Here is a 128,132-nt window from a genome sequence, read left to right as displayed (position 1 = left end):
AAAAATGGTATTTGTATTAATTTTGGTTTCCACATTTCTTTTTTTTTTTTTTTTTTGTATTTTGCGATAATTGAAATTCGAGCCGAACTTAAATCTAATAAATGAATTTGTAACGTCTGGCGAAACTGGAGAAGTGTATGTAATTGCCTAAATTAATTATCTTAAATGCTTTGCTCTGCAATATAAATAACTAGAGAGACTGTAAATAAAACAACAACAACAGCAGCAGCAGCAGTAGCAAAAAAACAAAACAAGTTGTTGATGAAACAGCGCATATCAAAATACAAAGCATGAAAAGCTAAAGAACAGGGGGAATCACCCAACTGTGGAATACTCTGTTTTCGCTGAATAAATAATTGCAATAAAGATTTTTTTGAAATATTTTTTTTTTAAATATATTTTTTTTTTATAATAAAAATAACATTATAGCTGACTTTTTTTTTTATATAAAAACAAATTTGTATTTTTTAAATCTTTATATATTTTATATTATTTTATGAACATATTAAAACTTTATAGATTTAATTTTTCTAAAATATAAATAAATGTATATTTTTCAATATAATTTTCTTAAATATATTACTACTATCTTGTTGAGAATATTCCTGCAAATTCCTTTTATATTTATTAACATTTATAAATAATTCTATATTAATATATGTATGTATATATCTCAAAATACTTTGATTTCCTATAAGCTCTCATTTAATCACATTAAACCTGTCGGTTGGCAAAGATGTTGAGTTTTCATTGGTCGTTGCTAGCTATGATTAATTTTCATTTTAAGCATATCAATATGAATTCTTCAAAAATATATCAAATGAAAATATAAATAGATATTATTCAAGTGTAAAATAAAATTGAGATTTACACAGACACAGACTACTCATTTGACTGCAAGCAGCAGAGTATAAAGAAAAAAAAAAAATGCCAAAAATTTAAGAAAGATATAAGATGTCGCCGCTTTGCGTTCTTCAAAAATTCATGACAAGACGCACAAAGTGCTCAATTTTATGAAATGAAAACAGCAAGTGGCGGCTGTTGGCCCCGCTCGATATGGCCTGCATCCCGCCAGCTCGACCTCAAGCTCCCCAAGATAAACATGCGCACCGCTGCTCGGTTTTCTTTATTTTTTTCTTGTTTTTTTATTTTTTATGGTTTCGCATGAAATATGCAAAGGTGAACGTTTGACAGAATGATTTCCTAAGCTGGCGCTAAATTGTCAAATATTAACGTGCTGTGGCCTCTCGCGGCAGTTGCAGATGACATCAGTATTGATGCGCGGCAATAGATACACACATACATATACATATGTATGTGCAGATGCAAATATAGATTTAGCTACAGCTGCAGTGGCAGATACATTTAACAGATACACAATGAGAGAAGTTTGCCTTCTCGATTGAGATGCACAATTATTGCATCACACACACACACACACACACACTGGGCATGCGAAAAACGCTGACGCATGCAGTCGGTCCGTCCGTCCGTCCGTTCGTCGGTCGGTAGCAATGACATCACTTTACACGCACGATTTGTGGCAAATGCTGCCATAATTTCTGCCTCGATGCTGCGGCGAGTGGGCGCAGGATGACCAATGCAAGATGGCGACGACTTCCGCGCGCGCACAAACGGAAACCAGCTACGTCGCTGTCTATGTGAGTATGCATGTGTGTGTGTCGCCATTGTCAACGTTCGTCTTTGGCATTTTGTGCCACACACACACACACACACGCATACGCTCTTGCCATGCTGGCATTTGGCTGGCGTCCAACAAGCGCACAACATTTTTGAGTACAGTCAGCAAAAATGCTAAGCTCACTAAGCCAAGATGTAAAATTGTGTTGCATACCTTGCGGCGCATTCGTCTGTAGGTGACAGCAATTAGCGTGTTGCACAGCTAACTCCATTACAGCTCACACACACATACGCTTCACGCCTACGCTCGCACATGCATGGCCGAGCACTGGACGAAAAAACTTTTCAAAATCCAACATTCTCACTGTCAGCCTTGTGAAATTGTGACCAACAAGAGAAAAAAGTGCCACAGTCCTGTTAAACGTATAAATGCAACGAGTCAGTCAACAATAAGGGGATGTTCAACCTGGCAGTCGGACGGCTGCTAAAAATAAATATTGCAAAAAAAAAATAGCTTAAAATAGTAGCTAAATTTAAGGAAAGTACTTTTAAAATTTTGTATTTTAGTGGAAGCGTTTTAAAAACATATTATTGTAAAAAAAATAATTATAATCATATGTAAAGCGTTTATGATTTAATATTTCTATGATTTATTTGTTTATTGAGTTGGTAAAAATTAATTTATAATATTTTAGATTAATTAATAATTATTTTTTAAATGTTATATTCCTATGATTTATATGTTCGTTGTTGAGGTTAAAATTAATTTAAAATATTGTATGCATAAGAAATATAGTTAAAGGTGTATATTTGGCTATACATTCCAAGCAATCTAATTTATATTTAGATACAATTAAATAAAAAAGAAAAAACGAAGTTTGCAGAGTTTTTCATTAATCCAATGGCTTTTTAAATATTTAATTTATTTTTATTTCTGCTGCTAGATATATATTTTATTACAACTCTATTACAAATTTACTTTTATGACCCACTTAGAATGAGAAAATACTATAATTATTGAATTATGCTCAGCCAATAATGGACTTGCCGTAAAAAAAAACTACATTTATAGAAGACTAAGTTTAGCGGCCATGACATCAGCCAAACATAAAAATGAAGAGCAACTATTAAATACTACTATTAAGTAGTTGTCATCATTTAGACAATGTAAAAGTCGGACTCATTGTTGACCTGCTCTCCAATTCCAGTTAAATGCCGCTAATCGAATCGGACAGCAGCGCAGCTATAAACTGACATCATGCGCGCTGAAGATGACGTGCCAAAGAGCTTTAGTTATAGCCGGAGTGGTAGTAATAGCAGCAGCAGCAGCAGCAGCAGCAGCAGCATCTACTCTCATTGCCTTCAATTGCCCTCAAACCCCAATGCAAATTTTTGCGCTAGCAATAAAATTGCAAACTTGCCGCAATCGGCTCTCAATGGAACAATGAGCCAACGTTCAGAATGGCAACTGAGCTCAGTTTTTGGCGGCAATCGCCTACGCGAGACACAATCGCACACACACACACATTGGTTGTGGCAGACAATTGTCTGTGTGTGTGCCGTTTGGTCTGAGTGTTGGTCATGGCACTCTTTTTCGTTCTTGTGGCTGCTTCAAAAATCATTCATTGAGAACGCTAGGCACACTCACACACACACACAGTCAGACAAATGGTCTCGCGTCTGTGTGTTTGTGCTTGTGTACATTTGCCTATGTGTGTAGTGTGTATAGTATATGTCGCTGTTTGTTGGTTTAGCTAGTTGGCAGAGCTAGCTGATTGCACGCGTGGGCGTTTTGCGTTCTGCGTTTTGTGTTGTTTTCCTATCCCAAATACATATTTGTACTATCCAGCAATTTGTTGTAAACTACTATATACATATACATCTATATATATATGGTATGTCTATCTATATATCTGTGTGCTTGTGTGTGTGTGTGTGTGCCATTAAGTTTCATTTTATGACAGCGTCGCTAGTAACAGTAGCAGAAACAGTTGACGCAGCGTCTCCACTTTCAAAAACTGGAAATTCCATAAGCGCGTGGGAATCCTGTCAAGGCAACTTGCTTTGCACTCCGTGGCCCTTCCCGCACTTTTACCCTCACTCGCCCTCTGCACCTCCCCCTTCGTCCCACTATCCACAGATACACCCACTCGCTTTGCTATCCATTTTCCCGCCGGAGTTGGAAGCTATTCAGTATGCCCGTCGCACGTCGCTGATTTTTCTTAATGGAATTTATGCGAGTGTGAAATTTATGTTGGCAAAAATATTAGCGGCAACTATTTTTAGTCATCATCTTGGCTGCAAGAAAAACAGCAAAGTTTATTAAAAGGCAATGCCGACGCTTCGAGGCACGTGTTCGGTCTAAGTTTCGACTATTTCCTCGGAGTGGCTGGCATTAATTGCGGCGCGTGGGAAAGTCGTTGAGTCGTTTAGTTATTTAGTCAGACGGCGCATCATTTCACCCAGAACGTTGTCATAATTTGTATTGGCATATTTTTTTCATATATACATATTTTTTTTATTTTGCTGTTTACTAGTTTTATCGATGCAGCCAGTGTGTTGAGGCTAGAGATTCCATCATCAAATCCGGCTCACATTGAAATAAATACACACGCGCTTGGCCAACTACGCATAAAGTTTATTTCTGTTCACGTGATTTGAATTTACGTCATTGCTTGTCGCTGATTGTTGTTTTTGTTTTCTGCTTGGCGACTTCTTAATAACTCTCCCAATTCAACTGAAGGTCACTGACTAAATTCTGCGAATATGTTAGGCATAATATCATCAAATATATCATCATCAATAATTTCACTGAATATGAGTTTTCTATGCGCAAATACTCTGTGAATTAAATGTAAGCATGTGAAAGGAGAATTTTATGGCATATGTATGATATTTTAATAAATGGTAGTATATATAAAATTTATATTCACATTCATTTATATATATATCTGTTCTATTCAATTGCGAATAATAACAAACGTATAAATAGTTGTTAAATTAATTAGGTATATTAAATTTTAATAAGATTTTTTAATTATTATTTAATATAATTTTTATAATTTTTATTCCACTATAGACACATTGAAAAAAAAAATAATAAAAATAGATTCATTACTTGATTTCGTTTATTTGTAAATAAATAATTTACAAATTTTAATTAAATTTTTTATATTTAAATATTAAATAAAATATATCAAATAATAAATAACTTTAACAAATTTAATTAATGGAATAAATCTTGAGTAATTAAACAAATTTGAATTAGTTTTGAATGTTATTCTCTTTAGTTTAAAATTGTACAATAATTATTTTTTTTACTATTATAAAAAGGATAGTTTAATTAAAGGCTGTAAGAAGCTCTTAGCTGCCCGTTAGTAAAATAATATAATATTTTATTTAACCTTGTTGCTCTTAGAATAAATCTGGAATGATAGGCATACATGGGTAATAGGAGTAAGGACTCTCAAATTAATTGAGTTTTAAAATCTGTTGGCTTCAAGCAGAATATTTGAAAGCATATTTAAACAGCTGATAAAATGTATCATATATATTTGTCCAATAAAATCAACGAGTTGCACCTTTGCCTCTTTCATGCACTCGCATAACTCAATCGTTAACCCGTTTTACAGGGCATCAAAAGGGCTGGGAATAGCCGGGGGGCTCGCTCGTAATGTGCCGCAACCTTTTTGGCCATTCAGTTTGGCAGCTGTCAATAAAATGCCATTGAGAGTATCTTTAAAGTGTTGTAGCCCTCGGCGAGAGTTACTATATAACGCATACTAATATATATGTAAATATGTGTGTGTGTGTGTGTGTGCGTGTCTGCTGGAGCCACCTAGAGGCACCTAGAGCTGCATGAGGCTGTCAATAAAAGCCATAAAATGTGAGACCCTTTGCCACAAAATGTTGCATAAAATGTCAGCGGGACAGCTAGGGGTGGAGAGGCGGTAACAGCTAAGGCGTGGTCACAGCGGGGGCTGCAAGCCCATTATAAAAGCCCATTTTGCAATTGCAATTGTGTGTTTATGTGTATGTGTGTGTGTGTGTGTGTGTGAGCGGGGCAATTCACAATAGTTAGATATGCGCTTTTATTGTCATCATAATTTATGGTTTAGTGCGCTCGGCGCATTGTAGCGTGTGGGCGTGGCTGCCGCCATCGCCCACTTGGCCGCATATGTCTTGTGCGGGTCGCGAGTGAGCGGACAAATTGCTTTTCAATCAATTGAATTTGCAGTTATTGCACTCAAAACTCCCCTCCACACAAAAGGTTATGCCTTGTGGGCCAAACAAATATTACACATACGCCATGTCCGCCAAGAAGTGGTGGGTGTGCGTGTGTGTGGGCGAAAGACATGACGTTATGTGTGCTCACAGAATGACTTTTCATTCATAGCTGATATCGACTTTTTGGGCTTCCCCCATTGACTGGCAAATGGCTGCGAACGCCCCCATGTCGAGTCTGCCAAAAAAATATTATATAATATATATAGAACTCTTTTTAATAAATATATTTTTTTCTATTTCCATTTTGTCATACATTTATGTGTGTGTGCAGACGCCGACGCCGACGCCGACGCCAAATGGCGCGGGTGTTGGCTTATTTATGATCCAGTTGATAAATAAAATAAATTTCGTTTAAAGCACATTTTCTAACTATGTATTACACTTATTTATGCGCGCTTTCTGTGTCCACAATTTTTTCGGCAGTAAATAATACTGAAATGGCCAAGCCCTGAGACACACCCACCGCTGCCTACTGTCGTAATACAGGAGACTTGCAACCTGCATTTGACAGCGGATGCGATAAGATAACTCGGGATGCAACTACTCAACTCCAAATTTGATCGACTGTCAGCAATTGTTGCGCACTGCAGCTGATTATAGCACTTGTGCAGTGCAGTGTATAATCCCGCACGGTTACAGCATCACGAGGAAATAAATGTATTACGGAACATGGCGTGGAACACCTGCCTTCTGTTGAGTAACCACGGACAAGCCTTCGTCTAACTTTGAATAGGCATTCCCGCAACACGTTACAACAATTTTGCAACCGCATTAGGACGTGGAAAAATCAACCCTGATGACACATTCAATGGGCCCTGATTGCGGAAGCGCAGGTAAGTCGATTGGGCTTAAAAGAACTACATATTTAGTGAAATTAGTTAGTTTGGCATTAGCTAATGAAACTGTAGTGCAAATAAATACATATTTTTATATAAATAGAATAAGTAGAAATAAAAAAAGTTAAATAAAATAGGAAAAAAAAAAAATAAAAAATAATATGAATATGAAAACGAAATATACGTAATGTAGACATATAAAAAATATAAAAAGGCTAAATGTATCAATTGAAAAATATATAAATATATATACAATACGCAAGAATGTAAAACATGATATAATGTAAAATTAAAAAAAAAAAAGATAATCATATAATAATTATAATTTTTTACATGTATAATTTATAATATTTATATTTTTCACACATAATATATAATTTGACATATGTATAAACTTAGCAAAAATTGCAGAAAATCATTTGTAATTTTTTTATATTTATATTTTATGTGATTTTTTTTTTTTTGTTTTTTACATAGTAATTATTGAAAAAAAAACATATCACTTTTTTAACATTTTTACGTATTCATATATATACAATTTCTATATCAATCTATAAATATATTTTTAATATTAAGTTTTTTTTTTGTATATTTTTTTTTACAGTTTGTAGTACTTCAGCAAACCACAATAAATTATTTCAATTTAAATATTCATGCCATTCAAAATTCATTGTAAATTATCAGCTCATTAAATTTGATTAGTTGAACTTACAAAGATTATCATTTGAGACATTGTTAAATACTAATCTTTTAATTTACACTTTAACAGCGATAATATCAAATTATTACTATGAGAACCCCCTTCGCCCTCTGGGGTCTATGGTCTATGCTTGTAGCCAGTTTGGCAATTTTATGGCCGAAACGTGTTCGCAAAATGATGACAAACAGCCATAAAAGTTTAAAGCATTTTAGCACTCATTTAGCGGTCGACCAGAAGCACTCTGAACCACCTGCAAACCACCAAAAACCACTCAGCCAAAAAACCCAAAATAATTCAAGCCTTTTTAATGGCTGCCTGTAGGTTGTAGGCTGTTGGGTATGGGCTGTTGGCTGTTGGTGTTTCATTTTTCATATGGGCGACATGTTTCTCTAATTAATATTAACTGCGAACAGAGTTTGCTTTTTGTTGTTGAATTTCATGAGTGTTAAATCTATTTCTAGTGAAATAATGATATTTAGACTTTTATGAAATGTATTAAAAAAAATATTTTTGTATTGCTTGCATGTATTTTATAGTAATTATTGAGAAAAAATTGGTTCGAAACTTTAATTAAGATTTGTAAGAGCAGAAATATAGCTCACCCTGTGCTTGTTCCCTTTCTACTTTCGCTGCTTTCGCTGTGTTCCCTCTGCCTGTACTCGTTCTCCTTGAGGTAGCTCTCTCTGCCCAGTACTCGATCAAACTATAAATTATCAAAGCCAGATTGGAGTCAAACTGTGCTCGCCTTGCCAAAAACCCTCTGCCTGTGTTTGTTCTTTTGAGTTCGTTCTTCCTGTGCTCGCTGTAACTTTACTCGAGCTATGTAAACTCTTCAGTGTTTGGTCTCCCTGTGCTCAAGCTAATGGCGCTCTCCCAATGCTCAATCAAACTGTCCTCACACTGTCCTCAAATATGTGCTCATTTTTATAATGCTCGGTCTACCTCTCGTTTACTATGTAGCTTCTTCAGCTAAGCTTCATGAAGAATAAATACATTATTAAAATGATGTTTTTTGCTGCTGATTGTAAATACTTTGCACCTTCTGATCGAATGCTTGATATTAAATAAATAATATGCTTTATCAAAATAATGCAGCTTATGCTAAACTGATTGACTAAGGCGCCATTTATTAGCATTATTCAATTTACTTTAGCTAGCAGTATTTATTCTACTTTTCATTTCAAGTTATGATTTCTGCATAGGTTTTGTTTTTTGGAACTTTTTTATAATCATACAAAATTATTTATTTAATATTTATAATTTATTTAATTTTAATTATTAATTTAATAGAGTTATAATATAGGTATATATATAAACAAAAATAAATAATAATAAAAACCATTCATTTAAATTCTTTCTCTTAAAATATACAATCGCGCAGCATATATAAAAAATATTTGTGCTCATTATTTTAATTTAATCATTTTGCTGAGCTTTCAAAAATATTTGTCTATGATAAACAGCAAAAAACAGCTGCCTAAAACTTGAATTTATTCCTTAAATTTAAATTTAATCATTTTGATGAGCTTCTAATAATATTTGTCTATTATAAACCGCCAAGAACAGCTGCTATGTGTGCTTTCTTGTAAATATGTTGTTTACTGGGTCTCACGCTCATAATTAATAACAGCAGCCAGACATAGACAAAGCCACAGCTGGAACAGACCGCAAGTTGGTAAACGATGGAATGAGAGAGAGAGAGAGAGAGAGAGAGAGAGAGAGAGAGATAGACAGAGAGAGAGAAAGATATACAGACTGAAATCAGTCGAGCGCACTTTGCCTATGCGGCTTTTGAGTTGAATTCGTTAATTTGCTGATAATTTAAGCGTTAAGCAAGCTCTTCGTTAGAGCTCAGCTATAACAAAGGGCACACACACATACACACGCATGCATGCACAATAGGAGACATAGCCATTGTCAATTAGCTGGCGTTAAGCGTCTCGTATTTAACAGCTTTTGTAGCCAGTCTCCTGCTGTGCTGGACTAGGCAAATTTCTGGCCAACTCGGCTCTATTGCAATTGGTTAGTTTATACACAATGTGTGCAAGTGTGTTTGTGTGTCAGTGTGTGTGTGTGTATGTTTTCTGTGTCCAACATGCCCAATTAAAACTAACGGGATTAGTCTAATGCCAAACGCACTCGAGCGCAGTTTGCTTTAATTAAATCGCCTGTCGCTGAGGTCTCAAGTTGTCAATTAGCCGCACAATGAAAATAGGGGCGCTGCGTTACAAACGCAATGTAAACAAATTGATAAATGTAAAATGCCTATAAATAAGATATTTTCGGATATTTTTAGATGCCGTTGCCCATTATTATTGCACGTGTTGCGTTTCGAAGAAGTGCAAATATTTGTCCACGTAATTGAGCAACGGATTGGATTGCAAAAGGCCCAAAGTCTAGTGGGGCCAACAAACAGCTGGAGCTGTGTGGAACTGGAGGTGCTGAGCCGAGAGTGGGTGGAGAGCGGAAGCCGGATGAGGAGCCGGCACGATAGCAGCTGCGTCTAGATGTCAACGTCGACGGAAGAGTCAACTGTGTAAATGCGATAAATATACCAACAGAGTCAAGTCAACAACTCTGGGGGCTGAGGCGCCAGACCCACTGTACGGAACGAAGCAGAGCGCGTGTAATAAGTGTATGTGCGTGTGTGTGTGTGTGTATCCAAAAATGTTCATTGGCAGGGGCAAACGTATGCTTTGAAAACTTATGCTTTGCTGAAACATTTCTGGAATTTCCTTGACGCCCTTGCCACAGCACGATGTAGTCAGCTTATCTAATCAGCAGCAGTAGATAATTGAATGATCTAAAGGTAAATGACGTCTCTCTGGTGCAAATAAATGTGCTTTTACTTATTCTGTTTGGCTGCTGGCACTGAGTTCCTCTGTTGCTCTTTAAGAGCTCAAACAACGCCCACAAAGAACTCAAACATTTACTTATAATGATCTATGTGACTAGTTGCAAAAAGCATTGCCTACTTTTCAGGCGAGCCAGAGAAGGACAGTGGGGCAAGAGGAGCGAAATATATGAGAAAACATATATATAAGATGTGCTCTTTTCAGTATTAACATCTAGACTTTTAAGTAAATTTGTAATAATATTTAAAGTTAATAATAATTTTCATTTAAAAATCATAGTTTATATACATGCATAATATAAAAAACATAGTTTTTATTATTATTCATTTTTAACATATATATTTTTTCAATTTTTATTATTTTTTTTACATTTTATTTTATATTTTATTATTTTGTAAATGCCATTATATGTAGAACAATAAACAATATGCATATTTTATATTTTAATTTTAACAAATTTGATTTTATTATTTATTAATTTTCTTATAAATGTATATATATTATTATTATGAATTAAAAAATATGACTTAAATGGAATTATCTGTAGAAAACCAGTTGACAAAGAAGATAAAAAATTTGTTTATATTCCCTAAAATATAAAAACTTAATAATTTTATAATAATCAGATAACTTAAATATACTAGCTATTATTTGTATAGTGTTATCCTATTTAAATGATTTATTTATTTTATTTTATTTTATTTTTTATTTTTAACAAGTAAAAATATTAACGTAAATAATGTTTGTACTATTATAATTAATATGAAAATGATAATTATTTTTGTAAATGAACTTAATACCAAATTAACTTTAAGGTATTTATAACGTCCTCTAAATTTTACTTATTTTGCATACAATTTGCAACCACTGTATTTAGTCTTTGTTGCTGGTGGGCGGCGTCGTTTAGCTCAAAGTGAATTATGTTGTTAGTTGTTTGCCTCTAGGCCGTTGTTTATCATCTGCGAATAGGTAGTTGTTGCTGTAATTGGTTTAGTTTTTGGCCATTGATTTGAACGGCTTAAGAAACTTAATGCGCGGTGGGCGAAGTTGCCATTGTGGGCGTGTGGCAGCTAAAGGCCAAATGTTGCGCATTATGCTAATTTGGCTGGCTAGTGTTCGCATAGTTGGGCCTGACGTCAGGCGCTTGATGAGCAAATGACAAGTACAATATATTGTGAAAGTTGTTAAACGCGCGCAAATCAAATGCGAATAGACAAAAAGTTTTTGCAACGCCCACGGATTTGTGTCTAGTACCATGTCCTTGACCAGCTGTGCCTGTGGCCGGGTGGCTCTCAAAAAAAAAAGAAGAAGCATTGCCTAACAGAAGAGAAAAAATTACAAAAAATTATGACAGAACAAAACAGTAAAGCTGACAAACAACAAAGCTGTCGACGGCATGACAACCAACAAATAAAAAAGTTTTACTGAGCCGCCGCCCTGAAGTTTGGCCATGGATGATGATGATGATGATGATGATGATCATGGCGATGATGATGATGATGATGAACGTCGTCAACCGGCAAATCAAGCGAACAAACAAATAACAAGCAGCTCAGCTAGAAATGAATACTCACACATACTCACAAAACAATACGCACATAAAACTCATCAACGTCATCAAAATGGCTGCCACTTGCGCCGTTACCAAAAAGCAAACAATGAACAAGCAGCAACAGCAGCAACAGTAGAGGCAGCAGCAGCAACAGCAGCAGCAAAATAATAACTATAATGAAACGTTAGAGTTACATTTGCCATTGCTCATCGCGTCCTCAAGTGACAGACAAAAGCTGATGCCAGAGTTGTCAACGGAATGCAAACAACTGCCGACTGCAAATTCATCTCTAGCTGGTGCTGTTGTTGTTGTTGTTGCTCTCATTTGTATGCCCAACTGTCGAGTCTGTGTGCCAGCCGCACTTAGCATTAGTTAAAACAAATACTGCACCACAATGACCACGGCATTTGCATAAAGCGCAGCCTCGTCCTCGCCCTCAGCCTCGCTCTCAGCCTCGCCCTCAGCCTCGCCCTCAGCCTCAGCCAGGGCTTTTGTTCTCGCAGCAGCTGTGATTCGATTTAGCGCCAGCTGCACAAACCGCCTGCCTGTGGGCTAAGCGCCACAGCAAGGATAAAGTACAGCCTGCTGCATGGTGTCCTGCATGCCTTGAACTTGAACATTTTGTCTATTCGGAATTCACTTAGAGCTCTTCACTTCCCCTCTTCAGTTTCCCTCCACCAAGTGCTGGCATAACAGTTTGTGTTTATCTTGCCTCATTTCGCTCTTGTTTAACCAAAAGTGCTTACCATCATCACTCCAGCCAAGTTAATTTGTTAAAACTTTGCCAACTATGCGTTTATCTTTTGCAACGCTTTTCATCGATTTCATTAATTTGGAAACTGAATTTTAGGTTATCTTCGTTAAGCATTTTTTGTTTGTGTTGACAGCAAACAAAATAGGGTTTTTAACTTATTACTATTTTTAAGTTATTATAATTTTTTTTTAGCTATCCCACTATTATATTATATTTATGATATATATATCCTGTTGCTTACTTCGTGAATTAATTAACTTCAATAATCAATAATCAACGGAAAAATCTTGAGAACAACATTTTTGAACAATTTCTTTTAGGTATTGTGCTGACAAAAAACAATTTTTTGTAATTATATATTTACCTAAGTATATACTTCATATTTTTCATTTGTATGATATTTTTTGTTAATAATAAAATCATGATTTATTTTCATAAATATGTAATATTATTCGTTTTATATTTTGTTATAATATAATATATAATAATAATTTGTGTCTTTAAATTTTTGAAATTACTTATAATTTACTCTAGATAATTATTATTATGCATGAAGTTTTACGGCAAAGAAGTTTTACTGAAACTTTTTTATTATACATAAATTTATTAAATGTCAATCTAAAAATTACAACGCTTCATAAAATAAATACAAACCCAAAATTTTAATTGTAGGTCAACTCAAAAACATTTCCTTTCCATATTATTCAACCTTTTCCCATGCTCTACATATCCAACCAACTTCAATATATATATATTTATATATTTAATTAAATTCGCTAGGCGGTAATAAATTATTAATGCTTTCATTCTATTTTCAGGGCGAGCGAGAGTTACTATATAAAATGTTCTATGTTCGATGTCATTACGCATTAGCCCCGATTTACGTTCTTTTCTGGGCTGCAGTTTGAGCTCGCGCGCAGCTCTGTAACCAAATACTATTTCTAAAAATAACGGCTTACCATATTTAAATTCAACTTTCAATGTCAAATGCTACACGCTTAATGCGCGTTCTCTCATCCTGTCCCAGAAAAAAAAAAAAAACAGAAATAAAAAACCATGTAACTGGCAGGCAAAGTTTTCGAGTGCCAAGTGCTAGAATGGTCTAGGGCCTAGGGAGCAGGGTGCAGGGAACAGGGAGTAGGGTGTGCGGTGAAGGGTCTAGGGTCTATAAATCAGTCGCTGGATTGCAGTTCGTGGCAGAAATGCTTATATGTGGCATATGCCACATGACCATGAACTGCCGCTTCAGCCAGCAGCAGAAATATTCTCATTTCGCTTTCGGTGCTATGAAGCCGTCTTTAATTACATTTAGTCCATACCAAAAATCGCCTTGCTAGCAACAATGACGACACTTTCTGACGCAGGCCTAGTCAGTTTTGATTGGATCAGTGCAAGTATGTATTGTAATTGTACCACAGTCTACGTACAATTAATGACGATGTCTCTGACACAAAAATGCGTTATACTCATATTTAATACAAAGAGGTCGCCACCACCAATAATCAATATCAAATGCAGAGATACTTTGATGTTCTGTATAATGGTTGGAAAAGTACACGCAATTGGTTAAATATATATGTATATATTTATTTTAAAACTCAAGTTTGTAAGAGAACACCGAAATATGATTTGTTTGCAATTTTGAATATGATTATATGACATATTTATGTATATTTATTGATAAATTTATAATAACTTGGCTTCTATTGTGAAGCGTCTAAAGAGAATTATATAGGTATAGTAATTGAATAAATAATATACGTATAGTAATAAAACTTGGATAATGCTAATCATGAAAATTAGATGAGTATAAAGTAATATTAGATGAGTAATTATTATTATTATTTTCCTTAAATACAAATATATTTATTTATTAGATTTTTCATTAGATTATCTTTGAATTATCTGTTTTGAGTCCTATGTACGTCTCGGACTTTGATTAATTGTGTTTTAAGGTTTGGCTTTAAATAAATTACCCAGCCAATTATTGTTAAGGTACTTATGTATGATGTACTGTTCCTATATTTAATACAAAAAATAATACTAATAAAAATGTGACTTATGTAAATTCATAAAAAATGAATTTTGAATTTATGAATCGATCCTATTATATTTTAATCTTTTTGCTCTTTTGATAAAAACAAAACTTTTTCTTCAGTTATCACAGCAATATATGTGATGCAATTAGCCTTAGGTCTTTAAATGAATTTCAAGGAAACGAAACATGCTCTTGAAATAATTTAAAAGTGAAATTGAATACTTCTAACAAATAACAGATCAACAAATGTTCCACAGATCTTCTCCTTTATTTTTATTAAAATGTAAGTCCATTTTGCCCCACTGTGCTGTGTTCAATTGCATTTACACCAACAAACGAAATTAGCTTTCAGCTGGCAGCCAGGCAGCCTGGCCTGGCCTGGCCTGGCATGTGAACAATGTCTGCTGTTTACCCGTTACTATCACACGGTATGGGCCGAGGGGGTCGGTGATGGGGGGCGTGTGGCAGGCATACTTATTACAAGTATTTCACCATTATATGTATCAACAAATAGGCATATTAGAGAAAGACAAACAAGCGCTGTCGCAGCGAGAAATCAATAAATGAATTGAGCTCACGACGCGTGCGAGTAATCAAAAGGACATTTGTTGTGGCCGCAACGACAGCGCATTAAAGTATGCTATATCGCTATAAGTATGCTGTATCGCGCAAATCAGCTAGCTAATCACTAATGAGAATGTTAATTGGATCAAGATGTAAGTGTCGCCGGTAAATGTCAAGTTATATGGACGCTTATTGCCGCATTGGCGGCGTCGTCATCAATCAAATGTACCAAGGGCTCACACAAAAAATTTCCATGTGCATCTCAATAAAGTTTAATTAATTTTAAGGCAGTCGCTGCGCGATGTGCGCACACCTGCAATAAATTCCAATTAAGTCAAGTGAGCGAACAAGTCAAAGACGTCGCCGAAAAAGGCGCAACACCCAAGGATCACTCCTTGTTGTGTGTGTGTGTATGTATCTGCGTGCATGTGCTTATATATGTATGTATATGACTGGCCTTATTCATTTATGTGCAATTATAGTGATTTACCTGCGCCCGTTGGGCGCGCCTGCTGTTCGCTATGGCCCACATTTGCGCAAATGAACAGACAATGTGTTTTGCTCAACTGCAAATGGCCAAATAGAGGAATTAACAGATTAATTTCTTGTTACAGCAATAAATTTGTGGCTTATATAGGGGCTTAATATAACACAGTGTAGCCACAGTGGGTGCAAGAGTTGTAGCGAAACTGATAAGAAATTTGTTTCAAATAAAAATATATTATAGATATAAAAATGTATTATTAAATATTATATTTATTTATTATTTATTTTATTTTATTTATTAACTTTATTTTTTAAATTTTTTTTTATATCATTATTTTATTTTATTTTATTTATGTATTTTATTTTATTACTTTTATTTTTTTATTTTATTAATTTATTTAATTTTATTTATTACATTATATAATATGTAGTAGTACTCCAAAACACATAAATTGAATTCATAATAAAATAAATGGATTTATAATTTACTATATAAATGATATATTAAATAAATAATTAAAATAAAATAGATAAATATGTTATATTTTATATATCATTTATAAATCATTTATATATTATAAATACATAGATGGACCTTGTATGAGATGTACCTATAATATTATACGAAAAATATGTATGCTACTTTCAAAATAGTATATATTCTATAGTTTGCATACATATATGTATATTTTTATATATTTGCTCTCTTAACTAAGAGCCAGAGTAAGGAAAATGGAAGCAATGCGCCTTTTAGCGGCTGGCCGATCAGTCCGATTATTGCCGCACTGGCGCACATTCATCCTTCGGCGCCTTTTCAAGAACTCTGAGCCGCTTTCAATGGCCACTCGGGCAGGTCGCCCTGATTTAGACGCTAAGCATCGTTGCCAGCATCGCAGTTGTATATATACTCTTTTCGGGGAAAAAGCGAGAACACTTCAGTGGGAAAAGAGGGGGCGTGGCGTGCGATGAGTAGATTGCCTGAAGGACTCTGGGCAAAATCAGAAATGTCAATATTTCCAGTTGAGCGCTGCAAAACAAGCGGCTTGAAAAAGCGCAGAGCAACGACAACATTTTTGCCGGAAACTAATTTAAGAAAATTATACGAATGCGTGCGCCGGCTCAGCAGTTGTGGAGGCAACTGCTTCATTTCTGGATGGACTTTTGTGGACAGCTGGAACGAGCTGGATGGGGGGCTGGGGCGCAGCAGATAGAAACCCGATTTGCTATTTGAAGCGGAAGTGACCCTTGAAGTTTGATTTTATTTGTGCGGCGTTGCCATTGGCAAACCGATTTAAGCTGCTGCGTCTTATGGCTGATTCCGGCCCGCCTCATCTACGTGGCCGTTGTTGGTTCATGTGCAGAAATATGTATGTACGTTTTTTATTTATTTATTTATTTATATTTCTTGCTGTTCAATTTTTAATCAACGGCTTTGGCTTCTTGGCAGCGACTCGTACACTTTATGCAATTTCCTGTTTGGCTGTTGCTAAACTCAAATACCAAAAGGCAACATAAAATATATATATGTATGTGTATAAAAAGAAATGTTGCAAAGAAATATGAAAATAAAAGGAAGAGGAATAAATCTAACTCGGCTCTTTGCCTATTTTTAGGTGCCATCCTACAGAATTCAATGTCAACGACAGCTGCAGTGAGCCGGTGTGAGTGGGCTGAGGGATGCGGTGGGTGTCGAGGCGAGTAGAGTGGAGTCGAGTCTAAGGGCTGCGGACGGAATGGCAATTGGAAAAAGCGCTCGTGTCGGAAGTCCGTAGAGCTTCCATCAAGTGCCAACTTGAACATAAATAGTTAAGACACGTCTTTTAATGGACAGAAGTAAAAAAAAAAAACGGACAACAATCTGCTGCTGGTTGGCGTAAAAAGTGCAAAGCGCATAAAAAGTGTAGCATACTTATAAGCGCTAAATATAATTGAATCTGTTCAGATATTGATGCCTTATTATATTTTTGCAGCTGTTTAAACTGAATAAAATGTAAAGATTTAGCCTTTTATTTGCTTTTAATGATACAATATTTGTATACTATTATTTTTTTTTTATTTACTTAGACAATTTTTCATATAATTATATGAAAATAGAAAATTAAATCTAGAGCAAAGTCTTGTCATGTGAAATATTCGGGCTAATTATATAATTTTTATATTATATTTAATAATATATATATATTTTTTTTTGATTTTGTGATATGAATTATGATATTATTATCATTATTTTTTTTTAACCATATATTTGGAATCTCTCTAACTTTTTACTTTTGTGTATTTATAATTATATAAAATGTTTAACAACATATTTGTTATTTATTAATATTTATTTATTATCTAATTGAAAATTAATTAACTTCTTGTACTACTTTAGTTAACATTGATGTTTTCCTAATAAGAAATAAAGATATTAGATTTTCTTAATTAACTGATAATGCTGCACATTAAAAAAATGATAATCTGGAATTTCTGCAGAAATATTTTAACCTAATTGCATAATCTAAAAGTGGCCGTGGCGCCTGAGATTCCCGCGGCACACAGGTGAGCAGGGCTTACGCCCAATTCTTGGGAAATTCGTGCGCTGTGCCTGCGACGAGCCCAAAAGTTGAAATGAGTGTCCAGCCAAGGTGTCAAAGCCAAAGACAATAGAAACATGCACTGACACCAATACAAATACACACACACACACACACACACAGACATAGACAGAGCGAACTTCGTGGTCGGTCATCGTGCTGGTGCTTACGTCACAAATGTGCGTAGGCGTCATCATCGTGCGACAGCGACGCACCCACTGCCCCGTCGTAGTTCAGTCCAGTCGGGACTCGTCGTCGTCGTCGTCGCTCATTGAAAGAGCAAAAGGGCCACTGCCGTCGTCAGTGCGGCGCGATAATGTCTCCATGTCGTACACTAGATGCTTTCCCCAACCGTGGAGCGGTGTTTGCTCAATGAAATTCGTAACTTCGATTTTTTGTTGTTGACGTAGTCGCCGCTGTTGTTGCGGCCGTCGGCTGTGCACTGCGCCGGCGCCTCGCTGAATCATCTGTTGTTGTCGCCCTGTTGCCACACCGTCCGCCTGCCCTGGCCCAGCCAATGCATTTCGCTTGTGGTAGGACAGTTTACGAGCAGCTACTGGGAGCTGGGCTGGCCAGAAGGCTGCCCTCTGCTGCGGTATGGGAGACAACAGCGTTGCTCAGCTCGCTCAGCTGTTCGCTGCGTGTGTAGACTTTTCAGCGCCACTGTAGAGTTTTGTGCAACAAATTGTGTATTGAAGCCGGCTTTTTGCTCGGCTCTCTCAATACGGATTTTGGTTAAAGAGTTGGAGTAGTTTTGGAAATAGTTTGTAAAGGAGAGATTTTTTAATTTATATATTGTATACATTCTATATTGTTAAATTTATAATTATTAAAATTTTTCGTTATTAAATAAAAAATTAAATTTTTATTTTTATTATATGTAAGTATGTTTATTATTGAATTTTTAATTTTTAATTTTTTTTACATATATTTATTTTTATTATAAATAAATATATTTATTATTGCAGAGATTTTTTAATTTCATTTTTATAAATATAATTAATTAATTTTTATTTTTCACATATTCATATTTTTTATTTATTTTGTTTTTAATTTTTTATATAGTTTGCATTTTCACAGTTTTTTATTTTTATTGTCTTTTCATATATCTTTACTTTCGTTTAATTCCATATTATTTCAATTTGAATTCAATTCACAAACAAAAAACTCTACACAAAATTCACAAACGTCATACGAAATTGTCCAAAAAACTAAAAGGGAACCACAACAGCGCAAATTCTCATTCAGATGGCGCGATGCTGGCTTAAACTTCGTCCCGCAATTAAACTATATTATAATTTTTTGTGCTGGCTCGTAAAACGTAAAAGCCACAGACATTGTGACGACAACAGCAAACCGAGCAAAACTATCCATGGCCGGCACCTGCCCCAATGCCCATCCCATATGATGAATTTCAGATGAGCCACACACACACACACATATATATACACGAAGGGAAAGCAGCATCAGTATCGAATCGAAATCAGCCGCAGCAGCAGAGGCCGTCGATGACGATGATCCTTGCATAGTATAAGTACATAAGTATAGCTATGAATTCTCTGCTCGTAGTTCTCCTTCATTCATGTCGGCTCCATTCGGTTCTCTATCTAGGTGCCTTGCAATTCATGTGCTCTGTTTTCTATTGTTGTTGCACTTGTTGTTATGGCCGTATTGTTTTGTTTTCCTTTTTACAACTATCTCAAATGTGTGGGCGTCATCAATTTTCGAAACCGCCAATTCGAAATAGGGGCTAAAAGCTAGGGGTAGGAATATGCGCTTGCTTGTATAACTAGAGCTAGAGTAAAGCAGCTTGGATGCGACAGTATTAGATGTGCTTTGAGATAAACTAAGATGGGCTGATGTTTACAAATAATTTAGTTCTTAATTTAGATTTTTAAGAGCATGTTAAACTGAGTAGATATAAGATGTAAGTATTAAATATTTTTGATATGCATATAGTTTTTATATTACATGTATTGTTGTTTATATTTTCAATATTTAATATTTTTAGCTGAATGTTGACATGTAAGATAAAAGTATTAAATGAAACAAATTAAAAGAAATCAAAAAAATGTAACTAAATATATTATTAATATGAACAAAATATATGTTATATATTTTTTTAAAAATGAGCTTTTATTCAGCTTTTATATTTTTATGTTTAGCTATTTATTTATTATTACTCAATTAATTATTTAAAAATATAATTAATTTGTAACTAATAAATCCATTCTATTTAATATTAAATGCATCATTTTTAAAATTTTGTATATATTAATTGTAATTTATATAAGTCGATAATAAGTCTCGAAAATTCATAATATAAATAAAATGATATGAAATCATAGTTTTAATTCATGTGTTTTTTCCCTTGAACTAACTTCTTAGTCAATGCTCTGAAATTCTTTGAAGTAATTGTAGATAAACTAAATCAAAAATTAGTTTCTGCGCTTTATTATGTGGCCGCTCATCAAAGTTTCTATATAAGAGCTACGGCATTGGGTTTAACCACACGAAATCAATTATCAAACTAAACCGCGATTTCTTCAAGGGACTATGGGTAGATAGAAGAAGAAGCACAAAAATCCCTGCTGCTAATAGGAAAATCCTATTAACATTATGAACTAGCTAAATGCGAAAATTCGAACATATCGCTGCCCCTACGAGGGACATCATATGGGAGATGCCGGCTCAATGGGCGCAGCTAGAGCGTAACGTACAAGTGCTTTCTCTCTCGCTCGCACACTGGCTCACTTGTGTGCTCGCTCTCCTTCTTTCTCCCTCTCTCGCTTAGGCTCTCTCCTCGGTGTATGTTCGTTTTCGCTCAGTTTGGCGAAAAACTCTACACATGACGCAGCGCACGGGCTGCTGGTCTGACGCGACTTCGGCTCTGGCATCGGCCTCGGCTCTGCTTTCGGCTACAGCTTCAGCTTTGGCTTTGGCTTGAAAACAAGTGGTTGAGCGTGCGGCCTGCTCAGTATTGAGCGAACAAACGTAAACGTCGTTTCGTGCTCGTTGTCCGTCGACTGAGTAAACGCACAGGAAGCAGCAGCAGCAGCAGCAGCAGCAACAGCAGCAACAACAGCAGCAGCGGCAACAGCCAGAAGCAGTAGCAGACGCAGCAGCCAGCGGCCAGGACAAGTGAAATTCGAGGCACGGGCGACACAAGCAACAGCAACAGCAACAACGAGCAGCATTCGCCCGAAACGAATGCACAACGAACCTCGCACGACGACTACGACTAGAATCGACTCACCCATACACAAACACACACACACACACACACACACACACACACACACACACGCATACACATCGACACTCACTCATATAGGGGCAAGTGGCGGCGTGTATGAACATCTATAAAGTGGAAATACGAAACGCCTTGAGGAGAGCAGCGCCGACGTCGCACTCCGTGACGGCAACAGCAGCAGCAGCAGCGGCAGCGACAGCGACAGCGAACGCGTCAACCAAAAGGCAGACAAACAGGCAAAACCTGCTGAGACGATACGACGAGTCCTTGCTCGTCGGTTCATATGTGCGGAACATTGAAGAGATACACTAGAACAAGTTTTCACACCAAATAAGAAACTCCACACACTCACAACAACAACAACAACAAAATACCAAAGGAAAATAAATTAAAAACAAACAACAATAACAAAACAGCATCAAGCATAACAACAACAATAACAACAAGAAGCAATCAAGTGAAATTCGTGAAAAATACAAGTTTTTAAAGTGCAAACTTATTTCCTCCCCTCTTACAAAAGATATACTAACAAATATTTCTAAAAAGTTTTCGAAAATTTATCAAAAACAAACAAAAGTACAGCAAAGCAAAAAACGTGCAAGATCTGTGAAACAAATACAATAATAATACAAATAATTAAAAGTATATAATATATATATATATAAAACTAAAACAAAAGTGCCGCAGCTGAGCGCTAAGCAAAAAAGTGCTAAAAAGTTCCTTCAACAAAAAAAAAAAAAATAAAAAAAAAATATATATATATATATATAATATAAAATATATATACACAAGAATAATAACAAATATTGTTATAACTGTAACAGATATATACAACAAAACAAAAATTATACACAATACAAGTTTTCTTTGCATTTTTATTAAACAAATACACAAGATCTGAGAAACGAACGAAGATAAACCCAAGTGCCGTGCGTTCAGTTACTGTCTCCTTATATAGAGTAGGGCTAACGATTTGGCAAGCGAAAGATTAAGCCGGAAGCAGCCAACGGGAAGCTATAAACGCAGCGAGCGGTCAGAGCTGAGATTTTTAGGCAGCCGCAAGTTGACTTCCGTGCCAGCAGAGGCGTCGTGAGACAGGAGTAACGGTAGAGTACGCTGTATTTTGCCGACGGCAGAGATTGAACACATACATATATTTATGTATATGTGTGCATTGCGTGTGTGCATACAATAATAGGCAGCAACTAGTGTTAGAGCCGTGTGTGTGTCGTCGTCGTCATCTTCGTCGTCGTCGTCGTCTGTCAGCAACTCCGACAACTCGACAAAGGCCAACAAAGTTCAACAAACAACACGCCAGACACTTCAGTTGGACAAGTAGACAATTGATTATTGATTTTGTCTAAAGGCAACTTCAGAAACAATAGGAGGCGCGGAGACCGCTGCAGCCAGTGTTGTGCAGTGTTAAGCGCTAAAGCGCGCAGTGTTGAGCAGCGAGCATGAAGACTTACAAGCGCTAAGCGGCCAACACACACAAGCACACGCCCACACCCACAACAATCAAAGTAAATACTGCAAGTGAAAAAGGAAAGCAAAAGCAACAACAGCAGTCACTCTCCTTACTCTCCTCACTCTCCTCGCTCTAGCAGCACACCCTCTCTATCTTTCACACACTCTCACTCACACACACACAGCGCCAACATAAGCCGTCTAATTGAGAAAGTGCGCCAAAGCAACAAATCGAAAATGTTCTTCTCGCTCGTACAGACCTTGGTCTGCGTGCTGCTCATCAATGGCGGTCTCTATGCGCTGCATCTGAGCGGCAACAGCGAGAAGCAGACGCCAGGCGCTGGTTCCAGTTCGGGCTCGGGATCGGGCTCGAGCTCGGGCTCCAGCTTGCCGCTGAGCGGCGCTGGACATGTGAGCGCCGGCGGCGCTTGGCAGCCGCAGCCGCAGCAGCAACTGCACCAGCATGCGGGCGGCGGAGCGCCACCTGGCGGCGGGCTAGGCCATGGGCATGGCCATCGTTCGGCCGCGGCGGCGGCATTCGATGCGACCACGGGCCGTTTGAACAAGGAAATAGCGGACATGGCGCAGCTGGAGCGCGAGCGCCTCATGCTGCTCGGCCTGGCCAAGCAGACGGCCGAGAGTCCGGACACGCCCGCCGGCCACCATGGCCGGCCCATCATAGCCGGACGCGTCAAGATGCAGCCCAGCGAGGAGCTGGACGTGAGCGACTACTCCGCGCTGATGCAGCAGGCGGCGCGCGATCTCATGTTTGGCAGCGTCCAAAAGCAGCCGCCGCCGCCAATGGCCACCGACATGGATTACGAGCAGCTGCGCGAGCTGGGCCGGCGGCCAGTCAAGTATGACTATGGACGCGTTATGCAGCCATCGGAGCATGAGCTCGAGGGCGACACGCTCTATGAGCCGCTGCACGGCTTTGGAGACTTTGATGACTTCTCGGAGCTGGAGCCGAACGGCGAGGAGCCGCATGTGGGCGAGGATGAGCTGCTGCGCGAGCTGGATACCTATCAGTATCATGGCCTCGAGGAGGAGCCCTCCGCGCTGCTGGACAACCCGTATCGGCTGCAGGAGCAGCTCGAGTTCGGAGCGCCCGACACACTGCAATCGCTGCTCGAGCAGCAGGAGCTGCAGCGCGATGCGCCGGCCAAGTCCACCAACCAGAAGACGCACTCCAACAGCAATTACAACATACGCATGCAGCAGAAGTGGGCCAGGAAGCGGGCCCAGCTGCCCAGGCAGCAGCAGCAGCAGCAACAGCAACAGCAGCCAGCGCTCCACCGCAACATCTTCGGTCAGCACTTCAAGCAGCAGCGCGGCAAACTGGCCCTGGCCAACTCGGAGGCCACAGCCAGCAAGCACCTGAAGGCAGCCACGCGTTCCGGCGGCTCCAGCAGCAGCAGCGTCGGCAACGTGGAAAAGTCAGCGCAGAATGAGAACGGCGACGCAGCGAAGAAGCAACTGCACGAATCGTCGGCAGCAGCTGTTGGTGATGCACAGCAGCAACAGAAGCAGCAGCAACAGTCGCCATCGTCGTCGTCGTCATCATCATCCTCATCATCATCGTCGGCATCGTCATCGCAGCAGGAGCAGAACAAGAAAGAATCGGATCCATCGCTGTTGCTTCCCAATCATAAGCGATCTGGCAACGCTGCCAGCGCTGGACTATCTGGCTATACGTCGCCCCCAGTTTCCCACAGCATTGCGAGCCAATTGATGCTGCGCACGGCGCGCGGCCAACGGCAATACGATGTGCCACAAATCGGTGAGTACAACTGATTATCAAATCATATCACATCATATTTCATGTTTAACTTTTAAAGTTCCAAATAAGTATATAAGTGGGCTTACGTCCGCTTTAATTAATGATTTTTGTTTGATATTTTAATATTGGTTTGCGGAAAGAACTGATAGACTTCTAGATCCTGTAACAAAAGAGAGCTTACACATTGCATAGTAAAGTAACTCATGTCTATCAGGAATTCGAATATGGAACATAAATATACAGAATTAGTATTATAGAAAAAGACTTATACCAATCATAATATTAAATTTCTAGCTTAATAAAACTGCATTCATATATTCCGTTTTAAAGTACCAGATATCATCAAAGGCTAATGTTTTTAATCTTGTTTAAAAGAGAGAAAGAGAGAGAGAGAGAGAAAGAGAGAGAGAGAGAGAGAGAGAGGAAAAAATATAAATTAAAAAGTAGAATACGACAACAGAATCAAAAACATACAGCAGCAATTAATTTCTAATCCAACTTTACAATTTAAAAGAAAAGTAATCGGATTCATAGAGTCTATCTATGAGAAAATTGTAATAATTTGAAATATATTCAAGCAGAGATTAGGTAATATAGGAGAGAGCTATCGTATATTCTCTATATAGACTCTGCATATGCATGCAATTGATGCGATATAGACACAAGCTGTTAATGATATCTAATAAAGTCATATCATATGGGTATAGCTTATATATAATGGTAATTTGATCATCTAGATGCGACCAATTTCGAGAATGAATTGAAGCAATAATATTGTTATTTTGAAAGGCTTCATTTACATTCTCATTGTCTTGCAACTATTTTTATAGAAAATCAATTTCAACAGCTATAAATAGTATGAATTATGATGTTTGTTTAATAATCTATACCACAAATATATGCATATATGGCTAAATAGATTATAAAAATCAAACATGTATATACATAGATCTATCTCATTAGGCGTTAATAACATTTGTATTTGTTCTGGAAGCCCATTCCCTAATTAAACATTATCTCTGCCTCGCCGCCCCCTGCTCCAAAAATTTGTCATGCTCTTGAGAGCGAAGTATACATGGTATAGCTAATTTTATACCTCGCCTGCCAGGTTGGCTCTCCATTTATTGTGAGGGCAGTCGCGCTTAGCCCTTGGCGTGTTTACGTATTTCGGTTACTTCACTTGATTCAGTTATTAGTTTTTATGACTTATTTTTATTTTGGGTCGCGACCAGCCCAAGGGCGGTCGCTAATTGTTCCATTGGTCCGCATTTTTCTATTTTTACATCAACATTTATGTGGTTCCCTTTCTTATTCGTTTTATTCATATTGGCATAGAGCAAAGTTGGAGTATATGTATATATGTATCTATGTATGTCTAGCTGGGACAGGCCCACGGAATTAGTGTGGGTCGCTTGCATAATTCATAGTTCAAAGACTTCCAGCGACAACAATAACAACTGCAGTGCGTTAGCGGCTTTTCGAATTTAATCCTTTTAGCCGGGCCAAGTTGGCTGGTTGGCCAAGCTCGCCAGGCTGTTCGGGCCGTCATCAATCAAGAATCAGCTATCATTTAATAGATTGTCACTAAATCATTTGTCAACAAACTGGTCGGCGTGCACGGACAAAGTTTTTCGGATCGAAACGCGAATAGCTACACCCAAACATGTATAGATAAATATAGATATGTATGTATATGTGTTTTACGAACGTTCGCATTTAATTGGCAGCTATATTTGGAAGTTTTCAACTTTCTGGCCATTGCATTTTAGCAAATTAGTCGCATTGTCTGTGAGCAGTTTTCCACGAATTTTCATTGCCGCACACAGCTCAGTTCAGTGGCATTTTTCAACGGTCTGGCAACTTCGCTGGCAACTGGCAACTTGGCTGGCGGCTTTTGGGCTAAATTACTTTACACCAACTTTTGATGGTCGCCATGAATACTGAATGGACTTGGAATTAGAACTGCAAGTGTAGCTGGAACTGGAACTGAAACTGGTACTGAGTATAACTGGTTAACGTTGGCGTTAGCGCATTGTAATCAATTTTAATTTTTAATTAACACTTTCAAGTTTAATGACATAATTTTTACGGCCATGAGCTAAATGCCACGCCATCGCGACAGACACTTGAACGCTCACAGAGGAGGCGGCTCGGGCGTGCATGGGGGCGTATTATGGGGCTTATTAAAATGTCGAGAATTTGGAAAATCTTTGTTGTTATGGCTGGCGGGCCAAGCGATGTATTCCTAATGAACAGTTGAGCCATTTCGCTAAGCTAATTGAAGTCGAACTTGTTCCAGGAACTATTGAAACTGGAATCTTGGCAGACACAATTTGATTTTTGCCAGAGATTGAAAATGATTTATGGAAATGAAAATCAATTTAATTAGAGATAGAAGAGTGAGTGAGGTAACTTTTAGTGGAGGTTGAATGTCTATAAAAAGGCAGTTGAAAAGTTAATTGCTTTGGATTTTTTGTTTATCTAAATATTACAAGTATTTATCATTTTTTAATTTTCTCAATGTTTATTTTAATTAAAATATATATCTGCTATTTTTTTTAAATAATAGTATATGAATATAAATAATATAAAATATCTTTTTCAATATAATCAATTTATATAAATTTTATCAATTTGCTTATACAATTTTTCATTTCTAATAATAATTATAGCTGTGATTTTTTTTATATAAATATATCAAGATAAATAAATAACTAGTAATCCATTTTCAATTTATATTTTTTTTATTTATAATAAAATAAATTAAAGCAATTCAAATGCAAAATACTCAAAGTCTATAAGCCAATCAATTTAGCTTGAAACTGTTATAAGCCCACTTTCCCACACTCTCTTTCTCGCTCTCTGTTTTACTTACTGTCTCCTTCTCCATCTTATTCTGTGTAATATCCGCTCACATCAATATAAGGAAAATTGCTGTAAACTTTATTTAAATGGATTTTCCGCTCGTCAAAAGAAAATTTTGGTTCGTTATGGTGAAACACAAAATTCAATAAGACAATCAATGAATTTTCATTTGATGCGCATGTTTGCGCAATATCTGCTGCTGCTGTTGCTGTTGTTGTTGTTGTTGCCAATTGTCACTGGCGCTTTTCATTGGAAATATTCTAGTGTGTTTACGCACAACGCAGAGAAAAACCTTGACAGCGCACAGCCCCAGTCCGGCCCACATTTCCAACGGACTTTTGCTTATTTCAATAAATATATACACATATATGTATATGTGTATATTTTAATATATATGTATATGCGTGTGTGTGTGTGTCGAGCAACATGTGTGCGCTGCCCTATAGACGATGCAATAACGTCATCAACTGTCATCGAGCATTGAATTGTCGCTGTTGTTGTTGTTCGTTCACACTTTGCAGTAGTTGGGAAAATTACAATTGTTATTTCAAGTGTTTACATTGAAATTGATCACACACACACACACACACACACACACACACACACACACACACACACACACACACACACAGAGAGAGCCACCCACACACGCACAGCGCGGCATTTGCCTGGCGACAGAGCCTCACGCCTGTCGCTGCGGTGTGAACTCTGCTGCAGGAGTCCTGCTGCTTGCGTGTGTCCTGTGCTGACCATGCCCTACGGGCATCTCCCTCTCTCCCTCTCTCTTGCTATCTATCTGTCGCTCTCTGTGGGAAAATGCTCGCTGGCAGCTTCCTCATTGCCGCATTAACCTTTTCCATGGAAAAATGTGCGGCATTTATGTGATGGTCGCGTTTTTATATCATTACACCACTTATATACTTTCACATGATCCTTGATGTGTATGCGTAAGTGTGTGCGTGTGTGTGTGCATTGTGTGTTTTTCCCACTAATTTAGTAACAACACCCCAGGGGGTGCCTGCTGACGACCATCAGCCGTAGCCGTTACCGCCTTCGCCTTCGCCTTTGGCTCTGCCTCCGTCAACGTCGCCGTCTCCGTTGCTGTGGCTGTCTCCGGCGGACATGCCACAGACACAACACTCATTTATATGGTCGCTGTTTGACATGTCCTTGCTGTGCGGGCAGCGTGCGCACGCCTTTGGTTTTCACTTTTGTTGATTTAATTTGTAATTCGAGTAACAACTCCGAGTGGCCACTGCCCGCACACTCACACACACACATACTCGCACTCACACATTCACATTTTCACATCTGGGGCACAGCGGACGCGCCTTCTTCAACTGTTCAAAGCGCTGTTAAATATTACGCAAATTAGTTGGAAACGTTATTAGAGTCCCCTCTCTCCCTCTCCCTCTCCCTCTCCCACTCTCTCACACTCACACACTCACACTGTGTGCTCTAGGGTGGGCTACGTCAGCGGTGTCCTGTCATGTGCGTGGGCTGCTGCAGCCGCGCTGTCTGCGTCTATGGAAAATTTCTCAAGTCGAGCCCAGCTAAGGCGACGACAGGCTGTCTGTTGGCTGCAGGCCTTCTGATTGGGATAGGTTGTGTGCCCCTCCCTCTCTCGCTCTGTCTCTGTCTCTCTCTGGGTGCGTGTGTGTGCATTGGTGTGTACCTGAACTTCTCAATAATCGGACATTGAAATGCAAAGGCGGCAATTTGATGCGCCTGACTCGCTTTAGAAGATCAGACAAGTCTTTGATTTTCAATCACATGCAGTGAGACAGCAGAAGATGTAAGCTGCTTTATTTAAGCATCTTAGACAAACGACTAAAATTATACATGATTTATATTTATGGCCAAATCAAAGCGCATATAAATAAATGTTCAATTTATATTCAGAAATAAGCTTAACTTGAACCGCAAGTAATTTTTATTGGGTTTAAATTTTATGAATTTTATTCAGTTTAAGTTTGGTTTTGGTAGCTGAAAGTAAAGAAATATATTTAATGTTGAGACTAGTGAAAATATATATTATTTTATATTTTTTTCTTTATTATTATTATTTGTTTTTTTATAAAGATAAATTGGAAAATCTGTACATTTATGGTTTTCATTTTTATACCCTAAGCCAAACATATTTAATATATATAAGATTATCTCTGTACAAAATTAAAACCAGGTTTACAGTCGATTAACAATTATATTAAGAAATACATAAACAAAATAAGCATTTTAACTATTATCTTCACACTTTTTATATGCATTTGATACTTGTTGAATATCAATGATAAATGGTATTAATGATATTATTATAATTCATATCATATTATATTATATTATATTATATTATATTATATTATATTATATTATATTATATTATATTATATTATATTATATTATATGATATTGTATTATATTATATTATATTATATTATATTATATTATATTATATTATATTATATTATAGATGTATATTATTGAGTATTAGCCTTAGACTGCATTTTATAAATTGAATACAAAGTTAGCTAGTTCCTATTACTTTCGCTCAAGCCATAAATAAAAATTATAAAAAAAAAAACTTGAAAAAGCTGCACTAAATATATAAAATAAAATAAATAAATAAGTAAAATTTCCATCACATAAATGAAATGTAGATGCTATAATGCAACTGAGTTCAGCAATATAATTCAACGAAAAGAACTCCATATATTTATTTATATTTTATTTATATTATTATTTATATTCCATAGTTAGGCTATTGCTTGACATTTTATTTTCGGGTCAGTCCTTAGCTGTTTCGTGACCTACAAAAATGTATATATTCTATTCTATTTTATTTTATTTCTTTTATTGTTGTCTAATTTCAATACATGTTTGTCATTTGTGCAGGGCACAAGGCTCGTTGTGTGTGCGCTCACCACAATAAGGGACACATTTGACATTTGCTCAGTAGTTTTTGTTGTCGTTGTTGTTGTTGTTGTCGGTGTTGCTTTTGCCTTGCAAGGCCGCATTGCTCGCAGTTGACAAAATGTTAGTTTCTTGGCCATTGTTTGCGTCCTCTCTGTGCGTGTGTGTAGTGTCCTGTGTCCTGTCCCACTGACAGGCATGTCCTAACAACTTTTTGCCTTGTGGCAGTCGCAGCTAATTAGCCGCAACTCAATTTGCATAAGCAAATGCGGGGCGTTTGCATTTGGGCGAAACTAAATGAACTGTAAGCGACGGCATCGCCCACGTCACACGCCCCAAAGTACATGTCTATGCGTGTATGTGTGTGTGTGTGAGGGTGCGTGTATGCGACGGGATGCTAAGCGCCAGGCGAGCAAATTCGTTAATGAACAAGTGAAAAGTGTAAGTGATAGGTATATGTGGACTGAGAGATACCCTGTAGAGCAGTTTAGTGTTGGACAGCACTGCTTCATATATAATAACTGCATCATATCCTAACACAGAGAAAATAAATAATATATATAATAATTTTGAATGATTTTATATTAAAGAAACTCTATACTCAAAATATTTAATTATTATTGTAAATTATCTAATAATGTATTATTATTAAAAATGTCTGCTTCAATGCACTCATTGCTGCAGCTTACCTTTATTTGTATACCTCTATAGGGTATTCCCTCCACTTTTTCATTATTTTTGGTAGGTCTTTCCTTTTCTTTTTTTCCTTTTTCCTCTTTTTGGTTTTTTTATGTTTTCTTTGACAGAAAATTAGCCTTTCGAGTCAACGCAGCGCCAAAAATAAACAGACGACATTCAGAAATTAGGCTGAGGGTACTTTTAGTCATGCACACACATAGACTCACACTCACACACGCGCGCATACACTTGCACACAAATCAATAAACAATGACATCATCAGAATGGCAGCATCCGCCTGACAGATTTTAAAACATCCACACAGGCGCCCGGCCACTTGCATATATAATTATGGCGACGACGACGACGACGGCGACGGCGACAGCGAAGCTGAGAGAAAATATTTACATTAGCGTAAGCACAAGACGAAGAGGCAGCCGAGGCGGGACGGCGGAATAAACTATTGAGCAGGCCAATTGTAGGAGAGAATGAGTCTCTGGCTGTGTGTGTGTGCTTGTGTATGTGTGTGAGTGTGAGTGTGAGTATTGGTGTGCCATTCAGCCAGTTTGACGACAGCAGCAGCAGCAGCAGCCCAAAACGGGCTACCAATTTTTTTCCCCAACTGCTGCTCTCTGCTTTTTTTTTTTTTTTGTGTTGGCAAACGCTTGCGTCACAGAGCGAGAGCCAAAAGCGTCTAGGAAAACGAGTGATATATACTAAAGTGGCAGATGAGCTCGTTATGCATGTATGTGTGCGTGTGTGTGTGCGTGGAATTGCTTGCTTTTAGTGTGCGAGACTGGGATTTGCTGTTGTTGTTAAAGGATTGCAAAAGTTGATAAAACAAATGAATGAGGCAGAAACACACACACATATATACATATATATACAGATGAAGCAGACACAAATTGTGCTTATGATCAAGTCAATTAAGTAGGCTATAAATGGCCAGCAAATGAGTGTGTGTGTGTACGTGTATAATAAGACCCAAAAGACCGACAAGCATATATTTATATACATATATTAGTAGAAAGTGGATATATGGAACGAGTCGGCACTTAGTCATCCAAAAACTCAGCGCAAATAAATGCTGCTGAGTAATTGTGTGTGTGTGTGTGTATGAGTAAGCGTCTCTCTCTCTCTCTCTCTCTTTCTCTCTTTTACTTTAGTTGTGTGTGTGCGCTGGAATTTTTTAGTCAATGAAGCGTCAAGGACTTTTGCTTATGATATATTTGCTAGAGATCCACACAAGCAACGAGGCGACCACCTCAAAAGATGATGCAATGCGAGGTGGGCAACAACAGCAGCAGCACGAGTAAGAATGAGAAGAAGAAGAACACGTAGCATACTTTTAGGCCACAGACGTGTGAGACTGTGTGTGTGTGTTTGTATGTGTGTGTGTGTGTGTGTGTGTGTGTGTAGTTGGCAGAGCGTCGTGCCTAATGAGTTGCGAGCTGACGCGGAATTTATGAATGAACTGCCTGAAGACAGAGAGAGCATGCATACGCGTATTGTTGCAAACGAACAGAGACAGCAAATAGAGAGAGATAGTGAGAGACCGAGAGCGAGTTCAAGCCACTTCATCATTGCCCACACCCACATTTTGCTAGTCAGCGTCTCTTAGTGGCATTGTTTTAGCTCAAAGTGCGCGTAAAATTAGCTAAGTAGCATGAATTTTGCATATATTTTGCTAAGCAAATATTATACAACACCAACTACAGCAACAACTACAGCAACAACAATGAGTTACATAAATAATGGGTTATTTATTGGACGAGTGTTCGCTCGCCTCTGGTAATTGGCATGCAAAGTAAGCTGTAAACCGTCTGACTTATGCCCTGATAAATGACCTGTCCCCGAGCATTCTCTAGTCCTTACTAATTTGGTTGGGCCCAGACTTAAATCGACTTCCGTTAGGCAAAAAGGTTTCGATGCCCGGCTGACAGAATGGAGAAGCAATTTAAAATTAAATTCCTGATTCGTATCGGGAATTTCACTTTAATATATCAGCAAAGTTTTATCAGTAGTTGATTTCTCTGCTTCTGCCCTGCTTCCTCACTTTAATTGTCTGATAAATTTTTGATTGACATCGTTTGATTGCACATTTGCTATGCTCAATTTGATAAATAATTTATGCATATATGTTTATGCACACTAAATTAGATTCGACGACTAATTTTGTGCTCACATATTTTCCAGCTTTATTTAAAAATTATTTTTGCTTGAATTGATTGCCTTTTTCTCGGGAAATTTCAGTCGAGAAAATTGTTTGACTTTCACATATTTCAGCTAATAAATTCCATTAGATTAGACAATTCTTGGCATTCATATTCGATGCAGGCTTCGAAACAGTTTTGTCGCTCGAGCCAAAGTTCAGGCTCTTCGATAAATTACGCTCGCTCTGCAGTTAATCACAATTAGGATTTTCTGATTTACGTTTTTTTAACAAGAGTGAAAGCCATTTGGAAATTAGTTTCATGATCTTTGGCGGCCATTAATTATATAATTGGGTCATCGCGTGATGGGGAGCTTACAATTCCATTTAATTAAATGCATTCATTTGCAGTGTGCAGCCCTGATTTAATTGAGCCGCACAATACACGTATTTAATATGTTTCCTTTTATCACGTCTATATTGGAACACGTGTCGCGCCACAAAGACAAACGCAAACACAGAATACAGAGCACAAAACACAAATAGAACAAATGACAAATAATGAGAGCAAACAACAAATATATAAACAACATAAAGAACAACTTTGCGTAGGCGTCCACGCGTCAAAACTCCAATTTACGTCGCGGCTTCGGGTCTTTCGTACGAATACAAAGAAATGTATTACAAATACATTTATGATTTTTATTTACGCTTTTAATAAACAGCGCAATGTGTCTGTGTCGGTGTCTCTGTCTGCGTCGTAAGGGAATACATAAAATTCACATTTCAAATGATATACAAATTTTCCGCTGGAATTGGCGCCTTCCCCGAAATGGATTACAGATGCATATATAAATTTTGTGTGAATTATATAAATATCTGGCTTTTATAATATAAGAATTAAAATATACAAAAATGTAAGAATATAAATAGATACATTTTGTAAAACCTTTACTTACATTAAACGTAACACAATGTTCAGAAACAATTCTTAACCTAAGTGGCTTATAAACCATAATAAAATTGTTGTGTACTTCATTATTATTTTCTTCTATAATTTAATTTTTTAATTATTAATACTAATTGTTTTTTTTTTCTATATTTTTTTTTATATTTTTATTTTGTATAATTTATTTATAAATATTTTACTTGGTAACATTATTTAATTTTGCATACAAAAGGATATAAAAACATGTAAAATAATAAATCTTAACAATATTTACAAATATTTCATCAAAACATCAAATAATTTTAGGACCGTCTTCTCTTATTGAACCCGAAGTTGTGAGAGCAAGCCATCATCTGAAATAAATTAAAAATGATTTTGGCTTTCAACAGGCGGAATAGCCTAGCCTACTTTGCCTTGATGGCAATTCTGAATAAGCATATCCGTTATAGAGTATAAATCCACAGCGCAGTTGTGCTTGTCCTTGAACCTGCCAGCTAGCTATATATAACGAAAATCATGCAAAGGAAAGTACAAGTATCCAAAAAGGAAAAAAAAAACAACGAATATATATGTATATATATTTATTGGTTGGCCCCAAAAACTGTTTCATGGATAAAAATCTAGGCGCTGACAGCGCTCAAGTGTGCACACAAAAATGGCATATTGTTTTTTTTTTCGCCTTTTTTTTGGGTTTGGCGGGGAGTGCCGAGAGGGCAAGCTTTGTGCGTCATGTGCTATGAAAATCAAACGCAATAAAAATCATAGACATAGTTATATGGTGTATATATGTACATATGTACATACCTCTGTGCACTTGTATTACTGTAGCGGCTCAATGCCAACGGATGCGATGAGCGGAAGTCAAAACTGGAGCAGGCAAACGAGGCATGTTAGATGTGTATATTTTTAGCAAGCACTGTGGCTGAGTGCAGAGCCATGCTAATGCAAATTATAGCCTATTTAAGCTGACAACATATAAGAAGAGAAAGAAAGAGAGAGAGAGAGAGAGAGAGAGAGGGCACGAGTGAAACTAAAGCCTACTTTACGGCACACTTGAGCTTGTCGCACACAGAAACTAACATGCAAAGTGCATTGAAGTGCCCGTCTCACAGAGTTTGCACAAGTGGACGACTGGGCAATAAGAAGGGGTTGAGTTGGAGCTGGGAGTGGGAGGGCGAGCGCCAGTCGCTCCCAGTAGCTGTCTACTTAAAGGCTTCCGCCTGAAACTTGCACTCGCTTTCGCAGCAGCCGTGCATAATGAGGCTAACACGCGCCTAGCTGCATGCATAATTTAGCAGAAACAGACAAAAACAAAAACAAAAACACAAAGTAAAAAAATCTAGAAGGCATACAACAACAAAATTGAGAAAAAATAACTGTAGCATAGCGCTTGTACTTCGGTTGTGCTTTTCTTACGTCCGCTTACGCTTTGCTGACCTTTTGCGCCCAGCAAGAGCGAATGGGCGAGTGGCCTCGCCCACTTTTCTGTAGAGTCATGCTCGCTGCTGCGGCAATATGCAAATGGTTTGGGTCCGCTTACAAAAGTGTGCAATATTTATACTCACTCACTTAAATTTTAATTTAAAAGCAATTTACATACTTGAATTATATGCTCAACAAAATAAGCAACAAAACAAAAAGCCCTCTCAGCCCTTCGACCCATTTGCAAAGCCAAATTATTTGCAACTTTTTAACAACTCTAGGCCATTTCTCTATCTCTCTCTCTCTCTCTCTCTCTCTCTTTCTCTCTCCCTCTGTCTCTCTACTATGTAAAATGCGTATGCGTTGGTCTCTTGGCCATTGACCAGCATTCAATCAATCATCGTTTTTTTCTGGTATCATTTTACCTGGCGTCTATCCCCTTGTGGTTGTTGTGGAGCGTGGGTGTCCACTTTTTGCTGTTGGCCTTTGGGCGGTTTGGTATAGATATAGTAATACCACTGCGTGGGCGTTTCATTAAAAAGTTCCCCCTGCAAAAAATAGGATTATTTTCGGCTGTTAAATTTGAAACGCAACACTTGTGGTGGAAAAATGAAAAAATTGTTGAGCAATTAAAAAAAAAAAAAAAGCTTGGAGATGAAAGCGAATTAAATATGTAACAAAATATGTAAAATTATTGTTTGTTGAATATTAATTCGGATTTCCCAGAATATAAACAAGCCGAATAATTATAATAATCACTTGAATAGAAGAAAGTCAACAGTATTAACTGTATTTTTAATTTGATAAAAATATTTATTTTTTAATGTAATAAAATATATAAATTGGAAGCTTACTTCAGTGTATGGCTAGCCCGCTGAAGTGGAATAAGTCAGTGGTTATCGTTATAAAAATACCAAATGAAAATACTAGAGAATATATGCTCGTTGGCAGTCGCAGCTTTGCCAACACTTGTTGCCTGAAGCTGGCCGAAGAAGCCGCAAGCCTTCGGCAAACAGACAGCCACACCTAACCAGTCAAGCAAACGAACGAGCTAAGCTTCGAGGTGCCTAAACAAACAGTGCATGCACAGACACGCACACACATACCCGAACATACACACACACACACACATGGGTACACATAACATGACACGTTCTGTGACCACAAGACAATATTGAGACTCTTTGCAGCGTAGGTAGTGTCAGCTGCTTCGGCGCAGTTATCTGGCTAATGCAGTAACAAAGCCAGCTAAAGAAGAAGAAAAAACACAAAATTACGCATACGCCACAGTGGTTCCAATCAAGCCAAGCCGCCAACGAAGCGAACAAATTAAATTGACCTTTTGCGCAATTGGCGCTCTCACTCACTCTCGCAGCACCAAACCAAAATCCAGCCTCGTAGCAACAGCATGAAATTGTAAGCTGTCTTTTTTAAAAATACCCAGTGAACAAACAATCGGCCACAAGGGGGAGTATATGCGACTGTTTAAGTTGGAGATTTGCAATAATTATGGGAATAGACTTTGAGAAAAAAGCCAATCGCTGTTAGAGATGGCGCATAAGTAAGCGATAGCGACTGCAGAAGACAAATAGTTGATAGTAGCGATAGTTGCATTACAATAATCGATCTTTGTGATGCTCATAAACATCGATGAATATAAAATACTCATTTGATACTCACCATCGTGACGATAGTTACTAAAGAAATATCGGTCGTCGAGGTAGTGCTGAGTAGTTGAGAAAAACTACAAAAGAGAAGCAAGAACAAATTGTGAATAATAATTAAATATTCTTTTTGTAAACACTTCGTGCAGGGTATGCCATTAGCTTCAGATAATTTTGCTTCATTTGTTGCTGTTGTACACTAACGAGCTGAACATGTACTGACTGGCCATGCCACTGAAATGCTGCAAAACCAATTTGACGCGATAGATGAACCAACAGCCAAAAGGCAGGTGAAACCACAGCCACAGACGAGACATGCTACATACATACATTCATGCGTTCCATGCTGCTTCGACTTAATGCTGGGCAAATAAATGTCTGACAGACGTTGATTTTGTCGCTGTCCTTCTTAGACTTATCCTTGTCGCTGGCGGTGCGTTGGTGTTTTAGTTGAAATTGACAGCTGGTTTTGCAATTAAATAAGATTTATGTCGCTGGAGCTGCCGAGCCGATCCGATCCCGATACGTCTTAGTGCCCCTATACATAATATTATATATATGTATGTTTGTGTGTGTGTGTGTGTGTGTGTATGGGGTTTACCTTGGCTGCCCTTCGTTCCGGCATTAATACGCCAGCAGGTGCCAGCAAATGACCTTAGCTGTCAATTGTGCGTATGCGTAATGTCTACCTGTTTCTTTAAGTCTCATCTTTTTCTTTACTTTTTCTGGATGTCAAATTGCTATTGTATAAGATATATATATTATGGCTAAGCATCCATCAATACCGTTGCTAATGCCTGCCTCTTTTTTCCTTCTTTTTTCTTTGCAGGTGAGTTTTCTTTTCGTACATGCGCTTGTGTTATTTTTAGCTAAGTAGACCGATGCAATCAGGTGCGTAATTTTAATTAAAAAATGTTTTGCCTGCCTGCTGGCAACAGAAAAGTGAAAGCTATTAAAGAGACTTACTTAAAGTCGTGTTTCTTAAATTGAAATTAAAAATATAAAACTTACACATAGCATATAGATCAGCTTGATAAATGAGCAACGCTCACTTAAAGTAGTACGGGTTCTTTCAATTTTAGCTCGTCTTCTCATTAAATTTTAATTATTTCCGTCTTTAAATTCTCATTAGAAGAGCAGCCCGTAGAATGGTTTTAAAGTTATATATAACATTCATGCCTCGGCTAATGGGCACAGCCAATGGCTGCAACAGCTTATCTAGTGGGCTGGTCAGACAAGTGGCTGCATGTGTGTCTCTTTCGGTGTATGTGTGTGCGTGTGTGAGTCTGATCACCTAGTGGAGACTGAGGCTACTGGGCACCTGGGTTGCCAGGTGATGTACATGATAGCAACAGTCGTACATACATAGCTGCGAAGTTCTCTGGGTACATAGCAACTTATCGCTTGGCTTGGGTCTGCTGCTGTTGTTGTTGTTGTGGCTGTTGTTGTTGTTGTTGTTGTTGTTGTGTGTGTATATATTTAGCGCCAGAACGCCGAGAGCTATACACCATTATCTATACGACTTACGCAAACAGACAGACAGCGGGCAACACAGTCTGGCCAGTCAGGCAGAGTGCGGGAGAGATAGAGAGAGGGAGGGCGGTAAAATGCGAAATGAATACGCGACAAGCGTTAAGGCTGGCTGGTTTCGGTCTTTAACCTGCTGCTTGCTGGCTAAGTGAAAGTATCCACTAAAGCAACTGGCATAGAATTATGCGTACACACATACACACACACACAGCAACCGTCCGGCACGTAATGAGGTCATGGAAATGGGTGTGCGGTCTGGCTTTGCCCACGCCCCGTTTCAATTTGTGCTACTGGAAGCTTTTTACATAATTCAATTTACGCGACATTTTGTCAAATTGTAATTGATGGCCTGCACGAGTTGTCGTGCTTTATTCCATTGGCCTCACTTTGCCAATTCGGCAACTGCATTGCATAACAATTGAGCTGGATATACTCCTTCTATCTCTTCCTCTTCTATCTCCATCACTCTCGTTGGCAATTGTTTTCTAATCAAAAAACTAAACAAAGCTAACACAAGTGCCAAACACTTGAGCCACTGTGTAAGCCATAAACAAACAGCTACACGGCCAGGCTACCAGAGCCACGCAGCCACGCAGCCGTTGCTGCAGCAAAGGGCACGCAAATAGATCTGGCCAGAGGGCAGGGCATTGGGTATGAAAATGACAACAATGCAAACTTACCGCCAGTTTCAGCATAACAAAAGGCCGAAACACATTTCCACCAACCATGAATGAATGGAACACGGCCCGGGTACACACACACTGTCTATAGAGAGAGAGAGAGAGGGAGAGAGCGAGAGAGAGGGACACCAGCGACCACAGTGCCACTCATTCCATATGGTATTTGAAAGAAACAAAGCGTGGTCGTAAATCGCTGGCCTGGGCAGCCAGTGCTGAGCAGTCACGAGTCACGAGTCACGAGTGATCACTGTGATTTCACTTTTAAGTAATTTATGTTATTTACATATACTTTTTTACATAATTTTTTTAAAATTAATTTCTTTCAATTTTTTATTTTTTAATTATTTTTACAATTTTAATTATCTATTTTATAATATTTATTTTTTATCAATTATTATTATATTAAATTTTTATTAATTTATTTAAATTTAAATATTCTTTAAATTTATATTTTTTAATTTAATATAATTTTTTAATCGGTAAGCTTAAAATTTATATTATTTTTAAATATGTATTAAATTAATTTCCAACTCAAACTTAATTTTGCACATCCTTTAGTAAATTTTTTTTGTATTAAACTTTTATACATTTATACAGATCACTTTATACATTATACAGATCCATCAGATTATCATTTATTTCCTAAATTTATTTGATTTTAACAGTTATTTTATTTTAATTATTATTCTTATTAATATTTATTTCTATCTTAGTTATATTTCTTGATAATACATTTAGTATTATTAATATTTCCTATACATTTTTAACTTATTAAATAAACAAAATAATTATTATTTTTTTTATTTATTTGTATAATATTGTATTTGCATTTCTCATCTCAGTTTTATTCTCTGTTTTGTTAACTTCATATTTATTTTGATAGCACCTTGACGTTCAGCTCTGATTCGTGTTATCTCTTATCAGGCCGTCATCTGTCAGCTTGTTTTTCCCATTTGCAATGCTTTAGCATTTTTCACTTTTTTCTCGTAATATTTTCTTGTGCAGAATATGTCAAGGCATCGGTCCGTGCCACGGTCTGACTGTTAAGGTCAGAGTTCAAATTGAGTTTTGCTGCAAATTAAATGGACCGTGCGACGTGCGGATCTAATGAAAATGTTTGCAATAACACACACACACAGACACACGCACACACATAAAAAGAATGTTTAATTCGGCGTCGCCATTTTGTCATTGTGCCTTGCCTTTGACTTTGAGAGCGTTAAACGCTCCGCCGAGGCAGCCCCTAACATGGCCTGGCCTCTGCCGTTTAAGGCACAGACTGCATCAGCCCTCAAGGCGAACGGAGGGCGTGGGCGGGGGCGCAGTCGACTTGCGTTCACCCTAACCAACTGCAGCGGCCTGCAGTGAACGCACTCGCTGCTGTCTGTGTGGCTTTAAGAAAAAAAAAAAAACAAATCTGAAAGGGGAAAATGTGGAGCTGGCGGCGTTGTCGGTGCTGTCGGTGGGGCTAGCTGCACATTTTGCCTGTTTGCTGCTTGTTTTGCTTTGCTATTAATATTGCCAAAGGTGCGCACTCTCCGGTACTTAAGTGGGTGCCGTCTGCGAACTGTCAACGGGGGTCGCCTGCTCCAGTCAGCCACCAAGCCACCAAGTCAGCCAGTCAGCCAGACCCTGACTGAAGCCAAAAGGCGACTGCATTGTGTCATTTGACAGTCGCAATCTCAGCCCCTTCGACTGAGCTGCAGTTGCAGTTGCAATTGAGCCCTTCCCTTCCAGTCGTTTCCTGCTTTGGCTTTGGCTTTGACTTTGGCTTTGTCTGCTCTGGCAACATCTTTGGGGGAGCAGCAGCCACTTGGCTTTGAATATCACGCGGAAATTAAGTAACTAAGTAGCCAAACGCAAATGCCGTAGTCCAATCAAAAGTTTTCATTATGCACGGCGCAAAAGCCGGTTCATATTTCACAATAAAAAAGTGCCGTAACATAAATAGCATATAATCAGGGAGGCAGGACAAGGATATGGCCAGGTCTGACCAGGCATGGCCTCGTATAGCCTTTGCTATAGTCAGGGCATAAAAAGCAAAAAGTTTTATTGTCATAGCGCGAAAAAGCAAACGCATAAACTTGTCTTAAAAGTTGAAACCGACCAAATAACGTTCGCTCCTGCCGACGCGCTGGCTATTTTTAGCCAAGCGAACAACCTGACTGTGCTGTGTTGGCCTGGGCAAAAGTTTTGCCCGACAAAATTACAGTGCAACATTTTTAATGAAACTTTTCTGCTTTCGGACAGCGCGCCGAACGTCTAAATATGTATATGTTTGCTATATACACACACATATATATATACACATACATACTTCGTATATAAGTATGCGCGGGCAGAAGGCGTTGCGCGTTTTCTTAATGAAAAGTCAGAGCTACGTGCCAGCCAAAAATAATATTAATAATGTGCCAAGCGGCAGCAGGTACAGACAGCTGGCAAAGGGTAGAAAGAGAGAGACAGAGTGAGAGAGAGATAGAGAGAGGGGCAGAGAGATGGAAAGCGTATAAAGCTGCTACGTGCTGGCCAAGATTGGCTAGCCTGAGTTATCATCCCAAGTCCAAAGTGGACCATTGTTAGTGCTACTCCCGCTTTGAAAGCTCTCACAATTCTTCTCAGTTTTATCTTGTTCGCGCTGCTCCCTTTCAGGTGTTTAGATTTGATTTGCTTTTGTGCCTCAGCCGCTGCCTTTTTCCTTTTCCTTTCCTCTTCATATCCTGTCTCATTTCCGTCTGCTTGCTTTAAAATTGCAATCATCTATTATTCTACATTTTATTTTGTCATTTGCGTGACTTATTGCGATTGCGAGCGCCTTGACTTGCTTTCATTCGTGCTCTTATATAAAGTCAGTGTAAAGGATGTTATTAAATAATGTATGTATGTCTTAGCAATGAAAAGGGGATAAATATATGGTACGTTAGAGCTGATTGTATTTCAATTTCTACAGTACTTCAATATCAACAGTATTGTTGTTTATTATATGAGATATACAAGATTTTATTTTAATCTTTACCTAAAAAAAGTAAGAGAATAGATTATAGTTATAGCTAAGCTAAGAGTTTATTATTTTATGAGAGTAAAGTTAATTTAAAAATATATTTTTAGTACTTTATATAATGTTTGATATTTATCTATATAATTTTTTTATATGCTTGGTACATTTTATGTATTTATGATATCCTAATCCTCTTGAAAATGAGAAATAATTTTATATATGTTTGATTTATTTTTTTATATATAAATAATTTTATATATATTATATTAAATTATTTTTATTAGGTAAATACATATATCTTTTTTTTTTAATATGCTCCTGATTTTTATATAATTGCAGTATTATATTCAGAATCGCATTTAACATCTATATTTTTTCTATACAACTTCTCAGAATATTTTAATTTTAAAATTTTAATTCTAAATCTTGGACATATTCTTTTATAACATAAAATTTCAGGTATCACTAACATATAATTCAATTGTTTTCCATGCTCGTTCTCTCTCCACTCGCTCAAAGTTTCATGTTTTGTTTTGTTTTTCCATTTCAATTTTTTTTTTTTTTTTTTTTTTGCTACTGCGTACGCGTTGAAAAACAACTCAAAACGTCAAAAGTTATAAATAATTTTCATATGTAAAAGTGATATGTTCAAAACATGTTGACAGCGCAGCGGAGCGCAGTCCGAGTCGAGGCGAGTCGCGTCGCGTCGCATCGCGTCGAGTCCTGTGGCCGCATGGCTGCCCTGTTGTCCCAGTTTCTCGTAATGCGCAAAAACTTCAAAGTAAACAAACAAACACATCAGCAGGACCCGCATCCGTATTCGCATTCCGCATTCGCAACGGCATCCGCAGTGCCCGGGCCACGCCCAGCTGCCGGACAGGAGAGCCCAGAAATTTATGTTGATTTGCACATGTTTATGTCCAGTTAGCGGCACCTGTAGTGATTGTACGGGATTGTGGGGTGGCTCTGCTGATGGCCTAGGGGGAGGGACGTACCTACGTTTGACTTGTTTTGCTGTATGTTTTTTTGGCAAGCCAAGCACAAAGCACAGCGGAGCACAAAAGCAAAAGAAAAACAATGGAAAATATGGGTAAGAGTCGAGAGCATTTTGTATGAAATTTGTATGGCAACGTTGCCAGGAAAACAATTGCGAAAAGTAGTTTTCCAAGTGCTGCTCCGACACGTAGCTGGCGAATGTTTACCACGGGAAATTCAACTAATGTGCGCTTAGCACACACACACACACATGCACACATACATACACGCACATGGAAATATGTCTGGGTTGGGCATTAAAAATGCAAAAGCCAATGTCCGAAAATAAATCTAAAACGCATCGCATTTTATATAAATAGTATAGAAACCCTCTCTCCCCTTGCTTCTGCGTCCAACTACTCGACTAATTTAAATTATTGACCGGCATTGATTGCAGTCGAGCAGTGGTGGTGGTGTTGGTGGTATTTGTGGTGTTCGTGGCTCTCGCTTTCCATTGATTGCGGCTGCCTCGCATACTGACGCAAATGACCACAAAGTGCGGGCAGCGGCTCAAGACGCCGCGGCGCTTGGAGACGATGGCGCGCCACGATAATCATCATTAAATCAACGACAGGACCTAAAATTATAGCCATTAAAGTTATAAATAAAACGCACAAGTTGGCCCGCTTCGGCCGGGCCTCCATTTGGGGGCGTGGCTGAACTTGTTGGCTCCCTCTGCGCCTTCTGTAATTATTTTGATTTTGAAAATAGAACGCGCCGAGCAGCCTGAACGAGAAGAGAAAAAGAAAAAAAGAGAAGAAAAAAAAAAATCGCATGTGCAAATTAAATTAGCAGCTGCTTCAACTTAAAATCACATCGTTACAATTACTAGAATCGAATAGTAATGCACATAGGTTGACTGCCAGATACCCTACATAGTAATGAGAAAAAAAAGTGATTTGTTCATCGATTTGTATTGTTGAAGCTTTATTTTATTAATTACAATTTTATATATATTTTTTTTTTAGATAACTCTTGAATTTGCAATGAATATTTGCATATTAAATTATTATTACAAATTTTTATATTTATTGTATTTCTTTTAGTGTTTCAATAGTTTTTTAACATATATAATTTTTATGGTCATAATATTATTTTTATATTTTTGAATTTTATGAATTAATTTTTAATATTTTTATAAATTAGAATTATTGTTAATTGTTGAATTTCAATAATATTTTTTATTGATTTCTTTGGCATCTACTTAATAAAGACATACAAATATTTGTATGTATTTATTTTTATATATGCATTTCAATTGAACTCCAGATACTTTGATTATTAATTCATTTCTAAATAATTATTTTTCAATATTTTAATATTGTTTTATTAATAACTTAATGAATGAATTGCAAATTCATTAAATATTTAAAGAAATTATTATTTTATTTTTTCCATGCCTCAAGTTCAGCTAGAATTAATAGATGCACATCTCTATCTGTCTTCTTTATTACTCCTCACTCTCTCTTAATCACCTTTGGCTTAATTCCCTGTCTTCCTTTCGCTGCCTCTCTTCTGTTTCGCTTGCTTTCTATAAATCATTGTTAATTTTGTTAATTTTCATGAGACTGTGACGCAGTGGCCATTGGCCAATATTTGCCTAGGCTTCGCGTAGTTTTGCGCTTGATTGCGTTTTTTTGCGCTTGATGGAGCGCACGACACCCCTCGTGACAGTCGTGACAGTCGTGACAGTGAGCGCCTAAGGGCAATTGCCCGCCTTGTGCCACCTACCTGCCCACCTAGTGGTGCACAGTGGCTCGAGTGGCCGTCCATTGGATTGGCTGACGTCAGAGCAGCAGGCACAGCAGCAACGACCTTGGGCTGGGCGGCGGGACGAAAACGATTTAAGATATTCGAATCGCAATTGGAATTCCTATTCGTTCCTTCGTGTAGGCAGGCCCAATTAGCAGGCGCTTGAGTGTGAAATTAATAACAATTAGCGGGCAACAGTCAAGCGCAGCTAAAGGCTGGAGCTGGAGCTGTATCTACGAACGGATAGTCATTTTAACACTCGACTGCACTCTGGTCGTCGAGCAATTAGTAAATTGCCTGCGCCATCCAAGATGCAAACAACTTGAAAATCTATCAAACTAATTGTCGCAGTGGTTGCCAAGGCGGCTATTAATGGACCCCTTACAGACGCTTTTTATGCCGGCCTGGCACCAGCTATATTATTAGCGGCGATAATATTAAAGTTGCACGCATTGATTGTTCAAATGTAAAGTTTTGAATGTTGTTTTTACAAGTGAACATTAAATATATTGTGTGCTGTCTGATGATTAAGATATAGGAGCTATGCTTGAAACTAGATATTGACTATAGCAGCACAAAAATTCAATCACTTTTTGCAGTTCGCTTAAAAAGTTTAATGAAAAAGTACTTAAGGAGAATTCAGATGAAATTTGCTGGACCTCATTAAGATTGTTGCGTCGCTTCTCAAGTATCAATCTATACAAAAGTATTTTTTCAGTATTATTATTGATAAATTTATACTTTGTGTTTTCCCAATATTGTTCGAATCCAATTATTAAAAAATTATCAAAACGTTGCAGTGGATATAGACTGAATATAAATAAAAGTATTTAATAGTCTTTTATATATCTATAGCCTTTTATAATTATTACAAAATTATCAAAAACTTTTAATTGAGATAGACTTTGGTCTATGTGTATTTATTTATAGCTTTTTTTTAATGGAGTCAGTTAAATGTTATATTTATTTATACTTCTTATATATACCCATAGAAACTATGACATTTAGGCTATGTGAAAGTTTGCGTACAAGCAGCTCGATAGTCTGATATTGTTCATTCCACTTCAGTGTATAATTTATGCCCATCTGAGCTGTAATTAAGATATTAGAAAGCAAGCAAGACAGTTTTGCCTCCTTCCCACACAGCTTATATATATGTATCAATTAAAATCTCAATTTTGATGCTCTGGCTGGTTACTGAAACGCTTAACTGATTAGCATTGAAACGTTACTTGTGTAAACTTGTGCGGGCGGAGAGGGATTTAGGTGTGCTGTAAATTGTGAAAGGCATTGCAAGATAATAAAATCTGTGATATTAAGAAGCATTTGTGTTTTAAATTTTTTTGAATACATTTACGGTACAGTATAGTATAAATGTAGTCATGCTCACCAACCAGAAACTTAGGATTAGCTAAAAAAAAAAAAAAAAAAAAAAAAAAAAAAAAAAAAAAAAAAAAAAAATTACAAAAAACCGAAATTTGGTGTGCAAAACGTTTGGTAAATTGTGTATTTGATTATTATGTTGGTGATGAAATACAATTTGCGGATAATGCTTTAGTATTTTAATGGCTAATGAATAAGGAAAAGGATTTCATTCTATGCTATTTTTAACGAAATTAATTAATAGGGTTATTTCATGTAATTAAAGATAGCATAATGAGATTATTTTACTATAAGGAAGAGTAAAATAATCTCATTATGCTATCTTTAATTACATGAAATACTGTTGTGTATTAAAATATACAAACGCAATTTGTATTCCATCTGCGACCAAATTAATCACATGGCACCACTTTCATTAATATCGAATGCCCCAAAAAGTAGGCAACATTTTTTTGCTTGGCTCATTGTCAGCATTTTTATTGGTCGTTTTCGGCAACGCATTAAACGTCAATTAGTAGAGTTGAGTTTAATTAGAAGCGAGCTACATATAATTGAAAAGAGCTCAACATGCTGTCATTTCGAGGCTGCCGGACTCTGAATCAGCTCGTCGGCTTTTGGCGGTGGGGCATCAACAGGTGGTGCCAGAAATTGAAAAACACCTCACAATTCCATCGCAGCGACAGCGACAGCAGCAACAACAACAAGAATAAATGAAAATGAGGCGCGTGGCAAATTGGCAAGTGTTGCCACCAGTAACGTACACACACCCACACAATACACCTGTCGAAAGGTGTACAGATACGCACACACACACACGTACACAAATAAAGCAGCAACACACCTCCACAGGGGCATAACATCGACCCAGCGCTAAGTACACACACCACACACCGCATACCCAACACCACTAACACTCACACACGCGCACACACACGCATACACATGTCAAGCGGAAATGACGACTACGTTGCCTTCATTTTCATTGTTTAACGGAGGTTAAAGCTGGCTGCCAGCAACCGCAGACTTTGTTGTTGTTGCTGTCTTTGCCGTTGTTGTTGTTGTTGTTGTTGTTGTCATGCAAAGCGAAACGCAAATGAATGCCACATGACGCAGACAGAAAAATTTGAGCCTGGCTAAGCCTGAAAAAAGAAAAACATTAAAAAAAAAGGCGAAATATAAACAGCAAAAAAAAAGAAAGGAAAATAAAAGCGAAAACGTCGCACACCAAAAATTGTGCTTGCGCTTTGTTTTTTCACATTTCCGTCGCTCATTTTGCCGTGACTTAATTGCTGCTGCTGCCCTGGTCTGAGCGTGTGTTAATGTGTGTAGTCGTCTGTCCGTGTGTGCGAGTATGTGTGTGTGTGTATATTATACAAATCCGCGCCTTTGACGCTTTTCGACTTTTGTGCTCTGTGCCTTTTTAGCACCCAGCAGGCAAATCTCTTCCAGTAAGGGGTATGCCATGGCTGAGGGTCTGAGCTCCGAGTCTTAGTGTTACCTACTTTAAAGGGGGGCGTGGCGCAGATAATATGAAAGCTGGAAAAAATTCTTGTTTGTTTTCGATAACATGCTCAACGCAGTGCCCGATTCAAGCTGCGTGTGCAGAAATCATTTGATTTTAATGAATGAGGTTCATAAATTTTAAAATAAATGTATATTGCGATTTTTAATGGTTTAATTAATTTTTTATTGAATTGTGGTTATTTATGATCTGCTTTTGTGATATTATATGCAGCTGAGTCATTTAAAATCGCGTTTGTTATTACTTATTGAATCTACCAACAAATTTGATTGAATGGAGTGCCAAATCGATAAGTAATTTCAAGCAAATTAATATAACAGAAATGCATTATAAATATACAATTTAAAAAAAAAATACCAAACAAAAAAGACTTGATTTACATAAGAATAAAATATAAAATTTATATTTTTGTATTTAAAATAAAAATATAAAAACTATAAATAAATAAATTTTTGGCATATTTTATTATTTTACTAACAAAAGGGTAAAAATGCAGTTCAATAGTAAAATAATTGATTAGTAATAACTAATATAAAAAATTAATGTAATGTTAATGAAAATGAATACAAAAAAAAAAAGTTTTTATTTATTTTTATTTTTATTTTTTTAAATGAGATAATAAATTAACAAATGAATTAATAATATAAATGCACATGAGAGTAATATAAATAAATATTAAATTAACAATTGTGGCTCTTATTTGTATTATTTCTTTAAGTTTTTTTATTAACATTTATTTAAATGTTTATCCTTTTTTTATTTATATTGAATTTTTGCAGGATATCCAAAAGTTATTCCCAATCTTACCCAATTCGCTGCTGCGGCTTTTCTTCTTTTTAAATTGTCGTGTGGCTTTGTCGCATTTGAATCTGCCCATAGCACGCGATTACCGCAACACACACACACACACACACACATGCACACACAGCTACCTCTTTTTTCTGCCCCCTCTCGCTTCCACTCCCTATGCGACCGCAACACAATCCGTCGGTAGCGCTAATGTATGTAAGAATTCCGGCAACAGTCGAGCAACAGCCTTTCCCGAATTAGTGTGAGTGTATGTGTGTGTATATATGTATACATATGTATGTGTGTGTTTGCATTGTCGCTGCTTAAACGCGATTTACATGCAAATGCGACGCTGCCTTTTGCTGCCTTTTTTCGGTTTTTGTCGCACACAAAAATAAGTTTCTCGGCTTTATTTTTACACACCGCCAATTATAAACAATATGTGTGTGTGTGTGAGTGTGTGTCTGTGTTTAGGCTGTGCGCATGTTTGTTTGTTACTATTTTTAGCTGTTGTTGAAATTAAAATAAATGCAACAATGGCAAGTTAATTTGATTGTGCGCCGGTGCCCGACATTCCTCCTCTTCATGCAGTTTTTTCCCAACTATTTTTAATGGAACTTTTGCCGTTGTCGCCTGCCAGTTTACTCTTTTTTTTTTTATTTTTTAGTTTCAGTGTACATAAAATGCAATTTAAATGCAAACTAGACGTTGACGCGTTTTGCTTTTTTATTTTAATTTCAGCTACAATGTATATATTTTTTTTTTAGTTGATATACATTGTATGGGTGGTAGCAAAAGCTGACAGTTTTTTCCTTCTTGTTTTTTACACTCGAAATGCAATTTATTTAAGCTATTGGAACGCTAATTGAGTATGAATGAAGTGGGCAAAAATTGGTTAAATAAATGTACAAATAAATTTTATAGTTGAGTCAAAAGTGGGAGAAATAAAAAAGTTAAGTGAGGAGCATAAAACATTTGTTTGAAAATATTAAAAAAAGAAATAAAAATACATAAAATTGAAATTTATTCAAATTAAATTTGTTTTTTATATTTCATCCCTGACTAATTTGAAATCAATCCAATTATAATTCAAATTGTATGCATTGGTAATTTATATCGAAGATTAGCTTCAAATGCTTTCTTTAAATATACAATTTATATATAGGTTAATACATTTCGAAGACATTTGATATACATATGTATATAATTTGTAGTTCCATGAAACTCCCAAGTTTCTTCAATGCAAAACCCGCGTGGTCCTTGGCCAAAGTCAATTTATGTTACATCCATCATCGTGGCCATTGGCCTAACTACCTTCAAATTAAATACAAAAGCACCGCATTAGTTGAGTCTCAGCCTGACAAGTTAAGTGGGCACCCGATGCTTGGCACCGGGCTCATATTTCAATTATGACCGCGGGGCGGGCTGCAGAGCCGCGGCACATACAAAACAGTAAACAAAGAGAAATAATAATTAAGCGCATAAAATGAACGAGCAAGTTTTATTGCGGTTCGAATTTCAGGCGATAAAAATGAAAATGAAAACGAAAATAAAGAGGAAAATCGCTAGCAAATGCCAAGGCATCAAGTGCGGGCAGCCGGACAAAAGAGCGTGACATTTGTGTTGATGGCGAACCGAATACTTGTAAAGATTTCTCTCCGCAAACTTGCCCAGAATCTGTGTGGCCTATAACAGTTGCCAGTTGCCAGTTGCCCGGCTGTCCGGCAGTCCGGCAGTCCGGATTAAGACAATGCCCGGTAGATTTCCACTGCTGCCGTGTCCGCTTGCCAAGCACTTTGCGCATGTTTCAGGTTCAGGTTGAGGTCAGAGCACAAATATGCTCGCAAAAATGCGCGACGAGTGGAATTCAAGCCCGAATCGTATCTGTTGCTTGGGGCTAGGTCAAGCGATTGATAAAAATATTTATCCAGCTGCTGCCCCACTCGTGCGCTCCCCTTTGGCAAGCTTTTGCTCCCGAGTCTCGTTCCCGTCGACGTGAGACTTGTTTGTGCCTGCACAACAAGGCGCAAATGAGCTCTGTCCGTGCCTCTGCCTCTGCCTCTGCCGCTGTCACCGTCGCTGTTGCTGCGTGCGCTGCCTGCGCAAATAGGCAAACATATAAAAATTTGCTGCTGCGGCCCCATACAAAGGCAAAGCTGAGGACGGACCGCAGGCACTGTGGTTGCCCCAACTTTAACTATTATATAAATAATTGTCATAATCAAGAACAATTCAAGTTTATATGAGGTGTAAGAATCTGAGAGGAATACATAAATATAATAGATATCATTTAAGAATATAGCTACATTTTTGTTTAGTTTTTTTTTTTAATTTTGTATATTTTTATTAGTAATAATTTTCATGTATTATTTATATATTTAGTTCAAGCACTTTTTTTTTTTTTATCTGTTTTTGAACCACTGTGCTGGCGGGACTCTAGGGGTCAGGTGGTTGAGGTCACAACAAACAGACACTAAAAGTCCTAACAAATACAAGTGAAAGAGTCAGCGGCAGTTAGAGCGAGATGGCACACAGAGAGGCAGAGTGTTGAATAGAAAGAAGACAGACCGCTGCGTACGTTCTTTGCCTTCTCTCTCTATCTCTGTCTCTCTCCCACTCACTTGTTGTCATTTGCAGTATGCGGCCTGAAAGTATGCTACATTAAAATTTTAGTGTGTCAATTGTGTGTGCTTTGGTACGTGTGTGTGTGTGTGTGTGAGACTGTCACGTAGCAGGTAAGAATGGCGTGCTATGTATGTCTGTGTGTGTGTATAAGACTGTATGTGTGCCCTTTGTAATTGGCGTTTAAGGCTTTGACGTCAAACCCAAATAATAATCGTTCGCACTTTTGTTTGCCATGCAGGCTTGTCCCTCTTCTTCTTCCACTTGGCCAGCCACCAGCCGCAGACGCAGCAGCAGCTTTTGTTCTCTATCTCATTTTTTTCCTGCTTGTTGCTGTTTACCAATACACATGTCAGAGCACTAAGTATATGATAATGTGTACTAACAGCTTAGCACACATCTCCGCTGCGTTCCATTTGACCTTTAGGCGAACAATTAAAGTAATTAGACGAATAATTTTAAATTGACACACACACAACAACAGAAACAGAAACAGAAACAAAGTAATAAAAATAAAACAGACAACTTCAAAACAACAGCTGAAAGAGAAAGAGACAAAGAGAGACAGCGATAGAAATTCTTTTAGCTAGATTATAAACGTTTTCCCTCGGCACATCATTAATTTATATAGACAAAATATGGCAAAACAGTCGAGCAGTCGTTGTTTGAGACTGCTGTCTAGCTGCATACCATCGCGCCTCGGGCTGCGTTGCCAAGCTCGTTAGAAATGTATCTAGAGTGTGGCAGCATTTTATATTAATTACAATAGAATGAGCTCAGCTGAGCTGAGCGGAGCGGAGCCAGCAAACTGAATTCGAGAAGCTTACAGAAACCAAAAAGAAAACTCCCGATTTATGTATTTTAATCAAAAGTAAACAGAGCTGACTGACTGCTGTCAACTCTCTCTCCCTCTCCCCCCCTCTCTCTCTATCTCTTTCTCGCTCACACACTCTTGCTTTGCTCAAGTAGAAAACTTTTAATAGATATCCCCATGCTAGTTGCTTGCCCCATACTTTCGTTACCCATTCAATTATATGGCATGTCCTTCGGTCAGGGGCACTTTCATGTGTCCTGAAAACTTTTAATGGCCATTACTTTTTGGCTCGAACGCGCTTTTAATGCCTTTTAATTGCCAATTAAGAAGTTTCCATTCGCTTTTAAGATTTATGCATGCGAAATGCGCTGATGCCGCATCGATTGATTGTGGCTGGCCAAGAAAGCCAAAGAATAAAAAAAAAAGACGCCGCAGCCATTTTCTGCAGCAAAAAGTAAAAGCTAAAGCTAAAAAACCAGCGCGCGTTAACAAAATCATTTAATTTGGCAAAAAAAAAGAGACCAAGCGAAGCAAAAAAAAAAAACGAAACGAAAATATGAGTTTTTATTACACTCGAAGCGAAGAAGAAGAAGCTGAAGTTGAAGGAAAAACAGCGAAAAGCGTAAGGAACATTTTCGCATGCTTTATATGCGGGCTAAAAATAGAATATGCCTGCCAAGGGGCACACCCAAAAAGCAGCCGAGGCGCTGGTAAATGGTGTTGCCGGCCCAGATGGGAGGCAGGAAGCACATTGGGTAGCTCTGGCTCTCTCTCCCTCTCTCTCTCTCTCTCTCTCTCACTCTGTGTGTGTGTGAGTGGCAGAAGACAAGACAAGATTACAAATGTGTAAGCAGCAATTCCCAAAAGTTTCACTCAGGCGCGTGTCTGTGTGTGTGAGCGTGTCTCTGTCTGAGTGTGTGTATGTGTGTGTGTGTGTGTGTGTGTGTGAGCACAGACGAGGCATATCAAACTGTTGATGGTTTGTTGCTTCTTTATTTGCCTCGTTTTGTTTGTTGCTATATTTGGCCATTTTGTCCTTGCCAGTCGTTGCCGTTGCCATTGTTATGCTTTGTCTTATGACTGTCAGACATGTATATACACACACACATACATATACATTATATACATACATTATTATATATATGTATATGTGTGTATCTATATAAATAGTATGTGTCTGTTCTGTTGAGTCCTGGCCGCGCCTTAAAAGCTGCACATTGATTGTATTTAGCGTGTGTTTGTGTGTCTGTGTTTGTGCGTATGTGTGTGAGAGGCCCAAGTTAATTAAAATATATAAGCATTGCCATTTCCTTGACTAAATTGTGAACTGTTGAAAGGCATTGGCACGCTTTTGCCCAGATTGGTCGCAAATTGCCCCTTTGAGTTTTTCAGCATGCTCATGTATTTGTGTGTGTGTGTGTGTGTGTGTGTCTATGCGTCTATGTGTATGTGTGTGCTGTCTGTGGGCAATCTTAATTTTATCTGACAGTTGTTATTTTTGATTTTCACCAACCTCAAATGTCAAGGTCAATCGCAGCGCTTTCATTAATTTCTATTAATAACAGCAAAATTTATGCGGAATTTAAATTTTCAATGCAAATGAATTGATTTCCGCAGAAACAAATCGTGAGAGATAGCGCAAGAGAGAGAGAGCGGGTGATGCGTGACGTATGCGTCATATTTGAAAAGCTAAATTAACATGGCGTATTGCACTCCACAAGTCACATTTCATATCACAAATTGCATTTTTAATGCGCGCTCATCAGCATCAAACGTCAAACATCAAACATAAATAAAAAGAAACATAATAACTTGTCAGCTCATAAAAAGAATATGGCTGTAAAACTATGCACGACTGTGGTGGTGGTGCCATGGTGGTGCTGTGGTAGCTGAGGATGGCGCATAATTTGCCAGGCCAGTTAACAGATTTTTCTGGTCAAGCCAAGGCAACAGTTTTTCCTTGTGAAACATGCAGAAAATGAAAAGTTTAGCATGCGTGCGGTGCAGCAGGCGGACATTAGCAATTTGCATATTAAGTGCTATGGGGTGGCACATCATTTAGCCTTCTGGCCTGGCAACAAGCCATAAACAAGGGACGCGCTCGCTGCTGTCCAAGTGTGCGTGTGCATGTGCGTGTGTGTGTGTTGCTGGTCGATGAAATGGTCTATTAATGCTGGGAATATTAATGTAAGCTCTGGGCGAAATAGTTCCTAAGCTACAGTTGGAATGTATATTTCAGCAGGGCTAATAAGAGATAATCTTTCAGGGATACACAATCAAGGCTCGAGTAGAGTATTTCAGTTGCCCATAGAAGTTAACAAAGAAAACTAAGTGAAAAATGTTGAATGGAATAAAATAATAAATTATTTTAGTATATTTTTAATTTTTGGATTTTATATAAAATATAAATTAAATTTTACTTGTTCTTTTTGAAATGCAATATATTTGTAAAATTAAATCAATTTAATTTTGATTTATTTTATTTATTAGACATTTATTTCTGCATTTCAGTAAAATAAATTAATCTACTTTCAATATTATTGTAAACATCTTTCACTTTTAATTGCATTTTTTAAATATTTTATTTCTACGTCTCTTGTTTTATTAATATAATATATATATTCTCTAGAATTTTTGTTTATATATTGCATATATAAATTTCTTTCAATTTCATATGAAGTTGAGCATTTATTGTAGGGTATCTTCGGTACATCCTACACATTGTTGGCTCTAAACATAGATAGAAATTCAAATTGGCAGCCTGCTTGTTTTTCCTGTTTTTGTTTGAGCTGTAGAAACAGAAACTAAAAGGTTTCTCGTGTAGGACGCAGGCTCTTCAAAATATATAGTCGATATATTGCCTGATGTTGGCTGGGTTCATCTATGGTGGCAGGAGGCGTGTGTTTGGGCCTGTTATTGTTTGCTCTTCCACATGCGAAATATGCACATATGTAATTTCAAATGATTGCCCACACACACACACACAAGCACACACACCTATATAGAGAGACAGATGCCGGATGCGAGTCGAGTGTCGCATGTCTGCAATTAGCTTACAGGCATTGTTGCTCACAAGGTAGGAGCATCAAACGAGGCATCAACTTATTAAATTACGCTAAACGTGAAGTGGGCGCGGCACACACACATACACACACTCAATAAGCGATGCTGCCTGTGGGCGACAGACGTACTTCATCCGCCTATTTCAGCTATTTCGTATACATTTCCTAATTCTGCCTACTTCACGCATTGTTCGTCAAAGTGAAAATAAGACAAAAAGAAAAAAAACATGGCAAAAAGCAGAAAGAGGAACCAACAAAAAATAAAATAAGAGAGACAGAAATTTTCCATTAAACAATACCGAAAAGTAGCTATTAGCTAATGTGTGCGAAGATGCGTAGGCTCGGTTGTTGGTAGAACAAAAAAAAAAAAAAAAAAATTGGAAATATGCTAACAGAAAATTGAAGCAAAAATCGTGCCCACAGCTGCGCACACAAAAGCCGAACGATCAAAATGCTAAAATGGCAGCCAGAGTGCTTAAATAAAATACCGACAAATTTTCATAGAATATATTCAAGCGGAAAATTTAATCAAAACCTCATTAGAGTAGAGCCAACCTGTACGGTGGCAACACCTGGCGAAATTATGACAGCCCAGCATAGCTGTAAGGGACGCGCGTTGACAAAACAGGACCCGGACCCGGATCCGGATCCGGACCCTCAATTTGTCGACAAAAAAAAAAAAAAAAGCAAAGCAAAGCAAGTAGAAATAGCAGAAGATGAATAAAATAAAACAAGTCAAGAAAGGCAAATAAATTCAATTCAATTTTTGACACAGGACTAGAGCAGCAGCCCATGGCACATGGCACATGGCACATGGTATATGTCACGTCAAATGGGCTTTGTGCGGGCCAGACAAAAGTGAAAGGGCTGCAGGGGGAGTGGCAGGGGCAGGTGGGCCGCTGATTGTAGGTGAATGAATGCCCATCAATTTGGCATTTGTCATTTATAAATTTGCTTCTGCTGCTATTGTTTTATGCATTTCATTCATCAGGAGCAGGAGCAGGAGCAGGAGCAGGCATTGCCAGTGCCATTGTCTGTTTGTGTGGGTGCGTTAAGACGCGAGTTTAATGTCCCGGCCAGGCCAGGGCTGGGCAGGCCAGCATCTCGGTTGTTTTTCTTTTCTCGCTTTTCCCTGGTGCCTGTTTATGTGCGCCACATAAAACTATCAATTTATAGCTGCAAAATCGTTGCGCGCTGTTTCCTTTTGCTGGCGCTTCCTGCAGACGACGCCCTCACACACACACACACAGAGACACGCATGTGGACTGCATTAGTGTGCATTGCGCGCTCTCGTTTCGTGGGTTTTGTTATTATTGTTGGCAGCATTTGAGGCGCCATGGCGTCGAGACAACAGGCGTTTCAGCTTTGGCTTTGGCTCTTTTGGCTTCTTTAGACTCGTTTGGCTCTTTTCGCTGTTTGGCTTGCTGGGAGTGGGCGCAAAAGGTTTTCTCGCTCGAACTTTGTTACAGCACAGCTTTCGACTTATTTTTGTGGCGAACTCCACTCATTCACAAGGAACGGCGCTTGCATCACGTATACGCCATGTCACACTCGCACTCGCAGTCGACATCTATCTCTCTCTCTCTCTCTCTCTCTCTCTCTCCATCTCTCTCCATCTATTTATTTCTCTCTCTCTCGCTGTCTCTTGCCCAGTCGACAAAAATAGCAAATAGCAATTGCATACACACACACACACATACACCTAGCTCATTCTCCTCCTGCCTGCACACTCAACAGCTCTGCCGCGCCCTCCCGGCCGCCCCTTGACTTACCACGACTTTGGATACGCTACTCAGCTGCGACTTGGCAACAGCCAAATCCTTTTTATGCTTTTGATTTTTTGACACTCGACGTGTTGTTGTTCTTGCGCTTGTTGTTTGTTTGTCATAGTTGTAGCTGTTGTTGTTGAGTGTCTTAGTGTCAACATGCGTTGATTCTCTCAAGCTTATGTCCTGGCTTATGTGCCAGTTAGTCACAGGATGTAGCAACTTGGTACAGTTGTGTCTTATGCATGTAAGCTGCTCGCCGTCGATCTGTACGTGATTTGCATGCGGGCATCATCTCTCTGTTGGCTAAAGATTTATTGAACCTGTCCCGCTTATGGAACTCTGTCAAACTTCTTTGTCCAATTTGCATAAGCTGCAGTCATACTTATCGATGCAGCTCGGATTGCCTTTCAAGCCAGTTTCCAATTCCCAAGTTTGCACAAATCTATTTGAATAAATAGAGGGAAACGAGAGAAAATTCAAGTTTTAAGTGCTGCAGCATTCTTGTGCATAAGAGTCTAAAGTTGATTTAGCTGTCGGAAGAACTTTCTGCTTTTTATGCGCCTCTTAAGGGACAACAAATAAACGCGCCAGCTGCAAATCAGACACTTAAAAAGTTCTTATTATTATAGTAATTATTTTAAGGACTACCTTTGACAGCAATAGCTGAGAAAATGCTGAGGAAATCTATAAATTGAATAGGCTTGTTGGAGAATAAATTCTTTCTTCTATTTGCTTTGATAGAGATATTTTATTACGTATGCTGAAGCAGCTTTTTTACTATTCATTAAAATTGAATTTTTTAATTAGAACTGTTTTACAAATATATTTTATAATATGCGTTTTATATGTCAAAACTTTAAATACTGTACAATTTTCTTAGTCTAATTTTGACGCCTCCAGTTTTTCAATTTTCTCTGATAAAAAATATTCATTTCGCTGCAGTAACTAATTCACTTCAATAAAAATAAAATGAATTCCTTCTAGATAAAGAATATATTGATTTAAAATATTTTAAGGCTTTTTTATGATACTTTATGATACTTTATATAAATTTATGTTGGATCTTAGCCTGTAAATTTAAATTAATTTTAAAATATTTATTACATAACACAGATGATGTGGCATTAAAACTTACCTAAATTTATAATTAATTATAATTTTAAAATTAATTGTTAAGCATTCAATTATTTCTTAAATTGTAGAACTTTATTTATTATCTATTTTTTGGTAAATTAATTTTTGCGAAATATTCTTGAGTTTTGAATAAGTTTTATTTAAAGAAAATAATTGAAATCTTTCAAATTGAATTAGTAATACAAAGTGTCCGCATTAGAGTTTCATCAGGAAATAATAGTTAATGGCAAACTGGCAGCAGAATGAGATATAAATGATATTATTGTTGGCTTAAATCCAGCTTACAGTTTTATAAACAAGGGAAAACTGTCAAATATAGTAAGCATTATTTTTACCTTTTCCTTACAATTGAAAACAACAATTGCCTTGACAACATTTGTTGGCCAACAGTAGGCGCATGTTGGGAAATTGTAACTGAAACAAAAATGTAAATGAAAAGCGTCGAATTGCAGCAATTGCAGCTGCAGCCCAACTAAAACTGCATAGGAACTTGTGTGCGCCTATTTCGATTTATTGCACAAACGTTGGCAGCTCGAGGTGTGGGCGTGCACGGGGTGGGCAAGCACAAAAATCAATTTAAAGTTCAATAGCCTCGCTTGGCCCATAAGCAGGCGACATACAGGAAAGAAGAAGCGAAGAGGAAGGAGAAAGAGAAGCAACAAAAAACAAAAAACAAAAACATGGCAAATGGACTGGGAAAGAACAGGCAAGAAGCACGTCCAAAAATTTGTAGCCATGTTGCAAGTTGCAAGTTGCAAGTTGTGCACCCACTCAAGCGCAGCACCGCCTGCTCTCTCTCTCTCTCTCTTTCACTGTCTCTTGCTGCCGCATAGTTATTTGTGTGTGAAATTAAGTTCAAAGTACAAAATGTGGGTTGTCGACAACTGCAATGGCTTGGCTCGACGGGCGCAACTGCAATATAAATGGCACAATGGCTGCAGCGACAGCAGTTAGCATTAGAATGGTCAGCCACAAACTGAGTGAGTGCGACAGAGAGAGGGCGACAAAACAAGAAACCCATAAAACTAATGGGCGACGCACATAAAAACTGTTTTGGGTCAACGCTGCGTATACGCAATGCGCCTTAATTCATGCATATGCAAATGGCGTGCCGCAGCTGCAATCGAGACATGTGAAATCAGCATAAATATGAGCAGTTAGCTGGCGTGCGAGAGTGGGCGTGGCTGTTGCAGCCAAACGTGCCCAAGTATCCATTGGCGCAATTAAATGCGATGGCGGCGACCGCGAAGCGCATTGATAAATGGCAATCGGCGACGCCGCTGGTGGCGACATTGTCATCGCCATCGCCATCATCATCATCATCATTATCATCATCGTCGTTGTCGTTTCGGGCTCTTCAAAATGCAAATGGCTCTTTGGCACGCCAGGGACTTTGGTTCTGCGTTCCTCTCATCCCATTCCAGCCCATCCAAAGTTCCGTCCGATGTGCCTAACGAGGCGTTGGGCGTCACAACTTTTTGCACCTGCCTCTCATCAATTGATTTCTTGCTGACAGCAGACAACTGAGAACATGATGCCGACTTCGTTTGGCAGACAGTCTTACACACACACACACACACACGCACACACAGAGAGAGAACTAGACAGCGAGACAGGCAACTGCTGAGGGCCCCGGCTAGAAGGGGCTTGGGCCACCAGCTGAGCTTGGGGTTGCGCCTGCTAAACAATTGAGTGTCAAGTTGCGCGCATTGCTTATGCACTTTTTGCTGCGCTTGTTGTTGCCTTTGTAATGTGCATTAATGCGCTGCAAGGTGATTCAGCAGATATGCAACTGCAAATGGGGAGTCGCAATTTTATTTTGTATGCCTCAGCGTTGACAACTTGAGTAGAGCTCGGGACTTGTGGCTGACAAGTGCTGAAGGGCAGGCACTTAGTTAGCATTCTTGTGCTTCTGTATGTATAGGTGTGTGTGTGTGTGTGTGTGTGCGTGTGTGTGTGTGTGAGTGTGTGTGCCAGGCACTTGAATCGTGCCACATTAATGAATGGGCCGGGTTGTAAACTACAGCTGTCATGACGGGTGTGTAAAAGTGTTGCCTACTTTTGAGCGCCTGTGAATGAAATCTGCAAATGCTGCACATATTTCAACTGTCATCCAGCATATCGTATTACATACTTATTTCTATGCAGTTACTACTAAAGGAGTAAGAAGAGGAGTAAAAGCAGGCAGGCTCTATTTGCGAGGGAATTTGCAAGAGTTAAGTTGTCGTATCATTTATTATTTTGTTAAATTCTTGCCTAAAGCCTATTCGCCAAAATAAATATATATATTCGCAACTTCGCTGACCAAAAACAATCGAGTTAACAAAAATGCCTGCCAAAAAATCAACAAAAACAATTGATACAAAATGTTTATCAAATAAATATCCTGTTAACAGCATCATTTAGATCAAAACACACACACACACTCACATACACACAGCTGTGTTGTCGAATGAATTTCATTTGGTAAAATTGTCTATGTGCAAGACAACAATGTGCCAACAATCCATGTGCAGACAGAGCGGGCAAAAAGCGCAGTAACATTTTTTCCAATCGCTGGTATAAAAATAGCGCAGCTAAATTGCAAAAACTAGCGTGTAAAGGCAGTGGAAGGGTGGAGGAGGGGCGGACTATAGGTGGGGGCAAACCTATATGGGCAACTTCAACAAATCTCAATACGCAAACATGTAGCCAGGAGCAACAATAACAATGCCAACAAAAACAACAAGTGCACACATGTGTGCGAGTGTCTGCATGTGTGTATGTGTGCATGTATGTGCATGGCAGAATGGCTGAAACTAAACCGGAGGCGCCAACATGTCCTACAAGTGATTTATTTTTATGTATTTGTTTGTAGAGCGCAAAAAAAAAGAAACTGTCGAGAAATGCCACAAAAAATAAAGTTTTTCTCTTTGTTGTTGTTGTTTTTGTTGTTGCTGCTGCTGCTGAGTCGGTGCAAGCGCCGGCTGATTCGCCTATCCTGTAAACGGCGCAATGGATACCCAGCCAGCAAGGATTGTAGTAAAGTACCAAACGTGCAACTATTTATAACAGCGTGCCCCGCTAAGCGGCAACATCAACAGAAAGACAGTCGAAGAGAGAGAGAGAGAGAGAGAGGGAGAGCGACAGAAAGAGAATGGGGACAGCGGAAAGGCAAGCCAAATGGCATAGCATACTTTTATGCGGGCGTCGTTGCAACTTGCAACATTTAGACGCAAATCATGGCGGACATTAGCGTGCGCAAAGTTTTGCCACGCAGGGCAGGTTGAACGATTTATGTGAAAAGTTGTTACCTGATTTGGCTTGCCAGCCATTATGCATAAAAAGTCTTTGGTCCAAGTTAGCAACCTGTTTCATTTTCCGCATATTTCCACTTCTTCTTCCACTTTGCAGAATGCCCCACCGCAATGGATGGCATGGAGCGGTTCGCTTGCCCCACACCGGATCTGCAGGGACGCTATCGTTGCATAGATGACCATGTGTTATGCGATGGCTTCATCGATTGTCCGGAGGGCGAGGATGAGGACAGAAGATCCTGCATGTTCTACAAGACGGTAAGCATAGCAACCTATCATATCGTATGCCAACTTCAATTGGGGTTTTTCCTCTCTCATTATGATTCATGTTATTTAATCGTATTTTTCCCCAATTCTGTCTTTTGTTCCGTTGCAGACGAAAGCTCATTTGGATGTGTTAGCGGATGCGTTACTACGCTGGGCGCGGGGGCGTTAAGTCCACATAATACACACTCACACAAGCACACACAAACACATGATAGAAGAAACGACACCTAGATAACCCACGTTAAACATAAATTACAATTAGGTTTATGCTACATATTTAACATTAAGTTTAAACATGAACAGACATAACACACACACACACACACACACATACACACATATTAACCACCCCGCCTGCCCACACATCCAAAAGTTATAAAAATAGAAGAAAATGCTAAGTTGTGGCATGTAAAAATTCCAAGTAAAAAGAAAAACCTACTAATAATGGCAACAAATATATATATGAAAAAAGGTATGATTTGTATTATTATTACACTATTAAAAATTAAAGACAAACATAAAAAATTAAAAATCTACAAATCAAGCAGCTATTCAGAAACAAAAAATAATAAGAAAACAAAATAAATTTACCAAAATGGCGTTAAAATTTCGAAAAGTAAAAAAACAATAATGGAAAAATGTCGTCTTTTTATTATTGTTTTGCGCATTAAATCGGGCCTAAGCTATTTTTAGTATTTATTAAAAAGTATTCACATATATATTTAAAAATTGAATATATATGAATATATATATATATATATATATATATATATATATATATACATCAAATGCATTTGTATATCTATATATATATATATATATATATATATATAAATATATATGTATATATACATATATATATGGTAAATTTATATATATATATATATATATATATATATATATATATATATATATATATATATATATACGTATATATATATATATATATATGTATATATATATATATATATTTCGTGTACATTATTTAACTATACGTGTATTAAAGTTTAAATGTTAATGCAACAAAAGAAAACAAACACAAATATATATATAAACAAAATCCAAATGAATCAAAAATGCGTAAATGAAGCTGAAGAGAGCTGGCAGTAGGAGAAGAGCAAATTGGTTATATATACATATACACAAGTGAAGAATGAAGAAAGATACCAAAATAAAAAAAAAAAGTAAATAAATAAATAAATATGAAAAAAATGCAGACATTAATTATATATAGTAAATATATACATATAACAAATAAATATACAATTAAAAATTGGCATAGGTTTTATTGCAATGATAATGCGGATAATATGAATACGAATGCGAATATCTGATGACCGATTATCATTCGACTCGATATGAAAGCTAACTAAAGACGCCGAAGGTCTACGAATGTATAAATGATATTTAATTATATATAAACAATATATATATATAAACTCATATATGTATACAAAACATTAAAATGCAAGAAAGAGCAGGAAAACATTTACAAACTAATACAATGAAGGTATAACATTTACATAACAAAAAGACTTGACTTGATTATACTTATTATGATTGATAGTTGAGGTTTATATAATTTATTACAAAACAATTATGCATTTGATTTACAATTATTACTATACAGAGCTTTTCTACATTCGAGAGATTTTGTATATATATCCTTTATGCATTTTCCATATATTAGTTTGGATATTTCTTTCTCTTTTCAGTTGTGAGCTATAGCTTAAGATTTTTCTTATGTGTATGTAGAAATCATTTCAGAATCATTTTGTATATTTATTACTGTATTCTATATTCAGTATTCAATTTTTAGCTCACCTTTTTGTTTTTCTCGCATATGTGAAACAGTTCTCATGGAAATGGCAGCTATTTGTAGTTAAGAAAATTTATTTAAATCAAGTATATTTAACTAACAATGGACTTATAAATATATAACGAAACAAAACACTTTACCCTTATGCAAAAAAAGAAAAGAAAAAAAAAAAAAACAAAAAAAAAAAAAAAGATATTAAATACTTTAGTTAAAGGCCTGTAAAAACGCTATAAACTATATTAAAATCAAAAGAAAATATATTTATTTCATACTGACGTTGCTTTGATTTGATTTCGCTGATTTCTGTTCCTCGGCTAAGATGAACGCAAATACAACCGTTGACTGTGCTGAAGCTAAATGGCAAGAAACTATAAGAATATAATATTATTAACCATTATCGTTAAAATGCATACAGAGTTCCAACAAGCAATCAATTAAGAAAACAATCAGCAAATTTTTAAACAGGCGGAAAGCAGTAAAAAAAAGTAAATTAAACAAAAAAAAGTTAAAATAAAAAGACAAAACAAAATGTTGAAACGGTTGTGTATGCGACATGGCAAAACAAGTTAAAAACCAACAAAAAAAATTAAACAATTAAAAATAAATGAATTAATTTGTAAAAATTTCAAGGCAAAAACTTAAAAGCTTGTTAACGTCTTTTTGAAAGCTATTAAATGGTTTTTATTTTTTGTCCTTTTATTTTCGAAATACTTCAATGCCAACTTTTATGTAAGCATTAAGCATAAAACTAACAAGAAAAAAAAAGGAAACAAAATCAGTTTTATTTACGAAAATAACATATGAAATTGCGAGCAATAAAATTTCATATCTTATACACAGTACGTATAAAATGCAAAGTAATTATAAACAATTAATGAAATCTTTATGGATAAATTTTGGATTTATTATTTCCTATTATGTGCTGATACACAGCTCAAATGCGCAAAGAAATGCAATTTACAATTAAACAAAAAACCAAAAATAATTAAAAATAAATGGCAAATTAAGTTCCCCAGTCTGTAGACCCCAGTCTGAGCTCTGTGTCCCTGAGATGGCGACGATCTTCGTTAAAAATATATGATATACTAAAAGCCGATGTTTTCAATATAGATCATAAATATCGAGTATTCTTGTGTGCTTATCGTTTCACTCTTGTTTGATCAATTGACATTTTCGTTTCTATTAATAACTGCAAAATAACCCACCTTTAAATATAAAAGATAATATTAATAACAAATGATATAATCGATTTCTATACCGGTTAATAACTCTACATAAATGTTGCTTACTACCAGAAAACAAAAAGAAAACCAAATTCGAATTAAATGTTTAACATAGTAAATTAAAATAAAAATGAATTAAAGTATATTCATATATATATTAATTATATATATATATATGGATATTATCCTGGCAAACATTATGCACAAAGAAAAATCCTTTACCATAAATTAAAGAAGAAGCACACTGAGTAAACTCCGAATAAAGCAAAAACCAAACACAAATCAAAGTAAACCAAATGTAAGGCGACAGATGGAAATTTTAAAGACATTTTTGAATGAGAATTGCAATGAAAAGAAAGAAAAGAAAACCAAAAACAAAATGGAAAATATACATATATACATCTATTTTTGGCCTATTTTTCTATAACCGAAACAAAAACGAAAACGAAAACAACTTTTTAAACTGCAACAAAAGCGAAAGCAAAAACAAAAAAATCAAATGAAAACTTTTATAATACGAAATAGAGCAACATAAATATCTATCGTTAGTTTGGTGTGCGTTAATGTAAATACACATAAGTTAATTAATTCATTTTGATATCTATCTATATACATTTTTGTTATTTTCATCAACCTTTTTTTTTTTAGCTGTTTTCGAACCTAACGAAGATCGTTTCAATATATATGTATATGTATATTAATTTTTTGATTTCCTTCACTTGAATCGAAGCGGCAACCAAATTGTGTGTACAAATTTGTATATAAATGTTATTAACTAAATATCAATGAAAAACAATTATTATTTTTTAATAATTTGAATGAATTTCGCGACAAGTATTTGACATTTAATTTATTTTAGTACAACATATTAAATATATTTAATTTAAGAATAGCGAAAATAAAATAAAAAATTAAACAAAAAAAAAACTTAGCAAAAACCCAAAGAAAAAAAGTAAATAGTTTCTTAAAACATAAAACAAGCAAATATAACAAATAATTGTTAAATGTTTAAAGTAAAACACATATACAAGTGCATAAGCAAAATACATACAAACACACTCACACACACACACATATACACATATACAGTAAAAATTATATACACATACCGTTTAAGTATATAGAAGACACTCATGCCACACAGTCAGTCAATAATGAGAAGCATAAATGAAATAAAATAACACTAATTGTATTTATTTGTATTTGTATATTGAAAAAAAAAAGAAAAATGAAAAAAAAAACGAAAATTAAATTTAACTATTAATGTAGCAAATGGTCTCAATGCAATGCCATTCGCACAATTTTTTAACAACTATTGAGGAATGCAAATGAAAATGAAAACGAAACAACAAAAATAACAAAGATCATTTCAAACTCTTATTTCGAACTATTTATACTTTGTATGTATTTGTATTTGCTGTACATAAGTTTAGCCTGCCTCTGTCTCTCTTCTTCTTTAACCCTCTCTCTTTCTATCTGTTGAAGTTTTTCATTTGTAAAAGAAACACGTTGACGATTATTATGATAACCATGATGATGATGATGATGACGATGATGATGTGTAATGTGCGCATTTTTTGCGGCCATTTTTTTTAATATAATTATAATTCCATTATAATTTACTGTTTACATATTAAAAAGTATATATATACATATATATATTAATTAATTATATATACGAATATTATAATATACAGAAAACAAACAACAACAAAAACAACAAAAAACTATACATGAAGAAGAAGAAAACAAATACACAACTTAATATACACTGAAAACAAAACAAAACCAATGCATTTCTAATTTCATATAGATTACCTATCTCTCTCCCTCTCTGGCTCTCTCACTCTCCCCTTCTCTCTGTGGACACTTTTCTCTTCTCCCCACAACAGATGAGTTTCTGTTTTTCAAACGTTGCCAACAATTCGATTCGTCTCTTCTCTTTTGTTAATTACACTTTGTTTGCCAGAGAATATGCACAGAATTCCAGTTAAAATCAAGTTTTTAATTACTTTTTCAACAGTTTTTAATAGTTTCCATTTGCATTCATTCGAGTTATTTGAGAATTCTTTTCCATTTTCTCTCTCAATCTCCCTCTCTCGTTATTTCTCTGAAAGACCTAACCAAAACCTTTCCACTACAACAACAACAACAGAAGCAACAACAACAACACAAGCAGCACAAAGCAGAGCATATGGCGAGAGCTGTAGCAGACTCCACACACACACACCCAACCACACTCACATGCAAACAGTAAGTTTTCACTAATATGAACCTTAACAATAATACTCTATAATATTCACTCACACATACTTAATTTGTACGCTTTCATCAGTTCTGTTTAATTTTCGGCTGCCTGACATAATTCCAGAACCCAAACGTGAAAAGCAGAACTTTACAATGGAGTTCGGCTTTGAAGTAGCACTTAAGCATTTTAGCCAGCTCGTAGCTAGTTATTCAAACAGCTGAAGTGCAATTCAAAACTCAAAGCTTAGCTAATTTTAGCGGCAACTTTCAAAGTATTCAAGAAATCCTCCAAGGGCCGCGCCTTGCTGACGCATACTCCGAGTCGGTCCGAAGTCGGTACGAAGGTCCTCTAGGCCAGGCTAACCAAGCTACAACAAGTTCCGAGTGTCTGTCTCAGCTGACGCTTTTCAGCAAGAAATGACTAGCTGAACCAAACGGGCAAACTTTTCAACAATGGCAACACGGGCTAGATTTTTTCATTCAATTTGTAGAAGGTAAACGAAAATAAATTAATAAGTAGCCATTGGGCGTAAAATTAGATTAGTTTATGTACTTCATGAACAAACCAAAAATATAAATATATATACATACATAGTATATACATATATGTGTAGTGGAATCTTTGACCAGATATCAAACACAGGCGAGTGTTAGAAGAGCGAGCAGCTGGTTTTTTGGAGCGAATATTTTGAATTAGAAGGGATTTTGGCATTTAGCAAATCGCAAATGCAATGGACGGTAATGAAAAGCAGTTTAGCCACTATATTTGAAAATATATGCTTGATATATATTCTATAGATATTAATTAAAAAATGAGTAAATATAATAAACAATTTTGCTGAGCACTAAGGCACTAGGCGAAGGGAAAGAAGTCAGACAACAGAAATAAAAATATAAAATATAAAAAAAAAATTAACAAAAATATAAAAGTATATTCACACAATTTTAATATTTATATTTAGTATATTTATGCATACTTAATCGAAAATTATAGTCTATGTGTTAGGTGTCATCCAGCAGCTTTTATCTAGACTTTAAGCGAGCCTGGGGTAGTCTGTTGAAAAGTTTGACCGTGTACAGGGTATCTATTAGCGGGATGAGCCCGAAACTGCGAGCACGATTTGTTGACGCTTTGGAGGCTGCATGCAGAACACATAGACAGCAATCAGTCCGTCGAATGGCTGGCAGTTAACCCTTCAACTATAACTGTAAAACTGTAGGCCATAATTACGCCCGCAATGCGTATATCGTGTTCCGCGCATCGTACATCGTATCGCCGGCGGCTCTTTGGCAAAGTGGCCTTCAATGAGCATCAGGTGTTGTGTGCCATTGATTCGGGCCTGCTTTTTGCTCACAGCCAAACACACACACTGATATGCATACGCATACATGTATGCATCTCGACTTGCCACAACATACAAAAAGAAAAATGAAAAAAAGCTGCACTCAATGCGCACAACCAGAGCCACTGATGCAATTCAATGCCACTTTCAATACCCTACACTCTGCAACGATTGCCGCCCGCGATATGAGCCACTCACACACACGCACTCACACTGAACTCAGCCTGAATTATGCCCAGATCCGATCAGATCTGATCTAAATAACGTCAATAGACCGATGCATACCCCAGACTAATAACTGCAATCTGTTTTGCATGCAAATTGCTGAAACAAATCGTTGTCCAAGCAGTTGGTTGGCATATTAAAATAACAAAACAAACAACAACAACAACAGCAGACAAATGTCATACAAATTATAGTGGATTTGGCCATGCCAAAGCAAAATACAATTTAAATAAGAGCTAGAAGTTTCGCCCACAGCATAAACTTGCCTTTCGCAGCGAAGCAGCCAAGGGGATTTCCTTTGTAAACCAATTGATTTACTTTTTGTATCGATTCTAATGCCCATTGAGACTATGAGCTGGGGCCAAAAGAAAGAAAAAAGAAAGAGAAATTATTGCACTTCAGCTTTATGTAGAATTTAGCTTCATTCTATAAATATAGAAATGAATTGGTTTTCCTAACTCTTTTTTGCAGGCGCTGTAAAAGAATTTATATTTCTTTTATTTTTAGTTTTTCTTGAGCTTGAGCTTGAAGAAAGTTTTGCTAGATATCAGCTGGGGAGTATTAAAAGAAAACTTTAACTCGACTTGTAAATTCTTTAATTGTTTTTAAATGGTCCATTTAGTCTTTATTACTCAGCAAAAGAAATTTCATGTTTGTTTAGTTTTATTGCTGGCATTTAATTTTAAGCCTTAACTTTAACAGCAGAGAACAAAATTTAATATGTATATATTTTGGTTTTTTGTTAAAAATAACTTTTACTATATTCTAAGTAATCAATTCTATAAATCAATTATATCAACTATAACAGAAGAGAAATGGAATTTAATACTTATATATTTTTATTGCTTAAATTAACTTTTAATATTTTCTAAGCAAACATTTTCATTTTTAAAAGAAACAAGGAAATTTAATATTTAAATATTTTTATATTTATATTTATTCTATTTTATTAACTTTAACAGAAGAGACATTTCGAAATCAGACTTTTGCTTTCAGTTTAATTTATCAATTTCTCAAAAATAAATAAAATTTATTCAATGCTTTTAGCCAACATGAACTATAGTTTCGGAATATCCACTAATTTAAATTCAAGGCTTAACCTCCATCTCAATGCTCACGCCATGCACTCTATGAGCCGTCTCCTTGACACGCAGAGTCTTTAGCTAACCGTTGGCTGTTTGAGTGACCCAGTTGGAGAGCTCGGCTTACAGAGTGCGAGCTAAGGCTCTGCAAATGAGCGACACGAGTGCGTGTGCGAGTGTGAGTGTGCGTGTGAGTGTGAGTGTGAGTGCAGATGAACATGCTGAGGCACTGTGACAGTCATGAGAGTTGACTTGAGTTGTGTTTCATTTTATTTGCATGGCAGCGACACTGATTTGATGAGAGTTTTAGTTGGCAACATTTTAATTTGTGTAATTCGCTTGACTCGAAGTTGGACGAGTTCATTAGAAAATAGTTATGCTGTGCAGATGTAGTACGGTAAAAGTTATTCAAACATCTGAAGCACACACAAACAAACACACACACATACACAAACATTGAATTACATCAACTGCATGCACTTGTTAAATGTTAATCAAATCTACGAAACTTTACTTTATATAAATACAATTTTGAAGCGAAACTCTGTTGCAGGCGGAAGCCCCCCAATTGGAACTCGATAAACTTTAAACATGCATTGTTAATGGCACATATACTATATATATAATATTGATGCAATCCATTGAAATTGCAATTGCACACATTATTCATAAATTTATTTTCAATTATTGTAATTAGCACTAGAGCAAACTTGCAAAACAATTAGCGTTAACAAACTGCACCAATGCACATTTATGTGATAATCAAATACAAACGAACATACAACTTTTTTAGAATTTATATAATGCACCATAATTGCACTTACCTAAATATTATAATTAGCGAAACAAAACATTTTATTAGAAGTATACAAAAAACAAAATAAAAAAAACATATTTTCTATTCGTATTAGCGCCTAATTAGTAAAACATTTTACGTTTCAATTAGTATTTTCATTTTTTGTATATGTTTGTTTCTATTTATGTGTAGAATGTAGCACTTTTTGCACAAATATGCACAAAACAAAAATGAAAACAATATATATATATATATATATATATACACCTAAAGCTAATACGAATGCTAATGAATTCAATTAAACGAGTTTATTTCGCCTCACTGCTTGTCCAGAGTTTGTATCAGCAGAGAATAGTCTTCCACAGCACCGAGAGCAACTACGACGAAACGAGTTGATCAGATCAGTTAAATAGGACACACACACTCACACACACACACAGAGAACACAAACTTTGGATGAGAGGCGCTACCCATTCTTCAAGGAATCAAAATATTTTCGAGCTATAACATAAGTAGTCACAAGTACCTTAAAGCTAAAAACCAAAATCGTTGTATTGTATGTTACGTGTAGACGCTCAGACGAACTACAACCTACCCAAGTCAAAAACGGAAGAAGCAATAGCATTACAACAGAACAACAAGAACAACTGAACAACAACAACAACAACAACAGCAACAAGAATCTATTAGCTACACACTATCCTGTCTCATACACAAGCAGCTTAAAAGCAATCCGTCCTAACTGAAACTTTTGAGCCAAGAAACTTGAAATGCTACGCGGATTGAGACACTCGGCAGAGCACTTTCAATTAGAGCTATTTAGTATACGTCTATTAGGAACCCATGCACACTTTCACACCCACACACACTCAAACACACAAGCAAAATTGCACTTAAAATGTAAATGTTGTGATTTAAATGCACCGCCTCAAAGTATGCACCAAAAATTGAATTAAAAACAAATTTTCGACAAATGTATTTTTGCACAATTTATAAAAAACGCACCAAACAAATTTAATCGAATATATATATTGTATTTTAATTAACTAATTGTACATGTATAGCCACTAAATTGATGCCCCTAAAATGCATAAACACTTATATATATACATACCTATACACTGAATGTATATTAAATATATATATTAATATATGAAAGCGTTATGAAATTTTTTGAGCTTGTATTACACAAAAAATATATATAATGTTCAAACGAAACGGAGAGATATTTGTGTTTTTCGTTTTCAATTTTGATTTTGTCTCTTTTCACTTTTGCATAACTCGAGAAAAGTCTGCGAAAATACCAAAACAAAAATTTAAATTCGAGGAGAATCCTTCAAAACATGCAGCTAATTGGCCAAGGGTCAGTGCTCTGTAAATATACCAAAGAAACGAAATTAAATGGAATGAAATGAAATATACTTGAAAGGAACGCTATGTAAATAAGCCAGGCAAACGAAAAAAAAAGAAAGAAAGACAAACAAATAATGAAATCATTTATTAACTAAAATATGAGATAACTTATATTACATACAACTCAACCAAGCAAAAACCAACCAAACCGAAAATGAATGAGAAATGTTTTTAAATTTAATTATGTATAATGTTTTATGTAATGTATGGTTATCCACAAAGGAAGTCCTACTATTAATTTCTAAGTCACTTAACTTGTAAATTATTATGGTTATAAATGTATCATACTATAAATGTAAACAGGCAGGCAAGGATATTACCCAAAAAATACTACAACAACAACAAACATAACTACAACCACATGATTTACATGTATTCTCTATAGATGGCATGTGGTTAGAAGTTACGCAAGAAGAACAAAATTATGTCTGCCTATCTATATATACATATATGTATATATATACCTACTGAACAACAACAAAAAGAATGAAAAGTAACTGCATTCGAGTTGAGCAATCGCAATTATTGAAATTGAAATTTTACATATATATATTTAAATATATATGTATGTATGATTATGATTATGTGGCAGAAAGTTCTAATACAAACCAAAACAAACAAACAAATATATATATATACATATACATATATACACATTAAAGACCCGTATAAAAAAACCTACCTAATTTATGAGATTATATATACATATATATATATATATATATATAGCAACAAGAAATTTATGTAAAATTAAATAAAATGAAGCCTCAGTCAGTATAAAATCGATTGTTTTATTTGATTTTGTCACAGGCGCCCAATCAAGCATATACGCAAATGATTTTATGGTTCGAGTAGATGCCATATGGATGGGTAAGTAAGTAAGTATGCATTTTGAGTGCGCTTTTATTTATAGCTGCAATTATCGCATATAGCAGATGACGCCAGGGCGAACGACTCAGCAAAATAAATACATTTTGTAAATTCTGGACTATTTTTGCCGCCTAATTGACAGCGCACAAAATGCGAAGACCAAGATAAATTAATTTCAGGTATGAGTGGCGTTCTACATGAGGGGACTCAACTCTGCCAGAATGTCAGCGAGTGCAAATGGTGCATGAAAGCGAAGAGTAAACTCGGTACCAGCAGAGATATTTACCAATTGAAATCTATTGAAATGTTCAGCAGTTAGCTAAGATTATTTATATGAATATTGACAAAAATATAGTACATATTCTATGTGCGTCTTATAGCAAGGTTGAATGAATAAAAATTTACAAAAATTATAAATTATTTGAAAATTAAAAACAAAATATGATAGATATTGAATTTGATTTATATTGCAAAATATTTTTTAATTTAAAGTTTTTTGAATATTTGTTTTTTCTTGCTCAGTTTTGGGATACGCATGATTTTATTTTAAGTGAGCTCGATCGATATTTTATTTATGAGTCTTTACATGGCAATTACTAAATATAAAATCTTTCAGGCCTTTCTTTAATGTCTTTAGACAAGTTGTGCCCTATAAGGACAATATATTTATGGCACCCATTAGGAGTTTTTGTTTTCATCAGAGATTGGGATTCAAAATATAATTAAATAATCAATTACAAATTAATAATGTAAGCTAAAATTAGTAGAAAATATTAGATTTTTGTAGATTATCTATTTATGGCACTTATTACGAGTTCTCTTTTTTACCAGAGATCATGATAATAAATAAAAAATAGATAAATAAATAATTAATTCCAATTTAGTAATGTAAGCTAAAATTATGAAGATTTTTCTAGATTATTCAACTACGGACTTTACACAAATAATGATAGCTGCCACAACATTCTTAAAATAATTAAAAATATGCATTCAAATTTATCAACTTAATTTATTTTTGGCTGTCTTATTAGTATTTAAGTTTGTGGTAAATGAGCTTATTAGCTGGCTTTTCTTTTATGAGCGCATAAAGCGTATGCCGTACTCCGTATTTAGACCAAAAATACAGCTTTGGCCGCCTTTGAGCGATTGGCCAAAAACAGAACACAGTAACGGCTTCTGGTTTGGCTCTTTGGGAATTCGCGTAAATATTTTGTAAATAAACAGGTATCATAAATTTTAATTAGCGCTGACCAAAAACTAATTTCATGCGAAAAAGACCAGCTAGTAAATGTGGGCTTGGACGCGCGTGGGCTGTGGGTGTGTCTTAAGTCAACTTCCACTGCCCAGTACAAGGCATAATAACTAATACGCCATGTGCTGCCAATGTCGGTGGCCCATTGCACCCCGGAGTATACACGAAAATTTATTTGATTTTGCGCTACCATCGCTACCCCATCCCGGCCAATAGCCCGCCGGATTATTTACGTTTAATTGCCTGCCTTTTTGTTGTTTATTGGCCTGCTCTATGTTTATCTAAATGCTGTTGCCTAGTCGCGTTTTCCTAGAAATCATTGCCAGCTGAGTGGGAGTGGGAGTTGGGAGCATCGTTTTATGCTTTATGATGTGCAAGTAAATAAAATAAAATACATATAGTCGTACATCGTGTAGCCTACACTGCGGCGTAGGGTAAAGTTCACCCTCGGCCGGGGCTCATATCGTGTTCGACCGTGTCCCGCAACATGTATTCCTAGCCACCTGAGTATAAGGCAAGCAAACGTCGCCTCGGCGCCCACTTGCCCCGAAACTCAGCCTGACCTTTGGCAAGTGCTCAATATGAGACCCGCTCAATGTGGAGGCCCCAGCGGTTACAATGCGGAATGCAAGTTAATTAAATTGTGACACGTTGCAATTAAGCGGAAAATCAAAAGGGCAGTTCATTAAAAGGATTTGACCCGCAGCTGCGTTGGGGCAAATGCCAAACCCCAAAATGGCATCTGTTGACATTTCTCCTGCTGCCGCTCACCTTACATTCCATTGCACCCACAAGTTCGCCCACGAATCGTGCCCATTAAGGCTAGGCCTTTTACTGCTGCATCTACAGCTAGAGTCCCGGAGTCGAACTGGTTTGTACTTTGCGTGTAAATTTGCAGATTTATGACAGATTGCTTGTTTCACATTTCAGATAATCTTGTTATGCATATATGGATTTCTACGTTGTTTAAACAAAAAGCCGTTCATTTAAAAACTTGCTCTGTAATATGCAAGCATTGAATGCACTCGGCGTATACTCGGTGTAGAAGTCTTAGAAGTCTTTGTATACTTAAATAGTTTTCAACATAGTTAAACTTAAATTATGAAGTGACTATTGTAAGTAATAAAAACTTATAGCTAGAGCACTGGGTAAGGCACACCTTGAACAAAATAAAATTTCTTAAAAATGTTTTTTAACTTTTATATTATGCAGAACTATTTCTATGACCATTTTAATTCAATAACAATTAATAAAAAAAACAACAAAAATTAAATAATAATAAAACATTAAAGCTAAATTTCAATAAATTTTTAATTTAATATATTTTAATTTAATATTAAATTCATTTAACTTACTTAATTTTATTATTTAATTTAAAAATAAAATTATAATAATAATAAAAATATTATTTTCAATTAATATTTTTTTATTTATTTTAAATTTTATATATATGTACATATATATATATAGATATACTTATCTATAATTTGTTGATATAATATTAAATAACTTAAATGATTATTTATTTTCTATTTATAATTTAGTATAATAATTTATTTACAAACATAGTATGCGAATTTAATATGTGTTATATATTTAATTCAAAACTTTTCTTTTACATACAGTTTGTATATACAACGTTCATAAATATATATATTATATATATGCAAATTCGATTTCTTAACGAGGCTCAGATGAAATGGCCAAACAAATTATTTCTTGGCAAAGGCGCTTGCCGACAGAAAGAAAAAAAAAAAAAAAAAGAAGAAAACATGGAGAATGGAAACGTGCTCCGTTTTACTTGTAGTTTCAGTTGCAGCTGCCTCTAACCCGAATCGATGCAACTAAAAATAAATTCTGTGCCGCTGAAAACGAACTAATGCAAAGCGTTGCGGTCTGTTTCCACACGAACTTTCGTGCCTTGGTGCTTGGTGTGCGCTGATGCCGCTTTTGGCAAAGATCCTGCCATGTCCTTGGCTCAACGCACTGTGCACAAATTTCGCCTTCGATTCGCGCGTGACAGCTGACACATGCAACCGCCGCCGCCGTCGCCACTTGAGCCAGATCCAGGGCCAGTGCATGCACTGGCCGTTAACCCACTTTTTTTTATTTTTTTGGTGGTCACAGAATCGAGGTGTTACATTGCGCCCCTCTTACCGGCCATGTTGAAGCTCCGCATCTATAAAATACAAATAAATTGCAAGCCGTGGGCAGCAGAACGCTGACATCTCTTTGTGGGCCTGCCGCATTAAATATGTTGAAACCATTCGCTGGTATATGGTATTCATTTTGGTCTCTTTGTTCGGTTCTTTTTTACGTCTTCGAACCGTCACCGAAATATCTCAATCTGTAAAAAATTAAAACGACAGTGGTCTTAGCAGCTACAACGTTGCACAGGAATCCTGTAAAATCTTTAAAATCTGTTAATTTTCTGAGATTTCTGAAATAATGTATGAAATGATAAAATATTTTATTATTTAAAAAAAAAAAAAAAAAATATATATATATATATATATATATATATATATATATATATATATATATTTATATAGAATAATAATTAGCATAAATATAGCATTCAAATAAATTGTACGCTAATCAAATAGTCTTAATAAGCAATTATGTTAAATATTTGCCATAAAATTTATTTTATCTGTATTTTATTAATGTTTTTTTGAATTTTATTTGTGCTTGTTTTATAATTTATTTTTTAATTTTATCAATATATTTGTTTTACTTTATTTATTTTAATTTTATTTATTACTTTATTTATTTATGATTATTTTATTTTAATTTATATTTTTATTATTTTTTATTTTTTGATTAATTTGTATATACATTTATAAATTTTATTTATTCATTTATTTATTTATAATTTTTTTTTTTCATTGTATTTTATTTAATTTCTTAAATTTTGGTAAGTTTACGCTTATAATTTTTTATTTTATTTGTTTTATTTTTTATTTTTTATTTTATTTATTTTATTATTATTATTTATTATTATTTATTTATTTTTAATTTTTTTCTGATCTCTTCTTCTCTTATCACAGCTCCAAGTCGCTTATGTAGCTTGCATAATAATCATATACATTTAATCTCAGCAATTATTTAGTAATTGTTGCCCCACTGTGCACCAGTTGTGCTCTCATTTACTTTCGCTTTGGCTGAAATATGCGGCTGCTTGTTATTTTTGGCTGGCTGCGCTGGCATTTTATTTACAGCCTTTATTAATATTAATGATGTGCGACGCTCTTGTCTGTTCCAGGCCCCCCTCCGCCGCGCCTCTTGCTAAATGTGTTTGCATTCTTGGGTATTTGCTTGAATTTGATTTTGAAAGTTTCTGAAGTCGATTTGGCTATGGCTGATTAGCAGCTTAGTCCGTAGCCCGTAGCCCGTAGCCCGTATCCCGACCGGGCCGAAAACCGAGCACGGCAGGCGCAAAACTTTGCCAATTTGCCTGTACCCGAAGTGCGACCTTTGGCTTTTAGCTACTGTCCGCAAGCTGACGTATTTATGTGCTATAGATACGCATATTTAAATTAGTTCAGCCAACACTGGCCGACATTGTTTTTGGCCAAATTGGGCACAGCCATGAGCCGGCAGTCCTCAGTTGGTAGTCCGTAGTCCGTACTCGACAGCCAACTGCCATGACAGCCAATCAAAAAGCCATCTGCACTTGCCAGGCGTCAGCCGCCAGCTGCCTGCCTAATTTGCATGCTGATCCGGCAAGTGACACCACATCCACATCCACATCCACATCCCCATCCCCATCCTCATCCACATCACAATCAGCAGCGGGTCAGCCAACACTTTGCAACTCATGTAGCTTTTGCTGTTATTATTTTAGTTGTTTTCATGGCAGCTGCTGCTGTTGCTGCTGTTATTGTTGTTGTTGTTGTTGCTAAAGTTGTTGTAGTTGCAGTTGTTGCGGCTGCCGGGCTTCCACTCGATGGCAATGTCAACTTTACGTGGTGCATGCAACTTGTGCTGCAAATTTTATTGTTAAAATGTAGCCGGCACAAATGGCACACTGAAGCCTTTGGGCCACGGCCATGCCCGCCCACCACGCCCACCACGCCCCCCACTCTCTGCTCTGGGCTGCATGCAAACAGTGGCAGGCTGGCTGGCAACTGAGCCTTGTTCTGTTGTTATTCTTGTTGCAACATTGTAATTTCGGTTCGGCTCTGAGCAATGGATTTTTATGGCTTGCTGGCCTTTCCATAACGCCCCCTAGCGGCCAACAATGGCACAAAGCGAACAAGTTGTGGATGCGCAAAGTACATGCTAACCATAGTAAAAACAGATCGGATCAGACTGCGATTCAAGAGCAGATGATGAAGAGCTGGCGCATTGTGCCAGAGCAGACGTGACCCAAGTGAAAGAGACTTGAGTGAATACTCTAACAAACTAAATATATATAGAAAATGTGTGGATTGGACAAGCGAAAATATATTTAGAACTTTGCTTTAACGTCACTTGACGATCAAGTTGTGACACGATTGTGAAGGCAAAAGTGTTGAGTGAACGAGTTTTAGGTAAATATTTAACAAAGAAAAATTTAACATATCTTCAGTTTAAATAATATCATAAGGATATATAAAGCAAACATAGGACATTTGATCTCAAGGATACAAAAAAAAGTTCGCTTAATAAAATAATATAGTACGCTAATAAAAATTTCATAAAATTATTCAGTTATATATGCCATCCATATGTTCTGGCATACACTGTAATTTATTATTGAATTAACTTTTTATAATTTTATATATTAAAATAGAACAAAATTCTCTTCAATTTGATCGAAATAATTGAAATAACCTTTAATAGTATCATACATCAAAATATACATATCATTATAATTATTTTGTTATAATATTATATATAAAAAATAATATATCAATATATTAAAAACTAACGAAATTCAGTTCAATTTTCTGGCTTTGATTGCCACTGTTCATTCGTGCATTGCAATTTTCTAATTTATTTGCTATAGATTTAGGTTAGTTTTTTCTTTATTTATTTATTTTTTTTTTTTTTGTGCTTACTATTTTGTTATCAAATCAAATAGTTTGCATTGATTGTTGTTGTTATTTATCTATATTTATTATTTTTTATTTTGTCTTTTTGCTCTACCATGGTTTGCTTATATTCAAATTGCATTTGGTTATTTGTATTGTCAACGGAGGGGTCGAGAGTGGCCCATGAATAGCGGCCAGATTCAAAGCGAACTCCCAGACAATGGGTCGACAATGCGGCACACTTATAACAATTGTATTTCTTTTTTATAGTGTGTGTGTGTGTGTGTGTGAGTGGGTGGGTGGGTGTATGGGTATGTGTGTGTATGTGTTAATTATGTTGCTTGAATTTAGCATTTTTAGCTGTCAAAAGGTGACGACAGTATGGCACCTGACAGTTTACAATAAAGGCCATAATAAAGGTGGGATTACAAAAGATTTTTAAATACTCTGTAAAGAGATGGGTAACTGCAGACTAATAAAGGTAGTTAGTGTCTGATGGCAGACTCTTAAACGAAACTAGAATATTTTGAATTGTATAAAGAGTCCATCAAGTTGAGTATACCCCTCTTCAGAAAAGACTACAGAGTATAGCAATGGCAACAAGACGTCTGCTAATCAGTTCGCAAGTCTTGTGCGTATGCTAAAGACTTTTCAAACAGGTGCTGGTATGTGTCAGTATGTGCGTGTGTGTGTTTGCGTGTGTGTATGCGTTAAGTTTCATCTCTTTGACAATAAGACGCATTAGCTGTATTTTTTTTGGCTGCTTTGTTATGTTAATATGCGAAACGAAATATCATAAATGCATGCCGCATTCAATGGCCCGCCATTGTGGAGCTTGTGTAGCGGATGTCTTGTCGCTTCCGGGCAGGCAGCTACATATCTTCCTCTTCCTCGTCGACGTCCACCACCTTGTCCGCATAGAACTTCTTTAGCACGCGATGCACATCCGAGACGAGAGTCTCGTAGCGCGGAAACTTGTCGCGTCGCGGCGGTCCCCGATTCAGGCCGGACCACAGCAGGTGCTCGGAGGTGCGAGCATTTTGGCTGACTCTCACCTCGAACGCGCCCTCGCGGGGCACCTGCTTGCCATTCTTGTTCCGGATCAGCTGGAACTCACGCTCGGGAATGCGCTGCTGGAAGAAGGTAAGGCACTCGTCGGCCTTCACCTGGAAGATGGGGCACTCGGTGGTGTGCTCTATGTGAAATATGCTGCGATCCTTCGAGAAGTGTTCATCGTCCGCCCAATCGACGAGTTTGCCCTTCTTCTTTGGCGCCATTGCTCATGAATGATTTTTTTATTAGCAATAGTCAATTTTTACAGCCCTGTCATTTTAGTTAAAATTTTGTGTGCCAAGTGTAATTGACAATATCGAAATGGCATTGTTATTAACAATTAATACTTGGCCAGCGCTGATTGATGGGTCTACGCTTAGTTTGTTGCGTTTCATGTTCTGTTGGCACCGCGCGCGGTTCATAAATCACGTTCAGCTATTCGGAGAGAGTCGTCGCGCCCGACGCTCGAAACAAAAACGAAAGTCGGCGAAAAACAATTTTCCAAAAACAAATTCAGCCATTAGACGAGCTATTTTAAAATGCATCAGGCCAACAATCACGCACAAATACGAACGGACCCAGAGAGAGAGAGGGAGTCGCAGAGTGAGAGCAGACAGAGAGAGACGCCCTCTCCTGCTAAAAACAATGTTGTTAATGGGACATACAGCAGCAGAAGCAAACAAAACGTTGCACAAACAAATGTTATAAAAAATATACATAAATTAGGCAAATACATATATATGCATACAAGCGCTAACAAGGCGCTGTACCTAGCATACACACCTACAATATATTTATACACTCTTATATATTGAATATTATTGCGCATTCTTTTGCTTTATGTTTTTATGAAGTGGAAGGCTGTCATCAAATCAGGCAGAGGAGCTGTAAAAAAACAAAGATTAAATTATAATGCATAATTAAAATACATTGTTGCAATACAACAAGGAAAAACGAAAACTTCACAAATGTAATATATATTATAAAATTTATGTTAATAGAATTATTAATTTAATTAAAATAATGGATCATATAACAGCTGACAAATATATACCATTGTTTTTATATTCATATCATTTAAATACAAAATAAGTTATTTTATTTTTACTATATTGTATTTTGTTATTTTATTTATATTGTTTTTTTTTTTTTTTAATATGTATGTAGTTAATGTATTTAATTTTTGTATATTATTTATTAAAGTTATTTCAGTTAACTTAATATATTTTAATTATTTTGTTTATTTTATTTATTTTATTTTATTTATTATTTATAGGTTTCAGCTTTGCCAAACAAAGAAAATGGACAACACACTGTCAATTTTAGCCCAGCTATTTTTCAAAGAAGCGAAGAAGATTGCAGATCAACTTAATACATAATTTTTAAAAATTGTTTAAGTATTTTAATAAATAAATATCTATTTTATTAAATTTCATTTATTATTTATTACATATAATTCATTTAATCCTTCAATGTTTTTTAAGACCTCAGACTTTTTTAAAAAGCTTTTCTAAATTTAATAATATGGTAAGACTCCCCTGGAAAACTTAAATCGGAAACTCAACAAGGCAAAGCCATCTGGCCAGAATATACATATGCTGAAATCAACAGACAACAACAGAAAAACCTCTTTGTGTATCTTAAATATAAAACATTATTATCTTTATCGATGCCCGATTTTCCGTTTATATTTATATAAAAATGTTTGTACAACCCAAGCAGAATAAATATGACAATTGCAGCCGGCTGTGGCCTTAAGTTAAAAGTTATCCAAGCGCATAAAATGTTTGCATACGCATTACGGCTGCACTTTAGTTTATCATGTTGCATGTTATTTTGCACGCCCACAAACGCCTCTGACTGCATTTGGTATATACAGCATTTCAATAAAATGCGAAAATGCAATTTGCAAATGAACAATAACAAAATGTAAACAACAAAAGTTACGCCACACGAAACAGAAGCAAACGAAAAATTCCAGTTCTCTAGTGAACCCAAGAGCCAAAGCGTGGGGTCAATACCGTTGCGCCCTCTCACGGGCTCATAAATATGAATGCGAGTATTTTTTATTTAATGCGCACGAGTTTTTAAAGTAATATTCAAATGTGATGTGATGGCTGCCGTCTGCATATATATACATATACATATACATATATATTGACTTGTGTTAACTTTAAAATGGAGCTAGATAAATGTATCTATCCAGCGTGAAAATTGTGGAGCACATATATCCAATATATATATATATATTTATTTATATTAATAATAATCATATTGAAATGCGGCACATTCGTGGCGTCTGCGTCAGCCGCAGTTGTGTGGCGCACAAATTTAAATAAATAAACTCAACATACAAATATCTAAATATACATAAATGTATCTCTAACTGTGGCTACGACTGATGTATCTGTGGCTGTATCTCTAACTGTGGCTACATGCGCACTTCTCCACACACGCACACGCACACACACACGCACACACTCGTATAGATATTTGAGATATATTTTTAAAAAATCAAAACGACAAATCTCGCCGCGTTTTTCGTACATTGCAGCATTTTGAAATACAACAGATGCCGACAGCGACGCCGACTGCGACGCCAGCAGAGCACGGCCAGCTGCAGGCAGCAAACGGACAGCCGCAGCCAGCGGCTCGCTTAGTGCTACGCCGTGTTTCAGTGCGCCCAGCCACGAGCCGAACGCGAAAAACGGTTTTGAGAAATATTTTTGAAACATTTCATTTGCATTTGCATTCAGCTCCTTGCAGCTAACTGAATTTTATATAATAAGCAACGCCGTGAAAGTGAGTGAATTGGCCAAATAAATACCAATCAATTGAATTACTTGAACTCAAACATCTCATCGTCTCATCTCCTCCATCTCTCGTTCCCAAACAGCCGCTGCAGCAGCATCAGCAGCCGCCATGCAGGTCTTCGATAACAATATGGTAAGCTATAAGAAAACATATTTCTAGCCATGTTTACATTAGCCGCAAGCCAAATTGATTGCCAGCCAAATCAGGCAATCGTAGCTGGGTACCTCGTCACACTTGGCCCAGTTAGCTTAACCTCGAAATGACAATGGACAAAAATACGTCAAGCATTTGCCTGCCACGCCCCCTTGGGGACAGCCAAACATTTGCCGTTCCAGTTGGTTAACAAACATCCAGCAGTCTTGGAGGGGACGCCCAACGCTCTCCATAAAATTAATTACAGAAATTCACTAAATGGCCAAGTTCCAACTGGGTCAACAGCTGCCAAGCATCGCGAGGGCCATAAAAATGCATCCCTATATACACGCAAACGCACACACACACACACATGCATATAGAATGCATACATGTATATGTTCGATTTTTGGCCAAGACTTTAGCTTTCACCTTTAATCACTTATGACTTTCTTCGGCTAATGGCATTACCAGCAGCGGAGTGGGATTTTTTTTTTTTATAGGCTATCTCCAGTACTCAAAATAGATTGTACTTATAGATTTCCAAATGACTTCTATGTAAATCAGAGTGTAAGGAAAGCTTTTTCATGTGACATTAAAGTAGAATTTAAATTTTTACAGTCTATAATAAAGAACACAGAAGATAATTACTTCAAGTTATATAAATATCTGCAGATTTTTTAGTATATTCGCAGTTTTCAGTGGAAGATCAAAAGTAAATTCATTTCCGCTCTTTTAAAGACATATTGCCTGCATTCATAACATTGATTTTTATGTTATGGGTTTTATTCAAGTAAATTCATATATATAATTGCTGAGTAATTTGTTCGGTCGTAAAACGCTTCCTAATGGACATTTTGCCAAATTTCTCAATTTCGAAAAAAGAACTTGTTTGCCGAAATATTTTTGCCAGAATTTTCGATTGGAAGTACTTCGATGCGAAACCCACACTGAGATGCTAAAAATATTTCCATATCTTTGGACTATTAATATTAGCCTGCCCGGCCCGGTTCGGCGACAAACCAAACTGATTTACGTGCACAACATTCACAATGTTTTTTTTTATAGAATCCCCCTCCAAAACAGAAAAAGCGAAAAAGCAAAAGAAAAATGAAAATCATATACATATATATAGAAATGGAACAGAAACTAAAATTTTTGCTGGCAGCTGAGCAGACAAATCAAGCATAATAAATTCAAATATTTGCTTGAAGCCAAGCAAAAGTTTTGAAATATACGCAAAGATTTAAGAAAATAATAAAAAAATATTGCCACAGCGTTGCCACACGTTGCGAAAGTGTAGAAGAGGAAGCAGCAGCAGAAGACGACAAAGCAGCTGGATAGCTGTGGAGCTCGTTAACAGATTAGATTAATGGATCTGCTCGCAGCAATTACACGAAAAAACGAAAGAGAAGCCAAGAAAATGAAAGAAAAGTTAAGATTGGTGACAAGGTCAAAACAGCGAAACGATGACGATGACGATGTACTCGACGCGTTTGGCCCAAACTCAAAAATAATAACAACAACAATAACAGCAACAGCAAAAAGAGAAGCAAAAAAAAAGAAACACAAATAGTTGATTTCCTTTCAATTTATTTCGAGCTAGTGTAAAAATAGCCAAACCATTTTACAATTTGGCCAAAAGGCAACCATAGAATTGGTTTATTTTCGTGCAAATAAATCAATTGGCCGTATTTATGCAGATGCCACCATTTGATTATTTCACACAGTCGTTGATTTATGGGCGTGGACGGCTTTTAGCCAGGTCTGGGTCGTCCATACGACCCTATGCCCCCACACACACACTCACACACACACTTGCATATGTCAAGTGTAATTGCTATATGTCAATGTCAATGTGTGGGTGTGGTCATGATAGATGCCAGCCGGACGTGCAGTTAGGTTATTGCGGTCCGGTCCGGTTCGGTTCGATTCGGTTCGGTTTTACCTATGCAATTAAACGTTTGCCCTGCATCTTCCATTCATTTCAATTTCATTATTCACATATTGTTCTTGTAATTAAGTGCATTTTATTGGTTGCCATCAATATTCCACGAATTTCTAAATTGTGCAGAGCTCAAATGAAATGACCACAAACATACATACATACATATTCATATACTTTTTAGTACTTTAGCGCTAATTAATTGAAGTACAAATATTTTGATGGGCAAGCCAAATTAATATGCAATTTGTTTACATTTAATTAAATGTAAATGTGTAAATTGCCTTAAATATAACACGCATTTTCATTTCGACAAAAGCAAAGATAAGTTCTGCATCTTATTTATTGTCTGCAAACAAAATCTCTCGCAGATTAGCAATATTATTTATAGAATTTGATTGTCTAATAAACCACAGCGAATTCTTGAGTAAATCCAAGCATTCATATACAATATAAAATGCAGAATAAATTGCTATTTATTTATGCGTGTGTTGATGACAGTGAAACAGAAAGAACAACAAGAACAAGAGCAGCAAACAATTAAAAAATATTCCACTTCACAGATCATTTATCTATGGATATAAAATATAATTTTAATGTAGCATGCAGATTTTTTTAATGAACAGACTTGACGTTCAATGAACTTCGTACAATTTTTACACAGACTTGCATGAATGTAAATGTATATCTGTATCTATAATATTTATAGAAGACTGTGCTTAAGCCAGCTCAGACTTATGCGTTGCAGCTGTGGGAATCTGCCATGAAGTCAGCATTGAAATTCTACATAAATATCAATGAATAACCCTAAGCACAGTCACAGGTGCTCCTTGATTTATTAACATTGATTACAAATAAAATTATATTATTATAATTCCTTTATATGTATGTTTATAAGTAAATGAAAATTAATCAATTAAGCACCATCATAAATTACACTATTATAAATAAAATTGAACAGCAATAATTTCCTGAATGCCTAAAATGCAAAGGTTAAAAGTTAAAGCTGCAAATGTGCGTGAGCAATTATGTTGCACAATGTAATTTGCGAGAATCGCTTTGAAAACCAACAAATAAATAAACATTTAACAGCAGTTGTATGTGTGTGTATGTGTGTGTGTGTGACACTAATCTCTATGTAAACAATTGAACATTTTCAGCGCGCGCGCATTTGTAGACCGCAAAGAATGCCGCGATTGACGACGCGCCAGCGGGGCAAACAAATTGTATAATTTAAATAAAAGCGCATTGTTTATTGAACGCCAAATAGCAAAAGAGCAAAATCAATTGCTTTTATAATTTGCACACAAATATTTGCAATTGATTAAACAACACACAATTTGCCTCATCACATGGGGCCCAAAACATTTCGATTGTAAAGCAGAAATCCTCTCAAGTATTTGTCCGACTGTCAAAACAAATAGAACTTTTATTTCCTATAGTGGTTTTTAGACATTTTGTATATATATTCATATATAATTTTTGACTTTTAAAATATAAGTAAAATAATGTATATATAGATATAGATGGATATATGTAGACATTACTCATAATAAACATGTAGATGTGTAAAAAACATTATATGGCTTGTTGCTAGGGGGCGGCTGGCCGTTAAAGATAGAATTATAATTAATGAGTCAAGACATTTCAAATAAAAAGAAAAAAAAACTCATAAAACCAAGAACTTAACATTTTTCAGGAAATTTTTTTATTCATAATATTATTAAAAAATATGTAAATTGAATTTACAATTATGTAAACTAACTTTAAAATGTCAATAGACAAAAATATATACTTATGTATTTTTAAGCATTTAAAAACCATAAATTTAATTTTATAATAATAAAACATAAATTTAATATTTTTAAAATACTTTTTATATTAATCGAATCATAGACTTATAGTAGTACTAAAGAAATATATATTTCCTGAATTTATTTTTTGCCATTTCATACCACAAATTTTGTGAAAATTTAATATTTCTAAAATTAGAAAGAAAAAAATTTAATCAAATGCCAAATTCCAATCAATATGAAATGCTTTAATTTATGTAGTAGCTATCTGCCACTTTATATTTATAAATGTCCAAAATAAGTTCAGCTTTTGTATATGTATATCTACTTGTATAATCTACTAATGCTCAATATATATATATATAAAGCTAATAATAATTCTGTATCTTTTTATGTATATCACGTGCAACCTATTAATATTTTATTGTATTTATTTTTATTGCAGCGCCGTGCCTCACGTCGCGCCTCATTGCGCCGTGGCTCGATTTCGGCGCTGCCCCAGAAATCGGCCGAGATTCCATGGGACATCTTCGAGCGACTCTTTATGCCGTTCCTGTTCTGCCAGGCGGCTGCCATTGTCAGTTCGCATCTGCTGCATGCGCTGAACATTTCAAACATCTCAACATTTGCGGTATTCGTCTGGTTCGCCCTGTCCACCGTGGGAGCGGTGCTGTTCTACCACTTTGTGAAGGTAAGTGAGGCACAGATTGCAGATTTGCGTCCAATTGGTCAACGCACACTTGAGTGCCACAAACGAGGCGGCTCTGCGGAATGCCACAAGTCCATGGCAGACATTTTAATCCTTTTAACGCCAACGGTCGACAGGGCTAAGCCACATCTCGGTAGACATGGTCGGGTGGGGAGCAGGCCAAATGCCAACAGAGACAGCTGGACGGACGGGCGGAGCGTTCGGTTTCAGTTTCGGGTGGGACATAACTTTGGGTCATGTATGGTTAAGGCTTCGGTGTGTGTGTGAGCCTAAACAAAAAATTTGCATGTAGCAAGTGCCAAACCGCAAAAATAACAAAAGGCATGGCCGAAAGGATAGGCCGGGCAGAAATAGTAGGCAAAACAAATCACTGGAACTAAAAATAGCCAAAGCCAAGAACTCGACACAAAGGGACATAACTACAGCCCGGACGGACGACAAATGTGTGAGCGACAGCTTCGGGGTTTTCTCTTAACCACCAAAGGCATTTGGCTCTGGATTTGCCTTTGCCTTTGCCTTTGCCTTTGCCTTTGCCATTGCCTTGCTCTTGGTCCTATTTGATATTTTAGAGCTGACTGCGAAATGAAAATAAAAACAAATAAATAAGCAGCAGATAAAGACCAAAGCAGAGCAGCGCAGAGCAGAGCTGAAGGCTGTGCCACAGACTGTTCGGGTAATGAATACAAATTCGAGACTCGAAGTAAGCACAAAAAAAGATAAAGAAAATACTCGAAGTGCATTTGGAACTAGCGCCAGAGAAAAGTGTTGAAAACTGAAGACCAAAAGCAGACAACAGACAGCAGCAAACTGAAAACTGAAAACAGAAAGCAGAAAGCGCGCAGGCAAGAAATATAACACTCATAAGTAACAGCAGATAAGATGGAAAAATGAGTGCTTCAAACGATGTTTCATCGCATAAAATTCTTAAGCATATGCGTGAAGTCGCTTCAAATAAAGAACACTCAAGAAATTGTACACTTGAGATAGGCATATGTAGATAGTAGCTGACTTTATGTAAATCGGGGCGTTTGGCCATTCCAGTCAACTGCCTTTGCAATGCCCTTAGGCCTCAAACTGTCTTCCCAACATCAAGTTTTCTTGCTCAATTTATTTAATTTTCTTTTCAATTATTCATGTGCATGTCCATTATGGCAAATTAATTTTTAATTTCCAAGTTCAATATCCTATTTATAGGAGATTTCTGCCTTTGTCTCAAGTTCTTATGAATTTTTGAATTAGCAAACATTTTTAGATAAACATCTAGCATCTATTTCTATAAGAACGCTTCTACTGTAAAGCATGAGTAATCATGATTATTCGATAAATATTTTTTTTAATAATAGATATATATGTATATTATTAAAATAAATAAAATGTATATAAAACAAAATAGAGCAACATTAATAAATAAAGATATGTTCATATGTTAAATAAATATAATAAATATTTAAATAAATATACATATGTACATATACAATATATAAAAGCAAATTAAATAAATACAATGCATATATTAGAATACATAGAGGAAACGTCACAATCATTCAATTAAATTTTCTGTTTTCCATGGCGATGATAAAAGTTTAGAGTTTTCTATGAATGATTTTTATATTTTTCAAATATTTATCAATAATTTGAATATATAAATATAACTAAAAGCATAGCGTAGCACATATACTAGAATAATTTACCGCTGTTTAGTTGTAAGCGAACAGCACTCGCTCTTTTTCCACTAGTATTCCATGGGGCAACATACGAAAAGTGCAAACTGGTCCCAGTTGCATTGACTCTCTTTGCAGAAGGTAGAAGGGCTCAATTCTCAAATGGTATAGAACCTTACTTACTTTCACTTAATGGAAGCGAAGCGTAGCAAGACCTAGGCGAGCTAGTTGCCAAGAGAAAAATCTGCTGCTGTTAGAGCTGATATGTTAATTGTAGTTTAGTAATAAGAGGAAAAATTTAAAAATAATAGCTGATTATAAGAGTTTACTTAGCTTCGTTTTACGGTTTCAAAATAATATTTCAAATGTTACTCATGCCTTAGTCTCCATCTCTCCCTGCATAGATCTACGCTCAACGCCAGCATTGACCTTTAATTAGTTATTCAGATATTAATTTCCTAATGGTGGCAAGTGTACGCAGACTGCATACCAAGTTTTATTATGTGTGTGTGTGTGTGGTGTGTGGCACAGTTCATTAGTCGCCACACACGCCACATATATTTAAGTTAGTTCTCGCTCATTTCATTTCGTTCGGGCTCCTCCATTCGCATTGCGTATGATAGCATAGCAGCTGTGATTTCTCAGCTCGAGTCTGGCCGAGCTGAATGAGCTTGCATGCTAGCCGCATAAATTGCCACATTGCGTATGCGCAATTTATTTTACTTCAAACATGCCAATAAATGTGTGCGATTGGGTGTGTTGCGTCGTCGTCGTTTCACTGCAAATCGCCGCTGATAATGCCAAAGATAATTCTTCATTTGCTGGCCATTTGGCCTGATATATCGATGGCACCCAAAATGGCCTCAGAAGGCGTCAGATAATTCAAATTTGCGTGCACTTTAATTAGCTTGACTGCCAGCAGGATAAGGCAGGACAATGCTGCTGACGTTGGCCATTTGCTAGCTGGCCAACTGGTTGGCAATTACGACTACAATTGCTGCTGCTGCTGCTGCTGCTGCTGCTGCTGCTGCTGCTGCTGCTGCTGCTGCTGCTGTTGCTGCCAGTGCTGTGGCACATTTTATAGTCGTGCCGGGGCACGTAGGCAACATTTTGCATTGATAAGACAGCCGGACGTGTTCTGGCATGCGCTCGCATTGTCCTGGCAATTGCCGGCTGCCATAGGCAATGCCATGCACGCGAAATGCAACCAGACATTAACGTAATAAGCAGCCTGGCCAGCCTGCTCGGGATAATTAACAGCTGCCTGCATCTGCAACTCTGGATAGTGTCCAGCAGCAGGAGCTGGAGCAGCAGCAGGAGTAGCCGCAGAGTAATAGCAGCTGCAGCTCTGCAGCAACAGCCATGGAAACTTCCGTCCCTGACACTGTCCATTAGTCGCTGTTGACGTTACTTATACGCAGCGTATGACCTCAGCCCAAGGACGTTAGCAATGACGATGACGCTGCCAGTTGGCGCTTAAAGCTCAATAAAAATAAAAACAAATATGCTTAAACAAATAGCAAAACGCTAATACAATTGTGCTCGGTGATGGAGGGTGGAGGGTGGAGGGTGCAGGGTGGAGGTGGACGTGGACGTGTGGACGTTAGGGCGGACGCTGAGGTTGGCGCTGGCAGCATTTCGAAGTCATAAATCGACGCAGAGGCTGCCACTGGCAAAGGCTAATCAAATGCGTCAAGGATCGCCACGCATGCGACCTTTGCCATTTCGTATAATAATTTCAAACGAATTGCTATACATACAAATGCACACGCACAGTCAAATAGAAGAGCCTGCTGGCTGACAGACTGATGGACTGATGGATTGACAGACATTCAGCCAGATAGATAGCTGCTCGCTTTGCCGCAGCTTCGCCCTTGTCGAAACAGTCCACCAGTCGAACCACCCTGGCACTGTGGAATCCAACTCGAAACCGAGAGTCGTCTGAGGAGTCTGAAGCAGAACAAGTCCTTGGCGAATGCCATTGACAGTTGAATGATAGGTTGACAGTTGCTGATGATACTTCTGCTTTTAATTTTATATAATTATTGATTATTCCAGCTAAATTATTATTTTTATTATTTATAATTATATTATAAAAGTGAAGAATAATGACACTCTAAAATAAAACAGTTATTTTAAAGTGGCATGATTGTAAATTGACTATTTTTAATGATATCTTCTTGCTCTTATACATACATATATTAATTTATTTTCGCTCTTATTTTTAATATTTATTAATATTTATTATAACAGACGATAATCTCTTTATATAAATCCTTATTATTATTACGGATTATTCCAGCTAAAATATTATATTTTTTATTTATAATAAAAATGGATACAGATCTTACTCTAAAATATATCAGAGGTATATCATATATTTAATGCTGATGATATCTTCTAGCTCTCATATATAAATAAAATACATATATTTAAAATTTATATAAAATTATTGATTCTAGCTAAATAATTATTTTTTATTTGCTATAATTATACAAATAAGTTCTTATTCACAAGAACAAGCTCAGCCCTTTCCTAGATCATTATACTATATATACTGCATGTGTGTGTTTGAGCTTTCAATCCACTGTAGCTCAATTTTTAAGCAGGTCTGTGTCTATTTCGGGACAGCCAAATAATCAGTTTACAGCTGAGCGTCGGGCGTCAAAACGGGCGTCAACGCCCTGCAATGAGGCCCTGAATGTAAAAGTGAAAATCAGCTTTCTCGCTGCTGCTCTAACTCTACATTCACACACGCCATCTCTCTCTCTCTCTCTCTCTCTGTCTCTCTCTGGCTCGCTCTCTGTGTCTCTTTCAATAGACCGCAAAACCGAATGTCGTTGCCTTTGATTAGTTTAACTAGGCAACAAAAACAACTATTTAACCCTTAACGATTTTGAGTTTGGGCCAACACGAGTCCTGCACGTTCCGTTATTTGTGTTCGTCTCTTTTATGCGATTCACCTCATAAAAATATGAAGAGAAAGAGCCTATTAAACACACTTTATTATTATTACACAGTTTTATTCGTGTATTTACAGTCGTCTTGATATACGTTTAATAGAAGTACTAAATTTAATGATAGCTTAATACGAGTCTTAAGACGTAATCATATGGCAGAGCCAAGAAAAGGCGTTTAATTTCATACGACAAACGAATAAATATATAATAATAATTATATACTAAGTAGAGAGTATTCCCTCGTCTGTTATCCTCATACTGGCCAGCTCTCTTTGTTTTAGGCTCTGCTTGCTACGAGTCTGTACTTTTCGGCGTCGTTGAACTGTTCGACTGTCACGTTTGATTGCTTTGCACAGCAGCACATTGTGCATTTCGTTTTTATATCACGATTGTCAAATTAAATTATACGCACGCCCACACACGCGCGCACACTTGTCCGATCACACGTGGAAATGTGCTGACGGCGCGGTTGGTGCTCCTACTCCAGCTCCTGCTGTTCCTGCTGCTGCTGCTGCACAATTCATGCGCAATGAGATGTAAATGCACAGCTAATGAAATGCTCATAAATGCAGCAGCACAATGCAATGCAATCCGGAATGCCCGTTGAGCATTATCATTCGATATGCATGCCACTGCTCTGTGTGTGTGTGTGTGTGTGTGTGTGCGTCCTGCGGACTATTGTCCTGCCAGCGTGTCACATTGCAGCTGCAGCGACGCCAATTACACTTAGCGTATTACGCATAATTAAGCTTCGTGCCGTCAGAGAAGTCCGGCATTGCCGCGGAGTTCTCGGAATTAGACATTACTTATACGCCACATGTGCGTGTGTGTGTGTGCATGTGTGTCAACTGCCAGCGCTGTCACAGTGTAAATAATTGAATTAATAGCCTCATGTAAGCGCCGCTAATGAGCAGTTGCTTAACACGCTCGCTCAGTTAAGCCCGTTTCCTGTGCCGCCCACCTATTCCCGCTCCCCATCCCCACTCCAACTCCATTGTTTGCATATTTTAGAGCGTACTTAACTGACGTATTAAAATGTAATTGGCTGCGGCATCTGGAATTCTCTTTGCCACATTTTATTTCAGCCCAGCGCAGCTCCACTCCGCCCACCCCAGCTCACCCCAGCCCCTTTTTGCCCTTTGAACTTTCCGCACAGCTCCCCCCGTTTTAGCAAGTTTGCTCAACTGGCATAGACAAACTTCCCGAGCACACCTGAGCAGCAGAGCAACAGAGTTTATCCTCCACTTGTTGGGTTAGTTACACACACACACACACACACGCACACACATTCCACTCAGCTGCTGCAATGGCAGCCACTCGAGTCGCTAACGGGAAACCTCCGCCCGGTTCTAGCTTGCATTTTATGCGCGCAAAACTTTCAAATTGATGCATTACAGCAGCATAGCCCAAAAAGGGAAATACCAGCCCCAGGTGCGCGCTGTGTAAGTTAATAAGCTTGGCATTAATACTTGAAACTATAATATATACATCTATATAGAAACTTGTGCGCGGTTAAGCGTCTTATGAGCTTCCTCGCTTGTACCCTGAACCCATTTGAATATGGAACATTGGGTATAATAGTTGTGTGAAAATGTATGTTACAGGCTGAAGTCTTTTCATTATTGATATTGTATAGAAATATATTATATTAATAAATTTCTGTAAGAATTCATGTTAAATACAGAATTTGATTTGGCAAACATACGCACATGCATGCTATTATTACATGCTGAAAGTTTTCAACTTTTAACTGTTATTTATGAATACAGTAACAGTAAACGACCATATAATAACAGCTCTCTATTTGTATAAGAGAAGCGTCGAATTATTGTAATATTAGCTCTGAGCAGCATTCAGGGTATCCCCGCAGTCGATCAGTCTCGCCTAGAGAACTCTTACTTGTTTGCGTATTGCTTGAGCAATAATAAATATTGTTATTATGCAGAGTTATGAGTTTATAAACAATAACGCCAGCACTATAACATTTTAAATTAGGATGAGCTTTGCATGAAATGAAAATGAAATGAATAAATAAATGAATAATAAAGCCATTAAAATATGTATTCATGTATTTTGCCTTTATTCTGTATTAACGAGATTCAAATTACTAAAAACAACACAACATAAATCTCATAATATTTATCAAGGCAGGTAAATGGCTAAATATGAAAAATATTATTAAACTGTGTGAGTTTGAATATTTTAGCTTGTGGTATTTAAGACAGAAGGCAAATAATATGTATTTTTAATTTTATTGGTACACATATTGAATTAGATTTGAATATTCAAGAAATAATCGAATAATATATACATTTAAGGATTTTACTGAAGTGTCAAGAGTCATAAAAAATCCAAAAAGAGAGAATTACAAAATTAATTCGTGTCGAGCTGAGAATGTCAAAAATTATTTATTATTTATTGATTACATATTTATATTTAACTATTTATTTATTCACAATTAATTTGTAAAATATTTTAATTAAGTATTGATTTCAAATTAAATTAATTTATATGAATACAAATATTTATAATTAATTTATCATATATTTCAAGTAATATATTCATTTCTTCTTTTGCTTATGAGTTATTTCAAGTTTTCTTGGTGTAATATGGGGACTAAAAATATATTTCGGCGTATAACCGAGTTTATATTGATACTTCCTTCATTACGCCAATTTTTAATAAAAAGAAACCGCATCCCATCTTTAAGCAAATTTTCCAACAATTTAGCATTTCTCCCAATTACATTGTAGCAACAACTTCAGCTGCAACTTGCTTATCTATTCAAGTAATTGCAGCTCTTGCTGAACGGCGTTTAGTGGCAGCAGCAACAGCAGTGGCTGGCTTCCTGAAGGGCTGCGTACTTTGTCGCCTTTAGAGCTGCATAAAAACTAAAGTGTTGACAAATTTTACACAGATTTGTATATGTCTTCCGGGCAGCACAAAGCGAAACTTGCAGCCAGCAAATTGCAGGCTCCATTGTCAATTATGTGCACTGGGTCCAGCTAGCGTTTCTAGTGCCCTCCACAAAGTTCGCGGCGTTGCTGCTGCTCCTGCTGCTGCTGCCGCTGCTCCTGCTGCTGCTGCTGCTGCTGCTGCTGTTGCGCTCTCTCCTGGGTGCATGCAACAATGGCGCAGCGCGCCACAAATTGAAGGCTACATAAAACGCGGCCAGTTCATGTTCTCGCACACGCATACATACACACATTTATATATGTATCTCTACATCATAAAATGTCATTATGTGCGAAGTTGCCTTGCGCTGGGCTGCTTGTGTTTTTGCCCGTTGCGACGTTACTGTTGCCCAAGCACTGTTCCGTTACGTTTTTATGGTGTCGCGCGTGGCCTGTTGCTTCACACACACACACACACACACACTCATCCTCTAGAGAACAAGCTGAAGCAATGGCATTGGCGTGCCCGGCCTGACAATGGCTCAAATGAAGGACACGACTCATGTGGCCCATGCGCGATTGCGTTTCTAAGAATTGCACGCCATTAAAACGCATTGACAAGTTGGCCAAGCTGCTCTTAGCTCCGACTTGCTGACTGCTCGCTCTTCGCTCTTGGCTCTTGGCTCTTGGCTGATGACTGTTGACTGTTAGCTGTTGCCTTCTTTGCTGTTGACTGTTTACTGCTGACTGTGTTTTATTATTACTTTTTTTCTATTTCGTTTACAATTCACTGCGCATTTTAGTTAAATTAAAAAGCAATCGCACATAGCAGAAACGGCAATGGCAGCCCAACAACTCACGCATAAGCCAAAGGTCATGAGCCACAAATGGCAAAACAAGCGAATGATTGGCAACAGCAGCTGAGCTGCCAGCCAACAGCCAATATCCACTCAAAAGCAGCTATCGCATTTGACATTTGCATTCTGCAGCTGCAGCTCCTGCACCCACCCCGCCTACTGCCGCCCGCCTTGGCTGCAAAGACCGAGAGACCGGGAGGCTGCCACCCCGCATAGCCCCAAACTGTGAACTGTAAACTGTGAGCCGAAGCCAAAAACGGCAGCCATAACCACAGTGGTTAGCACTGGGCTACGAAATTGGCATTTGCTCACAGCCAGTGCGCATCGCTTGATGTGGTGCTGCTGTGGTGGCTCGACTGCCGCACTACGCACTTAACAAACTTCATTTTCGGCACAAAATTAACGAGAGCGCTGAGCACATAACTCGGCTAACCCTAAAGACGATGAATTATTTTGATAGTTCAAGTTGATATTTCAAGTGTCTGTTGACTTAGCAAAGTTAAAATAATTCTGGAGAAAAAGGAAATCAAATATTCAAAAAGTCCTTGGGAGAAAGTGAGAAGAATTTTGAGTGCAATTTTATTATATTTAATTTATTTATTTTAATTTATTTGATTAATTCATATTTATTCATAGATTTTTTATTAATAATATATTTATATTTTTATTGACTTTATGTATTTATTTAACTTAAATTTATACTTTTAAAAAATTAAAATTTTTATTTAAGCTACAACATTTTGTTTAATATACAATTTAATATATTTTATCTGATTACCTTAAGCGAATCCTATGAAATTTAATCTACAAATTTGTTAAATGTCAATCGATGATCTGAAATAATAAAATAAAATGTACTCAACAAAATTGTAAAATCATAATTAATTTTAATCTCTGACCATAACAATCGTTACTTCAGAATTAAATTAAAAAACAAAAATAAAATAAAATAATAAATATATTAAAAAAAAATAAATAAAATAATATATAATAAAATATAAAAACAAATTACAGTAGAGATTTCCATATAACTTCCCCTGTCAAATATTTGCTGCGAAATTCATTCTGTCTTATCTTTAATATGGGTCATAATATAATAATTCGATTAGAGCCTGGCCATTATGCTGGCATATTCATTTTCATATCCAGCGCCCAACTACTTTACACTTAATTCATATATAATTATTGTATATTGTCATAGGCACTTAGTTTTTGGCTCACACTCAAGTTGATCGCAAGGCGCTGCACAGGCTCTGGCTAGATATTGTTCTATATATTAATTAACGCAATTGCCTGGGGCGCCATTTGTAGCCAGGCAACGATGGAAACTAAACAAAAGCTCAACCAAATATAATCACAATTTAAATATAGATAAATTTTCATATGCCAACACGCAGCAGAGAGAGGTAGATAGAGAGACATGTAAATAAAAAAGAAATGTTTATGGTATATTAATCCGTTGCTGAAATATGTGCGAGCTTGTGGCATGTAATGAGTGACTGACTGACTGGCTGCCGCAAAAAGTCAAAGCTTCGCGTGTTGTCTGCCCCAAGAGCCAAGTCAAGCCAATTCGAGCCAAGTCGAGTCGAGTCGAGTCGAGCCGCGTTCGTGGTGGTTGTGGGCAAACAAGCTGCAAATTAGCTCAGGCTTAAACTAGGCGCACAACGCGTCGTATGCGCAATGCGAAAAGCCTTTAATGCTGCCAACGCCTGTAAATGTGAATGGCGTAAAGTTGGCCCGCGGCTTTCCACTAGAGATGTGCGCTCAGCTCAAAGCAGGCGCATACTATATATTATATTGCTGAGCATAAGAATAGGATTTTACAAGTGGCTCACTCTTACTTTGGAGACAGTTTTATATAGCTGTGAAAGGCTGCGCAAGTATCTGACAGATGTTTGACGCACCGAAAGTGGCATACAATTGGCGCAAGGCATTTCAAAGGAACATTCTTTTCGGCAGTGAAATTAACTATTTTATAAATATAAGGGTGTCATATTTTTTTTTATTTTTAGTTTTTATTTATTCACATTAAATTATAAAATACGTATGTGTGAATCCTAATATTTTTACAGTTTCTTACAAATTTGCAATAGAAAGAATTGTAAAAAATGCCCATTCAGCCTAAAACACGCCATATCAATAATATAATAATAAATAATAATAATGATAAAAATAAATTCATTAAATATATTTTTACTTTTGGTATTAATTTCTAAAAGTTGGTATTGAAAGTATTGATGGAATTACTCAATTTATTGCAAAATTAATACTACTTATGCAGGGATATATAATATATGAATTTTTGTATTTATTTATTCTTATTCTTATTATCTTGGCAAAGCCGTCTTATATGTTGGCGGCGAATCGACTTATCTGGACATTGGCAAGACTAATTGCTGAGAAATTCATATTTTCTTCGCTTTATACAAATCTCCGTCTGAGTGTATTCCAGCTTAACCTTTAGAGCTTAAGAGCAACGAATTGCCTGCACATTGAAACAAATTGAATTCGCTTGTATTTCAATAAATTAAATAGAATTTATATAAAATATTTTTTTATAACTCCACATTTCCAGCAGTTTTTTGGTAAATGGCAAGAGCTATTAAACATTTCAAAAGCAACATCAGCAGCTTTAATAACTTTTATAATATGGTTATTTAAACTAGTTTCACCCTTGCTTGGCTCCACCGCTTGAACCATTCCAGAGCATTCGCAGTAAACCCAACTTCAGGCAGTTGTCGTAGCTATTGCTCTGACAGCTGTCTGTATATTATTTTCCCAGTATAATAGTTCTGAGAACTGTTCACAGGCATTAAAGCGTAAAAGACGAACAAGCAAAGGGATTCAAATATAATTGTCTGATTGCATTAAATTTAGTTTAAGGAGCGCAATGCGATTCTATATTCTATTTAAATAAAAACAAAAAAAAATTATATAATTAATATAGATATTTATAATTACAATAATAATAATAATAATAAGACTAATAAAAATAATAATTATATACAGATAATTCTTTCTAGTTTTTCGTGTCACGATAGCAAACACGAAACCATACGCAAATCTAAGGCGAGTGTTTGTGCGAGTGTGTTCGTGTGTGTCCATGTGTGGGTGTGTGTAATGACAAAACACAGAAATGGTTTTTGGCTTTTCAGTTAATTAATTTATTAATTAGCACGTTCAATGACTTTTGCCGTTTCCTATTGTTCATTTCCTATTATTTAGAGGTTTCTTGTTTTCGGCATGCGCCTTGCACTTTCACATGCCATGGCGAAGGATCCGCATGGGTTTTGTTGTCATTTTGGTTTGGTTTTGTGGTCGGTTTGCTTCCCTGGAATGGGTTCTCTGCGCTGACTGCTCTCCCAGCTATTTTTAGCAACTGATTTAATATGCGTGCATGCGTGTGCGTGTGCGTGTGCTTGTGCGTGATGCCCTTAAATTTTTGTTTTTATTCGCTATTTTTCGTTGTTGTGTTTTTGTTTTTGTTTCTTTTTTTGATGTTTTTTGTTCTGCGGTTGCCTTTTGAGCGCTTTGTTTCAGTATTTGCTTTGTCGCATTTCGTCGCCTGGCTCATAACGGTACAGCGTACGGACAATTTGTATGCGGTTTGTACGCCATTTTTCACTTAAACCCTGCGAGCTGCGAGCTGCGACCGGGCGCCACGCATTTCACTTATGTAGATTTATAGGGGGCTCCCGGGCGGTCAAGCGCGTATTTTCAGCTTGCCTTTCCTGTTTTTGCCGCCAGTAGAGTGCCAGTGGGCGGCAGCGAGCATAAAAAACAACAACAGCTAAAGTATAATAAAAAAAAAAGCAAATAGATAAAAACAATGCGCCAGAGCGACGTAGAGCGACCGGCAGAAACATCTTTATTTTTCGTTTACTCTTTATCAGCCAAGCACTCAGCGCGTCGCTAACATTTTATTTTGCTTTCATTTAAAGCCAAATGTCGATGCAGGCTAGAGTTGAGAAAAGTATACTTATATATTTCAATTTGACCCGGCCAAGGCTCGAGAATTAACCAGCATTTTCATTTTGCTTATCCGCATCTGCTTAACAGGTGAGCTTTCTATATTTTAATTTTCTCGGAACTTTCCAATCGCTTTCAAGAAGTTTTTCCTAGAATCGTTCATTTTGAATGTTATTAATAGAACGTAAAATGTGAAAATTAATAACCGCTAGAACCGCTGGCTAAGCAACTTCAACTGTTTGTCCACCAAAGATGAAATTTTGCCAAGAAAAAGAAAAGGGAAAAAAATGGGAACATATTCAATTATTTTATATTAATTCCGATTTTTGTTGGAGCAGAAAAATGCCGCCTTAAGCTGTTAAATACTTATTGAATATTTATAAATACAAAGACTCCCTAGTCAATAAAAAAAAAAACCTTTTCAGTAACTTCCGGGTACATAAAATTCAATAGAAAAATGTAAATCTGTAAAGGGTTTTTTTTTAAGTCAAAGCTGTCAATATTCGAACATCTTTCAATTCCCAATAACTTAAAGCTACGTGAAATTAGTTCTTAGTTTTATTTGCGCGAGAGAAATGTTTTAACATGTTAAACATTTATACATTTTTGAAAGGTTTATCTTTAATTTAAATAGAAAAATATTAATGTTAAATATTTATAAATTATTTATTGGAAGTTATAGTCAATGGTTCTTAAATATATACATATATGTCAAAAATTTATTAGATGAAATAGTTGAAGGTCCATCAATTCTCAATAACTTCAAGTTATGTTCAATTTGTTTAAAATTTTATGAAGTGAGATTTCCTCGAAATGTGCTGCACGTATTTCATTTAATTTTCATATTTCCTTAGGCTCGATTACCCTTTTTCCCAATAATTTATTTCATATGCATGTTCCGGCATCGCTCCATGGATAAGCCCTTGTTTTTTTATGCATATACACCTGGCCTGGCCATGCACAGCTGGCTGGCCAAAGTGTCCGGGTCTATGGACTACGCTCTCTAAGCCCTAGATGGTCGTAAATTTGCTGCTCGCAAATGAAGCCACAGCCATGTGTGACCTGGCGCTGCTTGTACTCCTGCTCCTCCTGCTGCTGCTTCGACTTGTTGTTGTTTACATTTTGCACGCATAACTTTTAACACGCCCACGCTGAGTCCCCCCGCAACGCCCACGCGCTGGCCAACCCGACTCGGTCGCTCAACCAAACGCGTCAGATTATCCACACACACACACACACACGTCTAATGGACACACACACATGTGTGTGCCAGGCCAGGCTTTGAGGCGCAATTTGATTTCATTAAATGCCGCCAACTTGTTGCAGTTTGCACATTAGGGCAACATAATGCATTATATATGCATGCCACATGAATATTACGTATACGCCACGTCTCTCGGTTCACTCTCTCTCTCTCTCTCTCAGCGTGTTTGAAAATTAATGAACCTCCGGGCCAGCCAAGGCCTGCAGCAGCAATTGGATAACTGTTCGCGGCAAATCGCGTGCAATTTGGCCATTTATCAATTTCGGCTAAAAGTGCGCTTTCTGGTTTCTCTGGTCGCAGATAGCACCTGCTGCTCGGCCCTGCTCGTAAATCTCGTGCACCTCGCAATTAAAATGCAATCGAGGATGCATTTAACTAAAACGCAATTGATGCCCCATCACGGCGCATGGCCGGCGCATTTCCGCTAAACAGCAGTTCCGCTCCGGCTGCAACTCGACCAGCAATAACAACAACTCTGTTAAATGCTCGAGTTGATTGACATGCGCCATCCCCGACTGCGATTCCTAGCTGCTCGCTGTCGGCTGTTGGCTGTCGTCTGTCGACTGTCGGCTGATGGCTTTTAGCAGCTATTTCGGTGCATGCGGTGCAACGCGCCGTCTATTTTGGGAACGTTTATAAAAAGCCAGCGCGAGCAACGTGCAACCGCAGCCTGCCGTGTTTACAGACACGAGACATGGCTGCCACCTTCAAGGCGCACGCTGCGCTGCGTCGGCTGGATTTTGGGTGGCTCGCTGGCTGTCATCCCCGCTCGATGGCGCCGCTCGTGTCGCGGCCTCTTTCTGCCTTGCACGCAGCTCGACTGCACTTGGGCAAAACAAACTTTTTTCATGCCTGTGTTGCTTTGCTTTTGTTATTTTGCATACGCCGCTTTCTATTCTCTCATTTCTCTCGTCTTGTTTCGCACTTTCATTTTTGTGCAAAAAGCTATTAAGGTGGTGCAAGTGGCGCAAGTGGCGCAAATGGCACCTGGCGACACTTTTTGGCGCTAGCTGAAAAGCATGCAATATGGGAATCGATAAGCTACTCTTTAAGCAAAGTCGAGATTATCCTTTAAAACATGTCTTTGTTTTTTGAGGAATTTTTCTTTCTTTTTCTTTTTGACAATTATTTTAATTATTAAAATAATTTGAAAATTTATTTTTTCTTTACATATATATGTACATACATATGTGTATTTCCGGAAAAGTAAAAATATTCATTAAAATTTATTTTTAGTAAATAAATTGAATTTCAATGAATTCTTAGATTCTTATTATAAAAAATTTGAAGATTTTAAATATAATTTAAGAAAAAGTTTGTGTTTTTTCGGAAATAATTTTAATTACTTCTTATATTCAAAAACTTACGGAATAAGTTTAAGAGGAATATATTTAAAAATATTTTAAACTAAAGAAAATATTTTATTTATTTATTTAAATATTATTATTATTATATTATTTTACTTGTTTTTATATTTATAATCTGTCCATTTTGACAATGATTAAATTTTGATTATAATATACATGGTATTAAAAATAAAAATAAATTCAAAAAAAAAGAAATTAAAGTTTGTTCTTTTTAAATAAAAATTAATTTTAGAGCGAAAACAGAATTTAAAATGAACAACAATTACAATCAACATCCATTCAGCTCAGTTTCCTTAGCTTCCATTCCCATTCATATTAAAAATAAATAACTGTTTTATATTTATGAACAAATTGCTGTAGATTCCAATGCATTTTAAATTTATTTAATCAACTTCATGAATTCGCTTTATTGAAAATATATATTGAATGGGAATGCCAGCCAAAAGTTCAGCTTCTTCGATTCCGTTGGCTTGGCTCTGAATAAAATAAAATCAACTTGCACTTGAATGCGAAACGTGATCGATTTGGGGAGCACTGCATATGCCACATGAAGCCGCTTGAAAGGATTCCAAAAATAAAGCCTCGAACCCTCTTAGCCAGTGAAATTGGATGCGCCAAATGCGAAATCGAAGTTTCCTCTGCAATTTGGCCGAGTTGTGTGTTGTTGCCCTCGATTCTCAGCGCTTAATTGACTCTAAATATTTTGTTGCAAGCCCTTTTTGCTAGACTTTAATTGAGCAATTCGCCATGAAGTCAGCAGCGCTTTTTGTTGCCGTTCGCTATTTACTTGTGAGCAAACTTTAAAGTAATTTCAGCAAAACCGCAATAAATTGGTTTTGCAGTGAGCAACAACAAGAGCGAGAAAAAAAGCAGGAATAAACTTTGCAATAGGGCATTACCGACTGCATGGTATACTAGGGGATGTGAATGGGAATGTAGTCGATCAATTTTGAGTTTCTCGCTATAAAACTGAAGAGAAAACTTTATATTTTTCTCCATTTGCTATGCCTCTAATTGGTGTAAATATATCCGCCATCTCTCAGGCTTTGCAACTCCCAAGGTCTCTGAGATTCCTTAATATGCTTTATCCGACTTACCACGCCCCTATACAGAAGAAGATGTTCCACATGTCAATACATTACTCAAAAACCAGTATACCCAATGCACTTTCTTAAATGAGAAGGAATTGAGCGAGAAAAAACTAGAAATAATGCCAGTGAATGCTACTGGATTCCGACATACTGGCATTCTGGCATTCTGGCAGTCTGGCATCCTTGCAACAGCACGTAGCAACCGCAGCCACAGCATCAGCAGCAGCAAAAGTTGACCAAAAGTTTATGGGCAACAAATAAAGTAGAGTCGCATAAAAAGCAACAACAACCACAAAGACATCAGCAGCTGGAAAACTTGTCGCTGCCTTCGACTGAAACTTACAAAACAGCTGACACTTACAGAGGAGTGGGGAGGGGATGGGGGCATTTGTGACTCCTGTCCGAGCTTAGTTATTTCTATTTTTATTAATGCCCAAATGCCAACAGATTTGATAAGCCCAAACACTTATAGCCACCAATAAAATGCTGGCTGGCCAGTCTTAATGGGTGTCAACAAGACGGCCAATAATAATACACAGACAACGGCTCTCAGCTCTTTGGCTTCGCCTCGTCTCCTCGTCTCTGCATCTCCTTCTTCTTGCCATTTTTTTAACAATTTTACGAGCACTTTATAACCGTTTAATAGCTCGAACAATGAGCTGGCTGCCCCCGAGGGCCCCACAGCCCCTCTCCGAATTGAGCTCACAATTGACGCACTAGAGACGCACACTTGAGCCGTTACCAATACGTTGACAAACTATATTACTATAGATGTATAAATATATATATATTGGCTAATGGCATGATGAATTATGGCACCACAACTAAAGACAAGTTGCCTGCCGACCTGGCCCCAGTCCCAGCTCCCGCCCCTGCCTCTGCCTCTGCCTCTGCCTGTTTGTCTAACTGTTCAGCTGTCTTTCCTTCTGACTTGACTTGGACAAACTGCGATTGTCCTTTGTGCCAAGCATCCGATACACCCACACAGGCACCCACAAACACTCTCTCACACACACACACACAGCGATACACCACGTCAGCCACAAGGCGCGTGTGTCTAATACGGAAGTGTCAATGCACACGTTTTGCTCCTCTTTTCATCCACTGTCTCTCTGTGTGTGTGTGCTTTGTGTATACTCTCTATATATGTGTGTGTGCGCGTGTGTTTGCCACGCAGTCAGTCGGTCAGAGCTTAAAATGGAGCCAACTAAGAAAATATTGCCCTTAGAAAGCGAAACTATTTTTGCTTCAATACACAAGAATAGGAATAATAGAAAAAAAAAAGAAATAAAACCTTTTGCTAGAATATGCTCTAATTAAGACAATTGATACAATCTCAAGATGGAAAACTCTAAATGAGTGAACAATTAACTTCATCAAAAGATAACGTTGTCAACAAATTGCAATCATTTTCGAAATAAAGATGTGGCTATGAAATTTAGCTTGGCTTTTTATAAAGCCAGGGCTTGAATTTAAATTTATTTTTTTATTAAGTTTAATTGAGTTTAAAGTATTTAAAAACAAATGCTTGGTGTAAGATTCATGATAAATACTTAATAAAATAATTTTTAGCTGACAAAAAATATAAGAGAAAAGCCTAGAGCTGGCAATTATTTTTAGAGAGAGACTTAATTAAGTTTATTCAAGATATCTATATCGAAAAGAAAAATTAATTAATTAATAAATAAAAAAAAATATTAATGAAAACAACAATTATTTAATTTGTTTATTAGCTATGTTTTATAGCTATTTAAAAAATATAAAATAATCTTATATTTAAATACTATAATCAAACAATTATTATCTTGTGACTTAATTAAATCACACACATCTAAAAAAATAAAAAATACATAAATAAACTATATATTATAAAAATATTGAACAAATAAATTGCACCTATTGTTGTTTATTATGAATAAAAATAAATTAAGTAATTGCGATGTTTTACTTTTTTGTTAAAAATATTGAAGAAATATTAACACTATATACACTTATGAAAAGTAAGAGGTTCAATTAATTTAAAATTATCTTATTTCTATTTTCATTATTTACACTTATTATAACAAATATTTATACGCTTTTCAAAAATTATAAATTAAATCAAATGAAAATTATATTGCTTACAAAATGCATAATATACTTGCATAAACTTAAGTATTTCTATTAATTCACTGCTGTCAGTATTCAATTATAATATATTCCTTTATAATGTCAAATAACTGACGTGAGACTAAAGTTGTTAATTCAATCAAGCAAAAATCACCTGCTAATTTACCGCTTTAAACGCAGACACTGTGAAACCGACTAAGCCAACAATTGGACAGTTTGAAACCAGTCAGGTCTAGAGTTATTCATATGTGCACATACTATGCGAGTATACGCTGTCAACATTAATTAGTTGACGCCCATTAAATTTCATATAAATAGTCAAAAGTTGAATAAACCCACGAATTGCGTCTGTGCATTGAACCGTTTTAGGTTTCGGCATCGGGCAAAGGTGTGCTAATCACCGGCTGTGACGCGCCTTTGGCCTGGTATCTGGCTAAGAAATTGGACGATCTGGGCTTTACTGTCTACGCGGGCTTTGCGTCGTCCATCGAAGACTCCGACGAGGCCAAAATCCTGAAAGAGGAGACATCAGGACGCATGAAGCTGTTGAATGTCGACGTTACCTCCGAGAAGAGCGTAAGTCTACAAAACAAAACAAAAAGTGCTTGTCAAAGCTTTTAGCCGAGACTCAAACCGTTTCCTGTACTTGTGTGCTTTGCAGCTTTTGGAAGCGGCCCGTTATGTCTCGCAGCATTTGCCACATGGCGCCGAGGGCCTGTGGGCTGTAGTTCACGGTGCCACTTGGATTGCGCTTGGTGAGCTGGAGTGGATACCGTTTACCGTGCTGCGCAAAAGCTTGGATCTCAATCTACTCGGTAAGAGATGGCGCCACTGTGCGCTGGCCATGAAGTTGTGCTTTTTCGTTGAAGAAAGGGAAATATTTCCCTTTCTAATATTATTATTGGAGCTGGAATTTGTATTAGGATCTCTTTCCAATTTTGATGCTTCCTATAACTGTAACTTATCCACATTTCTCATCTTAGGCGCCGCTCGTCTGACTCAAATCTTTTTGCCGCTGGTGCGCCGTGCCCATGGACGTGTGGTGTTCCTTACCTCTGGCCTGAACCGAGTGCCCTCGCCGGTGCGTGGCATCCAGTGCGCCACTCAGGCGGCCGTCGACTCCTTCGCTGCCTGTCTGCGCCAGGAGATGCGCACACGTGGCGTGGATGTGTCTGTGGTGGCGGCGGGCGAGTTTGCACCGGGCAATGGTTGGCTCAACGACACGGAGCTGCGCGAACAGGTAAGTTGCAAGTGCTTCCTTGCAGTGCCACAAGCCAGTCGAGCTGCTGCCCATTTCGTGCTTAATGGGGTGGACGGAGCAGAGGGTAGAGCAGCGGCTCGCCTTGGCTTGTTTCAGTTTTTACGATAATGCGCCAGCTGGGACGACTAGGATGGGTTGGGGTGGTGTGGTGCAAGGGCGGCTTAGATGGTGCACATTAAAATAGTTGCAGATGGCCGACATGAGTGAGGGGCTCATTAAAACTCTCGTTTGCTTCGCAGGCCAAGCAAATGTGGAACCAGTTATCCTCGGAGCAAAAGAAAACCTACGGCGAGGACTACTACGAGGCGGCCATGACATCCGTGGAGAAATACTCGCGCCAGGTAAGCGCACAATCTCAGCCAGAGATTTACCTATACATATATACATAGTATATATGGTATATACATAGTATATATATAGATATGTTGATGTTTCACGCTAACGAGCGCTTTATCCTCAGGCCGCTGACATTCAGCCCACGCTGCGCGTGCTCATCGATGCCGTGACTAGGACCTTCCCCATGGCCCGCTACACGCCCGTCACTGCCAAGGAGAAGCTGCAAATATTCTTGGCCGAACACTTGCCGCCCTCACTGTACGAGTCCATCTATGGCGAGCAAAAGAAATTTGTCTATTAAAAATTATTTTGTTTTGTTGCCCATTTCCGTTTCCGATTCCGATTCCGTTTCCGTTCCCCCTCTGTCTTCACTTATGACCCATTTTGCCCAACCCCACTTGACGACGCCTCTGCATATTGTGTCCCTCCCACGAAATTGTTATTATTTTTCTACTGCTCCGCTATGGTCTAAAGCGCATTTAAGATGAGGCAACGCGTTGTCACTACTCACTGAGCATTTAGCGTTTCTCTTCATACAACTAGTTATATCTACTTTATCATCTATCTCAGTCTATCAATTCTATTCCCCTCTCTCACTCTCTATCTCTACCGCTCTCTCTGAAATTATGCGTCACTCGATATTTATATTTTTGTTCTGTTTCCTTTTAGTTCGTAGCGTGAATTGTAAATCATATACATATATATAACAATGAATAAAACCAAATGATAACATTAAAAAGCAATTCTTGTTTATCTTGTTGAGTTTTTAGAAGCTTTAAATTTATATAAATGCAATAAATTACAAGGCTTAACAGGTAAGCTATGGGAATATTGAATAGTTTTTGTAAATGGAATAATATTATTTCAATGCTGACGCCAAATTTAGCTACAAGTGGATTACCTCTTTGCTGAGTCTTATTTGATGTATAGATTTTGTACACATTTTTAAAGAATAATTTTTTTTAATTATTCGAATTATTAAACAACTTTAATGATATAAGAAATTAACCATCTAATCCGTTTTCAATGAGTGTAATCTAATACTTATTAACTTTAATACTTTAATAGAATAAAAGAAACTCCGCTGTATGCGATCTAATAATTATAAATAATAAAGGACATAATATACTTAGCATATCAACATTAAGAAGCCTTAACAACCATATATTGAATATTCTTGAGCAGCGTATTGAGTTGATTAGATTTAATTATGCGTGTTTGTTTGTCTGTATGCCACTTTTTATGTGTGTCTGTATATGTATCCCTCCGTCAGTCTCTCTCACTCTGTCTCTCCGCCTAAAATCTGCAAGGGACTAAGAAGAACTACAGCAGATCATTAAACTTTTCAATGTGAATGCAGCAGTACCCAGAGAGTGCTCCCATTGGTCATTTAGAGCACGACTGCATCGAGCTCTACCTGGCGTCAGACTCAACATTTGAGAGAGACAGTACTTGAGCGAAAGTGGCCCTATATAAGGGGCAGCAGCAGCAGCATTTCTTCAGTCTCCCAGGCCTGATGGAGGTTTTTCGTGCTGCGCAGTAAAGTGAAGTGGAGGGAAGTGTCTGATCGTTCAGCAAAGCGTTAAAGACTTGGAGGAAAGGAAGTATTTAGAGGAAATATTTAGAGGAAATATTTAGAGGAAATATTTAGAGGAAATATTTGAGGTAATATTTAGAGGTAATATTTAGAGGTAAAGACTTAGAGGAAAGACTTAGAGTAAATCTTTGAGAAAATATTTATCAGATTTATAGTTATTAATTATTATTATTCATTATAACAAAAACAATTCCATTTCACTTAAATATACTTCACATAAATATAAGACTCTTTGCTTTACTTGACCTCACTATAATTTCAATCAGTTAATTGTATTTTCTTTAATTTATTTTATACAACACTTAACGACTTCATTTAATACAAATTGACTTCTGCTTGATTGTGTTGTCAGTGCTGCGAGTGCATTGAATGTTGTCTGTGTCGCTGCATAGCTATATCGCACTTTGCAGTCGACTCGACGTCTGTCTCGTTTACTTTTAGAAATCGCCACTCAACCGCATTAGCCACATTCACACAGATACACACACACACACACATGCATTTCGTTGCAGATGGAGAGAGAGAGAGAGAAATGCAGCTAAAAATTGGCTGACTGGGTAAGCTTAAGTGCAGTTCGATGCGCATTTCGCACGCCAGCTCAGACAGCAGCTCATGAAAATAAATTCAATAAATTTTTAATACATCTGATTCAGCAACAATGACAGCGGCATAGCGTTTTGGGCAGCACTTCCCGCCACACAGCCAACAGCCAACAGCCAACAACCAACAACCGTCAACCGTTGCGCGTCAAGGCCAGAGGCAGCTAAAGTGGGGAGCTCAGGTGGGCAAACAAAATCTCCTGACAGCTCAATGAGCTGTGCCGTATGGGCGGGCGAGGGCGAGTGTTTGAAAGCGTATAAAACTAACGGTAACAGATACCAAGGAGCGCATAACTTTTGCATAAATCTCTCATAGTTGTTAATGCAAACCGCGCCTGGCAGCCCCCAGTTGCCAGCCATCAAAAAGCAGCCAGCAGCTGGCAGTTGGCAGTTGGCAGTTGGCTGGCGTCGCACGTTCGAACTTCTCGACAAACACAAAATAAAAAATATATTAAAAAAAAAAAGAAAACAAGAAAAGGAAAAGGAAACACAAAAAAGGCTGCATGGGAAATGAGCTGGTTAGCTAAAAATACATGTAGATATGTTCATGTAGCTAAAACAAAATAAAAAGGTACCCACAGAACTCAACACAACGACCCTGATAAGTTTTTGAGCCACTGACCACTGGCGTGCACATGTACAGTTGGACACACGTACATATATCACTCACGCCCTGACATTCTACCTTTTCGTATTCACACAAATATTTCCATCTATTGAAAATGTGTGCTTGCATCCATATGTATACATAAATCCAAATCTATTGTCGCTTTGTCTGTCAAGCCATATTCGAATATGTGTGTGTGTGTGGGTGGGGGGTGAGAATTTGTTAGATATGTGTGTGTTTATTGTATGGCCATAGGGGCTCGGATCATGCATTAAGATAAGCATATTTCCATCAGGTCGATAGTGTGACATTTAGAGCAATTGAATTTAAATTTGAAAATTCATCGAATAACTGCAAAATCAAAAGCAAATTTGTAAAATGTCGTGGAGACTTTATTGAAAAAATATTTTAAATACTCTAAGAGGATACTAAAACAGAGAGCTAGTATTTAGTTCAGGATTAGTCTATATTCAATGCATGACACTATTGCGTTATTAGCTAGAAAAAATATTTATCATTTATCTATATATGTAGCTGCGGTCATAAAAATAGTAGCGGTGCACCTCTCAGATAAGTAGGCGTGGCACCTAAGTATTAACCCAAAAATTATGTGACTTATTAACTATATATTCATTTCATCCAATGCTCACGATCAACTAAATATTGTTAATATAAATTAATACTTAATATATTTATCTTATTATTCGTTTCAAATTGCTTTAAGAAATGAGGGACGTATCCTTGAATAATGTTAGCTAGCATTTAGTGCTCTACTACTTCTACTATTATTTACTACGATTTCAATGACCGCAGGTGTATGTAACGAAGCAAGAGAAGCATTGTCGAGCGGTGTGGCATCCTAATTACACAATCTTAACAGTGCACTACAGTGTGGTAGCACCAATATAAACAGAAGAGTTGAGTGGAATGTTGATAGAGACAAGATTCATACGCTGAAGATTGAAAGAGGTTCAAGTAGTCACAATTAGTTGCAGCTGGCTCATTTCGCGTAAATTGAATTCAATTCGAATTAATTTCATGAATACTCTCCTCATTATATACTCAATACTAAATTATATATACAAATATATTACGCATGCAGCACAGAAACAGGAGTGCATTTACTCAATGACATTCAAGTATTACTATTTTTTTTTTAATATAAAATAAGTGAATTGACATTTCAACATTTTCTGAGTAATTTACATAAATAAGGGCTAAAACATAATTAAATAATTTCGTCAACTTTTGCAGGGATAACATAAAAATATAAAGCAAATTTTACGAAAGCACAAAAAATGTTGTTTTTTTTTTAATATATTGCGTATACGACACCAACAGACAGAAAAATGCATTTTCTAAATTTCATTCTAATATTATTTATAGAACTTCTGAAATAGTCAACTTTTAATGACAAAGTTATATAAAAGATGAAATATAATTAAATGAATTTTTTACTTTTGTTAAATAGAAAGTGACTTCTCAAAAAAAAATAAATAAATAAACAAAATTTTCCAAAACATAAATTTAATTTTGTATTAACAGCCTTATACAATTTAAAAATATATATATTAGTTTTTAAATATTACCTTTACATTAGATTAACTTTAACACATATTTTAAAAACCTTTTCGCATATTTAATATATTGATGTCAAAAATTTTAAATCTATTTATTTTCATTGCCATGCGATAGCATCATCACTGCATCATCACGTCAATTCAATTAGGTAATAAAAAATAAACAAAATCTGCTGAAATTATAGATTTAATTCAATTTAAGCAACTCTGCAGGATTCTGTATGCAGTATATCATTTTGTCGAATGCGTTTCAGCCAGCTGCTGCACGCCTTTTTCAATTGTTGCCCATTTATCAAATACCGCGTCCGCCCTGGGCATTCCAGTGCACAGTTTTCGCATAACAGTTCTAGTTATTTGGCTGTTTGTACTTTTCGCTTTTATTTTTGTTCATGCCACACACATATACATATATGTATATGTGCATATATACACACTCAACGCCCAACAGCCCTTGGGCCACTTTGTAGAATACTTTAGTGACTTTGGAACGTTTACCTGCTGCGAAAATAAAAAAAGTTTTCAACATGTTGTTCAAAATATTACGCGTGTTTTTGCATACGCTGCTATCAAATTAGCCCCAGCCTGTCTAATAGATGATAAGCCCCATTTAAATTGGCTAAGCCTCGGATGGCATTCCATTTGCTATAAGCTGCCAGCCAGAGGCCGAGCCCGAGACTCATTCATGCTGCATCAGGCACTTTGCATAATTAGAATTGCACCAACAGCTGAATAGCTGGACATCTGGACATCTGGACGGCGGCAACTCGATTTGCTTGTCAGCAAGTATGTTGGACAAAGGCTCGAGTAATTTGTGGTCCTCGGGCTGTCGCAGGACCTTTGCCATTTGCCCATGTATTGTCATCAGCGAATCAATCGCATTTCCACAATTGTCTTTTATTAACTGCTCTCGGCCATTCAAATGCAATTAACTTGACCCACGGCCAGCCTCATCAACATATTCATATTGCACAGTCAGCGGCAACTGCGATAGCCAATGCAAATGCAAATGCAAATGCAAATGCCAGTTTTATGTGTAACTAAGAGTTTTCTGAAACCGTTTAGCATATTTCGAGGGAAATATGCAAACAACTTGCAGCTGGCTATAAGAACTTGGCAAATCCAGGGAAAATGGCGCAAAGGAAAATTGAAAGTTTCAAGCAATGCGAGTATAATAGAGAGCTCAAACTGATTTTAAATTGCTAATCTTACTGCCAAGATAGAAAATGTAAAACAAGTTCAAACTGGAAACTAAAACGGACAATAATATTAACAGAATTATAAAAAAAAGAATAATATATAAATATAGTTATTTTTATCATTCACATATAGTAACAAAATAATAATTAAAGAAAAAAATTAAATACATATATTTGCATCCCTAAAAATAATTTACTTACTATAAATAATTTACTTACTATAAAACTCAGCTACGCCAACTTTTTTAATTATCTGCAAGGTAATTTATTTCATGGCCCATTCGATGCGGCAATAAAACACACAGCGTCTAACACATTTAATCTCAATTTATTGTGAAACTCACAGACAACGCAAAAAGTATACGTACATTTATCTTATTCGCCAATTTCACCAAAATTTCAAATCGATCGATTTTGTGATGTAAAATGTGCACAAGGAAGCAAATAGTTTGCATTGTAATCGTAAATTGCATTTCAATTTGTCTGTGAATGGTTTTTCATTTCATATTCCTTTCATGCTTAATTGCTAAACAAAGTGCAGTGAATAAAACATACACAGACACACACACACACGTATTATAAAACATATATTTATCTTTGGCTTTTATATTTAAAATTATCAACAATTTTCACACTTTAATTTTTCATTTTTCATAATTCCTGCTTGCGCTACGATTTATTTTGAATTTTAATTAAATTGCGTGCAATTTTCTTTTATTTCAAATATCAAATTGCTCCCTATTAACCGAAATGCTGTGTGCTAAATTTACAGACAAATTTTATATATGTATATATACTACGTTGGAAATACAAATACACCAAGTTTGCACAGACATCAAATATATATAAATATTTATTGAGATTTTCTATAGAGATCTGGCACACGTGTTTATTGTTTAGATTGTACTCACACATACACACACACATACACGCTTATATACTCACACAGCTGCGATTGCTTGAAGCAACTACACTTTAATTGAAGTAAATTGGTTTGGGTAGACTAGATTGCACTTTGGTCTATATCTGTTGCATATTGGTCTAGGAACAGGCTAGTTTAATTATTCGCACGTACTCACACCTGTGGCAAAGGTAAGTTTCCAAAAATATTATTATCTCGTACATATATTGTAGATGTGGGTGTGTGTTCGAAAGTGCTATACAACTAGAGAGTACATATAATACATGCCTATAAACTACGGATCAACTGCCCATATCGTCGCCCCCCTCATAATAAGTGCTATCAAAACATGCTCCAAAAATACCCGAAATCTCTCTCGGCTTGACATACAAAACTCTTACAAATCTCCTTACAAATCTATCATAAGCGACGGTTCACTGTGCTATATCCCCCATATACGTAGGTGTAGGAATTTTACTAGGTAGGTGTTTCTGGGTGTAGACACAAAGATGCTAAGAACACGGCTAAGTGCAAACAAATTGATCAAGTCCCTTAGCAGGACAACTCCGTGGATCGTCGCGCTGCCTCGCTCTGCACACAGTAGTCGCTGTCCTTCAGCTCGCGTCCTGTGATGTCTGCCAGCGAGTTGGGATCCATGTTCGACAACTTGTCCAGGTCGGCATCGTTGATCAGATTCTGCTGCAGCTTGCCCACCAATTTGCGTAGGCGCTGGGCATCCAGTGAGGGGCGACGCAAGTTCGCATTGTAGTCGCTAGGCTATGGAGGCGGGAGAAGAAAGAGAGGGGGTAGTAAAGCTTGTTTAAAAGGCACAGCAACGGCCATAGCTTACATCTCGCCACTGCTCGCCGGGAAATACAGCAATCAACTCCGCATTCGCCTCCAGTGTGGAAAAATACTCCTCATCATCAATTTCGGTGCCATCGCAATCCAAATGAATCGCCGGCTGAGCCCTTTGAAACTTTGCGGCCACCTTGAGGCGCAGCTCGGCCAATGTTGTGGCAACGACGGCCTTGCGTATGTTACGTGTGATATCCTTGACCTGCGTGTGTGAGTGTGTGTGAAGCATTAATTAGTATTCATTGCCATGGGAGTCGGCTGTAACAAGTCCAATATTTCCCACAAATATCTCAGCTCTCTCCTTTCAATTCAGTTTTGCCCATCTGCAAATCTTTATCCAATTTCAGCTGCTTTGCTTATTCATGTATGCAAACTAGCTACCTACTATCTGTGTATATATCACATAGGTTGCATAGGAAAAATTCTTTTGCTCTATGCTCTTTTGTTAAATATTAGCATAACTCGTAACCGACTTTTATCAGCCCAAATTTCTGCCAAAAAATCGATCAAAAATAACGAAAATTTTCGGTAAACAGAATTATTTCTACGAAAATTACTTGACTTGGTTATTGAGACGGCGTTTTAAAGGCAGTTTTAAATTGTCTGTGATATTCTCAAGTCACGTTCTCCAAAGTCATGTTATAAATGTGCGGAATTTTACGAAATTTTGTTAAAAGTGAAAAGGTAGAAGTAAAAATATTGCAAATTTATAATATACATACGAATTCATTACATTCTCTCTTATATCAATTTCGCAACTTACATATTGACAATCAACAAAAAAATAAATAAATATACAAAATAAATAAATATAACTATAAAAAAGTATTTTCTTTTAAGCTCTTATTAATAATTAATATTAATTTTAATATTTAATTAATTTATCTAAATGCTGAAAGAAATTTATCTTCTATTTTCTCTCTTTCTTCTTTTATATGCAGTCTTAAGTATATCTAAAATTGCCAAAAGACATTTCTGTAAAAATGCTTTATAGTTCGAACAGATTAAGAAGTAACTAAAAATGTGAGCAAAACTTTTATCAACTTTCCAAAATTCTTAATACATTTCGCCACAAATTAAACTCTTATTTAAGAAAGTTTTCAGTCAAGCTGCTAAGACTGCAACCCGAACTAAATGTATTTAAGCATCAAACCTTTTTCACACTGGCGTTAGGTTCGCGCGTGTCTTTATTAAATGTTTCAGTATGAATAGAACTCCCGCTGGGAGGGTATTGTATTGTATTCACGGGAGACCACACAAAAGTCAACAACTTTCATTCAAAAATTTCTGGCACACATTTAATTATTATGAAAATGTCACGCCGTTTGATTGGAAACAGGCGTGAGGAAGTTAACAACGGCCAAAGGAAGGGGCGGAAAAACGTAAAAAGGAAAACTCACAAAACGATGTTTTTTGCCTTAATTCTCAAATGTGCCAGCAGCATTCGAACATTTCCGTCTTGTGTTAAGCTGCCAATAAAAACAACAAAAAGCCAGCGAGGCGCACGACAGCGATAAGGAAGCTGTATATAAGTTTTATATATATTTATATATATATATATATATATATGTATGTATATAATTGCGTGTGTATAGCAACAGCCAGAAGCGAGCAACTAATCAATTTATTATTTGCCAATAACAATAAAAACCGCAACAATAAGATGAGCAACAACAACAACAACAACGACAATTTTAGCATGACATGTATTCAGCTAGCGTGTTATATTTCATGGCCAAAAAGATGTTGGCCCACTCGCAGATGGACTGCTTAATATTTAAAGCACAATGCTGTTGTTGTGAGACGGTCAAAGCGAACCTGAAGCTAAGTGAATGAATGGGTCAGGTAAACAGATAGGCAGACAGATGGACGGACAGACAGGGAAATTGTATACAAATGAGCCGCCCACAACAAAAAGGTGAACAGCCTACAATAAAGCTAGCTTTAGGCAACGCCCGCTTATTAATATTAAGTATACGTCATGTTGTACACAATTTGGGATGTAACTGTGTGTGTATGTGTGTGCGTGTGTCTGTGTATTCCTCTGATAAATGAACACAGCACACAGCACTTGATCAATTCATGCTTGGGGACCATCAGCATCATCGACCCCATTAGCACCATCATCAACATTATCATCGTCATTATCGTCAACATCATCATTGTCGGATGACATATGATGAGAACGTTGTCTGCCTGGCGTTGACAATGAAGCTGTCACTCCATTAAGCCAATAAGTCACACCTACGCCAGCTACTTAGCATATCAATCGGCCGACGCGTCGATCGTCAGTCACATCGACTAAAGCAATTATAGCGCCTCGCAAATCTATCAACTCGCCGACAATGTTGCCTCTGGCAGCAACAATGAAAATTTATCAGGCATTTTATGCGAATTTCTATGGGCCAGCCCACTGAGTGATTCGCTTTTGGCCCGGCCAGTGGGTCTGGCCCTGGCCACTTGGCTGCGTGCTGGCCATTAAACTCATATTTACATTTGGCACAGCCTGAACAGAGCTGAACTGAACTGAGTTGACTTTTATTGTGCTGCTCAACATGTTGCCCCACGAGGTTCCATCCAGGAGTTTTCCCCAAGGAAGATTAACAAGAATAAACGCAATTTTCGAGGCAATCAAGAGAGATAATTCTCTTAAGGACTACATCTAAGTCTTACTGAGCAGTAACAGTAATTTCTAGAACTCTTTAAAATATGTTTTCATTATATTAAAGTGTGCCTGCTACCCTGCCAAAACCTTTTATAAAATTTGAAAAACAGAAAAATCTCTTAAGGCACAGAAATATCTTCTTATTAATTTATTGAAAATATTTGTTTAGGTTCCTTTCAGGTTGTCCTTTTATTTGATATCACAGCATCTCAAATATTGCCACACTTTTGGGTCTCGTAGAGCATCCTATTAGCCTCTAGAATTTTTCACTGGAATCACCATGAATTGTATGAAAAGCGAAAGCGAAAAGCGCACAGAAATTGAATACAAATTGATTTAATGAAAATCCATTCCAAACTCTTTCAAGACATGGATTTGCATTACATTTGTGCACTTTATAACCTTTTGCCTTTTACTGAGAAATATTCTCGTCTCTTCTGGCAAATCACAAGATTTTCGCTTTTGCTTTAACTGAATCGCGTAAACTCTTAAAGCATACTTCGCTGACTTGCTGACTTGCTGATTGCCACTTTAGCTGCTCGGCCAACTGGCTGGCAGACTGGATGGCTAGCTGGCTGGCCTGGATGCTGGGATGGCTGGCTGGCTGGCTGACTGGCTGCTCTAACTGTTTTGGCTGGCATATGCCAATGGCCTGTGGCTTTGTTTGCGTGAAATGCGTTTCTTGACTTTGTTTTGCTGCGTATTCAGAGCTCTGCTCTGCCCTGTCGTTGCCCAAAACAAACTACACCACATTATTTGCACTTGTTTTCTTTACATTTTCTTGCCATTCACTTTTTTCGTCTCCTGCTTCTGTTTAACATTTTCAGTTTGACCCCGGCCTTGACTTTAACCTTTTGCTGCACTTAAATATCTGGATTTGACACTGAGCTTTAATTTTCTTAATGAGTATCCTGGCTTCAGCTAGGAAAATCCTTGTTGTCAAGTGCTCTTAATCAATTTAAATGTTTTGGATTATTCACTCAAGTGCTAGACTTGGTTTTTATTTTCGGTCTGAAGCTATGCCAAAAGCTACGTGCATTGACACTAGTTAAATATTAAAGTAAAATACTTGATAGCTTGATAAATAATTTGGTAATGAAATTGTGATACTAAATATACAAATTGAAATTAATTTATTTAAAAATATTTCATATTTATAAATTTACAACTGACAAAATCTGCTTAAAATTAAATAAAAATATATTAATTAAAAGAGATTTACTCACACTTTCAGACTTATATTTCATTCGTTCTCTCCTTTAACATAAACTAGCACTCATCAGCTCTAAGGACTCTTGTTCGCTGCCAGCTATGATACAGTTGGCAATCATTCTAGTTGACTTGTAAGCTGCTTTGACAAATATTTAAGCCATGTAGCAAAGCAAGCTAAAAGTGCCCTCATCTGCAGCGCATTGTCTCCTGCACCTTGTTCACACATCAATATTGGTTCGGCAAATTTACGGAAAATGCCAGGCAAGTACCTGGACCCGGATCTGGCAACAGCAAGCAGCAAGCAGCAAACAGTAGAGCAAACGCCGAGGACAATGGACAGATGCCAATGCACTCATGCATTTATAATGACACGCGTGCGCCCTGTCCCCATGCGAAGGCGGGAGTATGGCGAGGCATACGTGTGCAGGCCTTTGCCAGACTTCATCAGGAATGCGTAGTTGCATCTGTATGTCAGTATCTGGGCAACTGTGAATACAACTGAGCTGCTGTTAAACCCAAAATTAACACAAGCGACAGAGCTATGCCAGCACACACGCACCATGGGCAATGTCAATAAAATATGCTAAGAAAACTTTACAGAGTTAATACTAGAGTTAAAATTTTTTTTTATAAAGGAATCCTTTAAACAGATTTTAATTTTAAATAAATAAAAAAAAAAAATTAAAACCAAAATTATTATTAACGCTTATTTTATTTATTATTCTACATGATCTAAATTTTAAATAAGTTAACTGAAATTTAATGAATGCATCCATGAAAAACTCATAAGAGACGACGCTAAAATTATGAATACTAATCAAATTTAATTGGCTTTATTCATGAACTGGATGAATCTATTCAAAATTAATTATTGTATGGCCTTATATTAATATTCAGTTCGTTACCGACGCTTTGATGACTTTATTATAAAAGCTGATAAAAATGAATATGAAAATATTAATAAATAATCGATTTAAAGGGGTTCACTTGCAAAGCCGTGTTCGAATGCTAAGCATCGACTATGAAAATATAAATATGAATTTAAAAAATAAATTAAATTAAAAAATGTATTTAAAATTAATTAACTCGTGACTAATGAGGTTTGTCTCCATGACAAAATATGCTAAAGATTGAATATTTATAATAACTTAATTAAAATTGAATCATTCACAATTTCCGACTGTTCCAGCAAACCAAAACATTTGCATTTATATACTATCTACTATAGCAAGAGATATGTTTATCAACTGCCAACTCGACATATCCAACTACACCTGACCACAACATTCCACACTAGGAAATTCGTTCTCTTCCCTCTAAAACTCAAAGCTTCCATCAATTTATCTCAGAGATACTCTACACTTGAATACTTCTCATATCCCAGCACTTAACTTCACACACCTTTACCTTTACGTCACACTTATTCCCACCTTGTGCATTGCTCTATTGAAGTATGAATCGCTTGTGTTTGATTTCAAGTTTCTCTGATTTGCTTTGCTTTGAGCTGGCATTGTGCAGACTCGTGTTTCCTGTCAATGCCACTAATTTCGCTCGATTGCCGTCAAAATGCCATGGTAACCATGTGGCTGCCAACAAATTATTGAAATAGCTCACTCACTGCAATTGCGAGGCTATTAGGCATTCTACAGCAGTCGGACAAGATCTCAATTTACATGTTTTGTCACCGCATTGACACGCATACTATTAGAAATTAGTCAACAGGCTGGGGAGGCGACATGCAGCCACGCCCACTTGGTCTCTTTTGGGTACTTGCGGCCTCATGTTGCTCCATTGAATGCCCAACGTTGCGTATACGCAGCGTATTCGCCCATTTCCACCTGAAACAGTCTCTAGTTGTTGTTGTAATTTATGCTGCTTCCGTTTGTGTGTGCAATGCTCTTCTTCTCGCTGTTGCTGTTGCGCTTGTATCAAGTAAGTTAATTCATTCCGACTCAGCCCCCAGTCCCCAGCCTCCCACTCCATTCGAATGCCATGGCATTTGTATGGCAATTTTTTGGTTTTGGCTCTCTTCTCTTTTGAGGCATTGCTTTTGCATAGTAGCTGGAACTGAACTGTTCTCAGACAGCATTAAACAAAACAAAAAAAGAAACTGTAAATGCGTTTTCCATGTCGCCGTCGGATTACTCCCACATGGTGTCTGTGCCAGCAGCATGTCCTGCCGTGTGCTCCACTCTCGTTTTTGCTTTGCTTCTTTCTTTTTCATGACCACATGACGAGCTATTAAGAGACTGTGATTGTGCTGGCAGCAAAGCATTTTCAAATTGCCTTGCCTTGCCTGGCCTTACCTTAACGTGTACTCAGGCCCATTGAGGCTAACTGATTTTAATAAGCATAATTATAAAAAATATAGTTTTATATATTCAGCACAAACAAAGGCAGCAAATACTTGACGGATGAAGGGTAAATGATGACGAATTGTCTATGCAAAGATTATCATATTTATATGGGTTAGCATTATATATATGACCAATTGTGACTTAGTTTTAATATAGATAATATATATTCATAGTCTTATGTATATAAGGACTGCACAGAAATGAATCAGATTTTGTATGCTATAATTTATTTTATTTTAACTATATTTTAGCTATTTATATATATATCGACTAGTATATGCCCATAACCCTAGCAGCCAGAGCATTAGGTATTTTAATATTAATTAGTATTGTGTTAGTATTTAATTCAATTACTCAATCTCTCTTTTTCTGCCTCTCTCTCTTTTTTTATCTCTCTGCCTCTCTCTCTCCCTCTTATTCTCTATCGCTCTGTATATCTCATGCTCTATCTCTCTATCTGTTGTCTCTCTCTCTTTGTCCCTCTCTGCCCCTCTCTCTATATGAGCTCTGAGTTATGGCTCTTAGATATCCTTCACAATTATCCTTTCATTCTATTTCTTATTATATATTCATACAATCGCCACGACCTTTCCCTCTGCCTCTCCCCCTCTTCTCGTCTCACTCTCTCTATGTCTCTCTCTCTCTCTACTAATATATCCCCTCTCTAGCATACCTTGGAGAAACGCGCCCCAACCCATCTTTCTTTTAACTGTAAAGTTAAGGCATATGTTTTTTTAATACACATACACACACACCTGTAATGCTCAACCCATAAAAACACACATACACACAGAAACAACGGCAAACCCATAAGGTGAACATCATAAGGGGCTTATTTAATTAATTACAATTGTTGAAAAGTGGTTCACGTCAACCGTAGGGATAGACAAGCTGTCAGATAGACATCAGGGCAGGGCAGGGCCAACAATGGCTGCTTGTCAAATTCATGTAACATGCCGTGCACGCTTATTAATTAGATGTATGCCACATATATTGCGCATACGACAGGGAGACCAGCAAACTTTGAGACCCGCTCGAGCAACAGGAAATGGGGGCCAAAACTTTTCGCACGTTTCCTGCGTCTGACAAATCGCCAAAAAAAAAAAAAAAGACGTAGACTACAGAAACGCACAAATAAAACATTTGAGACTTGCAAAACTGTCAATTAATGCCACGTCTGGCCAACTCAATGGGCCCTGGCGCGAAACCACAAGCCACGTCTCAGCGGGCCGGCCCAGTTATAAAGTTTTTCCCTTCACTGATCCTTGAGTCAGTTAATTTTGTTATGGCGCTTTTTAACGCTCACAGCATAATACAATAAATCGATTAGGGGCCACGGCAGACAGCAGGGCAGACGGCTCAAGTGCTGGAGTGGCTCGTTCCGTGTCTGGTGACGCATGGCCAAGTGGCAGCAGCAGAAGCAGCATCGTTATCGGCACCAACGCGCACCAGCCACGGCGCCCCGCCGACCACCGACCTCTGCCCACCCTGCCCAGCGTCTAATGATATACGAGCATTGCGAACGTTATCTAGCCACATTGTGATTTCTGGCTGAAATGCTGCAGCATCTTCGCCCGTTGCTCGTCGAACAGTTTTAATTAATTTCAATTGTTAGCCCACCACAACATTGGCTTTTCGCTGCTTGACATTACGGCACACTTTAAAAAGTTTGCACAAATTAAAAAACTGATAAAACAAACTCAACTTCTATTTGAGCGAAAACGAAACAAATTTAATGCGGAGCAACTTTCAGCTTGAGCTAATTGAATTTTTAACATATTTTATAGGGCCTTATAATAATATATGTTCATGTGCCGAGATCAAAGATAACATTAACATTCATCTCTATGCTAAAATGTCGATTAACGGCGTGTTGAGCAATTTACTGCATAATTTGCAACGGTCTTTTGGCCAGGCACCATTTCTGTGGTCGCCCACTCAATTATTTATGAATACCAAATTTCACCTTGTTAAGGAAAACCAGACCTATGGAAAGTCCCTCCCTCTATGTGAATGTGTTTAAAATCCAGCCAGAGGACTGAAAAAAAAATCTAGCAACAATTTTCAATTCTTGTCAACAAAAAACATTGGCTCAACATTTCACGCAGCTGTGATTTGCATAAAGTAAACAGGTTTTGGTTGATTCTTATATAAATATGTGAGTATATATACATATTTATTCAAGCTCTTGAACTTTTATCTATGCGTTATGTGTCATCAGTCAATCAATCAAGCAAACTGTACAATTTTGTTTTGATTTATACCTTTTGAGCATCATCTATATATGTAACATTTCATATAGTTATATTGTATGTAAATTATATACATCCATATATCTTTTTATTTTATTATTCATTTTAATATTCAAGTATATGAATACATTTTTTAATAATTTAAATTATTTATTTTATTATTATTATAATTATTAAAAATTAAATTGAAGTACTTAATAATTGAAAGGTAATAAAATAAATTAGTAGTAGTTTATTAAATATAGTAAATTAAATTTAAGTACTTAATAAGTGAAAAGTAGTTGATTAAATAAAATAAAGTTAATTCAATAATCTTTTTATTTCTTGTTTTGTTAATTTCATTGTTTACTTATGTATTATTATTATATAATGTTTTTTGCAGGTATTATTTTTATCACATTTATTTTGTTGCTTAATAATTCATTTCATTATATTCTTTATATTTATTCATTATATTAAATGCAATATTAGTTCATATACTTTATAAACAATCTGGTTCATTTTCAGTAATTTCAATGTTTACTCATCAATTTGCCCAATAGCAAAATGAAAAACATTTTCTGTCAAGTTTTAGCACCTGCTCAATAAGATGTATTTAATAAATAAAATTTATTGATTGCTTGAAATAAGCAGCAAAACACGTCAAGTGCATAATTTAAAAAGTTTGCTTTCTTGACGAATAAACTCAACTTAGCGTTAAAAAAAATAAAAACAAAAAACACTTTTATATTTTTATTTTGTTTTGGCAAAAGTTTTATGTTGCTAATTAGTTTTTGATTAAAGCATTATGAATTTTATTCTTTAAATTAAATGACGTTTTTCCTAAATATTTCAATAAATTCACGCTATTTCTATTTGTGACTTGGTTTTTTTTTCGCTTGCTATGCATAATTAAATTTGTCCCCTTTTTGGCCACTTGATGGGATCAAACCGCGTGTGCCTTGAGGCAACACGGAATTTTCGGGCCATGGTATAGACCGGCTGCTGCAGCCCTTGAAAGTCAAATATGCCTGAAGGGTGCGCAAGGCACGCAGAGCCGGCACAGAGCCACAACTAGAACAAGCGTCTGCTCTCGAAGCCATAGCCAAAGCGAAAACGAAACCGAAAGCCATAGCCAGAGCCAGAGCCAAAGCCTTTTGAGTGGCCAGTCGCTTGCTCCTTGCACCTTGGTCCCTGCCGCGCTTCGTTCGTGCGCCTCTCTGGCTGGACCACTTCACTTTGTGCATGAACGTCAAAAGTTTTGTTCGATAAAAAAAAAAAGGAGAGGAGGCCAGCAACAATGGAGCCCGTAATCACTTAACGAATTGCTGGCCAGTTAACAATTGGAGCTGACTTATGAATGGGCAATGCTGTGTGAGTGCCCTCTGGCCAGGCAATGGAGTACCCACCTTGAAAGGCTTGCTGTTGTCCAGCTCGGCCAGATCCTCGTCGGCAGTGATGGGTGGCGGTGTGGGCGTGTTTGGCGACAATGCCAGCTCCAACGTAATGCTGTCTGCCGCATCATCCGCATCATCGTCATCGGCAACAGCAGCATCAGCAGCCGCCGCAGTAGCAGCAACAACAACTCCATCATCCATGTCGTCTGGTTCAGCATCGGTATCGGCATCCATTTCCGCAGCACGCATCAAAGTTCTTTGTCGTGGTGTTCCCGTTGTTGTTGTCGTTCTTGATGTGGTCTGGCCCAGAGTTGGGGCCGCATTAGCCGACATCGCCTCAGCGATTTCAGCTGTTGTTTTAACTGCAGAAATTGCCTGTTTTGCTGCATTAATTTCTGACATTTTTTCTCTGCTATTTATTCCGTGTTTTTCTTTATTCAACTTGATGTTTTCCTTTGTCTCGTTGCTTTTATGGCAGGGCCCAGACTACCAGCCAGACCACAGATTTATGACAAGCGAAGCAAATTTAAATCTTAATTGAAATGCTTAGTACTTGTAGAATTTTGTTGCCTACTTTTATGCTCCTTTCTGTTCACTTGGGTTTTTTTTTCAGACAAATAGAATTCGCAAATTTTACGAGTAAGCTTCAACAAGGAATTCGCAATAAAATTTTTTATGCATTCAATTTATTGTTTTCAATTATAAGAACTTCAGTTAAAATTGTGTAAAAATTCTATTTTATTTTAATAATTTTTTTGTAATTTTCTTCAAACTATTTAAAACTTCATTTTAAACTGAAAGTTTTCACCTAAATGTTTACGCGATTCTTTGTTGTCGCAGTTGCCGTGGCAGCCGCACCCACCAATTGCAACAAAAGCCGGCCGAACTTGGAATAAATTGCCAGACATCTGTGCGTGCTGTATTTAAAGAAGCAGCGCCGTGTCTTTGCACCGCGTTTGCTGTCATTGCAAAAGCACAGGCCAAAGGCAAAATGCCAAAAAGCAAAACAGACGCCGAAGAGCAGACGCAAAAGCACTGCTAACAGTGAGCTTTGAAGAGCGAGCACTGTTAAGGGTCTGCTAATGGGCTGTTGGCCGGCTGTTAGCGACAGACTGGGCGTGATTATGGCTGGCCAGACAAACAAAGCTGTGTACATTTGAGTGGCACATAGGCCTACACACCTGTGTCCAGGTGAGGTGTGTCTAGCCAGCCACTGCTCAGAGCTGGGCTATGTTATTTATTTTTATTTATGTGCTGTTCTTTTTTGCTTTCTAGTTGAAAATTTGTTGGCAAAGCAATGAGTAAATTGTTGAACTTATACGCAGTATATATAAATTTGGGCTTTGAACTTTTCGCTGCATTCTGTGTAAGGGCAAAGTTTATAAATGCAATAAAAATAAAGTTGGCAGCTTGCAGGCAAAACTCTGGCCTATGAATGCGGCTGCTGCTGCTGCTTCTGTAGGAAAATGGGAAAAAAATAATAATAATGCAAAAAATTCTCAAACAGGCAGTCGAAAAATGTCACTTTGCCATAATGGGGTCCTTGCTAGCACCGCAACTCTTAACGCATTATTAAAATTGTTGGCACTTTGGGAAAGTTCAACAGAGGTGCGCAGACAATGGACCGAATTTATGAGCCAAAACTGTCGATCGAACTGAGTGTGACATTTACACGCTGCCAATAGCTATCGCCCTTTCACACGCAACCTGCCGCTATCTCTGTCTCTCGCTATAGCCCTTTCATCTCTCGCTTTTAGCCATGCTAATAGGTTTATTGCTGAACTTAAAATTCATGGGCGTAAATTGCATTTAGCGCTTTTACATAAATTGAGCTTTGTTATCATTGAAATTTATTCACTGACATATGCAGGCCTCCTCTCTGCACACATATATTAAACATTTAAGCCGAAAATACTAAAATATTACGCATACGCCGCAGTGTGCAATGCGAATGCATTAATTGTCTCTCTGGCAATGCAATGCACGCAGCACGGAAATTGCACAAAACTTGCTGCGATTTCCAACTGATTGACAATCGAGATGCCTACGTGACCCTCGTGCGAATCACGCCGCAGCGGAACTAAGTTTTCAATTTAATTCCATCATCACTTTTGTGTTGTGCAGATTTCGTGCTGCATAAAATGCAATACAAAGGCTGTTAAATGTTGCAGAAAAAGGCAAGAAAAAGTGAAAAAGAAAGAACGAAATTTGATTGTAGATAAAAATAATTTTCTTATAGAACAAGCTTGAAATGAAAAAAACATTCTATGTGTTTTTGATTTACAGAAGAATAAGGAAGGAAGGAGGCATGAATCGTTTACAAGATAAAGTTGATAGACATCTTGAATTTTTTAATTTGAAAAATACTACAATATAAATACTTCATATTCATCTTGCCAATAATCAAATATAAATATGCTATTGTTGTTAGTACAACTAATAATTAAATAACTAAATATAACTAGAATAATCGTAAATACAACTAAAATTGCCAATGCTGCACTTTTCGCACAGTTTCCATTACACGTCCATCAAAAATCATTGGAGCATCTCTAATGATTACACTGCACGCCCTTGACAAACAGTGCCTGCTAAAAGCGCACAACGCGCTTTGCATTTTTTTCGAAATGCGCTGACCCCGCCATTAACGTATTTCGCATATTTCGCACATTTCGCTTATTTGGCATGTGGGCACGTGAGTGAATGCGTGTGCTTGCGTATGTGTGCGTGTATGTGTGGGAGAGTAATAATTTCCGTTTTCATTTCCTTGCGACAATCAAAGGGCCTAATAATTTATGTGGCAGCTCGCTAATTGTGCATTCGAACGTGGCGCGAACATTTTTGCATGTCCATCCAGGTATAATGAACATGCATATATGGTATGTAAATGAAGGTGAGTCGAGACGCCAGCTGAGCATAACAAATTGAAATTTATGCGTCTCGTCCGTATGAGCAGCCAGGTGGGAAGCGTTACAGCCACATAGCCATCATTAGCAGTAGCAGGAGGAGGAGGAGGAGCGGCAGAATGCGCGACGGCAATGGCAAGGACAACAACAGTCATGTTTAATTATGGTGCACGACCTTCGGCGTCTGTAGTTTGACAGGCATTGGGCAGTTAGATTAATTAACTCACTTGTCATCGCAGACACAGCACCAACACCAGCAACAACAACAAAAACAGCAACAGCAACTACTACTATAACAACAACAGCTGCAGCATACCCTAACAAAAGGTCACATGCAACGCATGTGGCGATGATTAATTGCTTGGGCTTGTCCGGTTAGGGCATTCAGAAAGTGTGTAACGGAATCGAGATAGAAGTTGAGTTGTTCTTAATTCCTATATGCAG

General features: G+C 37.0%; 4 protein-coding genes across 4 annotated transcripts; 2 read left to right on the top strand and 2 right to left on the bottom strand.

The window, feature by feature from the left end:
- The first annotated feature begins 21,251 nt into the window (after positions 1-21,251).
- Positions 21,252-66,373, top strand: jeb (low-density lipoprotein receptor domain-containing jelly belly protein). Its single transcript, XM_018106646.3, has 3 exons — positions 21,252-24,789; positions 61,910-62,070; positions 62,189-66,373. The coding sequence occupies exons 1-3, from the start codon at positions 23,247-23,249 to the stop codon at positions 62,246-62,248; spliced, it is 1,764 nt and encodes a 587-aa protein (XP_017962135.1). The 5' UTR covers positions 21,252-23,246; the 3' UTR covers positions 62,249-66,373.
- A 13,718-nt stretch (positions 66,374-80,091) lies between these two features.
- Positions 80,092-80,783, bottom strand: LOC108653062 (selenoprotein H). Its single transcript, XM_018103344.3, has one exon. The coding sequence runs from the start codon at positions 80,642-80,644 to the stop codon at positions 80,240-80,242; it is 405 nt and encodes a 134-aa protein (XP_017958833.1). The 5' UTR covers positions 80,645-80,783; the 3' UTR covers positions 80,092-80,239.
- Positions 80,784-83,047: 2,264 nt separating this feature from the next.
- On the top strand, positions 83,048-108,325 carry LOC108655044 (D-beta-hydroxybutyrate dehydrogenase, mitochondrial). Its single transcript, XM_018106732.3, has 8 exons — positions 83,048-83,222; positions 83,317-83,366; positions 87,550-87,795; positions 106,355-106,561; positions 106,647-106,800; positions 106,969-107,225; positions 107,486-107,587; positions 107,707-108,325. The coding sequence occupies exons 2-8, from the start codon at positions 83,343-83,345 to the stop codon at positions 107,881-107,883; spliced, it is 1,167 nt and encodes a 388-aa protein (XP_017962221.1). The 5' UTR covers positions 83,048-83,222; positions 83,317-83,342; the 3' UTR covers positions 107,884-108,325.
- Positions 108,326-113,468: 5,143 nt separating this feature from the next.
- Positions 113,469-125,712, bottom strand: Drep3 (DNA fragmentation factor-related protein 3). The gene is made up of 3 exons (XM_018106733.3): positions 124,795-125,712; positions 114,913-115,122; positions 113,469-114,839 (listed from the first exon to the last, which is right to left on the bottom strand). Exons 1-3 carry the CDS (start codon positions 125,182-125,184, stop codon positions 114,615-114,617), a joined length of 825 nt encoding a protein of 274 aa, XP_017962222.1. The 5' UTR covers positions 125,185-125,712; the 3' UTR covers positions 113,469-114,614.
- Between the last annotated feature and the right edge of the window lie 2,420 nt (positions 125,713-128,132).

This window comes from Drosophila navojoa, chromosome 5 (genome assembly GCF_054131105.1).
Source record: "Drosophila navojoa isolate 15081-1374.11 chromosome 5, UAZ_NAV_1.0, whole genome shotgun sequence".
NCBI classification, from domain to species: Eukaryota; Metazoa; Arthropoda; class Insecta; order Diptera; family Drosophilidae; genus Drosophila; species Drosophila navojoa.
Note: the sequence above shows the minus strand (reverse complement) of the source record. Positions and strands in the feature narration are given on the sequence as shown.

Excerpts from the sequence above, each read along its gene's own strand:
- jeb (XM_018106646.3), top strand. The coding sequence starts at position 23,247 with ATGTTCTTCTCGCTCGTACAGACCTTGGTCTGCGTGCTGCTCATCAAT. Across the intron at positions 24,790-61,909 it reads ATACGATGTGCCACAAATCG|AATGCCCCACCGCAATGGAT; the intron begins GTGAGTACAACT and ends TCCACTTTGCAG. Across the intron at positions 62,071-62,188 it reads CCTGCATGTTCTACAAGACG|ACGAAAGCTCATTTGGATGT; the intron begins GTAAGCATAGCA and ends GTTCCGTTGCAG.
- LOC108653062 (XM_018103344.3), bottom strand. The coding sequence starts at position 80,644 with ATGGCGCCAAAGAAGAAGGGCAAACTCGTCGATTGGGCGGACGATGAA.
- LOC108655044 (XM_018106732.3), top strand. The coding sequence starts at position 83,343 with ATGCAGGTCTTCGATAACAATATG. Across the intron at positions 83,367-87,549 it reads AGGTCTTCGATAACAATATG|CGCCGTGCCTCACGTCGCGC; the intron begins GTAAGCTATAAG and ends TTTTTATTGCAG. Across the intron at positions 107,226-107,485 it reads ACACGGAGCTGCGCGAACAG|GCCAAGCAAATGTGGAACCA; the intron begins GTAAGTTGCAAG and ends TTTGCTTCGCAG.
- Drep3 (XM_018106733.3), bottom strand. The coding sequence starts at position 125,184 with ATGTCAGAAATTAATGCAGCAAAACAGGCAATTTCTGCAGTTAAAACA. Across the intron at positions 115,123-124,794 it reads ACAACAGCAAGCCTTTCAAG|GTCAAGGATATCACACGTAA; the intron begins GTGGGTACTCCA and ends TCACACACGCAG. Across the intron at positions 114,840-114,912 it reads CCGGCGAGCAGTGGCGAGAT|CCTAGCGACTACAATGCGAA; the intron begins GTAAGCTATGGC and ends CCGCCTCCATAG.